Source organism: Chlamydotis macqueenii, chromosome 2, assembly GCF_036417535.1.
Source record: "Chlamydotis macqueenii isolate bChlMac1 chromosome 2, bChlMac1.mat, whole genome shotgun sequence".
Taxonomy (NCBI): domain Eukaryota; kingdom Metazoa; phylum Chordata; class Aves; order Otidiformes; family Otididae; genus Chlamydotis; species Chlamydotis macqueenii.
This window is the reverse complement of record NC_141557.1, coordinates 151,328,432-151,462,011: the sequence shown is the minus strand read 5'-3', so window position 1 is coordinate 151,462,011 and position 133,580 is coordinate 151,328,432. Positions and strand designations below refer to the sequence as shown.

At 45.2% G+C, this 133,580-nt stretch overlaps 1 protein-coding gene and 1 long non-coding RNA gene across 4 annotated transcripts; one reads left to right on the top strand and one right to left on the bottom strand.

Moving 5' to 3' along the window:
- Positions 1-13,213: 13,213 nt before the first annotated feature.
- Positions 13,214-89,914, bottom strand: ZHX2 (zinc fingers and homeoboxes 2). Of its 3 annotated transcripts, XM_086741217.1 has the most exons (5): positions 78,817-79,072; positions 78,261-78,393; positions 58,540-58,611; positions 19,910-22,591; positions 13,214-14,481 (listed from the first exon to the last, which is right to left on the bottom strand). In XM_086741217.1, exon 4 carries the CDS (start codon positions 22,410-22,412, stop codon positions 19,914-19,916), a length of 2,499 nt encoding a protein of 832 aa, XP_086597343.1. In that variant the 5' UTR covers positions 22,413-22,591; positions 58,540-58,611; positions 78,261-78,393; positions 78,817-79,072; the 3' UTR covers positions 13,214-14,481; positions 19,910-19,913. The 3 variants fall into 3 exon arrangements, with proteins under 3 accessions (XP_086597343.1, XP_086597342.1, XP_086597344.1); XM_086741216.1 differs by lacking the exons at positions 78,261-78,393; positions 78,817-79,072 and adding an exon at positions 89,813-89,914; XM_086741218.1 differs by lacking the exon at positions 78,817-79,072 and having other exon boundaries at positions 78,261-78,409.
- LOC147601855 (uncharacterized) lies at positions 89,438-91,819 on the top strand. Its single transcript, XR_015257738.1, has 2 exons — positions 89,438-89,671; positions 91,292-91,819. It is a non-coding gene; the product is annotated as an uncharacterized LOC147601855 (long non-coding RNA).
- Positions 91,820-133,580: the final 41,761 nt, after the last annotated feature.

Here is a 133,580-nt window from a genome sequence, read left to right as displayed (position 1 = left end):
TCTCTCAACACAACTCAGTAATGTGGTGTTGCCAGTGACTTAATGAGAAACTGAACCTGTTGCTTCATTCTGTCATCTAATTGTTGCATTAGGAAAACTGAGAGGCTTTAATTTTCAGAGTAGGGTATCGTGTGCAATACAACATAGGGTTATTTTTGTGTTTGTATATCACTGTACCTTATCAGGGAGGAAGTCTGCTTTGCCTTGATGGTTAAGGTAGTGAGCTGGAGAGATACACACTAATTTACAGTCTGAAGCTTGTGATATAATAAGTCACCTAATGGCTTCGTAATCCTGTTCTGAATCCATAAAATGAAGATGATTCATAATCTCCCTTGTTCTGTGCTAGGCTTAGGATGATGGATCAATTTATACTTGCTGTAGTATGGCAGAGCACTGATTTTGGTGAAGATGTTCTTCGAATTGCCATCGCCTGCAGTAGTAAATGTCTTTTCTTGTTTTGTACGTCCCTAGATTTTTATTTTGCCAAGGATGACAGCAATAGTGTGACTTGAAATTCAGAACTGAGTTTAATGTAATGACTTTAGTAATTAAGTTAAATATGTAATATATGCATATTAAGCAGAAGTACTTACATCTAAAGGGTGAGGTGCTGTTTTCTAGGATTGAAAAGATGAAAAGACTTCAGCTGCTTGTGTTTTTCAAGCACACTTTTTTGGTGATGAAAGGAGTTCTGTTCACAGCAGTGGCTCACCCTTTTATCATATGCAGCATGATCTAGGAGGAGTGATTACAACACTTGTGAGCAAAAGTTGCATAAAAGGAGCTGTAACTGTGGGATGCTGGCAAGGCCTCTGCAGAATCTTATTGCTGTTGGCGGCGAAGTGATGATGAAACCTTAATTCTGGTGCCTGGAGGTGGCTTGTTTTTTTGTTTTGTTCTCCCCCCTCCCCACCCCAGGACAAAGCCCTTGCAAAATGCCATTGGAGCCCAAATCAGCTCTTAAAACCAAATTTCTCTGGATTACTAACCAGCTGTAAGCCTCCTGTGATGAAGATCATGGCAACTGGAGGCAGTGTTTAAAATAAGAACCACTACAAGCAATCTTCTTGCATTGCTGTGCTTGCATTTATTTCTTTAAAGGCATGTGTGTATTTAGTGCCTGGACTGGCCATGGATTACAGGGCAGCGGGTGGATCTCTGTATTAATGGTTCCATTGTGTTGTTACTGGGGATGTGAGGATGCTTGTCTGTGCCAACCCTTGGGCTTGCCAAACTGCCTGGTAAGTCTCCTCACACCAGCAGAGTTAAAGTCACCCTGCAGTAGCCAGTTAAATGTAGAAAGTTTCTTTGCAGTAATGTTTCCCTTTGCTTTCCAATTAGTGTATTGGTTAGCCATAGTTAACCCTAACAGACCCCTCAGCCTAGTTTAAAATCCAAACACCTTCACCTACCCAACTGGAAAGGCGTTTTGTAGCACTTAACTTCATTAAGACTTACTGGACTGGCACCACTCAGTGTTAGTGCTGTAAAAACTGCAGCAGGCAATTGGGTGTTAAGTTAATTTCAGAGTCATAAGAGGGGAGAAGATTAAGGGCTCTTCCTATTGCCCATCCCCCCTTGTGCAGTGGGATGGTGTGCTTTTTCCTCTTGGATTAGGCTGGAGGGGCTGTTGCCTTCTTGCTGTCCATCTAGTGCCTGTCCTGCATAGTCCTGTTCTTATACCATAGAATCATAGAAGGGTTTGGCTTGGAAGCAACCTTAAATGTCACCTAGTTCCAACCTCTCTGCCCTGGGCAGGGACACCTCCCACCAGACCAGGTCGCTCAAAGCCCAGTCCCACCTGGCCTTGAACACCTCCAGGGAGGGGGCATCCACACCTCTAAGCAACGTGTTCCAGTGCCTCACCACCCTCACAGTAAGGGATTTCTTCCTTATGTCTGATCTAAATCTACCCTCTTCCAGTTTAAACCCATACATAGGAGAGGATCTCAGATCAGTGCAATTAAAACTGTTTAGGTTGCCTGATGCTTGAGCAGTGGTGTGTGCTTATAGCCCCAGGCTGTGGGGAGTGAGTATTGTGACAGGAATGCAACTCAGGTTATGTCGTGGCATCTTTTTTTTTTAAATGAAAACATGGTATGTATATGGTGTTGGTGGATGTATGAGATAGAGAAGCAAAGGTACTGACTTTGGGATAAAAAAAAAAATATTTTTAAATTGGTCAGGAAGGGATCTAAAGATGCTGAGCAATTGTTGTTTAACTGGACTTGAGAAGGGGAAAAAGGATTGTATTCATTGTCTGATCAAAGAATGTTTTTCAAAGTGCTTTTTCCCCAACATGGGCTCAGAAAGTGGCAATCTCTGCTTAGTTTGCAAAGAAAAGCTCTGCAAAGAGCAGTTTCTGCTCTGTCCCCATCTACTGCATCCTTAACCCCACAGCAGGGCGGAGGGGCAAGATGTGACACATTTAGTATTGGTACCCACAACTGGACTCAGCAGATAAGCTTCCCTATAGACGGCAGCCTTGAGCATGTGCCTCTAACACTGCTTTATCTGTCTTTTTAAGCAGTTGTTTGTTCTCTCTGAACTGCCTGTGCTTATTGCTGTTATGAATTTAAGCAATTGCAAGAAGAAAATGGCAATGTGCGTGCCTTGGGTGCTGACCTTGTTTGTTTTAGGGGCTCAGGCTAAGGAGTTAACTGTAATTGATGTCAGTGTTCAGTATTTTCACTTTGGAGCTTTTACGTACAGATTAATTTTTTTAAAGCTGGTTCACAGCTCAGATGCTAGAGGGTTTGGGTTTTTAATGTATAAACGAGTAGGAAAGTTAGTCTTGTCCTGTTCTCTGTTTTGTCTCACCCTTCTTCCCCAAGGTATGTAATTTAAGGTAAAAATCCAATTAATGTTGAAAAAGTACAGCAAGGGTTCTGAGGCAGCATCAAGAAGCTTGAACATCCCGAAACTTTATGTAACTAATGGCATAAAGAGCTTTTATTGTTCTTTCAGTTCTTGTGTTGTGTAAATTAAGAAAACAGATTAAATCTTGCAGGAATTAAGTTTCTTAGAAGATCCTGGACAAGATCTACAAGCAGGAGAGCAAGAATTTTGCAAGAATTCAAACTTTTGCTGAAATTAGAAGTGCTCTGGATCATGCAGTACAGCAATATTTACTTTTTTTTTTTCTATTTCACAGCTCTGTCTGAGCAATGTTCAAACCTAAGCGTGGTCTTCACTTTTTCACAGGGGTGATGTACTCCTCCGTAGCTGTATGAACGTCTGGTTTGGCTTTGGTAGTCCAAGGTGCATGTAGTCAGGGGCAGGGCCTCCCCATGGAGACCAGCACAGCTAAACACACACACACACAAATCTGTGGGAACTGAGTTAAGAGCAAGGAGAGGAGTGTCAGGCATGACCTGACAGTCAGCTTTCTCTATTTGACTTTCCTTACTTGGCTGTGTTGAGCTGGTGGGGTTGCACAACCCAGAAGGACAGGCAACGATGAAGATGTGGCTGAATCGTTTTGAGGCAGCCCTGGTTTGGCACCTCCTGGGTACAGCCTTTCCCAGGGAGTTTCTGGGAAGTCTCTTGGGATGTAAACTGGTGTTCCTGAAGGCTGTAGAGGGGAAGGTAGTTCCTAATCTAAAAATAAAGGGGCAAAACCTCGGGGTGTGTGGAGGGAAGGTTCCTAGCTGGAGAGCAACTTGTGTGTGCTGGTTTGACTGGAATAGCATCAGAAAGAAATTCTGTGTGTGGTGGGGGCAGCTTTTGCAGTGTTAGAATATTTCATTTGGATGATACAGATGAGGATTAAATGCTTCAGTTTTTTATTTCTAAAATGACTTTTCTGTTATGATGGGTTTTCTGTTTGCTTTTAGAGCTCAAATCAACTCTTAAAAGCTGACATCAGAACCTGCTGTTTCGCCTGGAGCAAAACACTTCTGTGGCCTTTGTTTCCAGCAGTGTTGTGGTGGTGGCCTTTCACTGCAATAAGTAAAAAACCTGATGTGTGACTCTTGCCTGAGACAGGACTTGCATGATGGAAAAAGGCCTAACTTGGACATTGTCAACAGGCTTCTCTCTTCTTTGCTGTGTGAGCAGGGAAAACCTGGAGAGGTTTAAGAACCTAGAGCTTCTGGGCGGAGAGTTTCTTGGTTCTTGCTGAAAGCTTCCTAGTGAAAGCTTTCTTGCTGAAAGCTGCTCTCATCGGGGTAGTTACAATCCAATTTTTAGTTTTCCTGTATACTTTAGTTAAAGCAGTATTACTTCATTTAAATCTCCCTTCCTTCTTTTTGGTCTGAAACTCAAAGAATTAAGTCCAAATTTAAGGTTTCACAATAGCACAAGAGGACAAAGAGGGATATTCTCAGCCCTGCTGCATCGTACCTGCACCCGCTGCCTGTGTTCTGCAGAGGCAGGGGAGACTTACAGGAGTCATCAGATGCACCTGCAAAATGTAAATCCTCATCAATTTAGGAAGCCTGAGCAGGCTGTAACAGGGACTTTTCATCCATTGCCTACCATGGCAGCCGTCGTATAAAAGAAGAGCTCCAAACCATTTTCAGAAGTTGAGTCTTGATACTTAAAATCATGTGCCCAGTAGCAATATTGGTTTTATAGTGATTTATAATCTTTTATTGCCTCCTCTGTTGGCTGTCATGTGGGCAGAAAATTACCAATCTCTCTTTTTTTCCTTTTTTTTTTTTTTTCTCCGCTGTAGGTGATAACCAGTTTAATACCTCTTCCCTTGCTTACATCCATCTCTGTTTTCCAGATGTCAGCTACTTGTTCTCTCAGATGATCTGATGAATGGAACTAGTTAAACACAGAGTAATTGTCCTCAAGTGCCATGCATGCTTTTGGAGCCTTCTGCTGCTATTTTAGAAGAAGAACTTTTGTGCTTTCAGTCTTAGCCATTTTTTTTCTAGCTGTGTTAACTGAGTGTCTAATGAATTCTCCAAACCTTCTCCTTCTTGAGCCCCCAACATAAGAAGGACATGGACCAGTTGGAGAGGGTCCAGAGGAGGGCCACGAAGATCATAACAGGGCTGGAACACCTTTCCTATGAGGACAGGCTGAGAGAGTTGGGGCTGTTCAGCCTGGAGAAGAGGAGGCTCCAGAGAGACCTTATAGTGGTCTTCCAGTACCTCAAGGTGGTCTACAAGAAAGATGGGGAGAGACTCTTCAGTACGGTCTGTTGTGATAGGATGAGGGGTAATGGTTTTAAAATAGAGGGAGGTAGATTTAGATTAGATATTAGGAAAAAAATTTTTACACTGAGGGTTGTAGAGCACTGGAACAGCTTTCCCAGAGAGGTGGTGGATGCCTCATCCCTGGAAACGTTCAAGGCCAGGTTGGATGGGGCTCTGAGCAACCTGATCGAGTTGGGGATGTCCCTGCTCCTTGCAGGGGGCTTGGACTAGATGACCTTTGAAGGTCCCTTCCAACCCTAACCATTCTATGATTCTATTATTCTTTCTGTTGCTCAGAGCCCCATGAAGGCATGCGTGGGCTGTTTTGGGAGCAGAGGGGAGTGTGAAGTGCATGGCAATGGCATGTCAGTGCAGAGATACCACTCTTCTTAAGCAGAGGGGAACCCCTTATTAACTGAATGGTGAGCTCTGCCCGCTTCTCACCTGGACTGTCTGGCACTGGGAGGTCTCACCAGGCTGTGGAGTCCTTGAATGGACCATTGCCTTCACAAGATATGGATTTTTGGGGTTCACAGAGCCAGACATTAAGAAACAGCTTTTCTCGTCTAACCATGTCTTTTCCCTCTTCCCTTGCACCACCTACCCTGTCCTTTTCAAGTAATGGATTCTTCTGTGTAATATATATTTTTAAGTAAAGACAAAAAAGAGCAATTGATACAAGTTGATGCCATTTAACCTTCCTGGGCAAGGTGATAGTAGCATTGAAGGAGAAAAGTCCTGTATCTAAGGTGTACGTGGTGTGGTGATACTGCACTTTGAAGGTCTGGCAAATATCTAAGAACTGTATCTGTCTCATTTCTTGAAAGCAGACAGATAACGATAGACCTACAGCTGTATTATTTGGTTGACTAACTAAGTGGATAGGGGACATTTTAGCTGGATGCAATCCCTATGCTGAAGAATCTTAGATAGCTGTGGAGCTGCTATTAGATCACAGCTTTCTGGGACCGAATAATTGCTGTATAATTTAATGCCAATACAAACAACATAAGCTAATGCGTTCACTCCCCTGTAGAAATGCTTTGTCCTCTAAATCTGCTCCTCCCAGTTCCTCAAAGTCATCCTATGGCTTTCCCTGTCCCCTTGTGCATCTTAAATTAGATCAATAACCTCCTAGGTTGGCTCTAGTGGAGTGGCTCGCTCCGCAGAGCTGCTCTCTGAAGCTGAAAGCAACGCAATCCTGAGAAAATCCTGCTGAGTAAGGAGAGTTTCTGTTAACGTGTAATCAAGTCGTGATAAGACGGGCTAATAAAGATAAGGTTCTCAACAAGTGGCACGGGACAATGCACAGGGAAATGGAGTATGGAAAACCGTGTGATTAGTCATGACCCCAGGCTGCATTGTTCAAAGGGAAAAAAAAAACCACCCTGAAGAGAATGCATGGGCATGTTACTGAAGGGGAGGGAGAGCAGGAGGGATCCAGGGAAAGAGTAGTGGAAAAGCGATTGTACCTCTGTGACCACACAGGCAGCACCCTGACCCCGGGGAAGGCTGTCTGAGAATAGTTTAGTCTTGATGCCTCCGTAGCTGAAAGGCCAGAAGGAATTCGATCCTACTCCTATGGATTGATTTTTTTTTTTTTTTTAAATCTGTGGAGGTGGACTTGTTCCTGCTCGGTCTTTGTGGGGGCTTTGGTGGAACACGAGGGGCCGGGCAGTGGAGGAGCTCGAAGGAGCACTCTGCCCTGGAATTGCCTGTTGGCAGGGGCTGGAGCTGTGGGACAGGGCTGTGCACCTCCCTCCAGCCAGAGTGAGGGCCAGGACAGCATTCGCCATCTCCTTTGTATTTGCTCATCTTGAACTTCCTGTGATTTAGGCGGGCAAAACTCCCAAGCTTGAGGACAAAACCATGCTTTTTGGGTGAACGCTTATCATTGTTGAAGCTGCACAGCGGAGCAGGGCAGCCCATGCTTCAAAAAGCAAAGCAATTAATTTTCCTTGCTCCCAGCTGCAGCAGTCTCCGTTGTGCAATGCTGCACTGCAACCAGGCATGGAGAAACTTTCTTTCCAATCAAAAGAAGTATTCATTTTTTTTTCTCTGACACAGCAGGGTTGGTTTTCCTTTTAATATTACTGAAGACAATGTCTGCCTTGCCTTTCCATGACCTTCGGCGTGTGGCTTCATGTTAAAATTTCCATCCTCCCACATTCAAATGCTGGCATTAAAAAGAAAAGAAAAAAAAAAAAGATTAAAATTCCTTTTGTTTAAATCCCTAATAGGGAGCCTTAGAGCTTGCTGCCCTTCAGAAACGGGGACAGGGCTTGGCTTGTGCTTCTGGCTCTGGGCTCTTCACCTGGGCTCTCTTGGCATGGTGGAGAGTGGTCAAACTCACAGGTCCCCCCACCCCAACCTGGATGCTCTCTGCCTGCTGTTCGCCCAGCTGTGGTTGAAGCTTGGTGGTAGCTGAATTTGGGCTCGAAAACAGGTTTGGAGCTGTGCTTCCTCAGTCTGCAGTTCTGCTCTCACTTTATACATTGGAGTTAATGGTGCCAAAACCACTGGCATCCTATTTCTGTCACAGCTGCTCCAGACGTGTCCTTTGCTCTTAGTACGTGCAGTGCCTATCTCTGTCTCCAAATACGTCACAAGAAATAGTTAATAACTAAATCAATCACATTTAGTACTGATTTAAATTCCTTTTAGCAGGGAGCCTTCCTGGCTTTTCAGGGCCAGCTCCCCTGCTCAGCATCCTCCCCTCGCCTGGAGGCAGTTTTGGGGGAGAGCACAGGGCTGTGTTCCTTCAGGTGAGGCCACAGCCCATGGGGCTCCAAAGTTGAAGCCAGAGCCAACACAAGTGAAGGTAAATGTTCAAAAGTGCCTTGGGAGAACCTGGAGGAGAGCTGTAGGCAGCAGACCATCAGACAGCAGCCAAAAAGTCTGAATTTGTGTGAAACCCTGGCTACAATGAATAGGAGAAGATCACTTACGAAGAGGTTTGACAGTTGGGCGGTAAGACGTGGCACTGCAGTTTAATGCATGTCTTGGGAGTGCATCGAGGCAGGAAAAAAAGTCAAGTATGTCCAGCTTACTGGAGAAATGCATCATTGCTGATCAGCATCAGCTGATGGCACCAGCACCAAGATAAGAGGAACCACTGGGGTCAGAGGATGACAAAAAAGAAAAAAAAAAAACCCTCAGATTTGAACATTTAGGTACAGATGTATGTTAAATGCCACTGTGTGGCAAAATGCCTTTTGGTATTAGTGACATCGCATGAGCGATCCGGGGAGGCCACCGAGGCTGAACGGCTCTGTTGCTCCCAAGCTGAGGAGATAGTGATGCTCTTAATACCAAGAGGGATTTAATCACACATCCATGCTAATGCACCCCAGGGCATGCCATGAGCTCCTGCTTTAGAGGGAGGAGAAATTCTCTCTCTTTGGGAATAAAAGACCAGCTGCAGCCATGGCCAGAAATGCCAGCTGGGCTGGGGGAGTGCCCGGCATTGCCTGCGGGGCCCCCAAAATGAGGGTCACTGGAAATGGGAGACAAAGGCAATGTTTAGGGAGAAACCTAAAGGTGGAGAGAATTAAGTGGGGAAGGTGAAAGCTTTGCCTGGAGAGCTGCACTGGGAAAGAGGGATGTCCCAGTGGGAGCATGCGGGATGTGGGTCCCTGATGAGCCCCAGCCCCAGCCCGCTCATTTCTGCCCTTGTATCTTTTGCCTTTTGGAAAGGGAAGGGCTTTGGGTGAAAGAAGAAGAAATAGCAGTGAAATGGCAATGATTTGATACAAATATAAAACAAAGCTTCCTTGCTGCGAAGTCAAGACAAGGCCAAGCTGAACTCCAGCTCTTGCCTTTAGCACTTTTATTTTCCAGCCTCATGAATAACTGGATGCATGTCTCGGTTTCTCTGTCCATAAACTCAGGTTAATGGTATTATTCCTTTATCTCATAAATACGTTGCAAAAATGATGATTTTTTTTTTTTAGATTATGATTGCTGCATGCTACATTTTACATGCTATGTTGCACTGGTATGATCTAGACTTTTAAGAAGCAGAAAAAAAGAGCAAGGAGAGGGTGCATTTGTATACTGAAGAAGCTTCATAGATGTCCCATTTACTGTGCCTGAGACAATTTGCTGGCTGTGTGGTTTTCACAGTACACTTAGATTATGAGAATTGTAATATAATTAGAACTACCATTTTGGAACCTCAAGTCTGATGGAAATAAGAGAACAATGGAAAAACCCTGCTTTTGCTTGCTGTGCTCAAGATGTGTGCTGTGTGATTCGGTCTGACAATTACTCGGCCGTTCAGCTCTTACCTCCATCCTCGCTAGAGCTTGCAATAATCTGATTGGGATATGGTTCAACTGCGTAACACCCGAGAAACCCTGCCTTGGTTTTTTATGCTGCTTTTTCATTCCTTTGCCCTGTGTCTCACATTCTCTTGCTCTCAATACATTTACTTTTCCTGCTGTACTATATCAATATTTTCAAAATTACGCCAAGAGCCACAGGCCTCATTTGTAACTGCTTTCCGTTAGTTACCGATCACATGAATACAGAAGTCCTCCCTTTTGCTGAGCTACGTGGTCTCAGGTCTCTCTTTTTCCTCAGGAGATGATTAAAAAAAGTTCCTTTCCATCACTTGTGTGCTCTTTCCTTGCTATCAGGATGCCAGACAATATGTTCCCTTATGTGCCTTTGAAATGAATTCTTTTCCCTGCTTCTGAAAGCTAGCAAGAGTTCAGGATGTGTCTTTTTGGTATGTAATAATACCTGAGGGCTACAAAGAGATGATAGGGAAAGTTTCAGTGGTTAAATTTCTGCTAACGGCAAATATAGTGCATAAATATTATGTATCTTGGCTACTGTTTTACCTGTGTATTTCTCTAGATTTTTAAGTTATCACCAAATAATTACTGTTATGCTCCTAATCACTCAGATGTCTCACATAACCCAGCAGTTCCCCCTCAGCCTGTGCTGGTTTGCATGGTGCTGGGACACCCCTTCTTCTGAGAGTGCTCCCTGCAGCTACTGGGCTTCACCCTGCAGATGCAGACTCCCTGCACCGCTCACTGGCTGACGTTCAAAGAACTGAGGCATTACATGAAATTCCCGAAGGTCAACGTCAGAGATTTAAGGTTAGAAACGGTGCCACTGCAGCGACATGGTTGAAAAGTGATGAGATTTTTTTGGTCTTTTTTTTTTTTTTTAAAAAAAAAACATTTGTGAAAAATGCATCATTTAGACTGCAGCGAGGTTCACATATGCTGAATGCCCCAAAGCGTCCCAAGGCCAGACTGGATGGGGCTTTGAGCAACCATACCTAGTGAAAGATGTCATGAGACCCTACCTGGAATACTGCGTCCAGCTCTGGAGCCCCCAGTGTAAGAAGGACATGGACCTGTTGGAGCGAATCCAGAGGAGGCCATGAAGTTGATCAGAAGGCTGGAGCATGTCTCCTATAAGGAACGGCTGAGAGAGTTGGGGCTGTTCAGCATGGAGAAGAGGAGGCTCCAGGGAGACCTTAAGGCGGTCTTCCAGTACCTAAAAGGGGCCTACAAGAAAGATGGGGAGAAACTCCGGCATGGCCTTTTGTGATAGGATGAGGGGTAATGGTTTTAAAATAGAGGGAGGTAGATTCAGATTGGATATAAGGAAGAAAGTTTTTACAATGAGGGTGTTGAAACAGTGGAACAGGTTGCCCAGAGAGGTGGTGGATGTCCCAACCCTGGAAACATTCAAGGCCAGGTTGGATGGGGCTCTGAGCAACCTGGTCAAGTTGGAGATGTCCCTGCTCCTTGCAGGGGGGTTGGACTAGATGACCTTTGAAGGTCCCTTCCAATCCAAACTATTCTATGAGTCTATGTTCCCACCCATGGTGGGGGGAGTTGGACCAAATGATCTTTAAAGAAAGATCCCTTCTGCCCCAAACCATTATATGATGCTATTATTCTATGCCATCCAAGTGTTTTCTCACCATGGTCACATTTAACAAAGCTTCTGTCTGACCTGCCCTACATTGTACCTGTGTTATTATGCACTCAGAGTCCGCAGATCTCTGGCAGCAGTAAGGAGCTAAAGGCACCTCATGTACTGAGCAGCATCTTACGGACCAGGCAGGAGACATAATGTGTGTGTGTGTATAATGAAAACCCATCTTCTTATCAGTATGCAAGCAGACTAATGAAAGTAGAGGCCACCTAATTCAAGTCGTTCCTGGCTTCTGAGTGATGGATGTTTCTACAAGTGACGTTAAAAAAGTGTTGCACAAGGGCAGAAATCTAGTGGTTGTTTTTTGTGTTTTGTTTTTTTTGGGGGGGGGGGCCTGGGTTGGTTTTTTTTTGGTGTATTTTTGTGTTAATTAGATTTCTTCTAGAAACTAGAACATTTCAAGATACATAGGTTAAAACACATTGTGAAATACGTTAATCAAACCCTGAGCACCTGCTGGTCCTGGGGGACCCTGCCCGGGAAGTGCCGTCCCCAGCCACCCCCTCGCTGCGGGACTTCGCCAGGCACAGGGCCCCGCTCTCAGCCATGCAGCGTGGAGCAAATGCCAGGCTCCTGCACCGAGGACGCAAGGCTGTGCAGGAGGAAACTCGGTGTCAGCAGCCTATTTTCATCCATGTGCAACGAAACCCCATGGCCAAGGCCGTCCCTAACGGCTGCTGCGTCCAAACAATGTCCCGATTGTGCCTCGCCTCTCGGACTCTCCTAGAAACACAGCCACTGTGTCTGTATTAATTAAAAACAAAGCCTGCTTGCAATACCCAGTTTGTGAACCCGTTCCGGCAGCCACACTGACGCAATCTTTGTGTGGACCTAGGTTCCTTTACGCTAAAAAAAAGGGGCCACTGGCTCGTCTTTCCCTGATGAAACCTGCCATCCGCAGCTTTGGTATCATATCACAACCTGCCTGCACAAACCTACCCGGTGCTGCTGTTCCGTCGACGCCAGCAAAGGCTGTGCCAGTCTTTTGCAAACCTGTTTGTTTGCTGTGGGAGAGCTTGGGCTTTAATATCTGTGCGATGACAGACTCCAGGGCCACTGCTATTGTTTTAAATCGCTGAGCTCTTAAAGAGCCCCAGTCCTGGCCCCTAATCCCACCGCGTCTGGGGCCATACAAATACAGAAAGCCCAGGTGGGTCTTGTTCTTCCTAAACCTCCTGCTGAGCTCTCTGGGAGCGCTGCTGGTTAGGCAAAGTAGGTCAGTGCTCCAGACACACAGATGTACATGCACATCAGACCGGAGAGATGCAAACTAGAATATTAAGCTGCCAAGCGGCTGTTAAAAACTGTGCACAAGGGCAATTAAAATATTAGCATCCTTTCATGTAAGCAAAGCAGACAGAAGTGGCAATTAGTCTCAGTTACAACGTTGGAGTCCTGGAGGAGCATCCTTGGAGGCATTTTCTTTTTGGGCACCTGATGTTTGCATCCATCGATTTGACAACACACATGGGGTTACGGACATGACTGCATGGGCCTCTGCCTCCACGCATGCAGGAGTACGATGCACAGCTCACCATCCGGCTGCCTTTGCCCGTGGAGGAGCTGAGGTCGCTTCCCCACCTCTTGCCGTTGGCTCGTGACATGCAACTGCAGCAAGCGCAAGTGCTGCCCCGTCCAGTCACTCCTCTTCAGCAATGAACCAGACAACTTTATTGTAAGGGAAGTTGCTGAGCACTCACCGCCGCCCACTGCAAACCTCCCTCAGCCCTTAAACGTTGTTCTGATGATTAATAAAAATAATTCCATATGGGTGAGTCACAGGGACTGTCTCATTCATTCATTCATTCAGGTTGTGATTGCCACCAAAATAAAGGTGCCCCCATATCCCTGTTCCCAGACACCATCCAACTCCCTTGCATGGGAACAGCCATCTAATACCAGGAAAATAACGTCAGTAGTTCACTAAGTTCATTTTAATCCGGTTAGTGTTCGCCAAGCTGATTACTGCAAAACCAGTTAAAACTCTAATCGTGGCTCTAAAGACACTGAGCTCTTATGCACCAAGCAGAGGCAGTGGGGCTGAGTTTGAGTTTTAAATAGGGAAGACAAAAAAAAAAAAAGAAACTAGAAAAAGGTTATCAAAATGTTTAGCCTTTGTTTTATTGAGTTACAACAAATGAGCAACAAGTTAGAAAAGTTGGATTTATTCAAACTCCCTAGCATCGCATTTGTGCAGCGTACTGAAAAGTAAGTTTTCTGAACCCAGCTGGTCAGAGCAACACACTGGACGGCTCTCGCACCCGCTCACCTACGCACCCACGCTCCCGCTCTCCCTCCTCCTCATCACACATGCACTGACAGACACTCCCACACAAATACAAATTAACAGTATTTGCAAAAAGTGCACTCGGAAATCTAGGACTGATCTAAAAATTCAGTGGCAAGAGTTAATCAGAGATTTCTGTTGTGCGCTACAACATCTAAAGCTGGAGGGCAAACTGTTGGTTACGGTGTCCATCATTGTACCAACCGAAGAAACACAAGTTCAGATTATGAAGCATCTTGATTTTCTTGCTCCAACCCTTCTGGGGGTTGTACTGCATTTTTAAACAAAAAGTGCTAAAAAAACACCAAAAAAAAAAAAAAAAGCATTCTAGCCAAATCTTCAGAGACCCACAGCTGAGGCTGGCTTTTGAAAAGTGAAGTACAAGAGCTGGAGAAGACTCACTTTGTAGGAGCACAGAAAAGCAAAGATTTAAATACTTTAACCAGTAGCAAGTGGCCATGAAACAAAACAAAAAAGTCAACACAATGAGAAAAAAAACAAACCCCAACCACTCCAGAACAACCCTCCCCAACCCCATAATGCATTTAAGTGGGCTGAAACGTAAACCGGGGTGGAGATCTGGGCTCAGATGTTGATCCGCACCAACAAGACTCCAAAAGATTGCAAATATGTCTTAAAACGCTTCAGAAAAATCTCCTCTCCCTCCCCCACAAAAGACACTTCCCTCCCCAAAACCAACCCCCAGATTTTGCAATGGTGCAAGAATAACCTGCACCTATTAAAAAGTTAACAAAATTTCCATGTCATATAAATCTGTTCCAGTAGAGGAAGAGGCTGGGCAGGAAAGTGGGTAGGAGAGAAGCTAAGGAGAAACCTATGTACAAGGACCCTTTTCTCTTTTTCTTTCCTTTTCTAACGCAGTAGTAGGACTTTGGCACTATAAACGATCCCATGATGATGCTCCAGGAGGGTATTTCTCGCTGTGACTCTGCAAGCGTGGTCTGAGACTTGGAGACGCAACACGCTACCTCACTCCAGGCAGGAAAATAGAGTTTTCTTCTATTTTCAGACAGCATTTCCCCTTCAACATCAGGACAGTGCAGCTGAGAAGTACCCCTGCAAAAACCATAAAAGCAGCACATTATTTTTGAAGGCACTCTGAACAAGTATTTGAGCTGTCAGCCAACACGGCATCCAGTTTACACGCCTGCACAGGCAGTAACACCGTATTTTGCGTTAACCGTACCCTAAAACCTGTCCCTATCACAGCCTGATGCTGCAACAGGGTGCCAGATTTTTGTGGTATACAACACCCAGCTAAGAACAGATTTCTAACAGGGCCACACGGCCCAGCCTCGACTCTGCTGTTATACACCTCAGGCAGATCCTCACAGTCTCAAAGACGACGTGCACATGCATTGGGGGCTGCCACTTTGTGACCGCAGGACAGACAGTGCTAAAGGCAAGAAGACTTCAGGTGTTTCTTCCCTAGTAAATTCCCTCTCCTTAAATACTTTTTTTTTTTTTGCATGATTTTAGAAAACAATCACACAAACTACAAGACAATGGAAAAAATCAGATGTGACTGTGCTGTACAGAGCAGCTCCCTGGCTTTGCTATGACTCCTGCGCCTATGTAAAGGCTGCACGAGGACCAGAAGTTAAAAAAATAACCCCCCAAAAACCAACCTTCAAATACTCACCCACCTACGCGTACCCTGAGTTCCCAGTAGAGAGCAAGGGTTCTATGACAGGGATTACGTTTAGCATGTTTTTCCTCATTGAGGTGTAAATGTGCACAAAGTGCAAGCACCCACTCACGCTGGAGCTGCACACAGCAGCACGAGGCGGCTTTCCTGCACCATCCTCCTCACCCATCCTGCAGCAGCGCTTACCGAAACCTGAGCTAACCCATTATTTCAGGGGTGTCACTACCAGGTCTGTTATCTCCCACAAAAGCAGTGAGCTCTGTCTGGCATCCACATCTCAGAAAGCAACACGGCCGAGCCTCACAGAAGGGCACGGGTTTGCACCCACACCAAAGGCAAAAATCCTCCTCGTCCTTGCAATCTTTCCTCAAACAACCCGCTTCTCAGCATGCTGGCCTCAGGACTCGACAAAAGCCCGAAGTCTTTCTCTCTTTTGTCCTCCTTCATTTTCCCTGTAAGTCTTAACACAAACCAAGAGTGCCTGTTCACCAGTGCCTGCATGGAAGCATTGTCACAGACACAGTGACACAAAAGCTGGGAGCTTTATACCCCACACTGATGGGACCCATGGAAAAACACTGGTTGCTGGCTCCGTTTTCCTTCAAGAGAAGCTTTCACTCTTCATCTTTGTGAAGCCTAGCTCTGTTACATAATTTTTGCGTAAAACTTTGGTGTTAAATTAACAAGGCATTATCTTAGGTGACATTCAGGGTATGAGTCAAAAGCGAAGACAGTGTAAGACTTGACGGAAACCTTGTTTCCGCCTCTTATCACACAGAAGTCTGATTTTTCCTAACATCGTAGCCCTCAGTACCTTAGAGGGGTCATGTCTCTGTCCTGGCCGCACCCAAGAGGTGGATTGAAGAGCTGACTTTGTGTGAGAGGCAAGACTTTTCCTCTTGCCTCTCACACAGCTGCAGTCATAATGTGAAAGTTCTACTGCTGAACCCTCCATCAGGCAGAAATGCACTCCTTTGCATTCACGGTGTGGTTTCTTCTCAGCTTGATGTACACAGCTTAAGGTGAACGTTTTTCGACGGTTGATTTCCATATTCCTGTTGTCGGCTGAGTTCATGTGCAGCTTCTATCAAATCTGAACTCTTCAAGATCCTCTCAATCGCTCTCTGCTCTGCTGTGTAGCTTTAGGAGTTTCTGAAACTGTTAGGGAGTATTTGCGTTGCAGCCTAGACAGACCTGATTCCTTAGAAAACAGGTTTTTCAAAACTGATTAATGTTTGGCATTTTCTACTTCAGGTAGTGGGAATTTAACCATCACTTGGCCTCAGAGAGAGCAGGATTCACTCAAGGCTCTGACATACCTTCCTGGACTAAGAAAAGTCAATCACTAAGTCCATTATCTGAAGCTTTTGACAAAACTGGATTAATTCCACAGAGCAGGTCACGTTTCCTGAACAGTGAGACTGGGAGATCTGTTCCCATACAGTACAGTGGCCTTCAAGGTGTTGAGCAGCTGCTGTAGGATGCACTGAAGCCATCACTGAAAATGGTCCAGCTGCTGCATGACAAAGCCTCACATCCCCCTCATAACAAGGCTCAACTGCTGTGTCCAGAGAGTGCTTTACCTCCACTTACATCCATAGAAACAGTCCTGCCTTCCAACAGCACAGGGCAAAATTAGGTCTGCTGTCCCCATTTGCACAAGTCTTAAAAACAGAGACTGGTCCTAAATTAAACATAGCAAATTGCAGCTCAGACATGAGAGCGGGACCAGAGCGTGCCAGAATGGTTGGCAGCTACTGCTGCTTTCTTCACAGCGCTGTCTCCCCATGGGGTTTTCCCAAGATCAGTGTTTCCTCAGCCCAGAGCTTTTGTTTTTTTTTTTTTTTCTCAGAAGCATACTCACCCCCCCCCCATCTCCCTGCCCAGCTTCTCTGCCATAAACTTTATTTTTTAGAGCTGTCTCATGACCTCAACTTTAAGCCCAAACTCTGCAAGGTGTAGGTGCAAAACTCTATGGTAAACGGTGAGAGCGAGGTAGGTGGATGCGCCAGAAGATGTGCATCCTGACTCTTGATGGCTGCGACCGCTGCTCTGCGAGATGTGCCAAAGGAAAACCACGTCTGGGAGTTGCACACAGGTGGTCCAGATCCTCTCACTGTCGCCAGCCCCTTTTGCACTGCTGCAAGAGCTGAGATCACTCAGTTGCTGGCGGCCCAACACATTCCTCAGGGTCTGAAACTGGTAAAAGTTAACAGCACGGGGGTTCACTCCCTTTCTGTCCAAGTTCACATTTTTCTTGTGGTCTAGGGTTTTACCCATAAAGCTGGCTCTAGTGCCTGCTGCTGTTGTTGAGCTCCATAGGCACCATCCTGAAGTCAGTGTGGGACTGGTTCTGGTCACCGTAAAACATTTCAGGGAGTGAGGCGAAAGCATGGAGGACTCGCCCATTCCCCTCAAACCCGCGAGGCATGTTTGAGGCCCAAGCTCTAAAGCAATGAAGGACTTCAGAGAGGGAAGCAAAACCCAATGCAGCAATTAAGATTTTTCCAATACGTTAGGAGGAGCAGGTCCCATCAGTGTGGGGTATAAAGCTCCCAGCTTTCATATCACTGTGCCTGTGACAATGCCTCTCATGCAGGCACTGGAGAAGAGGCACTCATGTTTTTGTGCCGAGACTTAGAAGGAAAACAAAGGAAGACAGAAGAGAGAAATACTGTGGGCTTTTGTCAAGTTCCCAGGCCAGCATGCTGTGAAACATGCAAGGAGCAGAGGACACAATGGTCCTCTGATCTTATGCAGTCTTCACAGTGGAAGCCCTGCTCCAGTGCATCTCCTCTCAGTAGGTGTATTTTACAAGCAGCCATCAGAAAGCTCCTCATCAAAAGGATAATTCAGCAAAAGTTTAACTGAGATCAAAGTTCTTATTAAAATTCCTCTCTGATAACACTCTAGCACCTCCACAACCCTGGAGTGTTACGGTCAGCACCTGGGGCAGGGCATGAAGGCAGGAGGTTCACACCAGCGTATCCCGCACTGCTTGCAAGCACAAAAATGCAGGCATCATACACAAGCTGCTGGAAGAGGGTTGCTGCAGAGCTTGATTTCATAGCATAAGAGGTTTGTAAGAAACAAACGCTCTCTCTTCTGCCCTCTCCCTCATTGCTTCTCCTAGGCCCTGGTCTGCTCCCTGTCCTCAGGTACATCAGTACAAGCCTTTATAGCTGGAAGGGGGAAATGATCTGCAATAACAACCCTAAAAAAAAAAATAATCCCACAATGCATTTATTCATCATTCATTTGATTTTAAAAGGCAGATCAGATCCCAGGTCTCTTTATGTATGTGGCTGCTCAGCAGTGGCACCCCAGCATGCCTCTGGCTGATGTTCCTGTGTCCTTCCTCCTTTAATCTCTGCCTTTGCCACACAGATAACACAACCTGCTGCTCACATCCCTAATTACCAACTTCCACAAGCACAATGCAGGACAGTGCCTGGTATTGCGATCTGGTGCTTTACGATACTTTGCGATACAGATGCTCCAATGACATTTCTCAAAATCAGCTGACATAATTCATAGTTCAAAATAAAACCACTGCAAGGTTTCCTTTTTCAACTCAGACAATATGTCCAGGAGACTTCTGGACAAGTACTGCACAAGGAGAAAGTGGAAGGCTCCAGGCTAGCTAGGAACAGTAAAAGTCTTCTGTGCAAGTGTGGAGGCACTTCTAGGTTAGGGATTTTTTTTCGTTTTTTTTTTTTTTTTCTTTTTTAAAGAAATGCTGAAGTATATTATATGTATTAGGCACCAGAAAACTACTAACTCTTCCTAAAATATGTGTCCTCTCACTGTGGTTGTTAATGCAAGGTGCTGTGCTTTCTGTAGGGTAAGCTCCAGCTTAAGCAGACTGCAGCTTGAGAGAGACAGGCTCAGTTATACCAAGCACAAAATGTTACAGGCTCCAGTGAACTCAATTCAACATGCAAGTAAAGAAATGCTGACAGTGCTTGCTCCAGATTTATACCTGTGTAACTGTGATCAGAAACGGGCTTCAAGTCTCCAAATCACATGTCCTTTCACATTGTGAAAGACTGTATAAAAACCCCCTTAAAAAAAAGGCCCTGCAACTTGCTTTTAAATTCAGAATCCTGTGAAGAAGAGCTGCTAAAACACCCACACAGCTTAGTCTGGGGCATTTCCTAAGCCTCTAGTGTGAGCAAGCAGAACAAAGCCAGGTTGGAGACAGTTCTCACCTGCAAGAAGAAGAGACTACATTTGCATGAGCCACTTCAGTTCCCACAGCACTTTTTTTTTGTTTGTTTCCTGTTGCATAAAGAAGCATCTCTGTGCTGGGCCCTTCCCCCAGCGACCTTTTTTTTTGTGAGCGGGGCAGGATGCTGCAAAGGAAGGACCCGAGGTGCAAAAACAGGCACAGCCTCTATTCACGGGAGATCAGCGATCTGTGAGCAAGCGACTAGTGTTACCCGCTATTGTGCGGCTCAGCTGCTATGTTTTACATCAAGCACTGCAGAGGTTACACAGCCTGTTTAAAGGCAGAAAGTTCAAGGTTTAATCACTTATTGCCACAAAAAGAAAAAAATACTAATAAAAAAAAAACAACAAAAAAACCCCCTCCATTATCCAGGACTTGACCCACAAGGAGACGAGAAACAAGGCAAACAGTACTACTCCCTCCACCAACGCACAACTGCTTTAATTTACAACCAGGATGGATCTCCCTTGTGTTCAGGCATCCAGCAGGCACAAGGATCCGGCAGGGATGGGCTTCAGGGATTTATTCTGAAGAAGGGCTACTAGATGCTGGAAGCACACCCAGACAGAGGCAGGCTCAGAGAAACAGGGCACCATCTGCATTACCTGTCTATACGTGGGAATTGTCTCCAGATATACTTTCAGAGTCAAAGTCTGCCAGCTCCGCCTGGCCTTCGGGTGCTGTTTGGCTCCAGCTGTCTGTACAGTCCGATGCAGCATCGTCCTCACCCACCGTCACCTCCACCCAGTTGACCTCTGCCGGCTCCTCGTTCTCCCTGCTGCCGTGGCCATCGTGGCTGTTGCACTCCAACCTGTCCGGACCCTCTGCTTGATTCCCCAGCAAAGAGTCTTTCAGTGGTTCACAGTCTCTTTTTGCTCTCACCACCAGCTTCCCCCCATTCTCTTCGTTCGGTTTTTTATGATCCTGGTAATGTTGCCGAGACACCTCATTACCATTCTTTGGACTCTCATTGTGTTTTGATCCCTTTTTCTGGCTTTGCTCATTATGACCATCAACAACGTACTGCTGCTGGTACTGGTCAATCCATTTAAGTGACCCCGTTCTTAGTGAAGACCGGTTTTCCTTGAACCAGCGAACTATTTCAGTTCTCGTGAGCCCAGTCTGAGATGCTAACTGGTCATACTCCTGAGGAGATGGCCACTGGGTCCTTGCAAATGTGCTTTTCAGTAGATGAATCTGCTCCTGGGTTTTCGTAAACGTAGCGGAGGACCCAGATAAAGCACCAGGGAGCTGGGAGCTACTCAGCAGTTCTGCCTGGCTTATTGCACCGTTCAGAGTTCCTTGTTCTTTGCTTTTTCTGTATGATCCCATTGAGTCCAAGACAGCTTGCTCCATGCTGTCCCTTATCTTTCTCCGCTCAGAGAACCATGAATCTATTTCCCTCCTACTCAGCTTAGTCTCTACTCGAAGTCTGTCCAGTTCTCCTTGGGTAGGAAAAGAACATCTGAGGAAACTCTCCTCAAGGGCCCTAAGCTGCTCTTGGGTTTTCTCTTTGAATCTCTGAGGAGTGAAGTCTATGTATGGGTGGAATGAACGGCTGTGTCGACCAGCTGAAGGTGCTGTTTGATCTTTCCCTAAAGCATCGCCAGGGACGTTCACAATGCCCCTTTGACTTCTGTACCTATGGTCACTGAACCACTTCTTGATTTCACTCCTAGAGAGACCCGTTGCCTCTATCAGCCGGTACACTTCTGCATCATCAGGAAACTGGCTTGCCATGAAACTGGTCTTCAGCTCTGCGATTTGCTCCTTCGTCTTTTTTCGCTCACTGGCTGGCGTCAGTGGTACAGCAGTCAACTTGGCAGGAATCTCAGGCACCTGAACTACATGAGGACGCTTGGCCTCTGGGGCACTTGACATGGTCTGTATTGTCCTCTTTTGCCCCTGGTTTGGGGCAACAGCAAGTGTAATTGGTGAACAGGAAACAGTTGAACCATTTGACACAGGAGTCAAAACCAGACCAGTCTGGCCCAGTATCTGACAGGGCAAAGCTGTCTGGATGATGGGCTGGGGCATTTTTGCAGTTGTCAAAGGAGCTGGCAGGACAGTGATGGTTTGGGGAACTGCCTGGATAGTACCGTTGAACATCTTCTTTCGTGCCTCCTCCACTTCTTCAGGAGACCAACTTATACCATGCTTCAAACGTTGCGTAGCAAACCAGATTCGGATTTGTTCTTCTGGATGTTTTGATGCTGCTGTCAACCATGACAACTCTGCTTGCGTCGGGTAAGGAAATTTATTAAAGGAGTTGATCATGGTTGCATTAGTGTCCAGTGCAGAGTTGTATTTGGTACTATTCAGAGGTACCGGGACCTTGGGGACAAGGTTAATATTTGGTGGCAGCTGTACAGAGGGCATAACATGGGCTAACACATCATGGAGAAGGTCTCCATTTATACAAGCAATAGCTTCAGTGGCTTCAGTTATGATGCGAGGGAGAGTGCCATCCACGTGGTTTTCCGTAACTGGCTCTTCTGGCTTTTTGGGACCCTTCTTGGTTTCCCCTTTAGGTTTTCCCAGTTTTGTCATCGGCATTTTACTCGCACTAATTCCCCCGTGAAGTGAATCATCACACTCCGCATTTTCTAGCCCACCACTTGTGACAGTGACATCGTTAGCAGTGGTCTCAATAGACTGCTCTAAAACAGTCTGATTATTGCGTTTAATTAATTTCAGTTTAAAGTTAGTCTCCCCTGGGTGGTGTTTTGTGTTGTGGTCGGATAAAGAATCATATTTTTTGGTTGTGAAGTTGCATTCAGCACAGACATACAGGGGGTTGAGAATGACATTTGGATGCTGAGTGTCAACATGCTCTGTAAATTCATTTAAGTTCTGTGTTGAGTAAGGGCAATATTTACACTCATAACCACCCTGGGGCTTCTTAGACTGATTTTCAGCTGGGGGCTTTGCCTCAACCACTTCACACTCTTTGACTGAGCTTTCTGAAGGCCAATTTTTTTGAGAGTCCTGCTGCGGTGCGCCAGCTCCCTTCTCTTTAGGCGCCTCTAAGCCCTTGGTGCCTTCCTGTGCCGTGACTTCAGAAGTTCGCACCATACAGGGAGTTGTTGACTTTCTTTTGCTAGCCATGGCAGCCACTTGCAGTGGGCTCTCGTCCCAAATGGTGACTTTTTTTGACAGGGTGAGCAATCAACTCAATAGATACTGCAAACGGCTCCAACGTTCCTTGATCTGTTTTGTTTAATGCAGAATGTTCACCTGAGCTATGACCATCAGCTCTGCCAGTAGATCTGCCAGCTGCATGACACCTGTGAAACAAAGCACATGTTGTTAGGCACTGATCTATAAAAAACAGATGTAGCAGAAAGCCACATCTCAAAATATGTGCATTTACAAGGTCATTTTGGACAATGCTGAACTCTTAAGTTGATCACAGCTGGGGTGATCTCCCCACAAAGAATAAAAGCAGTCAGTAATTTGCAACGAAGTGTGCCACAAGAAGAAAACTGCTTTGAAACAAGTAAGATTAACAGACAGGGGATTTTAATCTCCACTAGACTCAATGTGTTTAGCTGGAAAAGAAAGAAGATACTGCTATAAATACTGCATCTTTTTATAGAAGCTGCAGTTTCTATTAATTATTATTTTGAAGTCTGCAGATTTGAAATTGAGTGAGACTTATATTAAACTTAATTACTTCCCACTGTCACTTACCTTGTAAATATGTCTGCTAAGTGATTGTGGTTACTAATGATGGGTGATTTCTAAATAAAGCTATAGGGCCTGCCTTGGTTGTAAAAGTAAAGGCAGAGAGAAGAGTTAATGCAAATCAACACTTTCAAAGGTCTGTGTCTTGAGGAGAGGTGCATTCAAAGAAACTGCAGCAGATCTGTGGAGGCCTATCAAGTCTTTTCCAGAACAAAAGTTTCCTTAAACCACCACTTTTCACTCAATATTGCCAGAGGTAGCTAGCAAAGGTCACAGACGCCCTTAGATACCTTTTAAATAGAGTCCCTTCCTATGACTCTGCTGATATTCTCATCAAGCCCTTATTTGTGCACTTCACTCCCTACAGGATAAAAAAAAAAAAGGCAGTCATTTTTAAGCATGATTCATATGTTGAAGTGGTTTTGGAAGTTCCCAAATGCAAGAATCCTGTAAACATTTTTAAAAGGATCTGGAGTCAACATCAGTCAGCACAGCCCACAAAGAAAAAGTACACCAGATGTTTTAGGATCTACCCACACTCGTCAGGAGTAGGTGGAGGGAAGGAAGGAAATTTAATTATCAGAACATTTTCATTAATTGAAAATAAACAAGTAAATAAATAAAAGGTCACCCTCCTATTTGACAAGATGCTTTTTCTAATCAATCCCTGACTCCAATTTGCTACTCTTCCTGATCAGATGGGCTCTGGATTCATACTACTCCCAGTCCTGATGGGAAACTCATCTTTTAGAAGGAAGGAGTCCCTGAGATGGGGTGAGAGAGGCAGTGGGGTTTACAAACTGGAGAAGGCAGGAAAGTGGGGATTTGCAGAGTGGGTAAGACCTGCACTGATTTTTGTGTAAGTGTATTAAATGAAGAATCTCAACTAGCGATCTAATGAAAGATGTCCCTACCCGTGGCAGGGAGGTAGAGTAGATGATCTTCAAAGGTTCCTTCCAGCCCAAACCATTCTGTGATTTTATGATTTCATGTCTAACCAAATACAGATTTTTCTCATTGTGAAGCCTCTAAACATTGAGCTGCATCCAGTACCCAGCAGACATGACGACCAAATGAGACAAAATCCCACTGCAGTTACCTCTGGACACATCCAACATCAGCAGACAGTTTATAACCACCTCAGTGCTGTCCCTGAACCTGTTTTTCTCGCTGGTGCATCGGCACAAGAGCCAGAGGCAGTTGCCGTAAAAGCAGCCACTAACTTCTCAGTTCTGTTTGCAGCCCATTAATACTTTTCATGTCTCTAGAGCATATTTCTGCTACTCCGCTCATCACAGATCATACCACGCCTGTATGTATGGAAACCTGAAATGATAAACTGTCAGAGGAAACAGCTCCAGCTGGGGATAAGAGCAGGGATGGCAGCTTCCAGCTCCACGTACTAAAAAACTCGGCATGAAGCAGTTCTCCATATGCGAATACTCCATGAAGCACCTTCACAGACAAAGCTCTTGCGAAATGCAAGCTGTGAAACACTAAACGCACACCACCGAGAAGATGCTGTGCAGAGATGCTATTTGTTATATCGTAGATGTCCCAGCATAACCACACGGTGCTCCGCGTTCACAGCCACTGTCACCTCTGCACCTCCCAGTGCCAACAGAGACCGGGGATGCTCCCGCACACTTGCTCCGATTTGATGAAGCACTGGAGCATCTGGGTGACTTCCAAGGGTGCATTTAAGCTCCAAGTGTTTCCTTGGGAAACAGAGCATCTTTGCTTAGCTCCATGAAACAGGAATGAGGCTGCCGATGGTCAAGATGACACAGTGCCATTTCCCTCTAACCGAGAATCACCAGCATTGCCATCGTCATTCCCCAAAGCATTAGCACCTCTGAGCCAATGTCTCTTCTGTTTCCTTTTTTCCCCCTTCTTCCTTTTAATAATAAACAAGCAGATGAGCAGATGAGAAATGATGCCTGGTTTTCTACAGATTTGTGATGACTGACCTTTAAACTGGATTACACTGAATATACTCTATTATCTCCACATATTCCTTCAAAATTCCCTTCTACTTTCCCTCACAATCATCCTACAGCAGAGTATTTTGGTTGTGATCTATGGTCCCACTGCAGACAGATTCAGAAGCTAGAGACAAACATGCAACTGTCCAAACACTCATGTTCCTGGCCACTCATTTTCAATGCTGCTTGCAGAAAATTAATTATCTTTAAGGCTTCTTCCCTTGTACCCAATTTGGCAGAAACAGGCCAAAAGGTGAGAAAAGGGGGCAGAAGGGGCTCTGTAAGTCTGGCTGCTGCTGGAAACAGAGTGAAGGTGATTGGATCACCTCACTCTGCCCTGCAGATCCCACTGCACTCATGACATTGACTTTCATAGACGAGGGAAGGGAGGCATAAGGCAGTGCCTGGGACAGGGTGGTGAAGATGAGGATGGAGCCACAGCTCTCGGGATGCTCCTCTGTGGCTCACTCTCCCAGGCCACACAGCTGCACCTAAGTCTGCTCCTTTTCTGATGTATGACCTTCTACAAAATTCATGTGGCAACATCAGCAATATTTATATTTCACTGAATATCTCCCCCTCCCCCCCCCCCCCCCCCCCGCCAAAGGAAGAAAGAACAAAAAGATAAAGGAATGAGATAGAAGAAAAAGAGTAGAGCATTAGAAACATTTAGGTTAAAACTCTGAATCAATCAAAGGTTTCTTAAAAGTCAGATTAAATGTTTTGAATTCCCCAGTCTCTGGAAGTTCTGCAAACTCTGTTGCATTGAGTTGCTGCACTGAGCTCCCACCTCTCATGAGGATCAGCCCCAAGTAAGGATGCTCTGATACAGAGGAAGGGACACTGCCCCTCAAAACATATATAAAAGTGGGTGAACAGATGAAAAATTCTGTCTGCTACAGTTTTACTAGAAAATTGTACAGATTGTTGCATACCACAGAGTGGTTTACTGCATGTCTCACTTCTGGTTTGTTAACCCTACACTTCCAACAGTTTTTCCTGCCACATGAGAATCACTATCCACTGTAGAAATCAAGCCCAAGTCAAATGCTTCTTTTTGGAGGTTATTAACAAAAGCAAATGAGTTTCACTCCAAGATGTGCAGTTTGGGGGGGGCTCATGACCAGCCAGAGACCATCTTTGTCCCTTCAACTCACACCCTGAAAGAGGGCGAGGAAAAAGGCCCAACACCAGCATGAGCAAGGAGAGTTTATTGGGACCTCCAAGCCACTGAGGCCCCGGAGGGGCTGTAAGGATGTCATTTGGGATACATCAAAACACAGTTGCTAACGAGGATAGACCCCTCCCCATGGCACATCTCTGGGAGCTACACCGTGTACATTTGCAGGGGCTGCCACATCTCATCTAAGGACGTCAGAGAGAGCACTAAGAGCATCTCACAGCTTTCAAACATGAGCCGCTTGTTGGAACATCAAAGCCTCAGCAGACAGCTTTAAATACACAGTGTTGCTCCTGACAAAGCTGCTAAATGATGCCACTTCAGCTCCTCCAGCTTGGGAGCAAGGGGGCTCTCCTGGCTGTTGCTTCACTGGAGATCACTTTGCAGGGGAAAATGCAAACCTGATCCCTCAAGCCTCTGGATTTCACCTGCAGATGGTTTTACCTCCAGCTAACGACTACAAAAATCTGCAAGGGAAAGAGAAGATACTCCTCAGCAACAGTCAGGGCTTAGCAACCAGTGCATCCTGATGGGAACCTGAGCTACACTTCATCACCTGAGCTGTGTCCACAGCACACGCATCCCTCTGGGGGACAAAATTCACATCTGATGCTTGCTGAATGGGGCTGCGCCATGGACAGGTCAACCTCTATCCCTAAAGCTGGCCTGGTTCACTCCTTATGTTTCATTATGGACAGGACTCTAGACAACTGACCTTCTTTCTGGGCTGCCACCATGGTGGAGTGTCCACAGGCGTGGGGTGCGGGGGTGCTGCCAGCAACTGCCCTGCCAGCAGCCAGTGCCCTTGGACACAGGGAGGGAAGGCAACCCTCACCTCTCCAGCTCACCTGCCACATCTCCTGCTTGTCTTGCCCTACTGTGGATGGCTGAAGAAAAAAAAAAAATAAAAATAGAACCACCCAATTTTATTATTTTTTTTTTTAAATGAGCAAACAGAGAAAGCAGTAAAAGGCAACCAGATAAAACACAAAAGCACTCAGCTCTAAGCAGACAGCTGCTGTCATGAACAAGGTTGCAACCAAAGCACAGAGAGCCCATGTGCAGGAACAAGAGCTTTCAACCTGTTTGCTTCAGAAAAGCCATCCAGGACAGGAGCGTACAGGTCAGAAGTGTTCTTTTAAGCCTATCTCCCCAAAAACGTGTTGCAACAGTTATTAGTGAGGCCCTAGTCTGGTTTTGTTTAATTTCCAAAATTAGTTTTAACATGTTTAATTAACAAAATAACCCAGCCACAGTCCTCTGATCTTTCAAACCCCTGTTAAACTGGCTCTGGAACATCTGACATGAGAATGAAGTGGCAACTAATTTGGCAACTCTGTGTACGACCGAGGAAACGCCAGATTTCCTGCCTGGTTGCCTGGCCCCAGACTGGGGAAACTGCAGAGAACCACACAGGGAAAATAAACCTCGCTTTTAGGACTGGCTGGCACTGGAAAATGTTTGCCTGTGTAGCAATGCCACCTTCCAGCAGCAAAAGATAACTGTACAGTTCAAGCAAAGGAATGCAAAAATAAATCAAAAACCTCTCTTGCTGAATATTGAAATCTTTTCACTCTCTCTCCCACCTTTCCCTAGTGCACATAGCTAGTTTTATAACTCCCCGCCCCCCCGCCCCCAAAAAGAAAAGAAAAGAAAAGAAAAAAAAAAGTATTTGGGTAGAGACTGAACTTTTCTGCAATGCTGTTCCCACACGGGCTCCTCTGAGGTGGTGGCAGGGCGGGAATTTTCCATAGCAGCTGGGACACAGCCCGGTCACACAAAGTATTGGCCAAAACCCTGTGAACTGTGGCTGGGGAAGTGGTAGGGTACTGAAGAGACAGGGTGAGATGCTGTCTGTTTTCTCTCATACCCTAAAACACAAGTGAGTCTGAAAAAGGCTGTCCAAAGACAACCAAATCTGAAGGGATGTCAAATTAAAAAGCAGGGGAAACCTTAACTTTGGCAGAAAGGGAAAAGCGCACCAGAAAAGTCACTGATCCATGCTGCATCTTGCTTCCAGCGCCGAGGGCTGGAAGGTCATACAACAAAGGCTGTAACAGGTTGAACCCCCTACCCAGTGCAAATGGATCTTTCCTTTTCACAGATATACCTTGCTTTTTAAAAAACAAAACCACAAAACCCACAAACTAAAAAACTCCCAAAAAACCCAGAAATAAAAACACTTCAGTGACACTTGTGTGACTTGCCAATGAACTCTCTCTTATTTTTCATCTCTCTGCATTGTTTGTTCTGCCCTGTGCTAGCAGACAGTTCCCAGTACCTGGCCTCATCTAAAAATGAACAGCAGGAAACCCACCACCATAAGGATACCTGCAAATCAGCGCGAAAATATGAAGGGTTTCACTTGCAAGGGTCAGCTGAAGTTTAAAGAGGGTGGAAGTGTTTTATTGCTTTGTTGCTCAGGAGCTCAGTCTCCATGAACAGCATCCTCTTTGTTACATGGGACAAGCAACAGCAAATTATGCCTTTGTAATTTTAAAATAAACAATCACCTCAACCCCTAGAAAACCCTCCCTCATGTCTGAACATGATGTTTAATATCACAAAGGTACAAACTCCTCCTTACAGCTTTCCCATGCCCCTTCCCCAGCTTGGGGATGCAGCAAGAACAGAAGAGGAGCACAGCACAGGACCACAGCTCACTAGCAAGGACTTGTCTGACACAGGTCTTTCAGTCCCTGGGGTTTTTTTTTTTTTTAGGATACTATCCCACTTTACCATGCAGTAAGTGAATTTCAGCAAGCCTCAACATGGATGCCACACTCTGCCCTCGGGTGCCAGCCAGGCCCTGCTACCCACTGCCCTGCTTTTAAAACAGAGACACCACCTGCACCAATTTTTCCCTAAGCTGAAGAGTTTGCCACCCCTTCCAGAATGTGTGACCGACCACACCACAATGGACCACAGTGGGTCTACTCATTTCTGGCTAGCTTCAAAGACGTTCCTCTCCCTCTCGTAACCTTCCAAGCTTGCGGGTTCCTTGCTCCCCCAGGATTCTAAAGCGTGTGTCCCTGTGAGCATCTCTGCTTTTAACACTTGACTCCAATCTGTGTGGCTGCCTGTAAGTCATGCCCACAGAGTTCAGAGCAGAGGAGAAATTAATTTATATCACTTGACAGCATCATAACCTCTCCATGACCATCTACTCTTCACTCATGAAGGCTGCAGTAACATGAACACATGCAGCATAGAGTAGAACTATCATCCTGCTCTCTATCAGAAATGCTGAACTCACATTCATTAATGTTGTGGTAGTATTATGCTCCTACAAATCCAAGATGAGAGGCGAGATATGCATTTCATGGTGCAAAAAAGAACATGCCTAGGGTGATGTTTTTCCTTCCCTACAACTGTTTTTAGTGTGCAGCTGCTACAGTAATATCGAAAAGCACATCAGCTAGCACAGCTGTTGCTCTCCACTGTGATAAAACACTTAAAAACATTGCTTAATTATATGCAGGAGAATAAGCAGAAGCAAACCAGGGAAAATAATTCCTGCATGATGGATTGGAACTGTAATGATTCACAAAAGAAAAAAAAAAAAGAAAGAAAAAAAAAGAAAAAAAAAGATGCACACAGGCAGGTTTTATGAACTGGAGTAGAGCTTTTAAAACAGCATTTAAGCCACAGCAGCGTAGAACTCCAACACTTCTGCAGTTCTTTGTAAGCTGAATAAAACACAATTAATGGGGAGGTATACAGGTCATTACAGCAATAATTGTTGCAGACACGTGAAAAAATAAATTTGAAAGTACTATACATTTTCAATTTGCTTATGTCAGTGCAGACACTTCTAATTAGAAAAAAAACCCCACATAGATGTTTGTAGCAGAGTGCCTTGGACATGAATTTTTGCCTACAGAAAAGCAGCAATTGTTATTTTTTTTCGTTTAAGGATGAGAGGCTCACACCTTTCAGAGGCAACCAGCAAATCAAACTGCCTCCACCACTCCTGACTCCCCCAGCATCGCATCCTGAGAAACTGGGTACCAACACATCTGCGAACAGGGGCAGAAGCAAGCCCAGTGCACTTTCCATCTCTGCTTTGCACCCCTACAGCACCGTCACTGAGACACTCTAAAAACACACAGATAAAATAAAAATGAGGGTTGGTGGTGGAGATGGGCTGAGGGTAGGATGAAACAGGGTTTCAAAAAGCACCAACAGCAGTAGCAAACCATGGAGAACTGCATGCCTAAGCCAAGCCATGTGAAAGCTGCCTTTTTACATTAACAGCTCAGCTGAGATATGACCACTGTGTAAAGATAAAGAAACTTATTCTGGAAAACACAGGTATTCTGGAAAACAAACACACACACAAACCCAAACCCTCTGCAGGCTTTACCAGAATAAGTTGTGTCAGGCAGTACCATGCAACAGGCATACTTCAGAGTACACTGCTCACAGGCTATTTTGAATTAATTCTCACCCATGCTGCTGCAAAGCCAAAGACACAGGGAAAACAGTGGGTTTTCTGCGCTGCACGTTGTACAAATCCAAACAGCCAACCCCTTCCCAGAAAATGTTTGGGTTTTTTTTTTTTTTTTTTTTGTCTGCCCCCCCCCCCCCCCACCTTTTTAAACATAGGCTGAAGTTCAGTTGCTAAAATCTGGATTAGGCCTGATTTTAGCTTTTTTGCTCTCTGGAAAAATAACAAAATAATCTACTTGGTATGAAAAACATCACCTTACAGACTGGTTCATGTCCTGAATTAGTATTTATATTGTAGCAATGATTACTTGTCTCACTCAAAACCCTGGCCTTAACCTCAGGCTTGGGAAGAGATGATCCCTCTTCAGGAGAGCATGCACCAGACTGGACGGTGCAAGCAACATCTAGGAGGGAGAGCACCAGCACAATGAGACGGGGACAAAATCCAGGTTTACTCACTTCCTGACCGCTGCTTTCTCCTCCAGAAAAAGGGCTGGCAACCCACAGTTTGCACACAAAACAGGATGTGTGGGCAACCGTGATCAGCATGCAAGGGCTGCAGCTCCCACTAGTTTCTGATGTTGGTCAAATTTGGGAAAAGCTTTTTTCCTTGTAGTGTGGGCTACTGCTAGAGGCACCTGCTTCAGGGTCCTGCTGAACACACAGCTTTGCTGGTGCTCTCCACTGTAGCCACAGATTCTCAGGGGCAGAAAGGGACCCAAAATCCCAGAGGCACCTATGACTGTGCATGCTCAAAACCCAAAGGTGTTAGTGGGTGCACTCCCGGGACTTTGCTTTCTCCTTTGGGAAGTGAAAATATCAACTGACCTCTTCCAAGCAAGAAGGATATGAACCGCCCCTGCAAGATACAGCCAGGTATGTCAGCAGATGCTCTCAACACTCGCAGAGGGGCTGAACCTCTGCCCAATGCCCTCCATCAATGGCTTCCAGGGGCAGCAAGCTTCAAAGATTAGTCACGTACCCTGTTAAAATTATCTCCTTTAACCAGTGGTGTGCCTTACTCCTAGGATAGGTACTTGTGCGTTCATAAGACAAAAATAAAGACTAACAGATTTCTTAAGAGAGAAATAGAAGCACTATAAAAACATTCACTCTAATAAGTTTAATTACTTGCCTGTGCAGCTCATTGAATCCTCATCAGTGGACTGAATTAAAGCCACTGGATTTAAGTAATTCTTCATATTGAGTTTTTATCCAGCACCATGTGCTTGGAAGACAAGAGACTCACAGACACAAACCAAAAATCATCTGTAAACACTATCCTCAGCTACGTGGGTAAAACCTGGATGTATCCATCTTTGATTTTATGCAGGAAAAAAACCCATAGTTTATTCAACTTAACTTCTTCTCAGATATGCTTTTAAAGAGTTTTTTTTTTTTTTTCCTGGGAAAGGGGGGTGTGTTAAAAGAAGTATGCTTTGCTTAAACAACTTCTAGTAATAATTTCCTATTTATTAGGAACAAACACGTTAACAGCAATGTCTGGTCCCCTTTCTCCTTCGTGTCGTCATTCCAAGACACTGTCACCTGGACAGGGTACAGCTGTATACATTTCCTATATAACGATATATTTTTATATATTGTTACATATTCTCTCTTCAGATTTCTTGTTATTATAGAGATTCTATCAGTTAAATGCCTTCAAAGCACAAAGAAGATAGGGTATGACAGAATCAAGACATTAGATTTCTTTACTCCATATGCTTACTAAACTTAAACAACAGTATAGAAGTTTTCCTGCTTTAGTACTTGTCACATGACTTGTCTCCCTTGGCAAATTTTCTGCTCTGGAAACCATAGCACCCTGCCTTTAGTCAGCCAAGTGTCAATTTTTTCAAGTAAAATTATCAAGGTACTCGCAAATGCTGCAAAGGGGAAAATAAAATCAAAACCAAAACATCAAAAATCAGATGTATATTTCTGGGCATCCCTCTTGCATGGCTGCAGGGTAAAAATCAGCTTTACATTTCTCAAACAAAAAAAAAAAAACCCTTTCACTTCTCAAGAAGTAGCCCCTAAAGGCCTGCATCTCTTGGCTCTGGCAGTACATGGCACATCTTACAGCGTGAAACCAAGACAGAAGTGCCCAGACGACCTGACAGAGGGGAAGTAGCTAAGGCTGAGGCCAGGAGATGATTTGGTGACCACTTCTCAGAATGGTTTAGATCTGAGGGGAAGAGAAAGGAGAAGAAATCCACATCACCAAGATGTCAGGTCTAAACGAGACAGGCAATACACGCAGATTTATGGGATGCCTGGCCATCACTATTTGTCCGACACAGGGAGCATCTCTTGCATCAGCCCCATCCAACACTAAAGTAGCACCGAAGGAGTCTATGGAGTTCCCAAAACAGATGAAGGAGCTCAAAACACAAAACATTAGTAACCTGCATGTGTCTATAGCTGCACACATCCCCCTTTGACTCATTCACGATGTGTTAAAAAAATGCAGATGGTTTGTGATTTATAATGCTGATGAGTCACCGTACCTCTTTCCTTTCTCCCCCCAAGGGCTTCTCTGTGTATCTTCATGTTCCCCAATGAGGAGTACAGACAAGAGGATAACACTACAAGCAGATTAGCATAACATCTCTCTCTCACAAGATGGTTTTAACTGTGCCTCCCAAACACTGCTATTCTTCTCTCTTGCCCCCATTTCCCTCTCCACTCATCTACGCTCCAGTGAACTCAATGGCTATTGCTTCAAGTCATCCAGACTGACACGCTTATGCAGTCTGAACCTTTGCACCACCAGGAAAAGCTTCAATACACAATAATTTCCCTTTTTAAAGCATTTGGTCTGGGTTAAAATAGTAACATTTAAAAATATTAACTTCCTGAGTGGAAAGTCTTGGGCTACAGTGCCAGATGCTATTGAAGGAAGCCTAAAAGGATGGTCTGGGGTACAAAGCAGTGTCTTGGAGCCCACCATACTGAATACTTGCATAGCGATGCAATGGAAAGATTAACTTCACATTTCCAGAAGCAGGAATTTCAACACACCTCCTTTGAAACCAAACCACTCCTGGAAACTGCCAGACGTATTTTCACAGGACCTGAACACCCAGTGTCCTCCAAAGTCAGCCACAGGCTACCAAACAAATCTGATGTCCAAGACACTTCAGGACAGCTCCAATTTTAAGTACATGAACAGTCAGCCTAACTCACACAGTTCAATATCCTGATGAACCGAGGAGGCAAGCCTCAGGCACTCCACATCAAAATGCCAGGTTGCTGTCTGGGGATGCAAACAGACCCTCACATCTGTCTGCTGTTGGCTCGGGGAAGCACACTGCAGACACTCATTCTGCCTGTGCCAATGGCCAGGTTGGGTCCCCCGCTCACTAGCCAAATTCAGATGAACAACCTTAAACCGCTGGCAGATGATGCATGTGTGTTTCCCAACCTCAAGCTCTACTTAGGAGACTCCTGTGATGCAGATGAACTCCTGTATTGCTGGGAAAATACATCTCCTTCCTCAAATCCGATGCAATTTCTCCCCAACCATAGCCAATGCCCACTCTCAACTAAGATGGAGACAGAAAAGCAGGTGTATAGAGGTCAGCAGGCCACATCTCCTGTCCCAGCACACAGGAAAGGCAGTTGCTGCTGGTTAAGAGGAATGAGGTACTAGGAGAAGTACTTGCCTACGCAGTGCTTTGCATTAGTCTGACCTCCTCAGCTCCCTTTGGCCCCAATGATGAGCAGATTAGGTTCTGCTGAGGGGGTTGGTGTAAATAACATTCACGCCCATCTTGTCACATTTTATGTTAAATTTTGTTGTGCTCTAGTTGCTCAAAGAAAATACTGTTTTAAAAGTGGCCTTTTATCAGACCATGAAAAATGTAGTTGCGCATTTAGAGAAGAAAAGCCTCCAAAAGCAATGATGTAATTTCCACCAACTGTGTAAAATAGGTATCTTTTCTGGGTCCTGCCCCCTCAAGCAGGAGTCAGATAGTTAATGATCCGCAGTGACCAGAGGATCCCACTGGTCCAGTGGGGAGGCTCTACAGCTGTTAAAGCACCTATCTTCACAGCAGGCCTGCGAATTAAGGCGCTGTGATTATCCCCATTGCTCAGATAGGCAATTAAGGCATGAAGAGACTGTGACTGGCTTTGTTAAATGTCGGTCTTCGTTAAGTGGCCAAGTCAATTTACAGCTCCCTGCCACCAAAAGGGATGGGGTAGCGACAGTGCAAAAATCATGCCTTACCCAAGATCTTCAGCAGGGCTGGAAAGTGCATGCAAGTTTTCTGTGCCACAGGCTACTGCTCCCTCCTGCAGTAAACTCAGCTTATCCTCTTGGCTCATGAGTTGAAAAATACTTAATAGCCCTTGCAAAATGAGCTGATACTCTTAGTTTAGTTCCCAGCAAACAAGCACCAAAGTCACAAAACCACCACAACTCTTCACAGGCTCATGGAAGGAAACAAAAGTCTGAAGATCAAAGGTCTGAACTATCTGCCTTCCCTCAGAAATCACTCATCAGGCCAGGTGCACATACACAGCAGAGAAGCTCGTCTGCTTCTGATGATGCCAAACCTTCCTCTGCCCTTAGGGCTTAAGCTTAAAGTTACCTTCCTCTGCAGCAGAGTTGCATCCGTTCCTCCTGGTTTTCCCTTGCTCCAGTGCTATAGTTCAAGAACTCTCCCCTTTCCATTTTTTTTTTTGCTTAAATTCTGGAAAAATCTAGTACAGTAAGGAGCATTTTCACGTGACTAAGAGTCACGCACCTCTCAGTCAAGGGCATATTTTTCCTGCCATCGGTAATACAAAATGAGTGGTCCTAGCATGCATCACATCAGTTTCTCGGGCAGCTCTTGAGATCAAATATTGAAAGAGTGACCCTCTGAAAAATGCTTAACTACTCTGTTTTCCACCATCGTAATCACATACTGTGCCTGCTTAAGTTGTTTTATTGCATCTGCTGTACTTCATCTTCTGCAATTCGCACTTGGATCACCGCTGCACATCACCTTCCCCTTACTGGCTTCAAATTTTAGCCCAGAGCTTTGTTTTCAAAGTGTATTTAATTATGTCTCCTTTTCTTAGTAAGTGCCCAGACCTTACACCCATGTAAACCACTTTGCTGTAATATAATCCTATAGACCATGTGACGGAGGACCTACATTCAGCAGAAGAGGCAAAGAAACAACAAAAAGCAAGGCCAGCAAGATTCTTTGAAGCATATGCATGCTTTCCCTTCACTGCGGATCACAAAACACTTCCCTCAGCTTACTGGGCATTTAAGGCATTTAATACAAGACCAAAAGCCACCAACTCTTTCTTGTCTGTCATCAGAAACTAGAAGCCAGCTGAAGCTTGAAATTAATAGTCGCTTGGAGCTGAAGTTATTCACCAAGTAATACATTCCTACTCTGTACCACTGTTCTAATTTCTTCTGCCACCCAAAAAATATGCTCCCAATCAAATATTTGTCTTCCTTAGGATAATCACTGATTATACATACTTTTTTTTAGGAAAAAAAAAAAAAAAGAAAGAAAAAAAACCCCCAAAACCCAAAAAACAAGCAAACAAACAAAAATAAAACCATCACAGAGAGTTAGGAAGCCTTTCAAAATGCACTTGCTTATAGGGAAAAGGCCTGCCTGGCCATGCCGTATGCTGAGATTTCAGGTGGTTGTGCACAGGTTATTAAGTGTCCCTATAGGCACCTATTAGGCAGGATTGCAAACAAATGCATTTTGCCCCGGGGACCATGGGCCCCAACGAGCTTCCTCTTCCTTCCCCTTGCACTCATTGCTGCTGCGATTTGTCACAGGGCAGAGCCACTGCCCTCTGTGCACAGTAACAGTTCTGCTGTTGGGAGAATTTGGCACGGCCACAAAGGACCTTTGTTCGTGCCAGAAGTTGGGCGCACAATACAGTCCTTCCCCCTTGTCACACAGAGCTGGGTTTCCATAGCCGGGTTAGAAATACTCCTCAACAACTGCAACCCACAAACCCAAACACTGTTCCCCCTCTTCAACACGAGATCCTTCTTCCCACGTCAAGTACTGCAGGACAGAGGAGAGAGGAGATGAGGGGAGTAGTCGTTGCTTTTGGGGGCATTTATTCCTGCAAACTCTAGCTTGATTTGCAGCAAAGATGGGTCTGAAGGACTGCCGGCGCTCTGCCCTCTGGCTCTTTGCAGGACTTTTGCTACCTGGATACCACAAGGCCACGGGAATGCAAGCCTGTCCAATTTCCAGGTATATTCTTGTCCTCAAAAAGCCAGAAACTTGGCAGATAGATCTGATCTAACAATATGCAGTTCCTTTGTGCCACATTTCCCCATTTGTGTTTCATCTGCCAGCCTCCATGTGTGTGCACATATATATTATTTCCCCCACCCCCCACCCCTCCCCCCCAATGCAGCAGCTCTGGGGCACTGCTCTGAATCCAGCCTGTCCCACCTTTCCCTCAGCTGGCCCCTGCACCAAGGGTCCCCAGGCCACAACAGGAGCTGCCAGCACCCAGAAGCTCCAGGAAAGGATGTCAATAGAGGTAGCAGGGGACAGAGCACAAACACTCCCTGACACGACACTGCTGGAAAAGAGCGGGATTTAGCAGGATGCAAATGCCGCTGCATTTTCATTTCACCCAGGAAATAAAAAGAGGAGATGATTACTTGATCATTCACAAATTATATAATATCCCAGTTCAAAAGAAGCAGTGCTTCTTTTGGAAATACGCAGTGTAAGAGAGTGAAAAGGACCCCTGAAAGTAAATGAAGTTGCATAAGATCTGATTAGGTATTAAAAAATACTAATAACTGACACACTCATAAATACACTCAGACTAGCACAATCCATACCTTTGCAGACTTCTGCCACAGAATGTACCACAAGGAAGGATGTTTTTTTTTTTCCTTCCACTTCTCATTTTAAACATCAAGGGATGTATAACAAACCAGTTCCTGCTTCCAAAACTGAGTTTGATCTGGACTATCCAAAGCTTGGATACTTTGGCATCCGCCTGGAATGCCCCTTACACTCCCAAACCACAAAGGGACCATGTTTCACCCAGACAGATTATTACTATGCTAAAGAATGAACTGCCAAGGAAAATAGGAAAAAAAAAATCTGGAAAAGCCTCCCATTCATTTATTTCTTACCAACAAGAAGCATTTGCCATCAGAACACCTTAAAGTGTGACAAAGTATGCTTGGAGCTTGGGTTAGCTCCTCTCATCTCCTCCCACACTTTTTAATCTGGGTGTGCTCACTATTCCTCGTGCAGGGCTAGAGTCATCGCAGGCATCGGCCTCTTTGTCTCCCTGGTGCCTGGATTCCCCTCGGGGCTACTGCATAGCACGTCCAGATGAACAAAATAACAATGATGCTTGAGCAATACTTGAGAAACGCAGAAAAGGAGGAGAACTGCTTCTTAAAACAATTTCTCACTAAAGGGTATTTTTCTAATTTTTTTTTTTAATTAAAAAAAAAATTTTTTTTTTGAAAGTGAGTTTTTTTCTCCCATTTCTGGTGAGTAGGAGGGATCTTGCTTGAAAAAGCAAAGGCTGGTTTATATACACAAAAAACATCTCCTTGGGGGAATATGTCTTAGTTGCCTCTCATAAGGTCGATCGACTATTTCATGTTGCCTTTGTAATGTCAGAAATCTATCTCTGAGTAATTCTGCTCCATTAAAAAGTACCTCAAGAAATTATTTTTGAAAAGTTTCTTATAAATAATTGATATCTCCCCAAAAGCAAAAAATGGAATCGCTATTCTCCAAAAAGATTACACCCCATTGAGTAAAAGACAATACCACGAAGCAGCCAAAGGAAGGCAGAAGCACAAGAACACGAATCAACTCAGAAGGCAGCCACACTTGCTGCTATCTAGGTCAACAGAAGGAAAGAAAGACCCAAGCTTAAGTTTGTAACATCCCATAAGCCTCATTAGTTCAGTTTTCCGCTTATTTCATATGATTCACATTCCCTTCCCAACCCATGTCCCCCCTCCTGCTATAAACTCCAGAGCTGTGCTGGTCTTGCAGATTATCTTCTTGCCTTGTTTTTCAAAAAGGCCAAAGGGAAGCTGGAAGGAAAGCGTTAACCTCTTTCTACCCATACTTGTGACCTGTATGGGCTCTGCCCCCCCTTGTCTGCCTGCATGGCTGTTGAGGTCCGCAGAGGGAAAGTGCTACAGAAGTGTTAAGTCTCAACTGTTTCTGAAACAATCCCATCATTTGGGCAGCCTGTGCTGCCTCTGCAGCCAAACTGAGCTGGAAATCCTGCAAAGCCCAGAGTGTAACCACCACTGAGAGCGTTCAGGAATGGCTTGTGAAATGTTAGTGCCAGGAGAGCCCCAAAATTCGGGATCAACTGTATGATGTGTGCTCAGAAATCACCCTCACTCAGCCCATGTGCTCTCAGAGTGAAGCTTTACACAAACTTTGAAGGTCCATCTCCTCCATCACAGTACGTTAATGACCCGTAACACTGCGTGCCAGGGCCATGGAGCACGAGAGGCACAGAAATGGCCAGGATCAGGTCTGCAGCAGTGTGCCGCGAGCATATGCTCGCTCCTATCTGCTCCAGCAAACCCCCCTCCTTCCCCCTCTCTCATCTGCCCTGCAAAACAGGCTCCAACCAACTAGTCATCAAATCCTGTGTGACACTAATATTCAGTATTTGGTTGCCAAAGCACATGTGCACACCTTCCAAGGGGGGGGGGGGGGAGGGGGCGGGGAAGGTTCTTGATATAATTTCAAGAGCCACTGATTCTGTGACCAGCTTGTGTTAATTTAGGTCATCTTGTTTTAGAATGTTTGTGAAAATTTCTCTCTCAAAAAGAAACAACCACCAAACAACCCACTATGAACTCGGTGTGATGTGGCAGCTCTTTCCATGGCAACCCACCAGCACTGAGCCTGCTTTTCTGCACGGACTTCACTGCACAACGAAGGGCAGGGAACGAACCTGCTGAAAAGCTCCGGCTGTGGACTCCAGCGCGGCGATCCTGCCACTCCAAGGAACCCCAGACATTGGGGAAAGGCAATGCTTCTACAGCCTTGCTGCTGAAACGCATCTTAGCTCCAACTGTTAACTAGCTGCTCGGTCATTTGCAGGTTGGTTGGTTTGCTTGCTTTGTAAAGCACAGTTGATGTATTTTGTTTCCCAAACAGCACGGAAAATTACCTTCACAGTCCCAAAATTGTTCCCCAAACTAGAAGTGAGTGGAATTAAGGCAACTGGTCCATGCTCTCAGGTGGTCTCCACATGCAACAGCAGGATGCTTGCTAGGGGACATCTCCTTTCAGAGGACAGGCAGAAGCCTGTGTTGCTCCCAGCACTGGCAGGACAACCACACTGGGCTCACCACTGCTGCAGGGAGCCCAGCTGATGTGGAGAGCAGGCAGGCAGGGTGCCTGTGAGCTCCCTCGGTGCCTCCAATAGCCATCACTGGATCTTGTGCCTGATGTTCTGCTACCGCCAACCTGCTGTTGCTGCAGCACCACTTAAACACAGGCTATGCCCTCAAGCTTCTCTCTGCAACTACAAATTTTCCTTCAAAACACATTCCCTCCTCCCCCTTTGATGAATAATTTAGAAATTCAGCATCCCCAGACATGTGTGGGAGCTAAGACCTCCAGGCACATCTCATCTTTGGCTATTCTTCAACCCATTCATGTTGCCAAATCCTTTGTGTAACTACTCGGGATCCAAAGCTGACACACAAGCCACCTCCCAAGGATTCCCTCCCTGTCTTATCACCTGCAATACTCTGCCTTGAGCACTACGATTACCCAGGCTGGAGCAGTCCAGCGTTATTTCTCCTGAGGCTTTATGTGAAGGTTTAGTTGCACAACAGTTTCTAAGGTTTAGGAGAAACCATGTTCCACAGCAATAGCTGACACTTATCTGAAGCCATCTTATCATAAAATCCAAATAAGAATGGGGGAAGGGGAGAGACAAAAGTCCCATGGATAAGACTGGGGATGGCAGAGACCTGAAACCAGGTCTCAGAGGAGGATTCATAAGCCATCACATCTTCCAAATCCAGCCTGGGCTTCAGGTCTCATTCCTGGCAAAAGCATTGGCAAAACACATATTTATTTGAAAAGCTTCATTTCTAGCAGATCAACTGCCTTCTGAGAGGGAAATGCTTGCTCACGAACATTTCCTGAAGTAACTCCTGTCTCAAGACTTCTGTGATATTCAGGGAACTAGATTAAGACTTACTGCATGCTCCTCACCTGAAAGAGGAACCCAAGAAGAAAAACTAAATTCTTGAATTACTTCTGTCTTTTTTTTTTTTCCCCAAAAGTTCCTCTTCCCTTCATGATTTCTCTGTCTTGTGGAAGTGATCTGCTTCTCCTTCAATGCCTTTGCCTCCTCCACTCCCACCAAAATGTTCAGGGGGTGAAGTAAGCTCAGGCAGAACAAATCAAACAAATGGTTCACATAGCTTCTGACTTGTGTGGTCTCTAGAAATGCTCCCGAGAGGCAGTCCCTGTGGAGGAGAGCTGCTTCTGGCTTGGGGAAGAATTGGGCCAAATACAACCCAATGGATTCAGTTCCCTTGGTATCTCCTGTGGCCTCACAACAGTAAATTAAAGGGTAAAAATCAGAGGGGACAGAGAGGGACAAACAAGAAACCCTTAAAATTCCATGTCGCTCATGCAGGCCATGTGCCTCTGCTCTCCTTTTGAAAAAAAAAAAAAAAAAAAAAATTTAAAGCCAAGTTATCCCTTGTGAGGTACTGCAAGAGGAGGAAAGACAGGGAGTGTGAAAAGGCTGCAGAGCCTGTAATGGAAAATCCTCACTCAGTCACTGAGCAGTTCTCTCATAACACATATTAAAATAAAGTGAATATAATGAAACACAGCCCAATTGCACACAACACTGCTGAGAAATTGGATCCGGCTGCTGAAATCAGCTCCCAAACCCCTCCTCTCCAAATACTGGTGGTTCACATCAGTTAACTGCATCCAAACCACCCCCAGGCAAGAAGGGACGGGAGAGATGAGACAGGATGGGTCACTCCTTGTTTGATTCATCATCAGAGCAGGGCTGGTGCCTAAATCTTCGCAGGTCTCTTTTGTGACTTGCCAAGGTTCAAACGCGGCATCTCTAGCTGTTTCCTAATGATGAAAGGTGGCACTGAATAAAAGAGTTCAAGGGCAATGTCTGCGGGAGTCAGGCTTAGCTGTTGCGCGAGCAAGTGAGAAAAAGAGCCTTAATATTAGGTCTAGGAAAACAAGTTAAAAAAAGGTCTCCGTTTTCTTCTCATCACTTGTTTTTAATTCTAGATCTTACTCTTTCAAAACTGAATTCAAACAAGAATAGACAGATTTTACTCCTTTTGTGGAATAAATCAGCCTAACCACTGAGGTCAGTGTTTTCAGACCAAAGCATAAAAGCAGAAGACCCAGCTGAGGAAATTCAGTGCTGGCTGATTTATCCTTTTGAAAGGATGAAGAACAGCCATCCAGCACGTCAAGTTTGTTCCTTTGAAGGTGAAACAATTTAATGTTGGTATCAGATGACATGACCTAAAAGATAAAAAAAACCCACCACCTTTCCAGACTGAGATACGTTTTCAGAGCTTCAAATGCTGAACAACAGGATAGGCCCCCACGGCCCACTGAGCTTGCAGCGAACCGAACTGGTGTGAAAGGTATCCTTCCCAGTTCACTTCTTGGCACAGAGGCTCAGCACCACTACTCGCCCTGTGTCTCCTGCCCCAGACATGCAAAGAGAGATCGGGGCAGCAGACTGGGAGGAGAATCATAAATTACTCAACCCACTGAAAGGGGCTTCAGATGGGATCCACCCCTCACATTTTAGAGGAATCAAATCACTGCCCGAGGCTTGTATAAACAAAAACACTAACACCACCCCTAAAACCAGCAAAAACCCACCAAAAGCATACAATGAGAAGAAGAGCGGGGGGAAAACAGTGCAATGAGATTTCATCCAGATCTGAAGTAAAAAGTCAAGAAGGTATTAGTGGGGGAGAAGGGAGGAAAAAAAAAAAAAAAAAAAAAAAAAAAAAAAAAAAAAAAAGAAGTCCTTCCTCCTTGGACAATCACATTTCAACGTGCAGGCACAGACGACACAGATCAAGCTACACAAAACCAACATACATCATTGCTGTTTCCTTAGGGTGCAAACAGCACCAAGAAACACCTCCAAACTCAGTCCTCTGTTTGCTTCCAGTCCCAAGTGACTCAAAAGAAGTGCTGTCTGCAGATGCTCAGTAGTGGGTCAGTCTTTCCCAGTGGGTAGGAGAGCTATAAATCAATCGCTTTAAAACAATTAAAAAAAAAAACCAAAAAACAACAAAAAACCCTGAGGCTTGCTGGGAAGAAGTAAAATTGGGGAGAGAAAAAAAAAAAAGTAAAGATGAAAAGAACCTGTAAACTCTTTAATGAAGCACTGAAGTTCTTCTGAAGAGAAAGCATGGAAATTGTAAGAAAAGGAAAGAAAGGAAGAGAAGAAAGCAGCCCATTGACACCAGCCACAGATTTTTTTTTTTTTAAATGGGCATTAGGTCAGCAGAGCACTTTCCATCTGCTCTGCTTAAACCAGAGCTTTGATGATGTTAGATGTGTGATTTTTAATACAGCATTTATCCTGGTGGGGACGTAAGTTTATTTTGCGTGTGCGTGTGCCTGTGTGCATGCATGAACGGTAGTGCAGGGCTTTCCTGAGAGGAAGGAGGGCAATTTGTAGGCAGATGATAACAGCCGGTGTTGGATTGCACCTCAACTGGTTTTTGGGTTGCTGAAAAGGGGAAGGGGGAGAGAAAGGAACAGGCAGCAGCAAAGGGCTACAAGGGCTTGGAGAGAAGGGAAGAGAATAAATAAGAAAGTTTTGCCCTCAGCCTCCTGCAGCCCCCCTGAATCCAGCTCAAATGCTGCTGCTGAATCCCACCTCACAGGGGCACCTTCCCTTTACCTGCTCAGGGGCTTCAGGCTTTCCTGTCCCATGTTGAATGCACAGGAGCTGCAATGTCCCCTTGCTCCTGCCCAATTTTTAGCCCAACCTATAGGCATGTCCTTCTCAACTCTGAAGGCTCAGCACATTGCTAAGGCAGCAATGATAAAACACATTTTTTTGCTACCATAGATGAAGACACCCCAGGCTTCCTCCTTCAAAAAGACTACAAAAAAACGAAACCTCATAATCCACATTTTGCTTTTCTTTCAAATTCCAGTGTGTTTCCAGTCCAATTCAGTAAGGACTGTGTAAACAGACTGGAGCCTGTAAAAGTTCCCAGTGAATTAGTCGCTTGACTAACACGGTGGAAGTTAAAGAAGGTTAGCTAGAAGCTGAAGTCAACGTTTAAAACACAGACTAGGGACAGACTGCGCAGATTTGGGAGCTGGCTTTCAGAAAACCCTACCCTAAAACCTTAGCAATCTCTTACGTTTGCTAAGAGGCTGAGAGAGTTGGGGCTGTTCATCCTGGAGTAGAGAAGGTTCTGAGGACACCTTATAGCAGCCTTCCAGTACCTGAAGTGGGCTGATAGGAAAGACATGGAGAAACTCTTCAGTAGGGCCTGTTGTGAGAGAACGAGGGGTAATGGTTTTAAAATAGAAGGAGGTAGATTCAGACTAGATATAAGGAAGAATTTTTTTTTACAATGAGGGTGGTAGAAACACGGGGACAGGTTGCCCAGAGAGGTGGTGGATGACCCATCCCTGGAAACATTCAAGGCCAGGTTGGATGAGGCTCTGAGCAACCTGATCGAGTTGGAGATGTCCCTGCTCTTTGCAGGGGGCTTGGACTAGATGACCTCTGAAGGTCCCTGCCAACCCTAACCATTCTATGATTCTGTAAGTTTAATTACCGCAGTTTTAGGACAGGTTACTATAATTAGACTTGATTATACTTCCTCTTAAGGTGCAAAAGATCCCCGGAGAACAATATTGTTCGTGTCAGCACTGATTCGCTATACACTTAACTGCATGTAATACGCTTAACTACACACAGTGTTTTTTAGTTGAATATATCCTATAAACCCAAAACAAGCCCAGAGAATCTTTTTTTTTCCTGTCCATTACATTACATGCAGCAGTGGTGTTACTCCAAATGGTCACTGTTTCAGGAAACCAGAAGACTTGAAGAACAGCTGGCAGACATGAAGAACAAAGCAGAAGATGTCCGTATCTCTATGGGGAACCTCCACCACAGGCAGCACGGGTGTAGTGATGCTACAGATGGATGGTGCACGAATTCACTTTGCCCTTGAGCAGGTGAAGTTAGAGTAGGAAAAAGGCACTTGAGACCCAACAAGAAGCTTAACATTCACAAGTTGTTGTAAGAACAGCCAAGGGGTTAACAATTTCCAGTGGTTTTACTTTACAAGGGGCAGGACAGAAATGGGGATACATTTTCAAATTTAATTTTACATTCCCTGAGGATTATATACCAGGAAATTACTCTGTTATGTGAATACTGTTACTGCATGACATTTTGGTCCCATTATCTCAGACTCTCTTTGGCATGTATGTCAGATGTGATTCACCATATGTTTAATGACATGCAACACACTGGTTCAAATATAGCCTACTAACCCAACAGGCCAAGAGAACCTTTATTTTCTTATGCTTCAAGTTACAACTTAACTCCAAAATGCCTCAGTTAGTCACACAATCCTCATCCAATTTTACGATCTCCCATGTAGATTTATGGAACTTTAAACAACAAAAGAAAACCTCCCGAGACAGATAAAACTGCTTTTCATAAATTTGAGAAACACAGGATACAGTTTAACTGTTAGCCCTCAAAATGCCCCAGTCCCAATACTTTCTCCAGCATTTTTGAGCTATTAAAGTAGTTTCTCTGTATGATTACTATGCAGGATTTTTACAGCAAGAAGGTTTTCCCAGATCAATAGTTCCCCCCCCAATCACAACTTCAATGCCATAAAACCAAATGAGCCCCAATCCCTGTCCCAAAGAGTTTATACACTATTTCCCTGCTCAAAGGGGAGTTAAGAGGATATGTAGCAGCAAATTGCTTTGAAGGTAAAAAAAAAAAAAAAGTGCTAAATATTGCTGTGTCCATGAGTCAACACATACTCTTCAAAACTCTCTACTAACCATTTATAGTATGATAAAAATAGCAGTTTTGAGCAATAAGACAGATGCTCTACCATTGGTGGCTCAGGAACAACAAGTGACACCAAGCATTGCTGTCTCTGACAATAGCCCCTTGCAGGCAAATCTGTTTTAAGGTTAAACTGAGCAATTTCAACTCATGCAGTCAGACAAATTTTGTTCAACTCCTTCAGACCAACGAAGGCAAAGAGCTGAGTGTGCTTTTACCCTGCAGAGGATAAAGAGCAAACGGTGTCCACTAGGATGATGTCAACATTTGCGAAGAGGGGACCACCCTTCCCTACGAAACATGGCTCACCTCGGGTTAACCGCTGCTGTGCTGAACGTGCACAAAGCAATTTGGCACCCAGTCTCTGCTGAAGAGAGTCTTGGATAACAAGCAGCAGAGGAACATCAGTCACCTCCAATAATTCACATGGGAAAGGACACACAGGTCAGCAGTGTACATGGATCTAGCCATGCTATCAGTCATCCTTTTGACCAAGTAAGAAAAAAAAAATCCACCAAATTAACTCACAGGAATACAAAGCCCTGTTTCGCCAGCTTTCAATTGCCTGGAATAAAATCCAGGCTTTGTAAAGCAGACACAGACTAATGTTCAGATGTGTCCAGTGCCCAAATCTCCAAGTAATTTAATGAGACCTCCAGGAGTTCAGTGTCCTGGAAAAAAAAAAAAAAAAAAAAAAAAAAGGAAGTCCTACGCATTTCATATAGGTGTCTGACACAGCACTAGCGCTTAAACCCCGGCAAATATGCCAGCTATGATGTTATTCGGGTCTGCGCTGCCATCCCAGCCAAGGCTCTCACCAGCAGGAAAAGCGAGGGGAAATGCCAGGACACCCATCAAGGTTTTCAAGTAATGCCCCGGCTACTTTTGCCGAAGCAAATGGGATGGTGGGCTCCTTTGCTCAAATAAATGAGGTGCTAACTAAAACAGAAAGCACAGCTAATTACTTGAAGTCTTTGAACATCACTGCCTCCTGGGAGGTGACACCAGGGATTGTCTGTCCCTTTGCAGATCTCAGAACTGAGCGTTTGAGGAAGAGCAGAGAGGTTTGGAAAGTGCCAGCAAGACTAATCCTGCTAGAGGCTCCTGAAAAGTGAAGTGAGATCATGGACAGCAATTCATGGAGCTGCACAAAAGAGAAGGTTTTCTCCCCCAAAACAGGCCTGGCACCACATAGCAGAGGTGATGACACAAAACACAGGCATGCTGTAATGCTGAACATGCCGCCCATGGGCCCCCACCTCAGTAGACACTACGCCAGGCCCAGACGTGGCCACAGACATGCACTGCAGGCAGCAAGAACTGATGCAGTTTGAAATCATAATTTATTGCAAAATTTTGGGGTTTTAAAGTAGCACAAAACCAGCATGTTTTAAGGGAGGCTTTTGATAGCCAGTGGGTGGTTGGTATGGCATCATCTTGGCTCTCAGGGTGTTGGGAAGGGGACTCTAATTTTCCAGCAGCTGTCGTGCTATCGATGCCGTACATTGCTCAGAGCTCATTACGTTGATGTTACTGCCACTAAATTTACAGACATAGGTTTCAGGCAGCCACAGAGGAGGACACGACATCTGAGCCCAGTGCTCCATCAGCGCAGTAAACAGACAGAGGAGGAGAAGCAACAGCTTCAACACATGTCTATGGCTGGCCAGAGACCTGATGGGCATGGCTGTGTATTTGTTGGGAGACGAGCAACATGTTGCACAAGCCAGATGTCAGAAGCAGGGACTGTGATTTGCAGGGGTAATTCACCAGCTAAATCTACTAGTTGTTTTTTCACTTTTTTAGTACTTGCTAAGTGGGAAGCCCCAGGCACTGCTGGTGGCACAGTAAATCCCCTCCTGCAGACTCCGTGCCTTTGGGCGAGGAGAGCATGGACAGATAAGCAGAGAGGGGTGGTAGGCAGGTACAGTGCAGAACCACCATGACGCTGAAGCAAACCAACATACTGGAATGATCACACACCTTCATGGCCAATAACCCAGGGATGCTGCTTGGAGCTGCAGCCTAGAAACTCCCCACCCTTATAAATGAGATGAAGTAACCAGCTTATGAAACCTTCAAAATATCTTGCTACTTGTTTTACTATTCAAATGCTCTTTTGGAGTCACCTACCCCTCTTAACAAAACCAAGAGCAGCTAAAACAGCATTTCCTTCCCTGCTGCCACTACTGCAGCTGTTTGGAGGTCACCATCTCCCTCCTCTCCATTTACTGTGTCCCTGAGCACACAGCCATGTGTGAACCAGATACACCACAACTGTTGAACAGTGCTGGGGCCATCTCAGGAGCTGAGCACAGTTTTTTTACCTGGTCAGCCTCAGGCTTACGGACACACTGGAGCCATTCTCGGTTGGGAAGGGAGATGTGCACCATTGTCCCCTCGTGCCTGCTTCTGCCACCACCAAGGGCACTCACCACAGGCAAGGGGATGCAAACCTGACCCCTAGCCTGCCTTGTTTGCTTCCTATGCTCAAAAAACCCTCTCCAGGACCCCCAAAGGTGATGTACCTCATGGTAGGCTCTGGCAGCTTTATGCCACTTTTAACATACAGGGTGTACCTCTGACTTCACTGCCACCTTCGGTGGTCAGGGCCAACACAAGGCTAACGTATGCCATCAGGAGTTCATCCAAATTACACGATACTCAGCAAGACTTGGCTGGAAAGAGATGCTCAGAGATCCTCATGGCATGCATGAAACAAACCCTTAAGGTTTTCACAGGCAGCAAAGTAAGGTGCTTTTGTATCTTCTAAGAAGGGGCACAATTTCTATAGTAACAGACCAAAACTTATCGCAGCAACAGGCAGCACTACATGTTACACTACCACTGCACAAATTTCTTTCCTTTTGATAACACCCAGCAAAAGGAACATGTTTATAATGAAGCAACCCCTATTAAGGCTGTGCTCCTTTCCCCCCCTGCAGGCACACATGGGCTGCTTCTCACCTGTTCAAAAGTGCTTTCTCCAAGTGCCTTGGGAGTATTTTTAGGGGGGACTCACTAAAGTCCTCCAAAATTTTGCTACTGACTCTGGCAGAAGCAAGATCAAAGAAGAAAGCTGCTCCTTCTCTGCACTCCTCAAGTATGACAGGAACGACCTGTCCATGGCCATTCAGTGGACTCTTAATTGCTTAAGAGAAAGCCTTTGGAAGAGCAAGGTCACATCAGGACAGGGATCCATAGAATGCTTTACAACAGAGCTTAAAAAAAAAAAAAAAAAAGCCGTTCCTCTTTGTATTTATATAGTATATAATAATTTTATATAATCTTATCTAATTATTATGTTATATATTTATTATGTTTAAATAATATAAAATATATTTTAATATATTCTTAATGACAAATAATAACAATAAATGCAAGACCATTTCCCATCCTGCTGGAGCTCGAGTCTCCTCCTGCAGTAGATCCCGAGCGCCACACTCGCTCTTCCTTCCTACGCACACTCACGGCAGCATCTGAAAACCAGCCGCCCCGAGTGCTGCGGGGTTTGATTCATCTGTAGCACGCCTGGCTGGATTTCAGAGCGTGGCAAATGCAGTTACAGTCTGGTTTGAGGCATGCAAGCAGATGACCATGCTTGGAGAAGTGCAGACAGGAAACATGCCAGATTGTTTATACCTGAGTCATGACGAATGTTGGCAGTGAAAACTGAGACAACTCAGAGAGCACTACTGTGCTCAGTGCATATGTGATGCTGTACCCTTACTCCACCAACAGCAAACCTGGGACTAAGCACACGTTACCTGTGCAAATATCACAGATGGACTGTGTGAAACAATCTGTGATGCAAAGCACAGGATACTCACGTCCCACTGCATTCACTGGGTTAGGAGACCAGAGCGTCTTCTCCAATGCATGAGCAGACTTGTAGGTTCAAGCAGTCCTGCTTTCAGGACATCAACCCTCCCTGATTTCCAGCAGACACCCTAGTGAGCGAGCAGCGACTGAGAATACAACACTACCCAAAACTACTGACAGCAGCAAAAGATAAAGGAAAGGTCTGGTACGGGTGGTGACAGGAAGCACCAGGCAAGTTGATTTGCAATTTCTGTCACTTCCCTCTCTCCTTTCAATTCACTTGACTCTCTATTCCATCCCTTGATGTTTTTGCTTACCAGGCAGACATGGAAGTAGCAGCATGTGTTTTAAATCAACTGGGACCAGTGAAGAGGAAAGCTTGCAAAGCCTGGGTTAGGTTTAAGCGTAGGGAGTGAGTGTTTGGGCAAAGGGAAGTGACCCTATGCTCAGTTACATGGGGATTTGGGACTGATCACTGACAAAATGAGGCATGTGCATGGGTCCTAAGCCACCATAAAAAAAAAAAAAAAGAGAGAGAGAAGACAGGCCCTCAGGCTTCATTTTGGGCAGTCCTTTTTACTGCAGTATCTCCAAGCACTCGCGCAGTAGAGATGTGCCCTTTGCTCCCACGCAGGGCTTTTTGCCAGCTTGGATCCACCCTTATCCTCAGGGGTGGGAAAGTCAGACCTGCAGAACGCATGCTGTGCCTTGCCAGACAAGGTGCCAGTCCCAAATTACTGCAAATTGAAAGTCTACATAGTGCATTGCTGTACACCGACATGCAAGGAGGCTGAGCTAGGGACCCAGTCTGGTCTAAAGGAGTTCAACTGCTATGTTTGCAGTAGAGTTTTTATTTCCCCTTACAAATCACATCTCAGCTATTCTGGTACAATTTTAATGCACACCTACCCAAACAAAAATACAGGCTCTCATCTCTACTTCTCCCTCCTGAAACCTAATTTCCCCACTCCTGGTAGCTGTTTTCCAGGATAGATCTGACCAGTCAGACCTGCCGCTCATCATGGCACCTGGGAGCAATACACAACAGGGATTCAGTACGCAACAGGGATTCCCCAAACCGCTTACGACCAGGTCTGCTACACCACACAGGCTCCCAGCACAGCCACTGCTTTCCAACAACCTGCTGCTTGCCTCTGTGACAGCTCCGCTCAGGGATGGAAGTGCTGCTGACCTTCCCTGTTCTCCCATCTGCTCCACTGCCCATACTTTGGCTATCAGCCACATCTCTCTCACCCATAACCTGTGGGCACTTCTCCTACACCCCAGCACACAGTACCAGCAGGATCACTATCCTGCAGCAATTTTCTTTGTAACCTTCTCAAAATTTCACTGCAAAATGAAAATTTTGGGTAAAAACATTATTTCTCTGCCTTCTCATCACAATTCTCATTTTGGCTACTTACCCAAAATTTGACTATTACTCTGTAATAGTCAAAAGCATTGCTGCTCAGACCCCTACCCGTGCTAGTCACTGTCACCAAACCCTTCCCACCTCCTTCCAGGGAATGGCTTTGCAGGCTCCCCTTGGTCAGGGCCTTCGGTTCAAACCTCTCAACCCTCCCTGGCCCTATGAGGTTGCCGGATTGCGTTCATTAATGTGGCAGTGCTTGCCTCCTCCACTGCTCAGCAATGCCAGCTTCATCCATCTGCTTGTCAGCTTCCCCCACAACAGCCACCGCCGGTCCCTCCACACCGTCCCTCCGGCACGGCAGGACCTCCTGCCATCCGTCTGCAAAGCCTGTCCCGGCTGCTGCCTTGCAAGCCTCACAGAGGCCCATGTTTGCTATGAGAATAGTTAAACTTGATTTTTGCAGTACGTTTCAGTTCCTTGCTGGCAGGAAATAGAAAGGATTCTGTCCCAGACCTCTTGGGAGCCAGCAGTTGACCCAGGTGGCTGTGAGCACGTGCTGCTTTGTGCTTGTCACTGTCTACCCAGAGACCCCTGTTCCCATCACAGCTCAGGATCACCTTTGGATTCTTCAAGGTTGCCATCAGGTAGCAGAAGATTTTAAATAGAGACCAAAAAACTTAGCATACCAAGAAGTATGGGAGGCAACTCAGAAGGATGCTTTAAAGAGCCATCTAACACACCCATACTGCTTGCAATATTACAGCAGCAATAATATTATCACTATAATTTTTTGTTGCAACAGTACACCTCCAGCACAAACAGAAAGGAAAGCCTTTGCTTTCTTCCTGGCTTGCTAGTAGAGTTCGGGAAAATCTTCTGTACCTCAGTTTACGTGCCTGGGGACTGGTTTGCGTCTCTCTCTGAGCTCTTCACTCCTGGATACTTATCTAAGAGCAACGTGCGGCAGAGACTAGCTGGGCTGCTTTGGAAGGTGGGGTCCTGACACAGTGTGATGAGAGCAGTGTAAAGAGTGAGGACATCCTCCAGGCTGGGATGCTGTTATGGACCTCCTACAGAAAACAGGTATAGAAGATCTTTGGTGCAAGATGGCACTTCTCTTACCTAATTTTACCTATCTAATGTATGGCTCAGAGTGACTGGGCAGAGACCAGCAACTCTGAGTGTTACGTCTGCAACCTGCCTCAAACATCTGTCCTAAAGTAGAGTGAAGTATCTCTGCAAACGGCGCAGCCTCTTAATTGATCTCAGAAGTGGGTAGACAGCTACTATAGAATAACTGTTTAACTTATAGGCAGCTGGGGTGAAACACATCCTAGTCCATCTCTCCAGGTCTACCTTTCTCCATTTATAAGACGGGATAACAGCACCATCTCTGTCTTCTGGAAGAGCAAGAAGCTGAACACATCAATCCCAGGGACCTGATGAGACACCACAGCGATATGCGATGGAGGTACATAGAGACTCAGACTCCTCAGCATACGTCAAAACACTCAACAGCCTTCCCATTCCTCCAGGAAATAAAGGTGTTACTTTCCAAATAAGGTTTCAGTACAATATTAAGGCATGCAATATGAACAGAGAAAGTGTGCGATACTGAAGTCAATCACAGAAAAGGGGCTGGGAGGGAATCCCACGAGAGCAACACATTTATTTCATTATTATATCACAGATGACATTAAGTATCCACCGAGCCCCTCAAGGCAGAACTCTTGCATAAAAAGCATCCCCATTTACCAAGCATGATAGAACCTGCATCTGTTCTATAAATAAAGGGTATTTACAAAGAGAGCCATTAAATACTTATTTTTCTCTGGAGACTGAGTTGTCTGTTCATTTGTCTCCATTGTGGAATCATTCTGTATCAGGGAGTAGAGGAGCTCACCAAAAAAGAGACTAGGAACCAGTCCAGAGCCTGATCCGGACACAGCACCAGCCTCCTCTACAAGCTGGCGAAGGAAACGCATCCAACCTGACACAGAGGGAACATAAAGCAAACAAAATGGGAATGATCTCATCTGCCAGGCAAAGGTAGAAGAAGGAACGCCAGCAACAAAGCAGCGATTAATAAACGCCATCATACTGGTCTGTCCTCACAGAGCTGGCTTGGCACTACACGTTAAAGAAGTGACAACCTTCAGCTGTGAAGAGTAACTGCAGATTTGCATTACATTTGCTTTGTGTCTTGGGAACAAGCACACATTTCTCACAACTAATGAATTAGTTATTTCCTTTCCCTCCCCTTTTTTTTTTTTTTTTTTGAAAGCTGACAGTTCTGGGAGCAGGGAGGGGAGGAAAAAACCCAACCAAAAAACTGTGGCTCTGAAATACACTTCACTGCTAACCCTTTGTAGTAGTAATTGTAATAGTTCTTACTCCAGCTTGCCAAAAGCTGAGTTTTAATTAAATATTAAAAAGCTATTTGTTAAAATAATGTTGCCATAGCAACTAGAGAAAGCTAAAATACCCTGGCGTTTCTGACTCACGGCATATTAATCAACCACCAGCTATTATATAATGAGCATCCCCCCCTGTAAGCGCCCGTGGGAGCCGCAGCACCGAATGCCTGAACCTGCAGCCCCTGAGCCGGGCAGCACTTGCTATTGGACTCTGCTCTCTGTGCATTCGCTGTCTGCCCCTGGCTCAGGCAGGGCTGAGTAGTTATCCAGGTTCAGCCCAGAAGTCACGCATCCAGATATTTTGGGGAAGTCATGCCGGAGCAATTGGGGTCAGCACATCCCCATGGAGGCATGAAGCGAGATGGTGTTGGGCAAGGGGGGGTTATGATGAGAGGCGTCAGAATGGCAGCTCCCCCTGTGCCTGTAGAGGTGAGGGGCTTAGGCGGCTACTTCCCAGCGAGCCCTGACCACCCGCCTCAAATGCTTGCAAATGCAGCGCTTGCACCAGATATGCTTCTATAAGTTTTGGGGTTTTTTTTAACTATTTGAATAATTTCTTGCAGCAGGTGCCTTCCTGCCATGAGGCCAACTGTGCAAAACTCTGAAGGAGCAGAGATTATATCTCACAAAGGCAAACCAACTCTGCTGCTCACCCAGAATAGCTTATTTTACAGACTTAAAAAAAGTGAAACAAAGAACCCCAAGAAAAACCCCCAATAAGTCCCCCCACCCCCAATGTACACCTCATCTCCAACCAAGCTGAAAAAAAAAAACCCTCTACGCTTTGTCCATGCACCGTGAAGACAGCAACCTCAGCCATCCAGCAGTCAAAGCCAGCTGACCCACAGCTGCTGCCGGCACTCGCTGCCAGCCCTTGGGAGGCTCTTCCCTGGGGACACAGCTTGCGTTAGAGGCAGTGGGACTTCTCCCATTGCCTTTGCCCATGCCATGGCATCACCACATGGTCTGCGACGATGGGAATGGCTGCAGGAGTTGAGCAGTTGAGGTTCAGAACAACACTGGCATGGAGGAAGAGGACTGGGAGGGAGAAGCACAACTGCATTGCTCAGATGGAGCTGGGGACAACCTTCCTCCCTGTCAACAACTCAAGTCTGTGCTTTTAACCCCACTTTCCTCTTTTTTTTTTTTTTCAAATGGAAAATAAATACCTAACCACGTAGTTATTAACTGAAAGGAATGTGATGAATATTACAGCATTTGTATGCCAGCTTCAGTTTCCTGCTGCTTTGTTTGGGTGTCACAGGCTGTGACTATGACAACCACAAGCAGTTATTGGACTGATGTAATTTGTGACATCATGCTTAATGGAAAAGAAAAGGAAGAAGAGACACTACCAAAAATAAGAAGACTGGAACAAAACCTGCTTTTGCCTCTAGAAGCATCATCAACTCCTGTCTACAGAGTAAGGCCCCAAAGGACCATCACGCTGGGGATGCTGGAGAGTCAGGCAGCAGCAACCCTGTCCTTACCAATGCCTGGTTAGCGCTGAGCGCCTGGGAGAACCTGCTCTCTCCCCTCCCCTTGGCTGTGGGACAAACTGCAATTTTGCAGTCACACAGAGAAGAAATCTCCTCACTCCTTCCCAGCTAGGAACCACCAGCACAATCCACAGCCTAAGCCTGGCTTCCAGGTCTGAGACAAAGGAAGCAATGGAGGCTTTGGGTAAGACTCACCTCTCCTGACTAAGTTTCTCCTGCTCTCCAACCAACTTCTCCTCCTTATCTCTATTCTTCACTTACTGCAGTACATTCCCTCCCTTTTTAAAAACATAATGTAGTCTGCCCAATGTTTCTGCACAGTCGCCTGACCAAGCATGGGGGAAACATCCATTGATTTTGTGAGGTGTGCACTGTTTAGAGAGGTGGCAAGTGACAAGTGATGACAAGTACAAGTGATGTTTTCAGCCTTCGAAGGTTGCCCCAGCTGGAGTTGAATCGCTTGCCCTGCAAGAGCAAAGAGCCAGCACCATTGCTGCATTTTGCAAAGCCATTACCATACGTAGCACTGGCATTCGTAAGACATATCGCTGTCAGAGCCTTTCTTTGCTTTGACAGAAAGTGTTTGCAAATTCACTGCTCCAGCTCCAAGTAACAGAAAAAATCCACAACCCTGAATCCCCCAAATCCAAATAAATCTTATCTAGCAGTCCACTGCAACAAGCATCTCCTTTATAGTTACACATCCAGAAGCCTTGACATAAATCAGTTAATTTTTCCAAGTTACTTTTCCCCAGGTTTTTCCAACACATGAAAGGTGCTCCTCTGCCAGACCTGCTGTGCCTCCACAGCCCAATGCTGCAGCCTGCCCCAGGCAGTCCCGAGGCCCCACCTGATCTGCAGTCATCCCACCAGTCTGTCTTCACACAGAATGTCCTGGGGTAGGAAAGCAGCCACATCACCATGATACAGCTGAAGATGCTTTTCCTCAAGTGCATACAACCTGAAGGAAACCCTCCCCCAGCTCCCTCCAGGGACTGGTCCCCCATAAAGAAACGGTTGCCTTGCACTGCCCAGGGAACAAAACCCCATCAGGGGATCTTGCCCATAAAAAAAGTGGGTATTGCTTTTAAAGAGCAGAACAGAGATGCCGCTTTACAAACAGGAGGTGGATTAAAGCCCAACAGGTGAATCAACTGGTGCTCTCAGCTCCCTGCCCTGCCTCTTTTTGCTCATCAATGTCACCAAGCCCACTGGAAGCAGCAGGAGCTCCCCAAATCAACACCATCCCTGACCACTCCTGACACACCGTGCATCAGCACTTGGTCTAGCTTCCCTCTGCGTGGGCATCAGACAGAACCACCCTGAACCACTGCTGCATCCCATACTGCCACCCTTCGCAGGGGACAGCGCCTCTGGGGGCAGCTGTGGGCAAGTTTCTCCTTCTGGGTGCTGGGGGGCAAACAGAAAAAGGGAAGTGTCAAAGAAGCCTCCTTTCCCCTCGCTCTATCAAATCTCTTCACGCTGAATGCCTGGTCCTGAAATGTTCCGCAGAACAATACTGGAAGAGGATACAGAGAGCGGACATAAAGGAACACAGCTTTTCCAGCTCTGGTTTCTCCCCAAGCTTCTGAGCAGGACATAGTTTCTCAGGCGGCATCGCCCCGCTGCAGCTATTTCGTGCTTCCCATATCCTCATTCGGGCTTCTGTCATGCAGCCAGAGCAGTAGGAAACAGGTAAATGCGAATTTACAGCCTCCTTTCACTGCTGAGCAACAACTACATCTTGCTGCAATAATTTCAGAGCCATCCGAGACCATACATGAGTTATCTGGGCAGCTTCCAAGCAGCCTGCTCTTGTTTTCTGTCTCACCCTCTTAACACAGCTATGATGTATCAGATGCAGCCACAGACTGCATGCTGCCCTCAGCACAACTGCTTTGCTTTGACTTAACATAAACAACATCTACCTGGGACTAAAAGTCCACTTTTGAAGAGCAAGAACAGGTCCCCTTGTTTATTCCTTTCTTGGCAGCAACCACCACAGGTGTGCATTAGGACACTTTCAACACTGCCTACTCAATAGAAAAACAACCAAACTTTGCTTTTCAAATCAGCAAAGAGTATTTCTAGCTTACAGATATACTTTGAGAGACACAATATGTACACGTGGTATCTTCCCGATGAATTTTCTTCACGTAAATCAGTATCGACTCTTCCCATCACTCTGGAGCCAACACAGCTGTAAAAGAAGAGATGCCAGAGCCTATCCTGTGCAACGCTTTGTAAGTGACTGACAAAAAATAAACACTACAGCTTGATCAGCAGGTCTCCTGTAACAGTTTAAATACCAAGGAGTTAGGAGAAAATGTTTGTGATTCAAAGGGAGAATACGAACTATGGACCTTACTGAGGGAAGATCAATACAAAACATCATAATTTCACATCTCTTTTTTTTCCCCAGTAACTGCACTCACTGCCAGCATCCTTCACAAATGGCTGAAAGTAGGATTCTCTATTCAGCTTTTTTGCTTACCAGTTTCTGAATCCTACCTAGGTATTCATTAAGGAATTTTTACCACATCTTTACCAAACACTGATGGACTCAGTTTCTCACCCTGTTAACAAGACATACCCCTTTCTTTTTTCATACTGATTTCAATTCGAGGTTTTATTCTGCTCCAGCCCAAATAGATCTGTGTTGCTATAACAGAAAACAGGCTGTAAGCCACTGAAATAAAAATGGAAAAAAAAACTCTGCTGATTTCCAAGTAACCATAGATTTCCATCATAGAACAGGGTAAAAATGAGACAGGAGTTGGGCTGATTTTAAAAAACCTTAACCCCCCCCCCCTTATTCAACCCCTCTGCTAAGAAAATTTACTTACAGGAAAGTGACGGAGCCCAGACCATTGGCATCCAAACGCCAGTCCAAATTTCAGCCCTATTATCCAGCCTTGCACTAGCCCAGAGAAGCTGCCCCAGGAGCCCACACTGCACTAAGCGTGCAGCCAGGGATTCTAGGTGGGGCTTGCTAAGGTTGGCCTAGTGCAGCCCCAACTTGACCACCTGGAGAGCTGCAAACCACCCACAGCTGCTAGGAAATCACAGCCCAGGTCCTGTGGCAATGCAGGAGAAAAGGCTACAGTGCAGCTGCTCCCTAAATATAAATATAAGCTCCTGGCTGGTCTGCTTTAGAGCAAGGGAGGGAGTCATGCATGCAAGTGGCTCCTGTGGTACAGAAGTTCCTCTGAAGTTATACTACCAGATCAGGGAAGAACTAAATATTGGATAGTTTTCTGTTTTTATCACAGGACTGAGGTGCTACATGTACACATGCAAAAAAACAAACTTAAGGCAAATCTGTTTTCTTCTCCCCTCTTGAAAGACACCAGCTTTCGTTGTGAGGAATGCCTTGCCTCAACTCTCCAGCAAGTTTTTGTCTTTCAATGGCTGGTAAAGCTTGGAAACAACAAACAAGCTTCAGATGGTGCTAATGGTCCATTCTGTTGACCATATTCTCAGTTAAATGCATTCATGTGGTTTATATCTGCAGTGAGATAATTATTCAGCCTATGTGGTAATACAATGCTGACTTTATTTTGTGGGTTGCAAAGAGGTGCCAAAGGCACACAACTGGTTCCAAAAGACTGGATTTGCTTGCTGTAAACATTTCTTAAAGTGTCTTTAAAAAAAAAAAAATCATCCTTATGTTTGAGCAAGCTTGGGTTTCTCATTTAAAGGAAAATATTTAAAAAAAAAAAGCTACTCACAGCACTGTATTTCTTACATCCTGGGAATCTCAGTACTTATGCCTCTCTGAAGGTGAGCAGAACTTCTGATACCTACAAAAGAGGGAAAAGCTATGTAAGTTAGGGGAAAAAAGAGGAGAAAATAGTAGCCATCCCTTCCACTCCCTGACTGGCAATTTAGGTTTTTTTGCCAGCACCTGGGAATGCTGACTGACAGGAATTGCAGCAATTCCCTTTTCCACTGACCACCACTGACAGAAGCAGAACTTGAAAGATTTAGTGCTCCAGCCCTCTTACAGTAACATGATGAACCTTGGGGGCCTCTTAGGGAAAAAAAAATCCACATTTCTTAGGCCAGGCAGACAGTGGAGAGCACTCACACACTGATGTCCAAAGATACCACTGCTGTGGTTTGCACTGGAAATACCCACAAAACATCTGCTGCAGCAGACGTGTACCAGAACAAGCTCTCTTTTGCTACTGAGAACTTCTACAAAATGCCATCAAAATTGCCTTTCTCCTCCTTAAAGGGACTCACCTGCTGTGTCTCAAAGCTAAGGTTGGCTTTCCTCATTTTTGCCCTTTTTTTTTTCCCCTACCAAGAAGGGAGAGGAAGGTTTAGCTTCAGCAGCTGCAAGACCAGAACTGATATAAAAAATATCCCGCTGGCCATGGCTGTATGCGCACCTGAGAAACACTGTGCCTGTGGGTCTGCAAAGAACAGCTAAAGAGAAAATAAGTGGTCATGGGACCGCTCTGAGTAAAAGAAATACATGCAGCAAAACACCCTGCTACTCCCTCAAGAAAAGAGGCAGTTTATTGATTCTGCAGCACCAAGAGCATAACCTACATTTTCAGCTGAAGCTGAAGAATTTGAGTTTGAAACTTCATGCTCTTGTTACCTGGCCAGAGGTAGATCGTCTGGCAAACCCAAAAGAAATCACTCTCAATCTTTTGCTCTTTCCCAACAGTTTAGGAAGGTATGTTTCGGCTCTTTCCAAAGGAAGAATCTACTCGATTTCCTGAAATAACATCATGGCTATTGGAGGAGCTGGGAGGCCAGGAGCTGTTACACAAGCAAAACAATTTTTTAAGAGCTTAGAATAGAAAAAGCTGCATGTTTATTCATAGATAAAAGGGAAGCTGCTTCCCACTTTACTCCATCTTGGAGTAAGGCAAAAAATGCTAGTTTCACTGAATTGTAAAAGAGAAATAAACACACAGGATAGCTGCAGATTTTGTGCTATTTACACCTCCACTCTTTTTTTGGACTTTGCCGGCTGCCTTCTGCTGCCCTTCCTCCCTCTTTCAGGTCAAATCCCCCATTCTCCCATCACAGTCCACAAGCTCAGCGCCAAGCAGTTTCTGTATTTAATGGGCTTAGGCCAGTTATCTTACACCAAATCCACTCTCTGAAACCCTGTCTTTTCAGTGCTGTGTCCAACACACAAATATGACCCTACATCTTGCCAACAAGGACCAAAACCACCCCTATGAATAAAACAATTTTAAGAACAACAAAATTGCCTATAGGGTAACACAGCCCTGTCTTTCCCCTGATCTCTAACCTATGCTTAGAAAGTTTAGTAAAATAAATATTTATGTAAGGTGCTGTTGCTTCCTAGGACTGTATAACGAGCCTTGCAGTTTTTGATGCTTTTCCTAAAGACGCAGCTGGTGAAATTTCTGTGAGGATCCCCACTTTAGGAAACGTAAAGCAGGAAGAAATCTCCAGGGTACCTCTTCAGAAAATATGCAAAAAGTTTCTACCCCTTGTGGCTACGAGAATATGATTTTGGTTTAACATAAGAGCTCAGCAACAAGTTGGCTATATATATATACACACATATATATACATACATATTTCAGATCTTTTAAACAATTTCATGGTTCCGGGAGATCTGCTACTGCTTTTGAAAGCCTGGAGCGAGGCAGCAGTGAAATGAAGGAGTCACAACCACATTTCATACAGAAACATCACTTTTTTTTTTTTTACAACAGATAGGTAATTACTAATGAAAAGAAAACTCTTGCCCAAGTTTGTTTGTGCTGAACATCCTTGCGTGGGCAGCTCTTGAGCTTCCATGGAGACACATTTTTTCCAAGCCAGTTCAAGGCAGGGAAGTAGCTCTCCCTGGCATGAAAGCATCACTTCTTTGAAATGCATCACAACTCTGGGACCAGGTGAATTCAGACCAGACCTCTCTACTCCACAGGAGGGCTTTCATGGAGGCGTCATGTCCTCACCTACATGAGCTGTGCCATGTAAATACCTGCACAATCAGAGACAGGAGCTGGGGAAATTTGTATCTGCTGTCTCCAGTGGGGTGTCCTGCTGAGTACACACGTAAAAACAGGTGACGGTGGTTTATGAGTTACCACACACCGCCTGGTTTACAGAAATTGCCTCTGTGTCTGTGTACGTAGCCCGCAGCTCACAGAGGTTAACTCCAGCTACCCCAGCCCTCCTTCATTCTCTGCATGCCAAGCAGGAGACTCAGACACCAGCCCCAGTCCTGCTTTGATAATCTAGATGATTTCCAAACAAAGTAACATCTCATGGCAAAACAAAACAAAATAAACAAAAACATTTTAAAAATACTTTTTTTTTGGAGTATGCAACTTGATAAACACCAGCACTCCGCATGGTTTCTGGAACCCAAACATTACAGCACTAACCACCTGAAAATGGGATTGTTTTGCTTTGTTCGCCATGAAATTTCTCCCAAAATATAGACCATCAGGATATCCTTAGTGAGCTGCAATGTAAATCTGGAGCTGCTATTAGGGCAGGCAAGAGAAATAATGATACTTTTTAGCTACTTGACAGAAAAGTTCCTTTGAGACTCTCTCAACCTACAGAAATGATCAATTCTGCAAAAGAACATTTTACAGACAGAATTGGAGTTGGGAGCCCTGAAAGCACTTGCTTTCCCCAGCTGCGCTGGAGATAAAGAAAAATAAAACCCAAGCTCCTCCTGACCTCTTTTTTTGAAAGATGCCCCCTCAGTGGCTTACACCCTGCTGCCGGACTGCCGAAAGCATCGCTGTGGAGCAGGTTGTGCCCGTAACACCAACCCTTCGCAGCCTCACAAGGCTTTGGTGCTTCCCACTGGTGCTGCCAGTGACCCATCCCCATCACCCGCCTGCCCCAACGCCCAAATTTTGGTGGGACAGACAACAGGTTGGGGTCACTTTTCCTTCATCAACCTCATGAGCCCCAGGATGCTGCTTTTCTGCAGCAGCCCCTGCTCCTCACCCCTCCGGAGTTTGTATGGTACTAGGCATTTATTAACTTTTCAGTAGCTCATACCTAGATTTCCCTAAAAACTACCATGATCAAAATTACCACCTTAGCAATCTGAATTACTTCTAACACTAGACTAGAAATGCCTTCTATCGAATTAAATGTGCACAGCTGTGTCGGAAATGGGGGGTTTGCAGCCCGTAGATTGCAGACTGTTATTACAGCATGATTAGCAGATACAAGTGTTCCTGAAAATCGTCTGTATCCACACGCTGAAAATCCCAGTTATCCTGGCAGATCCTGAGTGCCTCAGCAGCTCCTGGCTGCAGGACTGATCCTCGTTAAACATTCACCAAAGCCGGCAGACTTCAGCGCAAGGCAGTAACGTGCTCATGAGCATCCTTTACTTCAACACCTTTTAATAAAGCTAATAAAATTAATCCATCCCTGCCCCATCCCCATGACAAAAGCATAAAACACAAATCCACAGTTTCCATTAAATATCTAAATAAGTGGTGAAAAAGCCAATAAAAAACCCAGAAGTGCTCTCAGGTCTCTGAGTAAGCACACACACCTTACGCAGACGGTGATGCTCAGAGAGGCCCAGGGATATCCCCTGCACCTCTCCATCCCCAGCGGTCTTACCCTACCCCACTCAGTGCTCAGCCACCTTTCTCCAGCCTTTTGAACCAAGCTGAAATGGAGATGGGTATTTCCACCCCAGAGCAGCTGCGCCCCAGCGCTCCCCGGGAAAGCCACCAGCGCCGACCTGGAAAACACAGGGTAGGAGGCTCCTGCCAAGGGTCATTTTCTCCACCTCAGCAGTGTGACAACCACTTGCACGAGGGCTTTATCTACACTGAATTATTTGCATATACAGACGAATGGAGCCTGACCCAGAGAGTCACACGGAGGCCACGGCACGCTGCAGCTCTGCAGCCTTTGCTTCCCCCAGGAAAACTTCTATAAACTACAGGAATGAACGAACCTTCTCTTTACAATGCCTTCCTAATGTTACCAGCTGCTTTTGGGAATATTCAGAACCATGAAAATAAGCAAAGAGCAAACAAGAGCAAAATAAGAACAAATAAGAGCAAAAAGCAAATAAGCTGTCTGGAAAAAAAAAAGAAAGGAAAATGTTTCCTAGGTTTAGGTAGATTTTCACTGTTACTGCAGCAGTGTCACAGAAACAATTCCCCCTCCCCTAGAACTTTAGAAGATTTCAGAAAATATGCTCTATTAGGATGACAGCAATCTTCTTACATCCCACCAGGGAGAAGCACAAGAGCGATGCTCCAGGGTAGCAGACATCTAGGCCAGGCAGCCCGGGTAGCCACTGAGGCCACCTTTGTCCAAAAACTGCTCCCAGGGGACTGCTCTGACCACTCAGCCACAGGCTGTTTGGGGCGGAGGGGATGAGATGTGTCTGTCCGTAGTTTTACTTGAAGCCAGTACCTTCCTGTAAGAAGATGTGGTTTGACTTCTGGCAGCAGCCACAGTTGGCCTCGGCTGCAAGGCGAGGCAGGGACTGATGACGGTCCTGGCACTGGATGGCCAGATGGACCACAACTTTCTGATGCTTCTCATCCCAGTGCTTTCTTAAAAATGTGCAAACAAACAACAATGTGCAAACATTAACACCCAGGGCCTCGGCGCAGGGGGATGTATTCCCCACATCTTCACTCAGGTTGTACAGCCTTTCTGCACCTCACTTTCCGTTGTTAAGCCTAGTTCATTGAGAACCAGAGCACTGAACCAAAATGAAAGAGAATGAGAAAGCATTGCTCAAAGCGGATTATATTTACTTTTCAACACAACATCCAGCTGTGGATGTTAGCACCAGGAAAGGTATATTACTTTCTTTCCTATCTCCTTCACTGTTCCCAGTTTCCTTCAAAATCAGTGTTTTCTTGAAGGGTGAGAAATCTCAGTCTCATATAATATTTTAAATTGCCAGCAAAGGCTTTAAAGCAAGGAGAAGAATGCTTGATCACATAAAAATATTCAACCAGAGAGAGCGCGATGTCCTGTAGGGTTCTAGTCAACAGAAAGTTCATCATTAATTTATATGGCTTTTAGTAGAGTTAAACAATTTCACACTATTCCTCCTAAACCTTGCATTTCAGACTGTCACCCTCTGGTTAGTTACCTTCTTGCCCATAGTAATAAATGTGTCAGAAAACAGTTGTCAGACCCTCCTCTGCCAGAACCATGATTGATAACTGTTTTCCAACACAGCGGTTGCTACAGTAGCACTGTTGTAGGACGCTTTTGCTGCCCAACGTAAGCACCACAATAACTTTTATTTTATTTTTAAACAACTGAGCTGCAGACTGGTCATCTCTAATTAATTTTCAGAGCATGTCCAACCCTTGTGTTCAGATCCATCCAGGTGCCATCATACAAGTTTGCTGAAGAGATGTGGTGCATGTTGTACACAGGGGACACACCCAAGAATCACACACTCCTTCCTCTCCCCTCCAAATACCCCAGCTCATAACAACAGCAGTGCTAGAGAGGAAAAGACCAACAGAGAGAGAGAACTGAAGTGAACACAAGACAAAAACATGCTAACCCACATGAGTCCCCATGGTCTAAATGCATGTGCCAATTTGGAAAGGATGGGGGTCATCATTCGAGATTGCCTGTAAGAGGCATCGCACAGGCAGGTAGGGCAAGTGAGGCGAGGAGCAGCCCATCAGCATCACTTTAGGAGCACACAACACTATTTAACCTAGAATGCAGCCAGAAACATCACTAGCTATTTTCACCACTTAGATCCGCTGTCAGAGTGACACAATTTAAAGCCTCCCAGTACCGCCGTTAGATTTGGCCTGGTCTCTCCGGTTTCAGCCTGTTTTCCTCACCACATGACAGAGCCCAACAGCAGACACTCCTTTCTCTTGCTCTTAATTCATTCCGTCTTTTGCTTCCCCAAACCTCCAAGCTGAAAAGAAAAAAACATCAACTTAAAAGGAAAAAAAAAAAGACTGATCAAGGCCAGCCAGCAACTACATTTTGCTGTTATAAAAATAAATACAAGAGGAAAGGGTTTCCCTTTTCCGGCTGGTTAGACCATTCCTACTTTTGGCTGTAAGCACCGATGTGTTTGCAAATTCTTGCCAAACACAGCAGCCGTCAGTGCAAAAGTGGTACAAGAAACTAAATGAGCACAAAGTGTAAATATAAAGCAAGAAATCACTTCACTCCATTCAATAATGGTGTTCGTGCTTCATTCTCTCTTGAAGACCAGTGCTATTAGGTGTTACCGAGTCTCTTATTTTCAGTAAGAGTGTCCATGTGTCTTTATGTGGAAAGTGAAGTGAGATGCATCTGGGTCAGCAGCCCCTACATTCACGCTAGGTGACTTACTTTCAGCTACAAGTAATCAAGGAGCCACAAAGAGACCATAAGGAAGGTTGCTCGGAGGCCCCCACATGTCACTATATGGTCCCACTCGGCACTGAGCGTCACCCACTCTCCTCACTGCAAACTCCCAGAGCAGTCTGTTCGAGCTGAGCATCTCCTGGAGCATGTATCTACCTGCTGCACTTCCTCCCCAGCCACACAGCCCCAGCGCTGGCACTTCAGTTCCCTTGTGGTCCAGCAAACACAGCCGAAAGGGGAAAGTTTGCATATACCAAGCTCTGAAGAACAGTATCTGCCCCCGAGGGCTGGAAAGGCTTGTGGCAATTCCCATGAAGCAGTTGCTTTTGTGGCCTTTTCTCCTTATCCTGGGGATAGCCAGAACAGCCTGGGCACTGCGTCTGCTTATTCTGTTAAGAATCACTAATTCTGGGCCCATCCTTCCCGTCCAGCTAGACTAACTTTTTTTTTTTAAGGCTGAAAATACAAAGGGATAGAACGAAACTCTCCTTACAGCTTGCCAGTCCCGCGGTTCCACAAATCTGTCCTATCAATCTATCACCTTCACTGTGGCAATGCCTGTATTGAACGCTGATTTGTTACACCTCCAGGTCCACAGCCCTAAACAGCCTGGGATGTTTTTGGAAGCCAAAGCAAAGGTTCAGACACTGAATGTCTGAGTCCCGCAGATCTAAGTGCTATATTTGAATCAAATTAAGATTTGGATCCTGCTTATATGGGAATACATCTGCAGCAGCAGATGCTTTTTACAGCTTTCTACCTGAATCAGGACCCAGGGCTTAATTATATTTCTGAGAGAGAATCCTGCTACTATCTGGATACACCTTTGCCACTCACTCCGGTAGGAGCAGGTCTGAACCAAGAAAGATAAAGTGCAATTCACATCCTACTGTGAAGAGCTGTTCAGGAGAAATGCACCTTCACCCTTTAAAAATCAGACAAAACTAGATTTCATACAAAATTTATCCTATCCTTCCACATAACCAGCAACATGACATTAATTTCTTCCTTTTCATGATATAGTTAATGAGGGGGACAAAAAAAGGTACATGTGCACACCCCTTTCTCCAGTGCTCCTTGTTATTCTTCCAGAACAATTCTTCAAAGCTGCTGAGATCACTGTATGTTACCTCCTTTTTGAAGGATCAGATACACTGCATCAAAAAGCATGCAGGAAAAGTTCTAGGGCATGAAACCAATTTTTGCGCACTTTTATCTGGGTCAGCTTTTCTATTGATTCTGCAAATACCATATTTTTTTTTAAAGGTAAGGTTTTTTTAGTTTAAAAAGAAGAAAGAGAGAACATCAGAACTTAAGTCAAACATCCATCATCCTTCTGAGCCAAGGATTAGTTTTGTTGGGTGATTCCAAATCAAAAAGGTAGCGTTTTTTTTTTTTTTTATAATAAAGAATAACTAACCATGAAAGAGCATCTGGATTGATTTCTAAATTCAGTAAATGCCCTCTTCCCATACTGCTTCTGTTTTTAGTAAGTATTATTTAACTTCTCTGCTGTTAGGCATACAAAACTTAGACAGCTGACAACATCTAGGAAAGCTAATGTGAGACAAACACATTAGAAACACTCACACACACATTTTACCATTAATTCCTCCCTCCCTTTCTCTGTCCCTCTGCCAAGTTTTGCCTCCATGGTTATGAACTATTTGGCACAGCCTCCAGCTTTGCTTTATGTCGTTTCATCAACCCAATGTGTGTCTTGAGGCGCTCTGAAATAGAAATAATAAATAAGAACTGGCCTCACGTGACAAAAGGCTGGATCCTGTTTTAGGAGGAGGTGACTTGTTGCAGATAATCTTGAAGAAAGTCTCATATCAACTCCATCTGTACATATGGGTGGGAAATGGAGAAACAACACTTCCAGGAGGATGTCTACCACAGGTGATAGTTTGTAGTAGGAGCAACTCAGAAAATTTGCTTGCAATTCCAAATGACAACAGAAAAACATATATAAATTGTCAGATATTCTAATTAACTCTTGATTAGAACAAAGAGCTAATGAACTGGCTCTTAAGTGCTTTTCCAGAATGGAATTCTTTTACTTCCGAGAGATGCTTCTTGCATATTTTGTGATGCTGGGAATAAGAACACACGGCCCAAGAGCCTGAGTAGCAAGTGTGGTTCTGCTGGAAGCTGGGTGCCTGCTTTGGCAAGACCTCATTTCACAGGGACCCAGGCACATGGCGAGCAGGGCCATTTGCACACGCGCTTCCGAGTCAGAGCTCGAGAGTGATCTGACTAAGCTGAGCATTTCTTTCCTGGCTCTGGGACGCCTGTCTGGCACGCTTGAGATCCGGAGGATTGTCAGGACAGATCTCTTAGCCTTTTTATACTCCCTTTTCCCAGTCTGGAGAGCTGGGATGGAAAGATGAGTAATGGTTTCCACCACATCAGTTGTGTAACACAAACAAAACCCCCAGCCTAACAGCTTAATGATTTCTGATACGCAAATTATTAAACCCCAATATTTTCTCACCATGATTTTGCCCAATTAAGCTTTGTCTTCATTAGGGAAACCGTGCCAGTCCTGCACTAGGCTGCCGGATGCTGCCTCCAGTGTTGCGCATCTGTAGCCAAAGAGCCGCAGACGAGTGAGCTGCCCTCACCGTGGCAGGGCCTGAGGTTCCCTTGGCAAAGGGTGACCCTCCTTCCAGCACCCCACTGGAAGGTGGGTGAGGCACAGTTTTCAATATACTTCTATTTTCAAGAATTATTGCCGTATTACACCTTGATTTCTCTCTTCCACCATGCATTAACTGGCTGCTCAGAGCTTTGCAATCTTCTGAAGAAAATGCCTGGAAAAATAAGACTGGGGAGGCTCACATTAAACAGGGAAATGAAAACGCACTGCTAGCTACCCCGAAAAACTAGGCCAGGCTTCTCTCGACTGAATCTCCAGGTATCTCTGAGGCAGTAATGGTTGGCACGATTCTTAAAATACGCACAGGCTGATTAAAGGCTGGCTTACAGTGCTTGGTACACTTAAAGCATTAACAGTGAATTTTAAAATCAGACAGACACAATGATTTTTTAAAGAAACCACCTCCAAATGCAGGGATGCTTGCTGACACCCCTCCCTGGCTTGCTCTCCCACCTCAAAACACACCAAGATGTCACCCTGGGAAAGGCAGAGGTATCAAACTTGGTACCAACAGAGCTGCCAACACCTTGGGTGTTGGTCCAAATCCAAACCAGTGGCTGTTTCAGCACTGAAACAGGGTTGCAAAACCCAACTTTCTGGGGCTCTTGCCCACCGGGGGCCATACTGCTCCTTCCCTAGGGCCTGGGCTGCAGCCTCGGCCTTGCAGCGCAGGCAGAAGAGGGGAATGGGGAGGCTGAGCAGGGACAACCAGCTGATGGACCTCCCTGCGGAGGAGGCAACTGCAGAGTGGATCTTGACAGAAACACACATACCACCCTAACAGGACACTTTCCCTGGACGGATGTTTTGTTTTTTTCCCCTGTGTGTGACATCCCAGGCCCTCTCCTTCCCCTGCTCACCTTGTGTGGAAGAAGCTTCATTAGCGGAGAGGAGCCAAGCTCTGCCCACCCTCCTCGCTTCAGTCAGTGACCGTAAAAAGCAGGACTGAGGAATCAGCAAGTAACTTCCCCTCCCCTCCCTCACACCCAGGGGAAATGAGAGCTTCTTTCCTTCAGCTGCCTTCCCCATCTTCCTGTCAAGTATCAGAGCACCCTCTCACCATAATGAATTTAATATGGGAAGTGTTTTCATCCTCTTATAGCTGAGGTAAAGCGAGACTGATAGTTTGGACTAATTTATGTTATTTCAGTTCAAATTAAGGCTCCTGTTTTGCAGGACTGGAAATCTGGCTTTGTCAGGCCCATTACTCAACTGAGACCACCAGGTCCCAGCGGTGCAAAGCGCTGCCTGGCCGTGACCCCCGGCAGACCCCCACTGCTGGGCGGATGGTGGCCCTGGCAGCGTATGACCCCTGCCATTGCTGGTGGTTGCCATTTCGGCACTGGGCAGAGGGCTGTGGCACTGCAATGCTCATGGGTGTGGGGTAGGCTCCAGCTCCCATCGCCATCAGGTCACTCCAAACCACTCTTCCCAGTCCCACTCACCCCAAACTCTCAGACACGAATTTCAACCTGCTTACTGCTGGCATAATGCCTCCAGATTTAAATATTTAGGCTGCTTTGCAACAAACATAGATGCTTTTGTGCCTGTGCTCTTGCACATGGACTTCACTAGACAGGTTTTGGCCATTCACCCCACAGCAGGTCATAATACGTGGTGTGGTTTATTGTCTTCAACAGAGCTGTCAGGCAAAAGGGTTAATTTACAAATATGCTGAACCTGAATGGACTCTCTCAAACTGGCTTCAGAACTGACTACAGGCAAATACAGTCAGAGGTCACTGGAGAAAGCGACTGGTTATGCTCAGATTTACATACAACTTCTTAGCGAGGGAAACAGCAACTTTGAAGTATCTTGTAGACAGCAAGGTAAGTAAACACCTTAAAATACAGCTCAGCAACCCTCCAAACCCATGCAGGGCAGTTATGGCTCTCTTTAGTCTGTCCTTCATGTATCTTCTAAGTGGACTGTGAAATCAGTCACAGCTTTCCCACTCAAGACTGCAAGACTTCACGACAACTTTCCAAGAACTGGGAAGCAGCACAGCAACATCAACCAGAGCATTCTTCGCTGTCCAAAGGCAAACTGCACAGCTAGGACTTAGTTTGTATTTACATGCTTGTGTTTTCCAGATTAAATGTATGGTCTAAGCAAAAACGTCAGCCAGAGTCTCCACTGCCTTCATCCAAACTCAGCTACGAGCTCTCACATGTCCCACTGAAACAACCAGAATGGCACTTGGGCTCAGAAATCGCTTTTATTTAGAGCACTCTGCCCTACAAAGAGCTCTGTAATGCTCTGCTCAAAGATGAACAGAAATTTTACTCTTGATGGAAGCTGTATTTAAAATGTTCTTCTGCTGTCCTCAGTGGGTTTCACATTTAGATGTGTGACAAAGCAGACATGGTCTGCAAGAAGATATAAATCCTGACTACACAGAACTACCATGAATCTAGAGCATCCACAGACCAAATTTGACCCTAGAATCAAGATGCTCTAATCTCCTCTGTCACTAAAATAAAGGCAGAATTTGGTCCTGGAAGCTTAAGGTCAATCCTTAGTTTGCAGGAGAGCCTAAATAAAAATCTGTCGAGTTTCTAGTCTGCACCTCAAAGCCTTGTCAAATTGTATGATCAGCAAGAAGCAGCCAAGGCAGGGTTTTATTGCCAGTGAATGTAAACAAATAGCAAGCAGTGCTGCTCATCTATCTCAGGTTGGTGCATATAATTTTAATTAAAGCATTTATGTAAATACAGATGCAAATTAGGTTCAGTATAGCATCTGGCAAATTACTACCAGAACCCTGAGGCTACTGGCAAATTATCAGCATGAGCTTTCATGATGTCAAGGTACCAAATCTAGTCTTGGTCCAGACGCTGTGTATTTTATTTGGCTTAAATTGGCAGTAAAGCACCGTATTGGTACATACATAAGTTAAATAGTCTTCTGTTTGAAAAAGAGCTCTTAGGAAGTAAACCAACATCATTAAAACACATTCTTTAGACAGCCTATGTCTAGCAAGAAAAAAACTCTTTTGCATTTCTGCAACACCTATCAAAGGAACTCAAAGCACCTCTGAAATGTTAATTAATCCATACTCTCCCCAAGGGAGATCTATTTTAAAGATGGTTATATGGAGTCTGCATTAATCTCTCATCTGCCAAAGGCCTGCAGGAGAAAGAACCATAAAGATTGAAATCTGGACCTTGGAGCTCTGATTCCCTGCTCTTCCACGTCATCACAAGACCTCCCTCCTCAAAAATCACAAGAACTCACTCACACCAACGAGGTGCAAACCTCTTTGGCCTAGATATCTCTGCCTCAAAGTAGTGTTAACTTCAAAACCTTGTTAAAACTGCAAAGGTGATTACATGACAAGAAAAATAGGGGAAAATAAATCACAAGGGGAGGAAAAAAAAACTTCTGAAAATTGAAGGAATTTTCAGATCATGCTGAAAGGATCTTAGCTTTGGAAAATGAAAAGGTATGACCAAGATACCGTTCACAGCAATAGCAGCATCAGCTTCTGCTGATTATTCCTTCCCTCTAGGTCCAATTCCATCTTCAGTGCCTTGCAAGTGGAGATCAGTTCTGCTTCTTTCAGAACCCTCCATTAAGACCAATGCTTGGAAAAAGGCAATAGCTCCTAAGGTTTAAGAGCATACTTAACTTGATCAACATCAATGATGCTTAAGCACATGCTTAACATTTTCCCTGCAATACCCTTGCGAATTTCTAAGGGTATGAATTTCCCACCAGCACTGAATGAAGCGAAAACACATTTCCAATTCACTCCGAATGGATGCAGAAGTTGACTGGAAACAATTGTAATTACTGGTGAGGAAGGACAGGAGAAGGAAACATAGTAAAGTTTAGATTCACACAGGTACATTCACAGCGTGACAAAATGTGACACATACATGACATATCGTTACTATGACAACATTGTTTGGAAGACACGTGTAACCAGCATTTTGTAAGCATATGGTCATATACTGGCCCCTTCCTGTGCTCAAAATTAAAAACAAAACAGAGGGAAAGAAGCTGAAGGCATCAAGCCACAGACTGGCCTGATTGCATTCTTTTGCCCTGATATCAGTTAGATTGACTGCACATTAATTTAAGTGCTTTGCTTATTGACTTCTTTATTTTATTTGTCTTCAGCATTTGGCTTCAAAAAAAAACCAGGTAAAAATAGCAAGTGGTGTTTTTGAACGCTGGGACACCAGTGTGAATTCCTACAGTAGCAGTGAGTTCCTGGCTGCAGGGAGAGTGTGGAAGAGGGGCAATGCACCACGGAGATGTAATTAAGGACATTACACTGAGGTCCTGTCTCCTGTGATCTATTGGAACAGGCTGAACACAAGAGCTTCACACCCTGGGAAGCAAGGCATCTCTGCTCTCCATGGCTATGAAAAGAACTGGCATATATACATAAGAAACTTGCTGGAAAGCAGTAATATTTCAGGCTTAGCTCGTCCATAGCATGTTCGCATCTTGACTGGACCCTGCTCTAGCAAAATAATTTTCTGGGTCCCCCTTGCAGGAAGAAAAAATGTCGAGATTCACTGCAGGGGGTAAAGAATGTTACAAAAGATGAGATACTTTCCATTCTTACTTTGGGAGAAAACCAAACTGAAATCACAACCTTGCCATGTATTTGATTCAAGTCAGAACCCAGATTCCTCACGGAGGCCAAGTCATAGAATCATAGAATCATAGAATCATAGAATCACATGGTTGGATGGGACCTATAAGATCATCTAGTCCAACCGTCTTCCCACTACCATTGCTGCCACAGCTACTAAACCATATCCTGTAGCTTCTCATCAAGCTGCCTCTTGAACACTGCCAGGGACGGAGACTCCACCACCTCCCTGGGCAGGCCGTTCCAGTGCCTTACCACTCTTTGAGAGAAAAAGTTTTTCCTCAAGTCCAATCTAAACCTCCTCTGGTACAACTTGTGGCCATTTCCTCGGGTCCTGCTTGTTGCCTGGAAGAAGAGGCCAAACCCCTGTTCATCACAACCTGCCTTCAGGAAGCTATAGAGTGCAATGAGGTCTCCCCTGAGCCTCCTCTTCTTCAGACTAAACAATCCCAACTCTCTCAGCCGCTCCTCATAAGACTTGTGCTCCAGACCCCTCACCAGCTTTGTTGCCCTTCTCTGGACACGTTCCAGGGTGATCTTGATGCTTTCTTGTTGATAATCACAGCTCAATAGACTTTTATTTGATCTGAGACTTAACTGGGCAATTCCAATACACCAAATGATTGCACTAGTTTTGCCAAAGGGAATAAGTAATTTTAAACATACAAGCAAACAGATAAATAAGGGCCTTGCAGGTCTGATGTGGCCTTTGCCATCTGTGGTACTCAGCTGGCACATCCTCAGGGACCTGTTCGGAAACTGGTGCATCCTCACTATACTGAGAAGCCAAGCTATTTGAGTAGCAGCTCATAACCCAGGGACATGAGTGCACCAAAGGAAAAGGAGAGGCTAATGGTTCCAGCCAGGCTATGGGAGAGGAGGTTTTAATTCTCTGCCTGACCTTGTGTAAACCATTTTTACTCCTCAGCACTTCTACACCTAATTCTTGAAACAAAACTTTTCTGTATAGGATGGAAAATACACAAGCAGATATCATGTGCTTGTATTTTAAGAGAGAAGTGATTAAATACACATCGATAAACCACTCTCTTCTCTGCTTCTCCAACAAGACTGAGGATGACATTGAGTTGTTTTCCTCTAATAAAAAATGTGTAACTGTAAAAGGCTGGGGAGGCAGAGAGGAGCAGTATTTCACCGAAGGACCCGTAGTAGCAGTATAACAACATAAGCTCTTGAAGGGAGCCCAGGATTAAAACTCAGTGTGGAAAGACAGAGTAGGCGGTAAAAACCCAACAGAGTTATCCATCTTTTGAGACTCAGGGTCTAAAGCTGTGCTAGGAAGAGGGAAGAGGGTTGCTCTGCCCAAGAGGTAAAGCTGCGCCTTGTTTCCTCTGTCTGCATATTTTTCCACTCTTTATTTTTGGATCTTGCAACATTATCCAGCATTAGACAGCACATAGCTAGAATAACAGCTGCCATGCCCTGCTCCAGAGCATGTGGGTAACACCAGAACCACCCTGCAAAGGACAATGAGAGAGGACCTGCAACATTAAAAATGTGCCTTTCACCTCTGTTTTACTGAAGAAGATCTGAAAACACTCCTTTATAAATTTACAGGCACTAAGACCCCAGAAGCACTCCAGCAGCAGACAAATACCCACCTAACTCTGTCAAAACACCACACAGCAGATAGGGCTATCACAGCAAAGCCCTGGTCTACAAGAGTCCAGCACGAGTCCCCCGGAGGACAGAGAAACAGCAGCTTCCCCAGTGTACGCATGCCGTACCTTGGGGCTATGCCAGTATGGCCATGTCACTTGGGTATCACACCTCTCCATGCTTTTTGGCCAGTACAACTTTGCTGGCAGAAGTCTGTAGTGTAGGCATGGCTTAACCCCAAGCTATTTCAGAAGAAGGCGAGATGCAAGCTAACTTCCCAGTATACATTACAACTCCTGTTGTAATACAAAATTCAGCCTTTGTGCCTTTCCACACAGAGCTGCTTAGTCCACTGGAGGTGGGGACCACTGGATGCTGTCAACTAAGAGTCAAGATGCCGATGCCACAAAATAAATGGTTTTATAAAAAGCCCAACAGGAGGGTTTTCATTGATATGCAAACTCCAGATAAGCACTGTTTTCAGCCACATCACGTCACGCTAGTGCAGAAGGACCCAGCTATGCAAGCATGGCACCCACAAGGCGACTGCCCTCCTTAAGCGAAGGCAAGTACAATACACAAACAGCATCAGTGGCAAAAATGAGAAACTAACACATCTCAAAGGATGATTAAACTCTTCTCAAAAGGCCAAGTTTAGCAAGTCTTGCTGACCTGTTCCCCCTTTTCTACCTATGAACTACAAGACTGATTTTGCCCTTTTTTCATCTTAATTTTTGGCTCAGATAACATTTTCCTGAGTCAGAATTTATCATGAACCAAAGAGGCTGCTGGCTGGAGTACCAACCAATCTAAATACACATGAAAACTTAAGCTAACACTTCAAAACCTGGGTTCCACTCTCAAGGACACAAGGCAAACATGGATACAGCTGAGGAAGAGCTGTTTTCTACCAACAATGCTGGAGATCCACAAGTCTTACTGAACTACTGATACCCCACTGATCACTAAGATGCCAAGACACTGCTTTAAAGGCTAAACTTTAGAAACTGTTATTCATAAATGTGATCAATCATTTTTATCTTGATAAGACATGAGTACACTGGCAGAAAAGGAAAATGAAGAATGAGTTGCAGCATCCTCTGAAGCATGGTCAGTTCAAAAGTGCTGAAATCAGGAATCTGCCCAAGAGTGCAAACAGACACAACTCGCAGCTGAGTGGCATGCAGAAGACACATTTGGAACTTCTCTGGCTGCCAGAAGCTCTTTTAGTTTACATTAGGACACCAAGAACCAAAAGCTGATGTTCCTACAGAGAACTCCTCCCTCTTTCAGCTATCTCACAGGATACAGTAAGTTTTTACTTACTGAAAAAGTTAATTATTGCTGTATTTTCTCACATCATTGACACTTGATGACTTGTCCCTTGGCAGGGACAAGACACAGCCACCAACATTTTGAATTACACAGGTCTTCCCTCTGCTGAGGAACAGAGATTTTGTGACACCTCTCACCTGTCATTTAACCCCAAACTTAGAGAGGAGGAATAGGGTCTGTTCTGGGCAGATTCCTGCTAACTACTGAGGAAGAAGTCAGGAAAGGGCTCCCAAAACTTCAGTGGAACCTCATGCCCTTGCTAGGATGAGGAGGCAGATGTTCCATGAGGAAGAGAGCCGCTCTACAGATGGAGAGGTAATGGCACCGTTGGTAACTACAAAAACAATGACGATCTCGTCTGCAGCCTTCACTGCAGCTGTCTCTGGAAGAGCTGCACCAGCAAAAGAGCAAGGACTTGATCCCTGCATCTACCCATTTTCTAGCTTTTGGAGATTTAATTCTGATTGCTTGAATAGAGAGTAAAAAGAGTCGCTCGAGATGTGGATGCTATTCTCGTAGCAGCAGAGTTCCAGAAGTCTTCCTCAGTGACACGTTAGTTTTGAGGGCAAAACCAGACGGCATTCAGCATGCTGCTGGGATACTCCTGCAGATCAATGTGACAACGGAGTCCCACCAGGGCCTGCTGCAGTCATACAGGGCACCATAAAACCATGTTCTACCATGAAGTTCTGGCTACCACTAGGCCACCTGAGCAGATGCTTCACCTTCTAGCAGTATAAAATTAAAGTGTTAAGATAAACCCTTAAATACCACTTTGGCGAAGGATGGGATTTTGAAACCCTACCCTGGATCCATCATAACTTCACTCCATCAATTAAAAGGAATGGCTTCAGGAGAGAAATCAAGCATACCTTGTAATTTGATATGATGTGGGATAAAATATTCACACTCTGTAAGAAATAAAAATAAGAAAGTTGTACCAGAGAATGTTCCTGATACAGATCTGTTTTGCTGCCTGGCTCCACTCTGGTACTATGCACAACACCAGAAGCTCAAACAGCGTTAAAGGCTGGTCATTCCTGACACATCCTGCATCTTCCAAACACACAGGAGCCTTTTTGCTCTAAAGGGCAGCTGTATATGGAAAACATGTTAAACTTTGTACAGACTGGTCCTCCCTTCTGAAGTCATACCTGTTCTCTTTAAAGCGTATCTCCCTACTTTACAAAAAAAAAAAGCCTCCCACAGGTATTGACACTAGTCTTTGCTCTGCAGATGGCTCTGGGAAAGAAATAGAGATTTTAATCTGCCTGGCGCATCACCAGCCGAGCTGCAGTTGGGATTTAGTGGATAGACCCTTTATTGTTGGTAGATGTAAGCAACGGGAAGAACACAATTTTATCTCCAAAACCTGGAGAGAGGGGAAGAATAGATTCCCTGCTGCTTCTTGGTACCAGAGGGAATCAAAACAACTGGCACCTTCCCAGGCAAAGCACTACTCCATGCTCCTCTCAGCAACCATGTAGGAACTCTGTTTGGGAATGACTTGTAGCAATGGTGTCAAATGAGGCTTGGTGAGTTTCCTCCTCTTTCACACTAACCAATCTTTAACAAAAAGTAGCATTACAGTTTTGAGCAAAACCATTTCCATCCTCTGCTGGCTTGCCACTGCTCAGCTCCAGGCACATTGTTCAACTCTTGTGCCCCAGTATCCTCATCTCTTAAATAAGAGTAATAAAACCTCCCCTGGAGGTATCATTTACACCTTGGTGCTCATAGAGCACCATGCAAAGGAAAGCACTACAAGAACTACAGATCATCAGTAAAGCAGCCAAGACTCTGCTAAGAAGGCAGAAAATGAGACACTAGACTAGGTTAGTCTGGTTATGAATCTGACATGTTACAGGGAGTTGCCTGGAGTAATGGCTCACAAAGGGACCAACTGAGCCACCGATGCTTCAATGAACCACCAGCCCATTCGGCTCCTACAGCCCGATGTGCAGCGCAAGCTCAGTAAGCCAAAAAAAAAAAAAAAAAAAAGAGAGAGAAGCTGCCAGCTTCTTCATATTTGTGAGCTTTTTAATAATGCTCAACAAAATTTGGAGGCATGTTCTCTACTGTTGCTCTTGCCCTTCTGCACAGCGAGCAAGTAATAAATATTTCAGGGGAAGAATCCAGAAAATTTGTAAGATGGTCCTAGCCTTTTACAGCATTAATAAGCAGGTCATTAATAGTTAATGAAGCAGCTGCTGGTGATCTCAGAGGTAAAGGAAAGACGAGAACAGCAGCCTTTGCCCATTCACTACAATGTGATAATGCAAAGGAACGGTTTGATTCTTTTATCAAACCTTCCTCATCAAGGCAAGACCTAGGAGCTGATCACAGGACCTCCAGCAGAACCGCACCCAACCAACCCACCTGCCCTAGTGCTGTCACCTAGCAGTGATGGAGGCCGCTGCAAAGGGTCTGAACCCACTGTCCTGATGCTCTGGGCACATCCATGGGAGTGAAAGGGCCTCAGTGCTGTGTCTCACTTAAATACAAGTGCACTGTCCTCAACATTTATCCAGGTTGGACCATGCAACTCATGGGTAAAAGTTTGCATGTTGGCAAACTCCATTTCCTTCTTTTTAGCCCCACAGTATCACTGATTTAAGAGATTTGTGAGATTGGTTCCTGGCTGCCTCAACTTGCGTGTGTATGTGGGTTTATCAACCCCATTGCTACATTTGAAAAAAAATTGATGGCTAATGTCTGTCACATTTGACAGAGGTGAAAATCTTGAAGACGGTAACTTCCTACTGGTCTCATGAAAACAGACAGGGTGTGGAGGAGAGATCCCCATCACCAGTGCCATGAAGGGGAGAGGATGTGGGGTTAGTCTGACGCCCATCCCAGGGCAGGCAGGAATTCAGTCTCACCAGTCAAATGCAGTGGTAAGCGGTCTGTGTTGGTCCTGTTGCTCCCAGGAGTAATCAGTCTCCTAGATTTCAGCTCACTTCACATCTAGCTTGGCACAGATGAAGCTTTTTCTGCTCGATAACTGCTAAGGATCTGCACAAAAAACACGGACTGATAGCAGAGAGACTCCCCAAAGACCCACAGGTGGACAAGGGCAGCACAGACTCTTCTTCGTCAACAGCATGCTCATGAACTGACTGGGGTTTAGACACAATCTGAGTATCTCCCTTTTACAAAAGTGCAAAAATTTGCACTTCATCTATTCGGGATCTGATGCTCAGAGCTGGCAGTCAAGAGCTTTGAATTCATTGGGAAGAAGAAAAGGAAAAGAAAAGCTTAATTTCAAAGTTACAATCTTAATTCCACTCTCCAAATGATAGCTGTTAAGTAGTGCAGGAGTCAAATCCAACTGCAACATTGGGTCCATTGTTAAATAATTAACTACGATTTGCCTAATCCATCTGCAAGTACTCTCTGAAGAGACAAAAAACTTTGCTGTCAAAACCCTACTCTCACCTAAGCAGTGGGCTTCTGACAAGAACCTCCTGGGATGATCCAGACAAGCACCTCCTGGGATGCTGTCTTCTAGTTTTTAAGAAAACTGGTCCTTGGCTTTGCTTGTGTCCTCTTTAATTTCAATGCAGATCAAAGCTGACCTTAATAGGTCCTCACTGTATTAAGATCTGTAAAATAAGTTTATTATATTAAATTTCAAGTTATTTTATTTATGTTAAATTTCAATTATTTTATTCTGTAATTTGATTTAAAACTATCATTTGCCAAAATGACTTGGAAAAAAAAATACTACTTGGACTTAATAATAAAGTACATAGTTAGCAACGAATGGATAGTGCTTCCTTTTAAAACCCACAGTGTGTAACATTCCTTCATGCTTTAAGTGGGGAGCATCGTAAAGTTGTTATAAACCTTGATTTAAATACTTTAATACTTTGAACTATTTAAATCACATTAAGAATGAAACTTCACATATGAAGAACTCTGCCAACCCCAGATGTGCATTAAGCTGTTCCTCACCCTCATAGCATCTATTTTACATAATTTAAGAATGGGTATTTTAAAATCAGACAAGTTAAAAAAAACTTAAATGACCAAGAAAACCTACTCAACTTCTAATGTTTCTTAATCAGCTTCCTAGTAGTTGTCTGTTTCATTTTTTAAAAAAGAAAAGTAAAAGTAACAAGATTCTTGATATTTTTCCTCCTCCTCTAGCTACACTGTAAAAGTTTCAGAACTAAGGGTGTGTTAAGCTTGCTGTTTCTAACTTTTTGAGTACTTACTTTTACTGATCTTAAAACACAGCAAAGGGAAAAGGGCCATTCACAGGCTAGCCAAAAATCAATCAAGCTGCAAGCCCAACCAAACCAAGTGGCCACAGCAAAGGTGAAAAGTATTTTAAGATGAGTATCTGTAGGTTGTAAAAGACCAATAATAAACAGTGGCAAATCACAGTCTTTCTCCGCTGCTGTGCAGACCAGCAATCACAAATCAGAGCAGAAGAAGGGTCTCCTCGCCAATCTGTGCCACAAGTTCAGGGCAGGAGCCCTTCTGGAGGATGCTATGGCAGTGCCTAGATGCACAAATCAAACCCAACACGACAGTGACCTTGCGATGCACGGTAGCAGCCTCCACCCTGAGATTCAGTGAAAAGGTCAGGATGCAAGTGAGAAGAAACAAATAAAACCCCCATCTACACAGGCATGAACAAAATACAGGCAGATAAAAAAAATAAAATAAAAGGACGTTAGGTGAAAACACAAGCCAGACTGAGTCGTCCTGCAAGAGATGCACCTACTGAAGGTACTGCTTGTGCCAGTGAGAGGCAAATAGGAAAGGCTGCATCAAGTCCAAGGCAGCTAACTGAAAAATATCATCCAATTCCAACCTTGGCTGCAGAAATCGATACAGAGAGCAGGCTCAGGTATGAATTCAGCTTTCCTGTGCAAATACACAGTTTCCAAAACACAGCAAACTACACCTCACACCATTGCACACAAAACATCTAAAAGAAAAGTTAAAAGCGTTGCAGAGACCGAGTGGCAATCTCCATCCCCTCTTGCTGCCCACTGCCTTCTGTAAGTAAAGCAGCCTGCAAACAGCCACAAATCCTTTGCCATACAGTACCACACACTGTTTACATCACCACCAATTCTGGTATGCAGCAGCACTAATGTTAAATACCCAATACTCTCCTTACAACATACCTCGCACACTGTTCAGGGGGTGCTTCATATTTAATAGCATATTTCAAAGCCAGTCCCTCACTCCATCAAGCCCCACAAAAGCTCTTTCCCTGCGGATGGAAAGGAGCCTTCCCTGCCCTGAGAGGAGGCTCCCTGCTGGGACACGGACAGAGCTCTCTGAAGTGATAGCAGGGTGGGAACAGGCAGGCAGGGGAAGAGGGGAAGGAAGAGGGTACCACAAGGAAATGAAAAATACAAAAAATGATCGCAACAATGTACTTCCTCCTAAACTGAGGACAGGGTGCAGACATGGGTTTGTGGCTTTTTTGGTATATATATGTATTTTAAATCATACTTAAGTCCCCTGGAAATTTTGTAGAAGATGGGGGGGGGGGCTCAGCTGGGAATTGGGGCCAGCTGGCAAGTGTCTGATCTCCCCCTGCACCCCGGAAGTGCTGCTGGGAGCTGCATATCCGGAGGCTGAAAGCACTTGCTCTCAAGCACTTTGCAGGGAAAACAAGATTGTCTGCTGTGCACCAAAAAAACAAGAGCAGAGCAAACAAAAAGGAGTTCAGACTTCAGGAGATTAACTTCAAATCCACTGACTTGGTGCTCTGATCTGCTATAGAGAAGAGATGGGGCCAGAGCTAAGATCATCCCTATGTATGAGCTCTTTTCGGCAGAAGTAATATCTTGTGACACTCCTCTCCTGGCTCGGACACACACCGAGTGTTCACACGCTCTCCTGGATGATCTCACAGAGGATAAACATGTAAAAATAAAGTAAAACACAAAAATAAGGTACCTATAGATAAAGGCTAAAATCCAGGATAACAGGACAAGCAAACAGAATTTTCGGCTTCAAGTATATTTAGGCTTGAAAGCAAAATACTTCAGAGAGCTAACATTTTTTTTCCTGTATCTGATTAACTGTGGATTTTGAAACTTGTGCTTGCCTTCAGCAATATTTCCCAAATCAGCTCTATCCCTGGACATAACTGCAAGGCACACAGATAGGATGCTGGCAGATACGCAGCATCCTGTAAAATCTGTGTTTTAGCAATGGTGAAATTGTGAGGATGCTTTAACTCTAAAGAAAGAGAAGATGCCAAGTCACGAGCAGTTAAGAAAATAGTTCCTTCCAAACACATCGTTCTTCCCTCATCACTCTAACCGCTTTAAAACTCACACAGAGCTTATTCCTCCCTTACGCTGGAGGATATCAGATGGATGGAGGCTAGTAAAGGCAGCATCCAAACTGCCAGTGGATGACAATTTGCTCATTACCACATTTGCACCTGGAAACTTCCCACCTGCAGCTGATGAGCAAAATCCTGCGGGTCCTCAGCAGCCACCAGCTCCTGCAGCTGGCAGCCTGGCATGGCTGTGCTGGGGATTCTGCTGTGCAGCATACTCAGGTACTTGCCCTTGTTCAAAAACCCCACGAGGCTTTTTTGAGTATCTTATCACTGCTGGATTCTCAAAGAAAATTAAACCAAACCATCCAAACAGCAGCACAGCGATGGCTGGCGCCTTCCTGGCAAGGTGCTTGTACCTGAGCACAGCTTGGGGAGACCTGTGCCACAGGTTAAAGCCCAGGTAAAAGGGCTTCTGGCTCTCAGAGCCTGAAAAAAAACCCTGGCTGCCCTGTCCTGAGAGATGAGGAACAGATTCTAGAAATCTGCAGTCACGAGGTCAGAACTCCTGTTGTGATAAGGGTTCTGAACCACCTTTGGCTGAGCAAAAGGAGGGTGTTGGTGCAGCGGTTGTCTCACCACGGGTGGAAGCAGTGACAGCCGCATGGACACCCAGCAAGGCAACCAGGTGCTCTCCCCAGGAGGGAGCAGAGTGTTCAAACAACTTCCTCACCTTTCAACCATGTGGAAATAAATAGATCCGGCCCAGCGCCGCCCTTCTCAGAAGACTAGGAAGGGAAACCTCTTTAGAAAAATGCAGGGTGTTTACTCAGCTTCAGGGGGGGACACCATGATTCTCTGGGCTAACTCCATCTTCCACAGTTTTAAAGGAAACTATACTGAAGCCTGGAAGACGACAAGCACCGAAGTCTGTAACAGCAGTGTGCTCCCAGAATATCAATTAAACAAATCAGTTTCTGGAGAGACAAAAGACAACGAAGAACTCCCTGCGGTGCCTGACAGTTCGTGCTGAAGATGATGCTGAAAAAAAAAACCACCTCACAACAAAACATATTTGTTTCAGAGGTGGGAGGCAGGAAGAGAGGCGGGGAAGGCATCTCCTCAAAACCACTTTAGGCCAGAACCATCAGGACTTTCCTTTATTTTGTGTGAGAGTGAATCAGCAGCACTCCGCCAGCCCAGCAGCAAAGCTCGGAGATGCCGGCACTGTCTGCATTGTACCAGCTTCCCCCAGCACAAGAGGATGCGAAACCTCCCCGCATCGCTTCCCGGGGCCTCTGTCCCGGCACTCTTTGAAATCCAACGAAACCTACCACCTCCAACTGTTTACTCTGGGATTTTCTTCTTGCAAATAAGATTTTAAAAAAGAACAAGTATTTTCCCACTTCTGCTATTTGAGTGAAGTGTAATATAAAGTAACTGAAACTAATAAGCATGAAATTAGGTTTAGAGATTTTAAAAAAACAAATGTCCGAAGCTTGGAGAGTGAGAAAAAAGAACACACACATCAGAGACGGGAAGGGGCACAGAGTTCTTGAGAAACACTGGCATTTTATTAAACCCCTCTGAGGGTGCCTTTAGCAGCAGTTCAGAACCTACTTTTTTGGGTGCTGTTTAAAGTAACCCACAAACGACAAGATTCTGTCTAAAAAGAAAGGAAACAAATTTTTCCCTATATAGCTGTGCTTGTCAGACTTCTTCCTTCACTCTTCAGACTGGACAAGAGGTTAAATAACCCTCAACTTGAGGCTTCCTCAGTTAGCGGCAACGACTCAAAACAAGTGAGAAAACCTCTTCCGATTTGGTTTTGTTGTTGTTTTAAGCTCCAGCAAGTCAAATATGCAGTTTTAACACTTACTAGGAAATTGTGGGAAAAACAGACAATTAACAACAACAAAAGAGAAATCAAAATTGACAGGTGATTTGAGATTGCAAGTTTAAAAAATATTTAGTATTTAAGAGGGTAAACAAGGTCAGGATAGGAAGAATGGGAGAAAAAGAGGGAAGGAAAACCAAGTATTCAGGCCTGTGGATGGAAATGGAAATCAGTGCGAGAAGTTCCTATCTCATCCCTCCCAGTGCTCGCATGAAGTTAACTGTCCCCTCCATGGGTGCCAACTGGGACCACACTGTAAATCACATCATTGTAATGCTGCAAGTTAAAAAATAATACTAAAGAAATACATAAATCTGTATCTATCTTGCTTAAGAAAGGAGGGAGTGAAGCAGAGGTTTGCTTCTCACTAAGATGGTTTCTGTGCAAACCCTCAGCTAAGTGGACAGCGAGTGGAGTAACACAAGGGAAACAATTTCATTTTTCAGCTTTGCCACATTTTTCCAGGACAGAATATGAATTTCAGGCTGTGGAGGAGTCTCCCAAGTGAATTGAACTATGCTGTGGTCAGATAATACCGGTCTGGAGGAAACTCTGCTACGTGCACAGAACCACTTGTATCTGGGCCAGGATGCGCCCGCTCCTGTGCCCCAGAGCCTCCAATGCCTGCTCCTGCAGGGAGGACTGGGCTGAACCCGGGCTTAACTCAAGCAGTAAAAAGAGTTTCCCAGAGGGGAGTGTTGATGTGCAGGCATCAAGAGCTGAACAAGCACACAACAGCACACATCTCTGCATGGGAACACCTCATGCCAGGACCGCATCACCAATTCTGACCATGTGGTTGTGCCAGCTTTGGGAAGGACGCGTCACTGACGTAGCCGTGCTGGTACAACCCATGAGCAGAAAGGCTGTTACACCAGCAAAGGGGTATTTTTTGCTAAAGCCACTTATCAAACTCATCGTGGAGGGTTGGGAGGATAAACCCACAATCAGTAAATCCACCCAGGGAGCAAGTTCTTGGCTTGGTTGTAGGATGCTGACGCCTCCAAAGCAGTCATGCACTCCTAGGCTCTGGGTACTCTGCATAACGAGATATTAAGTAGTCTGGAATATAGAACTGGTCACTTTTTACCAAGGCCTGTAGTGATGGGAGAAGCAGCAATGGTACTAAACTGAAAGAGGATAGGTTTGGACTGGACATAAGGAAGAAACTTTTTACTATGAGGGTGGTGAGACACTGGAACAGGTTGCCCAGCAAAGCTGTGGATGCCCCATCACTGGCAGTGTTCAAGGTCAGGTTGGACAGGGCTTTGAGCAACGTGACCTACTGCAAAATCGCCCTGCCTATGGCAGGAGGTTTGGCCTAAATGATCTTTAAAGGTCCCTTTCAACTTAAACCCTTCTGTGGTTCTACAATGTTATCGATGCTGCAGCTCCTTTTCGAGGAGAGCCCTGGGGGCTGGGCAGCCAGCAGGCTTCCCCTGGCCACTAGCCCAATGGCAGCATGAGATGGAGGAGACCGGAGACCTACATCACTTCAGAGCTTGTCAACGGTGAAGATACCAACTGAGCCCAAGGGTGAGCCTGGATCACAGCCCTGCTTAACCTGTAGTCTATGGGGATGGGAGGGGGAAGGAATCTGCAAATTCCCCTCAAAATGTCTGCAAAAGTTAATGAGATGCAAGCCAGTGCTGAGTGGGCTTCACTTTGCTCGATCAGGTCTGTGCTGGAAAATCTTCCTGGGAGCCACAACCTGGAGAAGATGTAAACTGTAGATGTAGCTGGGGAGGCTTGTTGCCACAGTGACACCAAATTCCTCACACATGCCCTGCTTTCACCACCTGGCACATACCCTGCACACCAGGCCAATGCACAAAAGACTGTCAAAACTCGCTGAAATCCCACCCCTCTCTGCTCCTGACGTGCGATTTCTAACCACGCAGGCATTACAGATCACCTTCTTCCCCATGTGCTTCCCAACCCTTTCTCCTTTCTCCGTCAGCCCTCCAGATGGCAAACGCTCTCCTCTGCAAAGCGCCGACACGAGCCTTCCCCCCGCCAGCCCCACCTGGGGCACCGCCTGCCACCAGCAGCTCGGCCATGTGCCCTCTGATCCGCAAATTCAAGGGGATGTTGCACCATAACCCATGTCCTCAGCTACCAGAATAAACCCCCCAGGAGGACTTTTTTAAAGTCCCCTCCTGGTTATCAATGCCAAAACCTCCTCTGCTTGCCTGTGCCGTTCTCTGTCTGCTCACTAACAAAAATCAGCCATCTGAGGGTTCTTCAGTGCTAAATACACAAAATCGTTTCACACATCTCCCTCAGTTTGACCGCATCTCCCAGTTCCACCAGCAGATTAATGACAGTGGCCATTTTATGTAAACTTAGCTTATGGAAAAAGCAGTTTTTACTTTAGAAACAGGTATTGGGTCTCGCAGTTACAGAGAAAAGCTTGCCAAGCACACTGTCTTATCTCTGAACCCACAGTGCTTCGTGAAATAACTCAAAGTGCATCTTTTCCAGAACAAAACAATCAATCAAACAACACTTCTGAGTTGCCAAGGCACGACAGTTTTGGGGAGGGAGCGCTGGCCTGGTGACTTCTGAACTGCCTCTGGATGGCAAGGCTGGAATTGAGCTCTCTTTGTCTTCCAAGGGACTGATTCACTTCATTCCCATTTTGCTACACCTGTGCAAACCAAACCCTCAAAGACTGTATGAAAAGTATTTGTAACATTCTGGCAAATGATAGCTCTTTCACCTCTTACAGAAAAAATCCAAACTTATCTCTACCCTGGGACTGAATTGTATCATGACAGCCAGTAAACTTCAGACCTACCTATTTCTGAAGGGTTGATAACATGAACTAACACCCCAAATAATAGTTCCAGCTGAGGCGACACATGTAAACACACCTTGACAGAAGGCCAGCAATTACTTTAATGGCTTTCAGTTAAAGCCTTTATAGATTACTTTCATGCCTACTTTTGTCTATTACTTTCAGCACTAACAGATACCATCACACAGATGTGCATGTTACAACCTTCAGTTTGCAGTAACTTTTAGGGAAAGAACATACTTGCTGAATTATCCTCACACTTGAAAGAAAGTCAAAGCTACAGTTACACTCTCTCCACACAAAAACACAAATGCAGCTTTACTGCAACCTGGCAGCCATGCTAAAATCTCAGGGAATTCAGTTGCGACACTGTTCATTTCTAAACAAATTCTGATCAAAATACTATTTTGATTTATTTTCAGTGGATGTTTTCATTCCTTTAGTTAAGTGGGCACACATGAAAATAATTTAGACATGGGTCAAAATATCCCAGCGAGAAGAGACTCCAAATGACACCTCTGAGGATCATCCACGCTAAAGCAAAGCTAAAAGGAATAAAACCCGAAGATGTCGCACACACAAATACAGTGATGTCATGCCTGGCATTAAAATCTTCATCTTGTACAAGGATGAGCAAAACATGCTGTGTTCTCATTCCAGCCTGCAGCAGCTTGAAACTGGTTTGAAAATGCAAAAAGAAGCAAAAACTTTGCTATATTTAATGTTAGCTTTCTTCTTTGGACTTACAATAAAAACACGATAAAATTCCCTCCTCCAACAAAAAAAAAACAACAAAACAAAACCCAAAACGTGATGCTGCCAACTTGGGCTGTCTCACAAAATGGATTATTGACTTTACAGATACTGTCAAGAAATTGATTGCAGCTAGGGTACAAAGGGGAAAAAAAAAAGTGGTACTTTGAGAGAAAGCAGTCAGAAGGCGTGCGCTCCCTTCAAACACCAACGGCAGAGATGTCCTGTGGGACGAAACTCTGACAGGAGAACTTTTGGGGTGGGCAGGCAGGAAAAACCCCATTTCATGAAGCTGAGTAACTCACACAGGCTTTGGGCCGATAACTGAGCTACGCACATCTGTAAGTGCTTTCCAGCACTGAGTTCACCAAAGGTATGAGAAGAGAGGAGGAACAGGAGAGCTCTTGGCCATTCACTTCTGCAGGTATGCTGCAGAAGCCTGGAAGGGGATAAACCCACACACAGCTGTGGAAGTAAAATATGGACCAGCCAACAACTTTAAAAATGCATGGGCTTTTCAGCATTTATGTTCTCCCCAACTACTGGCTTGCTTTCCCTGACCCGGAGATCAATTTGCAATTCTGTGTTTCAAAGAGCTGCTGAGTTCATACAGCAATCCGAAGCCACATCTCCATTAGAAAGGCTTCCCGGGACAGGAATATATTACACTGGCAGAGCACTTTGGTCACAGATGCCTCTTAAACAACAAAATTACTTCTCTACCGGTGTGCTAAAATCACGGCAGCACGCAGCCGTGTTACTTCACATGTCATTTCCCAGTAAGGCTACATGAGAGAGGTTTCTGTTAGAAACACCAGATCCCTGCCAGTCACACCTGCGCCTGCACAACTATCCCAGCCCCAGCCAGGAGGGACAAACCCCGTATAAAGTTTAATCCGTAGTTTAAAGAAAAAAAAAAAAAAGATAACACATCGACCAACTACGTGTGGATTATCTGTAGGTGAGCTGGACGACAAGGCAGAGAGTGGCAAAGATTTACCATCATTTGCTGTAAAAGAATTACATTGAGACATCTGACATTTTAGCTCTCAGTCCCAATTTGGAAAGGAGTTTTTTTTGGTTGTTATTGGGATAACTATCATCGCTCCACTAAAGGATGTGCTAAAATACCTTCCTAGACTGGGATCTTGACACCTGTGGGACAAAAAAATCAAATAGGAAAGACTGGCTTTGCCTAGCTGACAGCCTCATGCTGCGACCCCGGAGATGCTGAGGGAGATGCCCGGTGCTGCCAGCAGTGCAGGTCCCCAAGGCACCGCACGCTCAGCCACCCTCGCCGGCTGCTCCCCGCACCACGGCCTTGGACCCAGCTGGCAGGAGGTGCTGGCACCCAGCAAAGTCACCTTCCCACCCAGCAAGAGTCTTCCCTCCCATTCCTACTTCTCTGGATGTTTTTCCCCTTCTGCTCTCCACCTTCTGACCCAAAACTTTTCCTGAGTTTCCCTGCACAGCAGGGCCCTCACAAGCTCCTGGAGTCTGAAAGGAGCACCTGTCCCAGGAGAGGTGCCCGGGGATCTCACGAGGGGAAGAAATCTGGGCCATGTCCCCCTGCCAGGCTCCCTCCCGAAGGAGGGATTCCCAGGGGCAAAGTGAACAAAAGGGCTCAGGAAGGAGCCGGGCAGAGGGATGCCCCAAAGTCAGGCAGGCAGCCACAACTCCACTTCCAAGTTTTATTCCTAGCAAGGAGGGGAGAATGATCTGTATCTTTTGCTGCCTCCATCATCCCAGAGGAAGAGAGAGAAAGAAAAAAAAAAAAAAGAGACAGTTGTGTGACAGCTTTGGAAACAAGCGAAAACAAAAGGGAAAGTCACCCCTCCTGAAAAAAAAAAAAAGTGGGTGCAACTTGCCAAAGGCCGAGTTTGCCCAAATCTCCTCATCCCGGGGAAAATGAAATGCCACAGGGAGGCAGAGGCTTTCGCAGAACGGGTGGAGGGATGGAGCGGGGCGCCCGCCGCGGTGCCCCCTGCTCGCCCCTCGCCGCAGCTACCGGAGGCAGCGAGCCCCCGCGCCACGGCCACAGCGGAGCGGACGAGTCGGGGGAGCAGAGGGGAAAAAAAAAAAAAAAAAAAAAAAATTAAAGCAGAAGAATCCGCTGCCAAGTCCGGCCGCGGACCCACGCGTGGCAGCGGCGCCCGGGCCCCTCCTGCGCCTGCAGCACCCCCAGGGCGGCTCTTACCCCCCCCCCCGCCCCCCATGGAAGCCAGCGGCCGCTTTTTAAAGACCGCACCGACAAAATCGCCCTGCTCGCCTCTACGTAACGCCCTGTCGAAAGCGGACGCCATATTTTGTGTTGCTGATGTCGACACAGACAAACGTAGACATGTTTTTTTCCTCCCCCCCCCTTCTCCTCCTGCTTTCCCCCCTTTACCCAAACTTGCAATCGGGAGGCGGCGAGGAGCGGGGCGGAGGACGGAGGGGGAAGGAGGCTGCATGGCGAAAAATTAAAAAATACAGCTGAAAAAATTAAGAGCCCACCCCGAACAACCCTCCCGGCTCCCACCTCCCTGTCGGCCTCCCGCGCCACCCTCCCCCCCATCCCCCGGGAGTCCCGGGAACCGGACAGGTTTGGGTTTGTTTTTTTTTTTTGCGGGAGGAAAAGTTGGGTGCGAGCGGCCGGGGCGGGAGCGGCGGCGAGTGGATGTGTGCGGGGATGGGGGGGATGGGGAGGAAAGTGGGGAGGGGGCCCGCCCGGGAAGTTTCCTACCTGCGCCCAGGGCGGCGGCACCGGCTGTCCCGGCCGGAGCGGCACCGCGGCTCCGCGCGCCGCTCCGCGCCCCGCTCCGCGCGCCGCCGCGGCAGCCCGCGGCCGTGGGACCCCCCCCCCCACTCCCGCCCCCGCCCCCCCCGCGCCGGCCCGCGGGGAAACACGCGCGCACCGCCACGCGCGCAAGAACGCACACGCCGCCCCGGCTCCGTCGCGGAAAAAAAAAAAAAAAAAGGAAGGGAAAAAAAAAAAGAAAAAGGAAAAAAAAGGAAAAAAAAAAAAAAGCCCTCGATCGGTGGGGATCTACGCCAAAACCCACATGATCTCTGACGTCAGCGTACGTATTTGCATACGATACCACCGCCGGCGCGGCCGCCGGAGTCCCTCGGCGCGGCGGAAAGTTGGGAGCGGGGCCGTGCCCCCCCAAACCCCTCGGCGGCTCCAGCCGCTCCTCCTCGGGCTCAACCCTGCGAATTTTCCACGCACCCCCCCCTCCTCCGCCCCGAGCAGTGCACGCGTGGGCTCCGGCGGGCGCTCCACAGCCCACGGGGTGACACGGCCGGACCGTGCCCGAGCCTGGCCGGTGCCATCGCCGGGCGCTCCGCCGGTCCCCGCCACCCCCCACGCCCCGCTCCACGCGCGGAAACCCACGGACACCCTCCTCTTCCCAACCTCGATCCTCCGAGCAGAGCCGGGGCTCGCAGCGGGGGCGGCCCCGCGGCCCCGGGCGGTGCAGACCCTCGGTATTGGGGCCGGGGGTGAGAACCCTCGCTCCGGGACCGCCGGGGCTGGACCCCCGCCGTGCGGGAGTGCCAGAGGCCGGACCCCTGTTACAGGGCGTGGGGACGGGACCCCCACCTGAGCATGGCGGGGGCTGGACCCCCGCTACCGGGAGGACGATGAGGGGCGGGATGAAGCTGCCCCTCCGAAGCGGGACGGGTTACCTGAGGAGGCGGGAGGCATTTCTTCATCCTCGGCTTGCGATGGGGGTTTTCCAAACACCCCCTCCCGAGTTTGGGTGGGCTCCAGGCGGCGGCGGTTTGTGTCTGTGCAGAAGGAGGTGTGTATCTCCCAGGGTTGCTGCAGCGATCCCTGCTCCTCTGCCGCGTCCCGGGAATCCTTTCCGCCGTTCGAAACTGTCGTTGAACTCTTGTGCCTCTTTGCCTTTCTTGCAAAGACATGCAGACGGATAGGACCCAGGCTATTTTCTGTTTCTTTCAATGAATTAATTAAAAGGAATAATTTACCGATTGTATCTCTTGCTACTAGATAGCAGATCTTCCAAAAAGTCCAGGCTAAGAGGACTTATGCGTAGCATCACCTCGCTGTAACTTCAGGAGTGTGCTCTATGGGAAGCAGCATCTTTGATTAGATGGCACTAAATTCGTATTTTCATTGTATACTTAAAGCTTTGAATCTCCGCTTGCTCGGGCTGCGGTGTCACCGGCTGCAGCCCTTAACTTCTGCCTCCCTTCCCAGTGCAGGGCTGGGGACTGACTGGGCTGAGAGCGGCAGGAGAGGAGCCCCCATTTACCGCCACTGAATCATCGCGGAAAAACGTAAATATGTCAAAGCAGTGTCAAGAGATTTCTTTGCAGGGATACCCTTATCTGAGTAGGCGTGTTTCTGACTGCCTGATTGAGTACAGTCTCTGCAAGTATTTGATAACAGAATGGATTCCTTCCTCGCTGCCACCAGCTCCGAGATTCCTGCTCACTTTTCCTCTTCTTTCTGGACGGAAGCTGGTAGGAAGGGACAAGCATCCTCTCCGCACTACCTGTGGGCACGGAAGGTGACCATCAGAGCTTGCTGCTGCTCATTGAACTCCGGTTCTCCTCCCTAGAAGTCTTTTTTTTTTTTTTTTTTTAAATGGAAATTCCTTTTTCTTATAAATACAACTGAATACATTTTAACTCTTCAGTAGCTGTTCAGCCCTGGAAATGTTTCTGAATTTTGAATGCCTGGGGATAAAACAAATGAAGACCTATTTTAACGGGCAAAAATGTTTCCCTCTATGATACACTTTGTTTCCTACTGTCTCAAATTCCTTTTCTATGATATGGGAAAAAAAGAAAAGCCGAAGTGGTTTAATAAGACTACTGTGCTTATGAATATAAAGTATTCTCAACAGGGCGGATCAATGGAAAAGCAGGTGAAAAATCATCTTCTTGCTCTTGTCCTAATTAACACTTACTTTAAGGCCTCTTCATATTTATTTATTTGCATTGCCAAATGCAAAAGGCTCTTTGATTGATTGGGTGATATGGCAGCTAATGCTGCCTTTCAAGTGCAAAAAAGGGCCGGCAACAGGAGCCGGGGCGGGTTTTCAGACTTTAAGCCCGGGTTGTAACAAAGACAGCTCTAACCTGAGGTCAAAGCGGTCCCTGCAGCAAGCACGGTCCCCAGTGAGGCGCATTTGCCTTCCCCAAAACTCTGGGTGATGTCACACAAATTAGGAGCTGAAAGGTCATTAAAAATGGGGCATAATTCACTGTATTTAAGGTGAGGGGGACGTGGGTTTAAAGTTATAGCAGTTGCTATTGCCACCCTAAATGAACAAACTCAGGACGACTCTTTGAGCGCTGTGTGTTCAATGCCACTGCTAGAGAAGCTGCTTGGAAGGTGCAGGCGAGTCTAAGGACACCTGCTTGTGCGTGACTTTGTATTTTCCCACATCAAAGTGCAAAATACGGTGCACAGAGGTCTGTTTTGTGAATGTTTTTCAACTTGGTCATCAAATTCCTCCCCTGAATCTTGAGCAGTGGGACCAATGGGCTGTGTGGCATCGCTGCCCAGATGCTGGCTTTTTTGGAAACTTGTGGTTAGTCAGTTAGCTCTGATTCTGTCAATTTTAATTGAAGTTAAGTGAAAAAATTGAAAGTTTACTGAGGCATGGGAGAACTGTGTTTATGATTAGAGTTTATAATTATGAAAGCCTTCTTGATTCCTTGGGAAATCATGCAAAAAAAAAAAAAAAACTGCATCAGTGACGAATGCAATATGAATACTCTTGCTAAGTCTTAATCTGTAACTCATTCCTAACATTAAAATAATGCAGGGTAACATAATAAAATGGAAATTGCTTTTACAGAAGATGCAAAAAAAGAAATTTGCAATTCTAAATTTATTTTTCATGAGGCCTCTATTTTTAATTAGTAACATGATGGAAGTCGCACTGATTACAAAACACAGTGAACGTGCGTGCCCGATTTCCCAGGAAAGTGAGGGCAGAGCACTTGCTTACTTTAAATCTAGTGCCCTCTCCATTTCCTCTGTGCACTTTCTCTGGATTTAAAGTGACACCTGCTCTGTAAAGCCCTCAGATGAAATTGCAAGCTCGCCTGGGACCTAATACCTTGGTCAGAGATAATGAACTGTGTACTGATATGTATATGTATATTTTTTTACAGTGAGGAGATGAGTGTCTGACATATGTATTGTCACATACGTTTCAGTCTTTTTTCAGCTTAATGATTTCTTTCTGACTATTTAATCCTGTGCGATTGCAGGCTGAGTCAGCATTACAGATCTAATTCCCTCTCTTGGAGGTGCAGTTCTGAATTTCTCTCTGAAGTGACTTCATAAATATCCTCGAAGGGCATGTGCATCCTTTTCAGAGCCAAAACAGAGGCATGTAGAGAAAAGAACTGGAGAGTTATTTTCTGTTGAGTGCACGGCTACGTGTTGCTAACTTTTATTTTGGCCTAGCGCTGTAAGATCAAGTGGAGTTTTGCCTACAGGTTGCAGCAGAAAATGAGTGGGCTCTGAGCTTCTTCTAGCAAGAGGATCCAGCCCTAGGCTGATGGACCAAGCTGCTGCCTTAGAGCAGCAGGTTTTGGGCAGAACCAGGCTCAGCTTCAATTGCTATTTTCACACCTTGCTCCTAACTCTGCTTCGACCCCATTCTTCTCACCCTGCATGAGTACGGTGATTCCTCTGCTCCCACTTTGTGGTTTTAATGACAGCTCAATAGTGGAGTTAGGCTTTCTATAGAGTCAGCAGTAGAAATTAGGGGAAAAAAAACAAATTAAAAATAAGTCAGCAGATAAACACTGCTTCTTTTTTTTTCCTCTCTTGTGGACACCTTGATCTCTGTGCTGAGGGCAGGAAGAGCTGCTTGACAGGTGGTCAGTGCATGTTGTGCAGACCAGTGGCTGAGAAACAAAGCTCTTTAGCCTCGTATGTTTGCCACTCACTCCCCAACCTGGGTCTTTTTTTTTTTTTTTTTCACCCCAGCAAAAACTCCCGAGATCAAGCTTTCTCCCTTGCTAAAACGCTTTGTCAATCCTATCAGTGTTCTTAATCACCAGGGGAGGTACAAATGCAAGTTGAGGTAGCGAGCACTGATCGGATGCACTGTGTGCAAAATGAGATGTTAATACAAATGCACAGAAGAGCAAAGTAATATCAAGGTCTGATCCAATTATAAGGGCTGACCTTATGATTTGTAGTGGCCTTAAGCCAGGGGAAGCTGTCAGAAAGCAAGATGCCTCCCCTTCAGGATGCAGGGCTGATGGGGAAGATTAGTTGCTAAGCCTGGATGGAGAGAATCCCCTGAACACAACCTCCCGAAGCATTTGCACTCATCGCCTGAGCTTAAGATGGGTCCTGGCAAGAGGCACGCAGGCATCTGTCTTTTTCTGTTTCAAAAACTCCAGGAGAGCTGATCACTTATCACGGGAACCATCTGGCTTATTCTTGGAGAGATCAACAGTTAGTCACTGAACAAACGAGGAACATGCTGCATGGAAGTCTGCTCTCCCCATTAAATATGAGGACTCAGCCCAAGGTCCCTGAAATGCCACGTGTGGTGCCCGCTGCAGGCGGAGGGGAGAGAGATTTAGTTCTGCCTTGAGGTTACTGAGCTGCTGTGATGTGGAAGAGAGCTGCTGCGGCGAGCTGGGGGATGCTGATGTCTCTGCAACGAGCCATGGTGGCCCCGGGGGATGGGGATTTGAGGCTCTGCTTCCTCAAGGTCACCTCTGTCAGGGACAGAGAAGCCTGAGGAGGGAGCAGGGCTGCACCATGGCTATCTGGAAAGCTTGACGCCATTTACCTTGCCTCTGTCGTTTGCTGTTGATCTCAGCTCCCAAGGGCAGGGGCAATAGGTGAGACTAGGTTATCGCTATGTGACAGAGATGCTGAGGATGCAGGACAAGGCCTGCGTAGGCTACTGTGTGAGTCAGTGCTGCTGGGCTGTGAGAATTAGGTAACTAAGGGCTTGTACTCTCGTCTTGGAGGGGTAACCCTTCTGGATGCAAGGGCAAACACATCCTTGTGACTCTGGGCTCCTCATGTGCTCTATTAAAAAGGGCCATAGAAACACCTAAGCCAGCTCCTTGCTAAAAACTTGAAGCCAAGACATTACACCTCCCCTTCTGTTGGACAGTTTGTGTTTTAATAAAGCATGTGCCACCCTCCACATGCCCTCTGCCATTCCTATCAGGCCCTTGTGAAGGGCAGCTCTCCAAGCACCGCCCTGCGTAGAAATGCACTGATGCGCAGAGGGGCTTTGCTCGCCCACTGCTGCTCTGGGCCTCCTGCAGCTGGGTGGGCTCCAGACTTTTTTGGACCCATCAACAACCCAAGAGCTGGGTGAACTTGGAGCAGCAGCTCACCCTGTGGACGGCCTGCAGATCCCATGTGCATCCCATAACCTTTGCTGAGAGTGGCAGTTTGGGGATTTTTCTTCTCTTTTTAATGTCTTTTTCTATTACTCTTGCTAATTACTAAAGCAATTTTTAAAATTTAAATGAGGGCTTCCTCCCTCACAGCCCATCTGCTGTGAAATCATAGCGCACATCCTTTGTGACAGTTCAAGCATCACCATAGCAACATGCTGTGATGTGATCAACCCTGAGTTATGACCTCACTGTGAGACCGGGCAGGCTAGGCTGCTTTGGCAGGAGGAATAAAGAGCAACTTCTATATTAACAAAAGTGAGATCTCAGCTACAAGCCGTTGAGATTTGTCCTGGAGCAGATGGGCTAAAGCCCTCCTTGGAGCTTTTTACAGGACTTCAGTGCTAGGGCTGAAGGGGCATCCACTTGAGAAATCACGTCTTTCTCTCCTTAGAGGAAGTTACTTTATTCAAGAAGTCTTTTCCACCAGTTTATGGTACTACTTCAATAGAAATCCTTGGAATTTTTAAGACTTTTTTCCTTTTTCCCCACTATGCATCCATAGATTGAATGTGCTGGAGACTAAACTCTCTTTTTCCTGTTTGGAGGCAGGTATTGTATGGCCAGTGGCAATGCATACTTCACCTGTGCTCCCCTGTGGCTTTGCCCTGGCCCCATCCAAAAGATAACAGGCTGGGGGTGAGTGGTTTGGCTTTCCAAGGCATTCATCTCCCACCTCCCTGCTGAGCCTGGTGTGAAGGGTGGCAACTGTTGCAAGCCTTTGTGGACAACTGAGTGGATTACTGACCAAAGACCGCCCAGCAGGTGTCTCACCCAGTGTTATCTATTTCCAATTAACCAAAGACCTAGTTCAGTGCCTCTGGTTCAAAGTAGGGGATTTCTTTTCTTTTCTTTTCTTTTCTTTTCTTTTCTTTTCTTTTCTTTTCTTTTCTTTTCTTTTCTTTTCTTTTCTTTTCTTTTCTTTTCTTTTCTTTTCTTTTCTTTTCTTTTCTTTTCTTTTCTTTTCTTTTCTTTTCTTTTCTTTTCTTTTCTTTTCTTTTCTTTTCTTTTCTTTTCTTTTCTTTTCTTTTCTTTTCTTTTCTTTTCTTTTCTTTTCTTTTCTTTTCTTTTCTTTTCTTTTCTTTTCTTTTCTTTTCTTTTCTTTTCTTTTCTTTTCTTTTCTTTTCTTTTCTTTTCTTTTCTTTTCTTTTCTTTTCTTTTCTTTTCTTTTCTTTTCTTTTCTTTTCTTTTCTTTTCTTTTCCTTTTCTTTTCTTTTCTTTTCTTTTCTTTTCTTTTCTTTTCTTTTCTTTTCTTTTCTTTTTCTTTTCTTTTCTTTTCTTTTCTTTTCTTTTCTTTTCTTTTCTTTCCTTTTCTTTTCTTTCCTTTTCTTTTCTTTTCTTTTTTTCTTTTTTTTTTTTTTGTGATTCCCACGGATTTTGAATCAAATTTTAGCCATCAAACTGAGCCTGCTCTTCCAGGAAGATATTTGCACATGTAACTAATTCACCGAGACAGCTTGTATATTTATCTGTACTTATGTGTTTCAGAACGTGTCTTTATGTCTGCCTTAGATTAGAATACAGCATCTTTAGCCCGGTGGTGCAAACAGAATTGATGGGGATATTTGGCAGTTCTAGGGGGACTGGTGGTACAATTTGCCACCTCTCTGGGGGGCTGGAAAGTTATCAGGTAGGCTAGTCTGGCTATTTTATTTGTTGCTGAATAGACATGGTGCTGTTTATGAGGACTTAAACGATATGTGCCTATTAAATGATATGTGTTAACAAAGCTGAGAGGTGTTTTGGGAAGGGGAGGAGAGAATCTGGGAAAAACAATGTGGTTCCTCGAGTGGCACACTGTGCAGAGGAGAAGTGTTAGACTTCCATAGTATTAGACTTTCAAGTATTAAGACTTTGTGGCAACTTCTACATGATGATAAGGTGTAGGGGATGCAGCGTGTCCACTGTGCCGAGGTCTGTATGGCGACAGAAGAGCACGCAGTGCCTGTGGGCTGCTGTAGGTTCCTCTGTCCCTTATGGTGGAGCTGGTGCGTAAGGCTGACAGGCCTCACACATCTGTTCCTCCCCTGTCCCTTGTTGAATGTCTATAATCCACTTAGCCCCACTGTTTTACTAATCAGGCTGTTTCAGTTTGCACTGGTGACTCTCTGCTTTACCCATAGAGTGAGAAAACTGGCAAATGGCTGCTGCAGCTTTGTCTTGAAGCCATTTTGGAGAACCGACCTCGAAGACCTCTACAATTTTTTTAGGCTCACAACCAAAAAGGGAGAAAAGAAGAAGTAAAGTATAACGATTTACTCCCTGTCATAGTTCAGCCCTGATCAGGACCAGACTACGCAGTCTCTCTCTCACTCCCCCCACCTTCCGAGAGAACAGGGAGAGAAAATATAAGGAAAAACGGCTCGAGGTTTGACATAAGGACAGGGAGAAATCCTTAAAGTTACCGTCACGGGCAAAACAGACTCGACTTGGGGAAAAGTATTAATTTATTACTACAAATAGCAGGATAATGAGACAGAGAACAACATAACCTCCATCCACCCCTCCCTCTTCCCAAGCTTAACATTATCTCTACTACCTTCCCCCCCCCCGAGCGGCACAGGGCGGGAAGAGGGAATGGGGGTTGCAGTCAGTTCATCATACGTTGTTTTACGCCGCTGCTTCATGGTCGGGGGAAGAACTCCTCACATTCCTCCCCTGCTCCATCGTGGGGTCCCTCCCACGGGCCACAGTCCTTCGTGGAACTGCTCCGGCGTGGGTCATCTCTTCCACGGGTGCAGTCCCTCTAGAACAGCTGTCCCAGCGGGCCCTCCATGGGCCACAGCTGCCTTCAGGCATCCACCTCCCCCGGTACGGGGTCCTTCACAGGCTCCAAGTGGATCTCTGCTCCTCCGTGGACCTCCATGGGCTGCAGGGGGACAACCTGCTCCACCATGGTCGTCACCACAGGCTGCAGGGGAATCTTGGCCAGGAGCCGCATTACTCCTCCCCCTCCTTCTTCACTGACCTTGGCGTCTGCAGCCGTTCCTCACAACAGGCTGGTAGATGTCTCTCAGGATCTTTTTTACATCTTATTCACTTCTCATCTCCTCTCCACTTCTTGCAGCCGGGCCGGACCGAGTTGGGCCCAGTCGGCCACCTGGTGAGAGGCCAGAGGGTGAGGCCTGCAAGGCCCATGAGGCCTGCGCCTCCCCCTCTGCGCCTCTGCCCCTGCTCAGCTTCTTCACATCTTCTCTCCTCTTTTTTTTTTTTTTCTGTTTTCCCCTTCTTAAATACGTTATCGCAGAGGCGTTATCACGGAACATTCTGCTACCAATCGGCTCGGCCTTGGCCAGCAGTGGGTCCACCCTAGGCCTGGCCGAGTCCACTGAACAAAGGGGAGCAACTTCTAGCAGTTTCCTACAGAAGCTACCACCTTAGGCCCCCCTCACTAACAAAACCACGGCACTCCCTCCAAAACTGGCTTTAAAAATACTCTCCACTCAGCCTCTTTCTGCCGTCTTACAGCCTCCAGCAAGTTTTTACAGCTGAGCTGTGTTCCAACCCCAGAAAATGCAGCGCAGCCCCCAGACTATTGAAGTGCAGATGGCTTGACCATAATCTAGGAAGATTCAAGAGAAGCAGGTCAAATGTTACACTAAACACTTACGGCAACATATTTTAACAGCAGGAGGGTAGAAGCAGGTTTAACGTGAGAAGATTAAACTCTTCTCTTTTCTGAAGGTGACTGTGGCTAGTTTACTGGTCTTTGGCCGTGCATTCTCAAAAATAACAATGATCTGTAGCTCCATCCGTACCAGACTCTCAAGGTGCTTACGAGATTAACTTGATCGAGTTTACAGCACATCCATATTGCCAGCCCCTACTGTTATCTCGATTTACTGGTGGGAAACCGAGGCTTGGGGAAACTGGAGATCAAGTTCTCCAGTGGCTTTGGCTGCGGCCAAGCATTCATAAAAATCAATACCGGCACTGGGGCTCTTGCAACTTTTGCTGACTCCACGCAAGGAAGCCGTGGCATAGCCAGATCCCCTGAGTCTAAACTCTTCGGCCTAGCTGTGCTGCCCATCGCTCACCCCATTGCTGACACCAGCCAGAAGGCTCGGTTCAGCTTGCTACGAGTCGCTGTGAACGTTTGTAAGGCTGGCCTGGATCTCAGCAATGGCAGTAGAAATTTTCCTGCTTTCACAGAAAAGACTATCCATACCACTATCAGAAATATAAAAGCAGTGTCACAGTGCTCACAGAAACAAATTGGAGTCTTTATCCCACCAGGGCTCAGCCAAGAGTTCGTACCATCTTCTTAGCAAGAGATCTGCCCTTAGGTCCTCAGCGCATAGATTTTCCCTGCGCATAGATTTTCCCTGCATGCTGGGGTAGCTCGGGGATTTTGTTTTGCTACAAGGCCATGCTAGTAATAGCTACTGTAAGTTTTGGAAAGCTGGATTTGCAAAGCTAGCTGCTGGAGAACACGCTAAGTTACAGCTTAGGCTACGTGTATTTACTACAACCAAAGGGAATTTTTTTTTCCTGATCTTGAAAATCCCAGAAAAGCAGCTCTCTCAGTGCAAAATATTTTGTCACAGTAGCCACCTTAAATGTCACCCTGGTTCAGTGACAAATTTATGGTGACATTTTTCAAAAGAGGTGGTTAAACTCAGCTCAAGTGCTGCCTGTAAAATACTGATTTTCCTGCACTCTGAGAGTGTCTGGGGAAAAAAAAAATGATACTGAGTGTAAAACCTGATTTATAAAAAACCTGTCTGTTGCTTCAACCTCTGGGTGCATTTACATTACAAGACACAAATTAAATTTAACATCACTCTGCCAACAACTGTGTTTCATCCAGGACTGAGCAGACAGAATGGGATGTAGAAGTTGCAGTGGATGGGTGGCAATCCAGGGGGAAGCCTGGGAAAGGCAAGGAGGGGACATACGGAGAGGGTAACTGATAAAGGCATATACCTTTATAAAGGCATGGATGTGCATTTTGCTGGTTATGAACTGTAAATTACCATCTGGTTTCAGAACTACTCTTTTCAATATTAAAAAGATATGAAGATAAGACATCCTTCTTCCCCAACACATTCAACTTATTTGCAACATTTTTTGGAAGTCAGCAATGGAATGAAAAATGAGTGTAGATTTTCCTAATGATTTCCTTAATGCTGTAATATTGGTGCAGATCTTTCAGAGAAGTGCTGGCACTTACTGTCTGGAGGGGAGGTGGGAGAAGGGTTGCTCCCTGTCCAGGTCCTGTACACTGCATTTACTTATGTCTTAACACATTAATGAAATACATTTAAAAATAAATGGTATGCTAAGGATGGTGTGATGGATACTGAATTTGATGGATAGTGATAGAAATGAAGATTAATTTTAGTCATATCTGTATGATTTAATGAAGGATATAATGCCACCTGCTGTGTGGTGAAAACAAATTACTATTTCTTTGGTTGTTTTTGAATAGTTCTGGAAAGAAAATGAATTTGGACCAAACTAATTTCCCTTTAGTGTATATGCGCAATTAAAGATTCACGTGTTGCAACTAAGTATAAATACTGTGTAAAATCACACATAGGAGAGGCCTATGATGTTAACTTACCACTTCCCAGAGGATACAGCACCCAGCATCTTCTAGTTGAGTTCAGTATTGGTTTCTTTTTCCTCTTTGGGGACCTGGAAGATGTCCTTGTACACTTCTCTGCTTTGTTACAGATACAAAAGAAATCCCATTGGCGGCAATAATGGCCTTTTATTCATGGAGTAGTGCCAGATGGGGACCTATATTCATATGCTTAGCATGGGCAGGGCACTTCACCTGCCGGGATTCAGGGCCAGGCTGTGTTGGTACACCTCTTCGGTGGTTGCTGCACCAGCAGCTCTCAAGCCGGGAATGACGTATAAATCCAAAGAGGGAGTGATCATGCCTTGGAGAATGTGTCACTGCTGGGTGCAGACCACGAGTGGCACCAATAGAAGGCATCAAAACCCAGGCAGTGAGTTGGACCTGTTGCCACTGTGGAGCTTTCTGAGGACTCGGTGGAGTTTTTGGCTGGTTAGTTATTTTGCAGCTCAGGTCGTCCAGTCTAGCCAAAACTCCCGTGCTGGGGCATGCTGTGTCTGCTTGCCATATCCAAAGGCTGAATGGCCTAGTGACTGGATGGCCTATTATATATGGTAGACTGGCAAATGGCGGTAACAAAATAATTTTGTCCCCAAACAAAGTTAATTGAATGAGATTTAACGTTGCTAAGAGATTTGGACTGCATCGCTCAAACTTTGGGAGATTAGGTTGCCGAGCAGGAGGCACTGCGGAGGGGCTGGCGCCATGCCAGTAAACAAAGCTTTATCAGGATGATATGTTAATATTTGTGTGTACTGTAAAATTAAAAAAAAAAGGAGGGGGGGCAGGGTGGTGGACTGGCTCATCTGCTTCTCTGGCATAGTGATTGCCATTGAAGCTGATGGTAAAACACTAATGCTTCAGCAATAAAGACAAGTGATTTCAAAACAGCTTGATTGCAATGTAAAACAGATGCCTAATGCAGCCAGTCCACCTTCATCTGTGGTCTCAGCAGATTTTACATGGAGAAATATTTCTCTTATGAGAAGCTCCAGAAGGCCCATCTGAAATCAGAGCTGAGTTTGGTGAGTGGCTTCTTGGGGATGCAACAACGCTGACTCAGCGGGTTGTGGGAGGATACAAGCTCTCTCTGTCAGGGCACCAAGGTGGCCGTGCATGGGTTCACCATCATTCAAAAACTGTGTAACCATTTTAGGGTGAGACGGCACTTGAGGTAATAAACATGATGAAAAACTCAGACTATGGAAAAAAAAACCCCAGTGAACCATCTGGTAAGAAACGCAGGCAGTGGTGAGACTTTTGGTGTCTGGCATCTGACACAATACCGACAGGGAAAATGCTGACAGTGCAGCAGTATATCTTGCAGGCTGAAAATGTGCTCCTGAATTTCATCTAAACTTTGGACAATTAAAACATCAAAGCTGATCTCAAAGTGGATTTTTGTGAATTAATTGCTGGAGAGAAGTTAACTGGAGAAGACGATAGAGCAGGTGCAGAAGATAAGAAACAACCGGATGGTTAGGAAGGAATTTCCTGTTAATTTAGCTAGTGATGTGTGCCGGGGTTAGAAGAAATGTTTTCTGCCCATGGATATACGCAAGAAGTCTGAGGAGGGCCCCTGGGAGTGGTCCTGCCCAGCCCTGACTTGCTCACCGTTCACTGTATGTTGTCACCTTGGAGATTTGGGGAAAGAGGATCTGAGGGCACTGGGTGCTGGAAACACACATGGATCGGTGTGAAGGTTGTCACCACTCCAGCTGAGCTGAGTCGTACCAGAAACTCAAGTGGTATTTTCAGCTGAGGACCACTGCAAGTGTGGTCCCTCTGGTGACCGTATCAGCAAAGTGTAGCATGTAGTTTTCTCACATATGAAATCTGCAGCACCTGCATAGGGCATGGGAGAAAGGGGGAAACCTTGAGGTTTCGTGAGATGGAGGACAACACAGCTTCTACCCATGGAGCTTAATAGTTTCAGCTATGGTTGTAACACGAGAGCTACAGCTCCCATTTATTGCCAATAAACAGGTAGGACCTGGGCTGTACAGAGGACACTTTTTTCCCCTCTCTTTCAACCTACTGCTTACTTTCACAAGCACTTTGCCTGAAATCCTGGTCCCAGTGAAGCAAAATGGCATAATATCTCATTGGCTCCAGTGGACAGAAACTAATTCTCAGACAGAATGACGCACTGGCCCTATGCACTGGCTATGCTCTGAACTTACACACCCAGAAGTCACATAAAGACAACACCAAGGTCATGGGAAATACACAGTTTCTGTACAAAGCATGAGCATACAATTTGTAGGCTGATGCCGCTTGTCTCTAGATCACTAAGGGGATGGATAAGACTGACGAGCCTTGTGTAGCTCAGCCCAGATAGAGGTTCAAATTCAGCCTGATTAAATGTTGTCTGTTGTCTCCCCAGTGTGGTTTGGATGTGTCTGCCTGGATTTTAGCAGACAAGTTTTACACCTACAAGATGATCCCTCTTTGCCAAAGCACCCCCTGGCATTGGGGTGAGGTACAAGTGTGACAGTTGTCCTGTGTCTGTAGCTGGGCTACAAGCCTCCCAGTTGCTATTAACATTCCCTAAAAACCCCAAACTCCAGGAGAGGGGGACGAGGAATGCATCAAGTGTTTATTGGATTTACTGCTGAAACCAGCTGAAGATAAATATTTGTGCAATGGTATGTCCCATTACTTGGCTATAGTGATGATTCAGTCCAAGTGCTTTATCACAGCTACACACCAGAGGAGAACTATATAAAAAGCTTATCTCAGGACTGTCTCAACTTTTGCAGATCCAAATAATTATGTGGATCTGTGTAGTTATAAGTTTTATATTCCTTTAATGAGGCTTTTCCATGTGAATGGTCACTTGTTCACACAGAAAATCTCCTCTCACTTCACGTTATTTTTTTTATTGCCCTGGGCTGCATGTGTCTAATTCATTTTTGTGTTCCAGAAATCAGAATCATAGAATCATAGAACGGTTTGGGTTGGAAGAGACCCTAAAGATCATTTAGTTCCAACTCCACTGCCATGAGCACCTTCCAATAGGCCTGGTCTCTCCATCCAGCCCCATCCAACCTGGCCTTCAACACTTCCAGGGATGGGGGTGTCCAAAACTTCTCTGGGCAAATGGTCTCTCTGGTTATGTTTTGGGGGATTCAGCTTGAGTTGGGACCTGCCTTCTTGAGTGCTGAGGAAATGCACAGGTTTGCAAAGAGCACTTTGTGCTGTAACACAACAACAGAAACTAGGAAGACTAAAGCTAAACGCAAATTCATCTTGGTGGAAATTTTATTACGGTGAATGAACCATATCACCAAAGAAAGAAAAAGCTGGATTTACTTCCAAACACCACATCTCCCAACTCCATAGGAATTCAAATGAGCTAATCCCAGCAACTTTAAATTATGTAAGGCGACCTTCACTCCACAAGCCTTTTCTCCTGTCAATTTTCTCCATTCGGGTGTCTTTCCATGTTCAATTGGCAGCATCAGCAGAAAGGGAGGAAAATAGTAACAACAGCAGCCACTGCCAGAGCAAAAAAGAAAGTGTGCAATCTTTTTTGTATTGTTCAGAAGGGGAAAGACTATAAACAGAGAAACTTGTGAGCTTAGTTTAATCTTAACATTCCTTCTCATAAGCCCCAATCTTGTTTTTTAAAAAGGAATCTCTAAATTGGTGAAAACAAGCCTTATATTAAAAGTATCGTCTCTGATTTAAAAACACCAGTGGAAAGTGCCTTTGTTCATATTTTTTTCTCTCTCAGGGCTGCAAGGATTGATTTGTCTGTTCGAGCATAGTGCTGGTAGCTGAGATTATAACAAGGGCTGGCCCCTCCAAACCAAAGCTCTTCGTTCCCCGCCATGTAATCATCGGGGAAGAGGCTCACTGTCCCCATGGGGAGCTTGCTCCATCACCAACAGCCTTCTTCTGCTGGGGCTTCAGGAGCTGGGGGAACATGGAGGGATGGAGAAGCCAAACCTTCTACTCCTCTGTCTGGTTTTAATGTCACTTACGAAGGAGCTATCGGAAGTTCTTAGTTTCACATTTTGATCTCATTTCCCATTTGGCAACTTGGTACAGCTGTGGATTTTCCAAGCCATCTGATCTGTTTGAATGTTAAAAGCCCATTAGACCTTTTGGGGGGGAAAGCTGATATACAGTTGCCAACATTTTTGTAGATGTTTTCCAAGCACAGTTTTCCAACTGAACCCCAGAGGGTGGGCAGGCTGAGAGCTGCTGGAGGGCTGTGTGCTCATTTTCATCCATTTTTAATGTGCTTAAAAAAAGAAAGAAAGAAAACAATACCCTTTCCTAGTGACCAACTTCTCTAAAATGATGCTGTTTTGGGATTTTCATAGTGAAGAATTTATTTTCTAATAAAGTCTTGATTTATATCTTTTAATCTAGATTTCTGTTTTTCTGCCAAAACATTATAAAAGCAGCAATCTCTTCCCCATCCGTGTAGTGACGGGAGATCCTCACATGCATTGAATCAGGAGAAGCATATTAAAATCCTGTATTGTGTTTTTTAGAAAGCACTTAGAGCTGTCAGTTCCCCTTGAAATCTGGCGGTGGTGGTAAATGTGTAGCATTTCTAGAAATAAGGTAATGGATGCTAATCCATAAGCTCCCAACACCACTTGCCTCTCCTGTGTGTTATGGGCTTCTCCCAATGAACCAAGCTAGTAGAATTGCATCCACCATCTTGATGAACAGTCCTGGACCATGTTACATTCATCTTGTGAGACTTGAAGTGGTGAAAAGCTTTAAGCTCCTTTCTGGCATATCTGCATATATTTACAAGGTAGAAAAGAAGGAGTGTTGAGAATAAGTGTGTTGACTCTGGCCTCCTTACTGCTGGGATGCTCCTGGATCTCATTCTCCAGAGAAACAACTGGTGTCTGTGGGGAACACCCAGGAGATGCCCTGCAGTGCACCGTGTGCCACCTTGCAGACCTGTTGTGGAATAGGCATTTGGCCAAGGAGATGTACCCAGGTCCTCTCTGCTGCAAGTCCACTTCTCACTCCCTTCTGCTCCTCTGAGTACCTCTAGTCTTCCTCTGAGAAATATCCTCTCTCAAATGGATCTTTTACCTTTAAATTTCTTCTCTTCCTCTGTTTTCTGTAGTTCCACATAATAAAATGGAGGAATGTGAATTCCTCCCTCACCTTCTCTCCCTTCTACTTTCTTATGATACCTTCCTCTGTTGAAAGTGCAAGTGCAGTCTGCTGCCAGGTCTTCATAACTACTCTTCATGAGCTGGAGAACTTGCACACAAGGCTTTGCATGTGGATCTAGAAATTAGTGTGACAAACTGAATCCAGGACTTAGCAATACAGATTTTTCAAAACTAAGACGAAGGACACCATTGCTTTATAAAACTGCGTGCTCTCACTGACCTCAGAAGATGAAGGCAAGCCTCACCTGAGTAGAGCAAATGGTATAAAAGCAGACTTCTGTTCTCAAAACCTGCTTTGTTTTGCTGTTATCTGTGAGCTGGAGACCCTCCCATGCATTATTGAAGAAGGAAGATTTTTTAAAAAAATTCTAATATCATCAGAAGATTCTTCTCTTAGAACTGAAAAACAGGAAAGAAACTTTAAGCAGCAGGCAAGAGGACTGTTACAGGTGACCCAGCCATAATTTACAGAGCAGCACAATAATGTGGAGGATCACGATGCTCTGGCCCTTTTTTCTTCCCTGAGCTGCTCACGTAACTGTTGGTCTAATAGGTAGCTGTCAAGCTTGTGCTGAATGTACCGAGGCTTTTTGCGATACTGCTCTGTCCACTTGAAGGCAAGCGGTATAGTTTGTGTTTCAGAAAAATGTTGATTAGAAAGCAATTTTCATGCGTTCACAGCTTAATCAAAGTGTTATAATTTTACCTGATGCTTTCCATGCTGCTCGCTCTTCCAAAGCTGATCTATTTATTTCTGTTATCTGCTTCATTGTAAACTCCCAGAGAACAGACTGTCTGCTTTATGTATGCGTGCAAAGTGCCCACCGCAGTCTGGCTCTCCTTCTTGCTGGGACTCGAAGGTGCTGCTGCAATTACTATGAGGATGGAAAGTCTGAATAAGCTCCTTGTAACTGCTCTGAGTGATGAATGTGTGTGAGGAACTCTCCTAGGATTTTTTTTTCCTATAATAAAGTATTATTTTTCACGTTAACGATTCCAAAATAGCTGAACTTTGACTTGGACTTTTCGGTGCATGTTTCCCAGAGTATGTGTTGGCTAAGCTGTTCTGCTGCTGAGGGTGAAATTTTGGTCCCTGTGAGCCTTGCACAGTCCCAGGCAATAGTGGCCAACCCAGTTGTTTTTTGCTGCTTGATTCTGAGGAGCGGATCTTGTGTCTTTTTTTTGCTTGCACCTCTCTAAACTTTCAGATCACAATATAGTTTGAGGACGCCCCTCCAGGAAGCATTTAAAAATATCTGCTTTTGGAGAGGCATCTCACAAATAGGTATTTTTAATTGGGTAAGGAAAAAATGTTTCTTAATGGACAAATGCTCTTTTTACAGGTATGTTTTACAGGTGGTGGTGTAGGGCTAGAGCTGGTTGACGTTAGTGCTTTTTAGCTTCCTTTGCAATTTAACAGTGAAGATAAGGCATCAGGACAGGACCTTGGAGAACTGGTCTCAGAAAATAACATTACACCATATTTTTTTGGGGGGGAAAATCACTCATAGTCTCTTGCTACCTGAATTTCTTTTCTGTAAAGTGAGGACTGTAGACAAGGGGGTTGCCATCCTGGACTGCCTCTGCTGCCTCTGGAAGTGCTGTGCCACCCTCCCCTGGAGCCAGGAGTTACCGAGCTCCTACCACTCTGGAGGAGTGAGGGGCTGTGAACATTTACCAGGCAGTCTCTAAGGCAGAGCTGATAGCTGGTGGACAGAGCTGGATAGGTGTGTGGTGTGTCTGGTGAGGGCACTTGATGGAGTTCTTTGCTAGCTCTCTGCTTGGTTTGCAACTTGTTTTACATGCACAGTGAAGGAACTTATTTCAGCAGGTTTTGATGCTTCATTAAAACATTAGCAATGCATTTCATTAAAACATTATCAATACAGGCTCATAGTGCAATACGTTGAGTGTCTCTTGCAACAGTTATTCTCCCAGAGCTTCTTTCTGGAAGTATTCAACAGGGACAGGAGAGCACAGTGGGAATGTGGGAACATTTGAGAGCTGTGATTGTCCATATGATTTGTTCTTGGCACCCACTGATTTTTCCTAAACTGTGCCTGGATCCCTCTGTAAGACCATTGGAAGGGGTCCAGCTAATCTGCAGAACCACGTCACTTTTAGCTGTTTCCCACTGAGGAAAGCTGAGATGAGAAAGCCCATGGCAGTGCAAGCAATGGGTGGGGTTGAGTGAAGAAACTTGAATGTCAAGTAGTACAGTAAGTTTGGAAAACCCTGGATTAGGCTGTGAGTAGGACATGGCCTAAATCACCAGATGTGAGGAAAACCAGGTGATATGTGATGAGAGGTTCCTTTGTGTTTGACTTCCCCTGCAGGACTCTCAAAGCTGTGGATGATCATGCAAACTGTATGAGGTGCAGAGAGGACAAATCTGAGCTACTGGAGAGAGGGATTTGCTGTTCCTGGGCTTTGGGGTCAAAGCTTTTCACCCAGATTAGCCCAGAAAATATTTTTTTTTTCTTGGTATAGAAAAAAGATTATACTATGAAGGCCAACAGATGCTTACCTGTCATATTATTAATTGCATCACTGTAATTAAATGGCTCAGCTTGTTGTCTTAAACAAGTAGTTTCTCTGAGAATTCATCACCAAAAAAAAAAAAAGAATGCTCTATTTTGGAGACTTTACTTTCATTCCTCCTAATCTTGATTCAGCATCTAAAACTCCTCCATTCCCTTACTAGGACCTACTGCCTCATATGTGGGGATGATGTGGGCAGCTTTCCCCCATGTTCTCTCAGGAGCTTTATGGAAGGAAGTGAATCCCACAGTCTCTCTTACAGATGGATGCAACAAGACAGAAACCTTCAGGTTCAACACCACAACTCAAATGCTGCATCACTGTGTTGTTTTTAGGTGACCTGCTGTCCTGTGTACTCACACCTCCTAGTTGGGAATTCACAGCAGGCGTGGGAGCCTGAGACTGGGATTTGCAAACGTCTGCCCAGACAGTGGGAAATGCCAAGGTGTGGAGTTGTGCTCTTGTGGGAAGCCTCTCTTTTCTAGATGTGAGTGGGGAAGGGCTCAGCCCTTTCTCCTGAAGTGCAGGCTGCTTCTATGGCACATGAAGACTGTGGTCCTTGTTTCTTCTGTCTGCCCCAATTCCATCCCCAAGGCAGGCACCAACCAGCGGGGCTGCAGGGCAGGCTCAGGGGTCACCTGCTGAAGCTGGATGGCTCCGTGTCCTCCACCTTCCTGCACACAGCATTTCATCTCTTGCCAAAATGCCCCTTGCAAATGCAGGAGGTGGGGGTAACTTCTGGTCTGGAAGTTCACTATGGAGCTACATCTCCATTTGGGGGCTATTTAGGGGCTGAGTGCTTCAGCCAAGGCAAAGGACGAGTGAGTGCCAGGAGTGCCTGAATGTCAGACATTGCTGCTAAAAGAACTAGGTGAGAAGCTCTCATTTCCTACAAATTTATAGCCAAAATAACTTCCCCAATTGAGAAAGAAAATAACCAGGCTCACAGTTGCTTCCAGGTGCAGAACAGCCTCTCAATTTCCCTCTTCTCATTCTTTGTTGCACTTCTTTTTTTCCATCACTGTTCAATGAGGGCCTGATGCTTTCAGCTGACCCGTGGAGGGCTGTGCTGAGGTCAGCACTTGTGCCAGCTGAAACCAAAGGGCCTCAGGCCAAGGATCTCAGCTTGAGACCTTCAAAGTTATCTACACTCCCAATGCCTGAGATGAAGAATGGCTTCTTGTCAGTGATGTTATGCTTGGGAGGGAAGGGCTTTGGCACATAGGGCAGTTAAAACTTTGGTTGAGGGGTGTTTAAGCAGTTGGGCAGTATCTTTGGGGATCACAACGGAACCTGCAGTCTGGGGAAGGGTGAGTCCCACAGCTGGTCAGCCCAGTTTCCAGCCTTTCCAGGTTCCTCTGAACAGCAGCCTGCCCTCCAGCATATCCCACTCCCCTATTTGGTGCCTGTAGCCTTGCAGACACCACTTGGTCCCATCACGCAGGCTGCTAGGGGAGACAAGAAGCAGTACTGGTCCCAGGGCTGGTCTGAGGGACACTGCCAGTTCCTGCCTGCCAGCTGAACGTCGCACTTCTGGTCACACCTCCTTCAGTCTGGTAGAACAGCCAATTTTCCACCCACCTTATTGTCCTCTTATCCAGCCCATGTTACACCCATCTGATGATGAGGACACTATGGGAGACTGCATCAAAAGCCTTGCAAAAGTTACGGGATACAACATCCACTGCCCTCTCCTTGTCCAGAGTGCCAGTCACCTCAGCACAGAAAGCAGATTTTTACTAGCCCAGGTATTGTTTAACTTAGAAACACGTTCACCCAGCTTTGGCCTGCACTCCCTCCACCCTCCAGGATGTGGTGTTAGCGGGGAGCAAGTTCATTCTCTCTCCTTGCCTCCCCTGGAGTTGAAATACCTTCAACATACGCTCATGCTGCTGTAAGAGCAATTGAATCCGGTATTGAGCGATCGAGTCCCAAATATTCCCTCTAATTATCCAAACCATTTGTATTCTGGGAGAAAGTACAGATGATGACATTCAACATGGAATAATTAAGCAGTGGAGTCTTGCAGTATTTATGTGAAGGGTTATTACACTCGAGCTCCAAGCATTAGCAAAATCACCTCAAGTAAACAGCATGCGGGGTTTGCATGTCCATCTCCCACTCTCACAATGCTCGCTCATGTTTACGGCCAGACTTATATGGGTTTTTATTGCTAACGTCTTTCTCATTAATAGCCTGCTTGAGTTTTATGGTATAGCTTCTTGGCAAAAAATCAATGGAGAGTTTGCAATTATGTTTCCACATAGAAGATGCTCTTTACATCATATTGCTCTGTAAATCCTGGACACAGAGATCTATGTGAGACCATGAGGCATGGTGCTAGGCCAAGGACACCAGAGGGTTATTTGCAGGATGTTTATGGCCAAAAGGACAGAGTTTGCTGCCAGAGTTACAGCGTCTTCCCTCAGCTGGATGCAACAGCACAACCAGAGCTGCGGAAAGGATGGGAACTTTAAACAGGGTTTACCTTGAGGCACTGCGGGCTGGGAAACGCATGAGCTCAGTGGGATTTCCGTATTCAGCTGAAGAAGGGCAAGGGCACTATGGGCAGTGATGTTAGTTCTGCCTGTCCTCGCAGAGGTGGGACCTGCCTTAGCGTGGAGTGCTTCCTGTGCACTTCGAGGCCTCGTATGGGCACACTTTGTGCAATGTTAGGCAACATGCCACATGAATCACTTTGCAGAGGCTGGAAAAATGTAGCAACATATGGAGCTGAGTTTGGGGAAAGAATTGAAAACAAACCTCATAACTTGAGCAGTTTCCTCCCATGGCAGCTGTTCACATGTGCTCTTGATGCTTGATATGGGCCTCCCTGCTCACTGGGGAGGTACCTGGAAGTCATCAGCGGAGTTCTTGCTCTCCAGAAGTCTTTCACCACCTCTGTTTGCAGCTGCTTGGGATGAGGAGTGAATTCTGCACTGACCTGAGGAAAACGCAGTATCTACTTCCCTGCATGAGCTTTGTGAACTTCTTGAGCAGCACCTCTGCAGTCTCTGAGCTAGATTACATCTAAACCCAGCATCTATGAAATAACCTGTGCTGAGGGTGTCCAGCATGGCTTGATGAAGAACCTTATAACCAAGCTGGAAGAGTTTCTAGTGGACACAGCAGAGCCATGTCTACATCTGAAAGAAGCTTCATAACTCCGGAGTGGCCCAAACCAGCATCACAGCTCCCACCAGGAGATTCATCTTTCACCCACACCCATAAAACCTTGCCAGACAGGCAAAAATCAAGTGGGTGGGAGTTCTTCCTGTAGTTAGGATACTGCAAGGATAAAGCTCAGGAGGAATGGGTTATGTCTGCTGCTACAGATTTCATGTGTGACACTGGCTTGCTGATCTCTTTGGACCTCAGCTCTCCAGCCATAAAAGGAGAGAGGAATAGTGCTCTCTGCCTTAGCTATTTGCACTTAGACTTTTACAATGGGCATGTTACCATACCCAAGGAGATCTAGGTCTTACTCCAGGGACCAGAAGCTGGAAGTGAGTTAGACCAGTTTAGAATAAAACAACTTCAGTAGAGAAAGAGAAACACAACAGACTAGAATGAACTCACCTGAAAGCAGGAACTCAGCAAGAGTTTGGTAGACGAAAACCACAGCACTGCCAATGTTAAAGATATATCTGTTTAGGGCTGCCAAGCCATTCCCATTGGGGCGTCTTGTTTGGTCAAGCTGCCACCCAAGCTGTGGATGGCTCACTCGCTTTCACCCTGCTTGCAATCACAGAGACAAACCTTGTGCTGTAGGAAAACCACTGCCAAAATTTCATTTTCTTGTCTAGTTTTTGCATCCTTCTAGGACTGCCACGGGGCCGGGGAAAGGAGTCAGGGACGGGGGTTCTCTGTCTCAGTGCTGGGTGGGCAGTACAAGGGGGCAGAGGTGTCTCCCAGGCTCTGCTGTTGTCAGACCATTTGTCTTGCACATACAGGGACATGATTAATTCCCACTTTGGACAGGGCTCAGTGGCTTCTCTTAAGCTTCAGACTGGCTTTTATTGAGAGGCAGGGAATTTTGCTCAGATTACTCCCCAGAAAGCAGTGTGCCAGCCCGGGTTTTGCTGAGCCAGGCCAGGGTTCCCCATCAACCCTTGCAGCTGTGTTGGGTTTCAGCTCCTCCATAAGGGCCCGGGGGGACTGACAGTTCCTGTCTTCTGCAGTTAGTTGGAAGGATTCAAGGAGCACCTCCTCCAAGCTCAGCAGAGGTGCATCCCGATGAAAAACAAGTCGGGCAAGAAGGCCAGGAGGCCGGCGTGGATGAACAAGGAGCTCCTGGACCAACTGAAAGTGAAAAAGGAAGCCTATAGAGGGTGGAAGTGGGGACAGGTAGCCTGTGAGGACTACAAAGAGGCTGCGCGAGTGGCCAGGGATAAGGTAAGGAAGGCCAAAACCCTGGCAGAACTGAATCTGGCCAGGGATATAAAATGCAAGAAGAAGAGCTTTTATAGGTACGTAGGGGACAGAAGAAAGTCCAGGGTAAATGTAGGCCCCCTCCAGAAGGGAACTGGTGTCCTGGTTACCCAGGACATGGAGAAGGCTGAGGTTCTCAATGACTTTTTTTGCCTCAGTCTTCACTGACAAGAGTTCCTGTCCCACCACCCAAGCTGTAGAAGGTGCAAGCAGGGACTGCGAGAATGAAGAACTGCCCATTGTACTCGAAGAGCAGGTTCGGGATCATCTAAGGAACCTGAAGGTGCACAAGTCCATGGGACCTGATGAGATCCATCCGCGGGTCCTGAGGGAACTGGCGGATGAAGTTGCCATGCCACTGGCTATCGTATTTGAGAAGTCGTGGCGGTCTGGTGAGATCCCCGATGACTGGAAGAGAGGGAACATAACCCCAATTTTTAAAAAGGGGAATAAGGAAGACCCGGGTAACTACAGGCCGGTCAGCCTCACCTCTGTGCCTGGCAAGGTCATGGAGCAGATTCTCCTGGAAACCATGCTAAGGCACATGGAGAGCAAGGAGGTGGTTGGTGACAGCCAACATGGCTTCACCAAGGGCAGATCGTGCCTGACCAATTTGGTGGCCTTCTATGACCGGGTGACGGCATCGGTGGACAAGGGACGAGCAACTGACATCATCTACCTGGACTTGTGCAAAGCTTTTGACACTGTCCCGCACGACATCCTTCTCTCTAAACTAGAGAGACATGGGTTTGATGGATGGACCACTTGGTGGATAAGGAGTTGGCTGGATGGCTGCACTCAGAGAGTGGTGGTCAACGTCTCAATGTCCATGTGGAGACTGGTCACAAGTGGCATCCCTCAGGGGTCCATGCTGGGCCCGGCCTGGCCCTGTTCAACATCTTTGTCGGCGACATGGACAGTGGGATAGAGTGCACCCTCAGCAAGTTCACCAACGACACCAAGTTGTGTGGTGCCGTCGACATGCTGGAAGGGAGAGATACCATCCAGAGGGACCTTGACAGGCTGGAGAGGTGGGCCCATGCCAACCTCATGAAGTTCAACCAGGCCAAGTGCAAGGTCCTGCACCTGGGTCATGGCAATCCCAGGCACAAATACAGGCTGGGCGGAGAATGGATCGGGAGCAGCCCTCAGGAGAAGGACTTGGGAGTGCTGGTGGATGAGAACCTCAACATGAGCCGGCAATGCGCCCTTGCGGCCCAGAAGGCCAACCGCATCCTGGGCTGCATCAAGAGGAGCGTGGCCAGCAGGTCGAGGGAGGTGATTCTGCCCCTCTACTCTGGTGAGACCCCACCTGGAGTACTGTGTCCAGTTCTGGAGCCCCCAACACAAGAAGGACATGGACCAGTTGGAGAAGGTCCAGAGGAGGGCCACGAAGATGGTAAGAGGGCTGGAGCCCCTCTCCTATAAGGACAGGCTGAGAGAGTTGGGGCTATTCGGCCTGGAGAAGAGGAGGCTCCGGGGAGACCTGATAGCAGTCTTCCTACAAGGGGGCCTACAAGAAAGATGGGGAGAGGCTGTTCAGTAGGGCCTGTTGTGATAGGATGAGGGGTAATGGTTTTAAAATAGGGGGTGGTAGATTTAGATTAGATATTAGGAAAAAATTTTTACACTGAGGGTTGTAGAACACTGGAACAGGTTTCCCAGAGAGGAGGTAGATGCCCCATGCCTGGAAATGTTCAAGGCCAGGTTGGATGAGGCTCTGAGCAATCTGATCTAGTCAGGGATGTCCCTGCTCCTTGCAGGGGGCTTGGACTAGATGACCTCTGAAGGTCCCTTCCAACCCTATCCATTCTATGATTCTATGCAGCCACAGCTGAAGCACCGTGAATTACACAGCCTGATGTACTAAAGATCCCTGAAATTGAAGCCACTTTACTGTAATACCCTGTGTTGCAAATGGTGATAATTCATTCTCAGCAGCTCGTGAAGCAGCTGTCAGAGCTTTGTGTTAGATCGTAGTTTGCCACCAGGACAGGTGGTCCTGCTTCTTCCTCACCTTTCCTACAGAACCGCCTGTTCTGCACTGCACGTGCCGTTGCTGCAGGAGGGGAAAAGCCTACTGACCCAGCAGAGACCTGACCCCCCAAAACCGCAGGGTTTGTTTTTCTGATGCGTGAACAAACATTCCGTATACAACAAGGGGAACCTGTCTGATAAACAGTGGGGTCTGGTTTAACTCTTCCGAAAACAGACTTGAGTTTCGCAGAGCTGCCGCTGCTCCTCACAGGGCTGCATCCACCTCGGGTGTCAATAGTCTGCCGGTGTGAAATGAACAGTTACTGCACCAGAGGCTTTCAATCTGCAAGTGCAAATGTGACATAAATGGGTCTAATGTGCATGGGGCTTGTAATGGGTGACAGCTTGAGAGCTGCACTTTGAAAATATGGTCCTCTGTGTCCCATTTTCTTTACTCGACTTTCGTTTCCTTTCTCACACATGTGGGGGAGATTAAGAACAGAGCACTTACTATTTTCCAGCAATTGTGTGTTGCTGATCCTTTCTACGCTAAAAAGAAAGCAGGGGCTACATCACAGAGCTCCACTGTGGATTAGCCAATAAGCTGCAACAACGGCAAGGAGATTCCTGGTTTTCTGCCATGCTGCAAGTTGGATTGGATGATTTTTATCATCACCTGAAGTCTGAAATCTGCACGCTGACAAAATAACTGGGGCAGAGTGTAAGCAGTTCTGAATGGTGCTCCACATATCCTGTGTGCCTCCCTTTCTACTTACTTTTGAGCAGTGACGAAGGGAACGCTGACACTGAAGTGTAAGGTTTTCAGAACACTGGAAAGTGTCAGTGAGGGGCCCAAAACTGAGCACAGTGTTTGAGGTGCGACCTCACCGGGGCTGAGTACAGGGGGACAATCACTGCCCTAGGCCTGCTGGCAACACTGCTACTGAGACAAGCCAGGATGCTGTTGGCCAGATAGCCATGGCTAAAAGCAGTAAATTTCTATGTATTGAGAAACCTTTTACTACTCCCATACACTCGGTAGGAGATGAATTTGTGGACTATGATGTCATATGAAAACTGGAAGCAAAAGTATTACTTTATTTCAGATTTTTAGGGAATTGTGTTTGGCTTAATTTGGTGTGACAAGTCTGCATCTTCCTGGTTTAGAAATAAAAAAAAACCTCTATTTTTTTTTTTATTGTGCTGCTCATTAAAATTAATGTTATTCATTAAATTTAAACAATGGTTAACTTGCCATTCTCCTCCTTAATTATCTCTCATCCCTTAGGAGTACATAAACATGCACAACATTTGTAATATATTAAGGCCCATGCCAAACTTACATAAGTAAATCAAGGAAAGCGTAATGTAAGCTGCTTTTGTGATACCCTTAATGACCAAAGGACTTTTCCTCTTAAAACACCTCCCACTCACAAAACCATCAAAAGTGGCTCTTGCAATAAGCGTTAAGTACTTAAGTTGAATTCACTTCCTGGAATATAGAATTTGTTAAAGTGTCTTAAATTATTTATTTACAGATTTCAGTTCAAAATTGAATGCTCACTTTGATGAGCTGGTGATGAGATGTCATTACTTGTTCCAGTGCCAACCTTCCATTCAATAATTAGCCACCCCACTCATAACATTTTTGCTTGATCCTATCAAGCATGTATTCACTTTGATTGGATAGAATATTCATTGGCAGAGGCTGTGAGGAGGCACGTAATTCTATTTATGTTCATCCCTTAATCTATTTCTGCAGTTCAAAAGATCTAGTAATTCCAACTCTCTTTCACCCTTGATTGTAACTTAATTTAGTAAATTGTCTTGCTATATTTTGTGAAAAAATTGAAGACTTTAACTCCTGAAATGGGCTGCCCTATTATCTACTGATAAGAAAGCATTCTGACGAATGCAAGATATTTACAACTTTTTAATTATTAAGAATATTAAAGTTTAAACCAGCCATGCAAAAATTACCTTTTTTGGTTTTATAAAGGAGGAGTAAAATCCCCTAGGAAAACCTCTGTAACATAAGGAAGTGTGTTCCTTGGAGCATGTTTTATCTGATCAGATGAAGACTTATACAACATTAATGTCTGTATCTGAGCTCATAATCTAGAATCTCTTTATACTCAATAAATAGCAACTCATGTCATCACAAAGAAGGTCTCTACAGGAGCTGGTGTGAACTGCTATTTTTCTCTCCAACAACTGTAAAGGGATATCATTTGTCCACACATACACGTCAAGTGCTATTTGAGATGCTATAGCGTTTTTGACACACCTGCATGGGGCTGGCAGGTATCATGTGAGACCTTCTGGAACTGTAGCCGGAGACAAGCATCTCAGGTGGACCTGGCTGCCTGTGTTAGGTGGCTGAATGAGGACAGCCTGTGTAAACATGGTCTAGAATATCAGCTTAGGAGATCATGCTTGACCTCTGACGCTGCTCAGGGAGGAACTAGACATCTCATGGGTCTAGTGCCATGACATCCATCTCTGTGTAGATCTCCTCGATACCCTGGAGCATATCAAACAACATTAGATAGTTATATTTGTTCACCAAAATCAAATACTGTGAATTTGCACTACTAGTGCACATGTGGACAGCCTATGAATCTGGAGTTGAATTCTACCGCAGAAGTTAGATACCTCTAATTTCCAGTCTCTGTCACTGATGGTTGGTATTCAGGGACAGGTACAAATAAGATCTCATTGATCTTGCTTCAGAAAGTGTCTGTTTACTAGTAGAGCTCAGTACAACGTAGTGTTGCTGACATATCCTATCCGCAGGAGAGATGCCTGCAGTCATTCTTGTGTGATGACTCACTGGAAAACTCTGAATTGCCATAGTTGAGAATATTTGTCTGTTCTAATGTGAAGATTTGGAATTAAATGTCTCACAGTAAGAACAGAAATCTTCCTTAGGATCTGCTGGGGGCTTTTATGTGCAAAGGTATACATGAGTAGTTAGCTTCGTCCCTTGGAAACGGTCTCAGTGAATACAGAACGACTATACTCTTGGTAGCCCTGCTTCAGCAGGAGATTGAACAGATGACCTCCAGAGGTCCCTTCCAACCTCAGCTGTCCTGTGATTCTGGGATCCTATGATTACACAGAATTGGACTCTGTCCGACTGCTGTGGGATCAGTATAGCTGGGGTTTAAAATTACTTGCACGAGTCCTTTCTGAATCAGGATTCACCCAAGCCTGACTGAAGTGGAACACAAGGCTGCCATGAACTGGTGTAGAAGGAGCAAGGCCATGTCTGGCTTTCTTTTGGGTGCTGAGATGCTGCTGATTTCACTGAGATTTCTCTATCTGCAGAGCAGTTAGTAATGCAAATGCTTCTTTGGATCTGGATATGAGATCAGAAAGGATGACAGCTGTAGCCTACCTATCTCCCGCTAATACTGTCTTTATCCATAGCTACTAAATCAGTTTCTACATTAAAGCTATTTTTACATTTTTTGCTCTCTGAGATTTTAGCAGTTTATTACTAAATCTTGCTCTTTTAGGATAATCCAGTCTTTCAAAATTAGATTTAACACTGAGATTTAACGCAGAGCTTAGTTCAATCTCTATCTGACTATTGTGTGATATATTAAAAGCTTTCTTCTGAAATACATGGGACTTGCTGTGCTAAAAAAACAGGATAGTGAGCTAGATGGATCCCTGCTCTGATCCAGGACAGCAGTCCTAGGGCAGTTTTGACCAGGCCACTGAACTCCCTTGTATATCACAATTGTAGCTTAATATAAAAATGTGACTTATATGTGACTTTGTAGTCTGTTCATCACTTTGATTAGCACAGGGCAGACCAGAAAGACCAATATCATCTGCATTTGATTCACAGCACTTTGCGTGGGATCTAACACTGGTCCGGATGACCCCTTGCAGTAAGGTGTGGGTTAAGGGAGAGACACCAAGCTGACTCCAATGAAGCAGACATCTGAGAAATGGAAGTAACAGAACAAGTTAGTAACTTAACTCTTACTCTCAATTACAGACAAACCTTCTAAATTACAGATACTGGCATTAACACACCAATAAACCATGAGTTCTTAAATAAAAAGGAATGAAGAATAAAACTAATGTAATAAATATATTTACTCAGTTTTACATGATAGTTTTTTCATGCTAGCTTTTATGACATTAAAAATAAAGCCTGATACACCAGCCAAAATCCACGTTTAACAGAGTCACGACACACTGCAGCTGATGTGGGATGCTGCAAAACCTGCCGTGGCAATCAGTTCGGATGGGACATCCCTGTGAGGACAGTGAAAAGGCTGCCTGGGGAGCTTGTGGAGCTTCTTTCATTGGGGAATTTTCACAAACAGGTCAGAGAAAGAAGAGCTGGGAGGCTTCTTAGGCAGGATTGCTTCTTCTTCAGTGTTGTGTCTCCTGGGTTCCCAAAACCTCTCTGGGAGAGTGACTCTGTGCAGTCTGCAAAAGAGTTTTTGAACCGTGATATTTCTTTGAATGGGGGTATTCTGTCGTGGTGAAGCCCCCAAACTGATAACCCAGCAAAGGCCAACACAGTTGTTTTCTAAGTCCTATCATTGTCTAAATGTTTAATGAATAATAACCGACTTAAACATTAATTTTTCTTTAATTTTACTGCCACTGGACTTGAAATATCATAGTAGCATGCTGGTTTTTAAACTTTTTTTGATAGCCACTTGTACCAACACTTCAGTATACTCCTCTAATTCTCACTTCTTACGCCACTTTGTCCTTCACGTTACACTTCTGTAGAAGTGTAGAACAATGATGGGGTTTTTTTTGGCTTTTAAAATTAGGACATGAGCATGCCACATTTACAGGAGCTGTGAATAAGAGTACAAACGTGAGCAGACCCATTGATTTCAGTAGGACTGTTTAACACTAAGCACCCTGGGAGCTGGCAGGAATCGTGTGCTGAGCCTGCAAACACTGATCTCATGGTCTGAGCTTTGCCTGTGGATTTTTCTGTCTCTGGGGACACAATGACTTCTTGGGGACCTGCCTGGATGTGGGGATCTCCAGGCAGGTTCTTGTGGAGAGGAGAAACTGAGGAAGGAATGTAGTCCCCTTCTCAGGCAGGGGTGTTTGCTTTTAAGCGACATACAAAATCTCAACTTCGAAAGACTCGAGGCAGTGACTTTTCTCTGCAAGCCGCGTGCCCTTTCCCTGGCACTTCTGCTTTCTCTTTTACCTTTTCATGCTGGTGATGTTTTTTTCAAGTTGTATCCTTTGCATTTCTGTTTCCTTTGATCTCCCTGTTTGTCTGCTTAAAATATGCATGTTCATAGAAGAATAGCAAGCAAAACCCTTTTGCCTTATGTACGTGTTCTCTTTTGGGTGGTGTTGTGTGCCACGTTTAGGCTGGAGGTGGCTATTATTTCAGCTATCCATTCACATGAAAGAGCCTAGCTTTTTTCTTACAACTCAGAAAATCAGGGAATTGTTCTCACAGACTTTTTAATCTAATGCATAATACCAAGGCTAAAAAAAAAAATCAATATTGGCTCTTATATTGAAATATAAAACAATATTTTAAAAAACCAAAGTTTTTCCTTTTGTAAACTCTTTACTGGATTACAGCTACTATGGAAGTTAATATACCTACTCCAGAGCATAAATTTTAAAGGTTATTTAAGTAGTATAATAAAATACAGTATTACTGAGAGTGTCTTGGGATTTGCAACAAAAGCCCTCCAACACATTCAGTTTAAGAAGTGGTCACAAGTCTTAAATTTATTGTAGGTGTTTATAGCTCTTTGTGAATTTCTGTGGAGGGAAAGAATGTTATTCCTGCTTTGCTGACACTACAAAATGTAAAACTTCCTTAGGGTTTTGTAGAAGCTCCACTTTAGTTTTTAAACCATTCCTCAGTTGTGCTGTACGTAACATTGAATATTTGCTTTTATTTTGTTATTCCTTGGGACTCTCAGTTTGCTCTGATTGACATTGCTGGAATTTCCAAAGGTGAAATTACAGAGTAGGGAGAAATATGCACAGTGCTGAAGGGATGATGGATTTTGCTCTGACTCACCTAAAACAATTTTCTTTGCCCTAAAATCTTAGACTGATCAAAAACTGTGATCTAGCTAATTCTCCTTAGGAACTGAAATCAGTGAGTTGCCCTGATTTACCCCTGTTAAGAGCTTCCTTGAGCACTTGCAAAGCGCAAGAGGAAAGTCCCATCATCCAGGATCAGTTCAAAAGCAGACTGCAGTAGTAAGGGAATTTGTCATTGTGTAGCTCCAGAGACCTTCTGAAAGTCTCCCCAAGTAAATGAATTTTAATCTACTAAAATTCTGGGACAGGGAAAATATTCTTGAAATTATCCAAAGGGAAAACTGCTGTCCCTCCAGTCTAATCGGAGAAATCACTGACTGCAGAAGAAGGATCCAACAGTCAGTGACAGCTTTTGAGTGTCAGGACTGGTTCTTCCTCTGTTAATATAGATCATTTGACAGTCATTGTCACCTTCAGCCAGGGCACTCTGCCTCACTTTGTAATCTTTGACCCCAGCTTCAGTTCAAGAATGGGTTGCCCTTCTAGTTCATTTATTTAGGAAACACAAGGAGTAAGAAGCCATCCTGTCAATAAAACATGCTATATAGCAGTCCAACTGCAACGACACCAGTTCTGGTTTACCTCTTGTCCATTTGATGGTTATGTTTTCACTATCATGTTGTTGGCTATGTGTATTATTTTATGGATCTATCACAATATCTTTACTTGGTTTAGCTTCTTATACATGGGCTTTTCAGACCTTTCCCGGTTATGTGTTCTGTATGTCACCCAAAATGGGCCAATGTATGTTCTATGGACACGTGTGCCTCGTAGTTGTCAGAAGACAGCTAGACCATAGCTTTCCTGTCTTTGTATTTAGTTAATAGCTAAATTCATGGTCTTAGATTTATCTCTATGACTGCCACAGAAGTGAGTCACTTTAGGCTAGAAAGAGTTTATACTACCATTTTAGTCAATGGTGAAATATTTTTTTTACTTCAATTGTGTAGGATAATTGTATAAGTGGAGGATTGGCCCCCACCATGGTTTAGTGGATATCCATTTGATATTTTTGTTCCTAGTAAGATCTTCCACCTTTTCCTCCTCAGGGCAACATGACTGATTTTCTCGCACTTGACTTATCTTGTGGTGGTTTCTGCCTCGTGCTGCCTCCTGTTTCCATGACCTCGAGAGAAGGAATGAGCTGGAGGCTGCTGCTTCTGGTTCCATCTTTCTGGACACCAATTTCCCCAGTACAGTGAGAAACTGGAAGAGACCTGTGTTGGATATGGCAGTTTTCTGCTGCCTGGGAGTCCATCTGCTGCTGGAAAAGATTGATGAAGGCAAAGCAAACTTGAACTGTGTACGGCACGATGTAGGCTGTGCATGTGGATACTTAGGTCAGCTCAGCTGGGGCATGGTAACATGCGATCTGTTGTTAAATGGTCCGTATTCTGGAGCTTTGGGAAGGTGAAGGTCTGTCCCCAGGGGACCCCAGAAAATTGTCTGTGCCATGGCATGGAGATGGGACAGCAGGTTCTGGCTCAGTTCTAGGCTGCCTCGTCCAGACCCCTGTATCAGTGACAGGCTGCAACATGAGCTGCTGGGACGGGGTCTTGGGGTCCTGCCTCTACAGGATTCACACCCCAGCTCCATTTCACCCACCAGGGAGCTGAATGATGTCAGATGATTTGTGTGAGCTAAAAAATGGGTGTCAGCTTACTGCATGGTTAGTGGTTAAGTTTTCACATGTCCCTACTGGGGAAAAACTATTACATAGATGAAAGGGCACTCTTTCATGGGACGACTGCACATCCATCCACATCGCTTGTCTTCAGTTTCGTTGGCAAACTGCTTTCTCTCTAGCGCTGGTTCTACTTCTCCATTTGTAATTTTATATTTGACTTGATCTATATTGGTCTTTCAAAATGGATGCCTACTGTTTGTTCATAATTTTTCTTCTAAAATGCAGTTGGAGGCCTGAGGGACTGTCACCGTGTGCCTGTGAAGCTCTGGAGGAGGAGAAGTCCAGAGCAAAGGAGATGAGAGCCCGCACCAAGGTAAGAGCTGCTCCATCTACTGGAACTACCAAGGAAGAGCTACCGCTCTCTGGCTTAAATGGGGAGCTGTCAAACTTTACCACTTCTATGTACATCGTGTCACAAGAGGTCCTATTTGGCCTGTTTTTTTTTTTAAACTGCTGTTGTGGAATGAAGAGAAATAATCTTTTCTCTGGATTTGGAGGACCCACATCAGGATAGAAGCTGCAATCTCCCAGGCAAAGCAGCCACTGATGGCCTTTCCTCATTGAGCCGCTCTGCTGACGTGGGGAGCAGACAAACATTTACACGCCTGGTTACCACAAGTCTGCAAAAAGCTCATTTTATTCAGGCTGCTATTTAGTTTTGTTAGCCCCAGACTCAGCTGTGTAACAACTGCTAACTGTAGTAGCAGTATCCTGAAGAATTGTGGATCTTTTCCATATGTGCAATTAGAATTTATTATTGTGACTAGTACCTTGCTGACTTGTCCATTTGTAGCATCACACATTTTGAAAGACAGCAACAGCCTAGCTGGAATGACATGAGAGCTGCATTCGCAGCAGTACAGCTGACATAGCAGTAGTGACACAGCCAAAATTAAATCACCGCTCTGGGAATACTTGGCAGCATGATCCCAGATTGGAAGTACCCAACAGGCCTGGTGACATCACAGGTACTTTTTTTTCTTGTCCCAAACCACCCCAGAATAATGTGGAAAACTTATTTCAAAAAATGTGGTCTTCTTCAAAGTATTCTCCTATGATTCATTTGTTTCAGGTGTGGTAAGATCCCTCTCAGTTCCCTGTGTACTTACACACTCATTAATCTTCTCCCACTGGAGAATTTGCATCTTCCGTGTTTGGGGATGGAAAAAAATTTTCTGTGTACGTCATCTAGTAGGATGACCCCTTACTGACTGAGTAAAGAGAAGATTGAGTCCGCAGAGTTTTGGTACTGGATGGTCTGAAGTCATTGGTGTCAGCTAATTTATAGACTTATTAGTGCAATGGATCCAATCTTCTATCCTATCTGGTTTTAGAAGTGATATCTTTAGTAATTACACTTTCAGAATTCTGGTAAAAGTAAATTTTGGAAGCCTGTCCTTCTGAGACAAGTCAGAGTTTCATTACATAAAAAGAGAACTGGACCAGTGTCTCCTGATCCAGGGACAATCCAGCTACTCTGCTTTGAGACACTCTTCAGGGTTCTGGTTCAAACCTTCATTAAAGCTCGTCAACACTAACTATTTTGCAAAAGTTGCTATCTCCTTCTGCTACTGTGGGACGTGATCAATCTTTTGGTGCTTAACTCTGTGAAAGTGGGATGCTACTTTCTGGCATGTTGGTTGATCTGGGGGTCTTCTAGTGGAGCAAGGCACTGGGGAAGACCTACTGTTTGGATCCATGTACTCCACCTGGACTTAATCTGATCACAGTGCCCACAGCACTATTTTCTTTGTGTAACATGGATGAAGCTTTAAGCAATTTTGATATGGTTTTGATTATCTGAAAGTCCTTTCCTAGCATTTAAAAGCAAATATTATGGGTGGAGACTAGATTGTTGGTTTCAAGGAAATACTGATTTTCCATTCCCAAGTAGAAAGGAAAAACTTCTCTTTCCAAGTAAGTGAAATTCCAGGAAAGCAGATAAATGAGAAAAAAATGTTTGGTCTTAATGCTAATCTTTTGTAACTTTTGTTACTGTATTTTGTTTTGAAAGTCCATTTCAGGAGATAGAAAATCAAAACTGCCATTCCAAAAGGACAAAATAAGATGTGTGAACTTCACAATGTGTTATTCAATTTCTTTCTTATTGTTATTCAATGTGTTATTCAATTTCAATTTCTTAGGGCAAATGCTGTCAGAATAAATAGATTTTTGAAAATACATATGTTATGACAAAACCAGATCTTTTTTTGGCCCCCAAAATACTTTAATGAAGTCTTGCAAACCAGCTGCTACTGTAAGTGCACCCCTGGACTGAACATTCAGGCAAATCTTCTGGAACGGGCTTGCCAAATGCACCTGGAAAGTCTAATCCTGGAGTCAAAGCAAGCAAACAGTAGCAGAGTTACATCAGAGCAGGATACTTTGGGAAAACCCTACTTTTTAAAAGGGAGTTCAGCTGCCATCAAGGCTGGGTTTTTTTTTTCAATTTTTGCTTTTGGAAATTGTCGTCCTCCACTTCCCTCTCATAACTTACTGAATCAATTTATATGGCTGCAGTGGAGCAGGGATTCTACAGCAACTTCATTTATATTAAAGGATGAAGATAGAAAAGTTAAATAAGAAAATGAATAATTCAGTTTCTAGTAGAGTATGCCGTGTCTACTATTGTGATGTAGCATGTGATATACGATACTCTGTCAATATAACTTCTTACATGGATTCCAGTACCAGGTACCTCAAACTGCATGTCAGAAGCCAGCATGAGCCTGGGAGACAGGAAAATGGGGATTTAAGTCACCTGGATGAACATGGCCAGGACTCTGTGCTGAATATGGTGTTTTGGGTATGCTGAAATTGGGAGATAGAAGCATACAACTTGGCTGTTTCTTTTTGTTAAATAGAGTGAATATCTACTGCTTCATGCACTAACATAGCCTTGGGAGTATATAAAATCCAAAACTACAGGTCCTTAAATCCATTGAGTTTTTTATTTTAGTGCCAGACTTCTAATTTTCTTCATATCTGTGCATGCATGTGTATGACTTGTGGACAGAAAGACAGCAGCAGCAAGCCCAGACTTTAGCTTTGGTAATCAATTTCAAAAGTGATTATTTGTTTGATAGCACCTGAAAATAAATGAGATTCTTGAAAGGAAATAGTATGGAAAAGGAGATTACTGTGCAATGAAGGATTTGACAGTTCAGTGAGGAGAAAGTGTGGGGAAGAAAATGGGTTATGGAAATCGGAATATGTGGTTACTGAAGTTAGAGTGGGTGTCTAGAAATAATTTTGCATGTGAAGTGTATGTACATCCCTTTTCTGAAAAGCATGTGAAGGAAGTGAATTTTTATTTTAAGGATAAAGACTTCTCTTAGAAATGTTATTTGAGATCTGTAGATGAACAAGAACTCAGAATTATTATTTACTGAGGAACAGATTTTTGGAAATAGTCAAGTAAAATGCACTCTTCATGATTGCTCATCCTTATGACTCCACAGCTTTTGTCTTTTGCACTGACATTTTCCCTTCCTTTATTGGATAAAAATGTGAGCAGCTAAAGCCGGTTGGAATATTCCTTTGGAAATACTGCTTGAAAAGAAATCACTTCATTGTCAAAATAGAAACTGATGTGGAAAATTCCTGGTTTTATTGAAAAACACAAACAAACACAACAATGTAAAAGCCAAATAATTATTTCTGTGTGGTTCATGATAACTAAAGGCCCAAATGTTTTTGCCTGTGAGTTGAGTGGAGGCCCAGAGACTTTCCTGTTTTTCAGTGGATGAAACTCAAATCTTTTTTTGTGCAAAACAAAATAATCTTTCACTGGACTACTTGTGAGAGTGCAAACATTTGACTGTCCTAATAATGCAAATTCTTATGCTTCTCCTAGATAAGTGGGTGGACACGGCCGTGCAAACAGACAGATAAGCTAGCAACAACTGTGAGTTCAGAGTTTGCCTGGCACAGATAATGGCTAATCACACAGATTCCTTTACTAAAAGATTTGCTTTGGATGCCATAAGGACCATCAAACATGGTGAAAAAATGCTCAGCTGTGTCTTTTACATTTTAGACATATTGAGATGGCTTTTGAATTTCAGTGGGCTGTAGGAAGACGTGAACTTTGCGTGCAGAGCTCTGAGATATGCAGCACAGGTCTGCCTAGGCCAGATAATATTAATTGCACATGAGGAAATTGAGATTCTTTCCCCATTTAGAGATCATCCATAATTTTCAGAATTAAGCATCAGAGTGGTTCTCACATGAAAGTTAAGGAAGGTAAGGACAGTTAGGATAATAGTATGTGATTGTGAGGTAATGAAAGGTGCTGGGCCTCATTATTTAATTAGAAGAGGTCTATCTGTCTGCCTGGTAGGGAAATGTCTTTGGCATCCAAAGTGCTGAGGCAGATAGCCCAGCCCAGGGAGTGCAACGCCGTTGCCCCTTCATCATTCATGAAGAGCTCAAGGTGCCTTGCGGTTAGTCAGACCAGAGACATGGGACGGGCCGAGCTCATTAATGTCGAGAGCGGGGCTGCATGCGCTTGGGGATGGTGTTTGCAGAAGCAGGTTAGTTGTGTGTGCCCCGTGCATAGTCGGAGCTGACGAGTGCTGCCATGGGTCTCTCTGTGTGCACCCCAGCACATCCGGAGGATGACGGAGGATCAGACACAGGCACCACGTGAATTAGCAAGGCAGAGCTTGTGGGGCTGAGCAGCAGGAACAGCCAGGCTCGGGGAAGTGCACCTAACTTATTCAGTGCCAGGTGAGTCTCTGCTCAGGCTGAGTGCTACACCCAAGGTCAAGATCACTCCTTCACACCTGAGGCAATACCTGTAACTGGCTGCCCTAGAAGATTAAAAAAATTATTTCTATGACTATAGACTTACTTTAACTCAGCACTGTAATATCTGCAAGGTTGCAGCTTCTCTTTCAGATTTTTGCACCTCACTTGACTAATTCTATATCTTTGTAATGACTGACTAAGGAAAACAGCCATTTAATGCATCTGGCCAGACTGAGACAGTTGCAAGGGGTGTAGCTCTTAGCCCTCTTCCCCACTGCAGCTGCCCTGTGTGAGAAGGTGGAGTGGCCACTTTTCCACTTAAGAGATTTCCAGCACTTTGGGACTGTCTTTCACCTGTGCAGCCAACCTGCTCCAGGTGTGGAGGTGGAGAGCAAAGTGCCTTTCCAGTTTCCCCTTACAATCAGGCTAGTGCCCAATAAATGTTGATAGCACACAGCACCTTTGCTATCGCTAATAAATATTGTTGCGAGGATAAGTGAGGGAACCTGCACGCTACCTCAAAAAACCAGTGTGCTATGTGTTGCACTTTGGGAAAAGGAAATGCTGAGATGAGTCCAAATCAAAAGCTTTCTCATGACTGTTATCCACAATGAAGAGCTTTTTATTACTTCTTGATGCACGTTTTGCTGACACAGTTTTAACAGATGTGATCAAACTCCATTTGCCTGAGTTTGAAAAATGCTCGTTGGTGCTGCAGGTAATGGGGCGTAAATCTTTAGACTGTGATGGTCTATGCATTACAGAACAGAGGTAGGCTCTGGAAAGAACCAGTGACCCATCTGCTAGCTTTTTAATCTTTATCACAACTAGCTGGCTGTTAGGGGAAAAGATTTTGAATCCTGGAAAAAATCTTTTTACACTTCATCATATCAGGACACAAATTATCTTGAACAATGCTTAAATCTCCCAATAACTGTAAAAGGCAGTATTGCTCCCTGTTTTGGACACAACTGTCTGAACAAATAAAATAAAAATGAGCAGTGGTTTTCACAAGTAAGGAGAATCAGAGCTGCTGTCCTTCAAGAGCTGTGTGATTCTTGAGAGTTGTTACAGCCCCCCAACACCTTCTCATCTGGAGGTTCACTGTCCACAGCAAGGTAAGTCCTCCTAGCCCATTCCAATGTGCAAAACATGGGTTGCTACAAACAGCTGCTGGAAGGACCAGAAATGTGCACCCACACCTCGGCCAGGTACAACCTCTCTGCAGGAACCTGGGAACTATGGAAGCCTCTTGCAAGATTTCAAGGACTTGTCTGGTTGTGACTGCCTAAATTAAACAGTGCAACCAGCTGTTAAACAAAAAATCAGTCCCACAACAGGTTGTTTTAAAAAAACCCACCTCCAGCAAAGGGTGCTCTCTTTTCTCCTACAAATGCATCGCAAAGCCACCTGCTTCCCAGGGCTGTGCTTTAACCATCAGATGACACCAACTCAAAATAAAAGCTGAGGAGAGTTAGGGATGCCCAGCTGTTAGCCCTTTCCTCCTTGAACACAGAAAATGGAAAGGTGGTGGATCCAAATGACACCTGAATCATGAGCACTAGTGAGGAAAATTTTATACAAAATTATCTCCAGGAAGTCACACTGTGGCATCACGCCTTGCACCTCTGACGAGTATTTTTGCCTGTACAGCAGCTGTGTGGTTGACCATTTGACACCGTCCTATGAAGGTGAGGTGAGAACCTGTGCCATGGTCTGTGAATAATTAATAAAATCTGCCAGAGGGGCTGAAATGTGTATTACTTGAATACTGGGGTGCTTGAGTACCTGAATGACAACTACATTTCACTGTCCCATTAGTACTTCTCAGTATACTATTGAGTTCTGTCTTAATGGCTCAGTCTGTAATATATCTGGGTGCAGACAGTGGCCATCACATTTGCAGGTACCAGTGTGACCCAGCTGTCACAAATTGTGACTTTTCCTTGTCAGTAGATATCAAATAACCAGATTGGAGCCACAAATTTTATCCTGAATTACACCAAGGTGGTGTGCTCACTGTTGTTCTAAAGATGTCAAAAAGGATTTTTATTTTGTGGTTTATGTTTGCTAAACTTTGGGCATATTTGAAAGCCATTATTCTTGCCCCATGATAAAAAGAGTAAATGATGTGGAGGGAAGAAAGGAATCAGTGTGAGTCAGGAATTATTAAAGTGCCAAATGCCCAGGGGCTCTCCGAAGTCCAGATTCACTCTGTCTGACTACAGACTTGTGGATTGCATCAAAGAGTGGGAAAGCTACATCACCCACAGAGAGAGACAGGAGGTGATAGGTCCTGAGTCCTTTGGATATGCCTCTCTCTGCTTTCTACCCATCTACCCATAGGGAGTGTGCCTACCCATCGCCTTATGGACAAGGATCCACTCTGCTCTTAGAGACCTAATCGACCCCTGCAGCCGTAAGGGAGATCCCTTTCTGTAGGGCTTTCCTGCCCTTTTCCTTTCAAATTAAAAGCTTTGCAGCACTCTCCTATTTGTCACGTAGCAAGTGACTAGGAATTTCTAGATTCTTGCAAAGGACAGGAATCTGTGGCCCATGCAAAGGAAAAGCAGGCTCTGACGCAGGCCGTCCTGCTTGCTCTGCAGAGCACTGGTTAATAACCAGGGGTTGTACATGGCTTTGGTTTGTAAAATATTAAATAAATTAGTGTTGTCTCCTGCTGCCCTTGGATAGAGTGTTAATATGAGCAGTGTAACAACTGTTGAACTTCATCCCGGAGGTGGCTTCATTTTAGCAGCCTTGTAAACCCAGGGTGCACAATGCAGAATTTTGATTTGTTACTGTAGAGGCATTTCACAAATTTACATATTTTTTACTATTTAGCAAAACATACTACTTATCTCACATATGAAGTGAAGGCTTTGGAAAAAGCCAGTCATGTAACAATAACCTGGTCATTGACTTCTTTCCTTTCCTGTTCAGTTTCCTGGGCTGCTTCTCAGTAGTGCTCAAAATGGACTGATCTTGCGCATCACGTGTGTGCTGTTCTTGTTCTTGCTGAAACTCTGGAGAATCATACCAGTCCTTGATCTTTCTTCCCTTTCTGCTATCCCTCCAACAGATTTAATCCCAAGATTTTTTTTCTTTTCTTCCTGACTGATGCTATAATCATCAGGATATCCAATCTGTTAAAACACTGTGATATATACACAAGAATATATAAGCATTTTAGTTTTACAGGCATAGACAGTGAAATGACTTCCATGGACAATGCAGCAGTAACAGGGGCAGGTAAGAAGTCCCAAATTGTTGAATTTTTACACTGTGCTTAATCCTGCAAATCAGAAACCCATCCTTTTAAATCCAAACAAGAACACATTTTATAAGCAGGTGGCCACGAAACCTCATCTCTGGGTTGGAAACAAGCTGTGCCTATTTATTGTGAGCTACAGTTTTATTATCGACTTGAGACTGATATTACTGGCATTCGACATGACCACATAGCAACAGAGTGCCAGGTCCTCTTCTGATTTACTTCTGCTGACAAGTATTCTAACATCACCCTGGTTAGCTCAGACCCAGTTTGTGGCAGTTTCCAGTCCTGTAGTCCTGTCAAGGTATTATAATATCACTGCAACAAACAAGTTTTTTGCTGGCACTTAGCAGTGGAGCACATGCCAGAGATTCATGTGAATCATAAGGAAATGGTTCCCACTACTGAGTACATTAAGTTAAAGGAGAAAGCTATTTCCATAGTAACCACATATGGTAGGTCAGATGGTGACTTTCCAGATTTACCACCAGTGGTTTTGATCCTGAATTATTTATACAGTGAATTTAGCTTCTCCGGTCTTCTTGGCATGTTGCCTGTGAATCTCCATGTTAACATGTGGGAGAAAAGGGAAATTTCATATGTAGTGCCAGAAAGGCTTAGACTTGATGTTTTTATTCATAGATGAAACATTGCTATTCTCATTACAAGTATCAATGCAAATAATAGGGGAAATACTTGGGCTCACTCATCTGCTTTTTACAAGGGACTCCACTATACGCACTAATTTGAACATGTTACAGGTGGAGCTGGTAGCAATTGCTATGCCTGTATTACCAAACATTTTTCCACTGTAAGACCTGGTTTTCTCACTTGAAACTCCTTGAAGCTTAAAATGCTTCGGCTGAATTTCATCATTTCTCCTGTTTGTTTGGACTGTGATTTTTTTGAAGAAAATTTCAGCTGATTGCAGGCTGAATTTGAGGGTGAAGAATTGCTTTGTTCACATCAATTTTTTCTTAAACTTCTTTTTTTTTTTTCTGAGAAACTTGACTACTTCTAGTACGAGGAGCAAGTACCTAAAATTGTACAGTAAGGTCATATTAACATAATGATTTGTCTTCATTTTTTTTTTTCCCAAGAATTATAGCCAAATGTGAAAATATAATTTCTTAATTAATTTCATTATATATTGCTTTTCCAACCCTCTGAGCTGACTAAGGCTCTGCGGAGCCCAACCTTTCAGTTCTTACTAATAACAGACCTGGAGGAATGAGGGGCATGATATTTTATAACCTTGTGGACACCCCTTGTAGCTCCTGATGTAAAATAGGCCTGGAACCCTTTGTTGTTGGTGATTCTTTCTGAAACCCCCTGGCAGAGGAAGAGACAGCTCTGCACAGAAGAGAACTCCTCCCTGCTAACGGGTGGATATGGTTGAATTCCCTGTCCCAGGCTGGCTAAGGCATCTCTACAGCTCCCCACTATGGCATTTTTTTTGTTTTTGCTGTCTGGGAGGGGATGTTTCAATCAGTGAGGGCTAGCTGTGAGCGGATTCCTTGCAGGACAAGGAACAGGGTGTTTAGCGTGGTCCTGGTCCGAGAGCCCCTTCGGGAGAATTTGGCACTGTTAATCATGGGTTTCCTTTATATTTTTGCCCTATCAGACATCACCCCTGGGCCATAAGGACTCATTGCATAGCTCCGGCATGCTAGCCAGCTCCTTTACCTAGCAGGTTTTTGCCAGAGGCACTCCAGCCAGGCTGGCTGGTCTCTCACACATAGAGAAGAGAGAAGAAGTCGTTCCCTGAAAGGAGCAGAGGCTGCTGAGCTGTACCAGATCACTCACCATCATGAGCAAATGCAGTGCAACCACCATGGAGATCCTGTAGGGACAGGCGGTAGCAGAGCTTGAGGGATGGACCAGTTTGTGCCAGACAGCAGAGCCTTGGGCTGGGAAAGTCCTGTCAGGGAAGATGCTCTGTAGCGAGGATGCAAAATTGTCCTGATCAGTTAGGAGTCTATGATGTGAACCCAATGTATGCTAGTCGTGGCCAGGAGGTGAGTGAGAAGACGGCCAATGTGGAATAGGTGTGTTGGGACTCAGCTGTGTAGAAATACCATGTGGAGATTCAGCTGCCAAGAAATCAGCAGCAATCGTGCCTCTCTCTCTTTAGCTGTAGTTCGTAACAGTGTTTGAAAGCAATATCATGTGCAGTTACCAGTGAGGTCTGTGTGCCGCCTTCCACCCCTTGGCATGGAGCTGAAGGGATTAGGGCCCTGATGGCAAGCTTTTAGCCAGCAGAATTAGCTTAAAATCCGAGTTCTCTGGATGGGGAAACTGTGCTCAAGGCGCCCCAGCTTCTCTATCCAGTAAAGTGACTGGCAACATATAAAGATCTGACACCCATTCCCTTAACACTTGGCTTCTGTGTTTTGTTCTTATCCTTTCTCTGATTTCTCCTTCTTCATGGTCTCCTGTTGATTTATCCCACTCTGAGTCAAGGCAGAGAGAGGTGGAAAAGGTCCACCGAGGCTGCTGTGTGTGACTGGGCTTGGGGGCTTAAACCTGCCTGCATGCTCAGCCATGCCTTTGTGCTCTCTCAGTGCAGGACACCTTTGCTTCTCCCTTGGGTCCCATTAGCAGGAAAACCTG

Excerpts from the sequence above, each read along its gene's own strand:
- ZHX2 (XM_086741216.1), bottom strand. The coding sequence starts at position 22,412 with ATGGCTAGCAAAAGAAAGTCAACAACTCCCTGTATGGTGCGAACTTCT.